The sequence below is a fragment of the Schistocerca gregaria genome, chromosome X, assembly GCF_023897955.1.
Source record: "Schistocerca gregaria isolate iqSchGreg1 chromosome X, iqSchGreg1.2, whole genome shotgun sequence".
NCBI lineage: Eukaryota > Metazoa > Arthropoda > Insecta > Orthoptera > Acrididae > Schistocerca > Schistocerca gregaria.
Window position 1 is genome coordinate 437,394,101 of NC_064931.1, and position 144,179 is coordinate 437,538,279.

Genomic DNA, 144,179 nt, shown 5'->3' on the forward strand with positions numbered 1-144,179 from the left:
CTTAACTTGTCACTATTTTATACAATGAATGGTATATGATTACCTTGAAAATTAAACAGGATCTTTATGTAGCCATTTCGAGGCGACTGGAAACTGTTTTGAATGCCAGCATTTTTCCTAGACCGTATTAGCCATGGTAATGTGTTTTCTTTTTGGAGTTTCCATATTTTTGTCCATCTCCTGTGGTCATTTCTCATTTTCGGTCCAGGAACCCTTGATGTAAAGTGTTCTCCAAATTTAAGTCAAAGTTAGTCCTGCTTTCGATCGTTAGAATATTGGGAACAATGCGGGAGTCCCGAATTACAGCTCAGGGGAATGCCTTACGGGAGATCGTGCCAGTTACCATCCTCCGTCCTCTGTCAAGTGGGTATCTATTTCATGTGTGTAATGAGTGCAAATCAAGGATAAGGGAATGCGGTCGAATTAAATAAGGCTATACTGAAGGAATTAGATTAGGGAACGAGACAAAGTAGTTGATGAGTTTTGTTATTTGGGCAGCAGAATAACTGATGATGGCCAAATTAGAGAGGACATAAAATGTAGACTGGCAATGACAAGAGAAGTATTTCTAAAGAAGAGAAATTTGTCAACATCGAACAGAAATTTAGGTGTTAGGAAGTCTTTTCTGAAAGTATTCGTGTGGACGACAAACAGTTTGCGCAAGAAAAGAATAGATGCTTCTAAGACGTGGTGCTACAGAAGAATATTGAAGATTAGATGGGTAGATCACGTAACCAGCGAGGAGCTACTGAACAGAATTGGGGGAAAAGAAATTTGACGCGTAATCTGAGTATAATAATTCGGTTGGTAGGACACATTCTGAAACATCAAGGGATCACCAATTTAGTATCGAGGGAAGTGCTAGGGATAAAAATCGTAGAGGAAGGTCAAGAGATGAATACAGTAAGCAGATTCAGAAGGATGTAAGTTGCGGTAGTTATTCATAGATGAAGAGGCTTGCACAGGATAGAGCAGCATGGAGAGCTCACCAACAACAAGAGTGCTTATGCACTATAGTGTTTGTATAGTTGTGGATGAGTACGTAATGAAAGAACGTATAAAGGTGAAATTCGATGTCTGCAAGTAGCTTACCTCACTCAAATAATACTTGACACACGCTCCCCCCCCCCCCCCTCCCCGCCCCATGAGACATTACGCAATTGTTTGTAATGTAACTCAGCAAGTCCGGTACTCACAAACATCAAACCACTATCACTCTTGCCGTAGTTAGACAAATATTGTCGATGAAATTTTCTAACACTCCCAGGCTGATTGCCACAGCACTAGAGTGCGTCGGCGACTTCGAACTGCAGATGAATGACCAACAAACCTCGCTGTAGTTCAAATATTATTTAGAAAACACTTCAGTATTCACCTGTATCTACATCCATCCTCTGCAAATCGTTATGAACAGGATGGCAGTGGGAACTTTCCACTGTATGACATATTAAGCTTCGCTTGCCCCTAACCGAATGTAAGCGAATACAAGAGAACAATTCGTCAATGTTCGCATAAAATTCACTTGTATCTGTGGATAGCTGTTGACATCGGTGGAAAAGAAGGGAACGAGAGAGAACGAGCTAATCGTGCCAACGCTACGAATGCTGCTATTTTTTTCCGCTAAAGTCTTCGGCACCCAGGTTACAGTTGAGACAGTGGTTATTATAGTAACGATGCAAAACTGTGCTGCTTAACTAGGACTGTCTTGCAAAGGCGAACTCGCTGTTTTGACAAAGGAAGCAAAATGGCACAGGAGAAAAATGTAAATGCCAGAATTTTTATGCAAGCTTGAAACGCATGGAGAAGATGCACACGGCACTAATGTGCAGCTCAAGACTTAGTATTATTCCAAAATTCTACGTATGTCGACTGAAGCTTTTCGCTGGATTCTCTTTGCAGTTGAGGGGGAGCGTGAAAACAGGATACTAGTTACCGATGAGCAGTATTACCCTACAGAAAGGTAGCATTTACATTGTGGTTCCTGGCAACTGAAGAGAGTTACGTTAGTAATTGTTCCGTACTTCAATAGTTACTCTATCTCAGATAGTTTTAATATGTGCTATGACAAATGCGAAACGTTGAAGTGTCTTATCAAATTACGTATAAGGAGTCCGCTCCCGGTAGCTGAATGGTGCCGGTATGGTAGCTCAGCGTGTTCGGTCAGAGGGCTGCGTGCTCCCTGTAATAAAAAGAACTGAGTCAAGGCATCAACGATCAACTTGAACGAATGTCTAGTGACGTCCGCCCAGCCCAAACGCAACGTTACGTTAGTAATTGTTCCGTACTTCAATAGTTACTCTATCTCAGATAGTTTTAATATGTGCTATGACAAATGCGAAACGCTAAAGTGTCTTATCAAATTACGTATAAGGAGTCCGCTCCCGGTAGCTGCATGGTGCCGGTATGGTAGCTCAGCGTGTTCGGTCAGAGGGCTGCGTGCTCTCTGTAATAAAAAGAACTGAGTCAAGGCATCAACGATCAACTTGAACGAATGTCTAGTGACGTCCGCCCAGCCCAAACGCAACGAACTATACCGAAAAAAAGAGTGGTCAGTGCGACAGAATGTCAATCTTAAGGGCTCGGGTTCGATTTCCGCCTGGGTCGGAGATTTTTTCCTCTCAGGTACTGAGTGTTGTGTTGTCCTAATCATCATCATTTCATTCCCATCGATGTGCAAGTCGCCGAAGTGGCTTCAAATCGAAAGACTTGCACCCGGCGAACGGTATACCCGACGGGACGCCCTAGTCACACAACATTTAAATTTATTTTTACGTATAAGGAACATAATTTCAATAAATTACAATTAATGTAATGTGAAATATACATACGACATACCACGTAGCCTTCTCGATAAAAAGAGTGTTTTTTTGTTAGAGCGGAGATAGCGTAAGCGAGGGAAAAACGAGTTTCATTTATACGGTTATTACATCGTAAGTTCCTAAAATAACAGAGATAAATTTGTGATCTAATTACATCTACCTTGAACGTAAGCCGCAATTATGATAAGATGTTTCGTACATTTTTCACTTAACATTGATCAGCATAAGAAACACATATTCGTATTCATTTAATTTCAACGAAATTTATTGCACTGTTCCTTTTGAACAGAAAGAAGTAGGAAAGGTTGTGCCTGTTCCCTCAGGTTCCAATTCATGGAAGCAGGTCATGAATTTCTCAGTCTCAACAGGACTTTTGTGCTCTATGACAGTTTCCTACCAAGCATCTCTCCTTTTGTTCAGCATTTTGTACTGTGTATATCTTGGATCCCATAAGGACCTGTGATATCTATATTCCTCTATTAACAATATTACAGTCACTGCTCACCACTACATCGCTCACGCAACTTACGTTCAATAATAAAAATAGTACGCACTAAAGACCGCAGACGAAAGCTCTATGTGCTTTTGGCGCCGAAGCTAAGAGCACGCGAACTCATATGATGGTACGCGGAAATATCAACATCTAGCGGAACACGAGAGAGCACTTGCGAATGCTAACGGAATACGATTGAATGCTGTCTGCTCGCTCTCGCCTATCATTTACACTAAAAAGAATGCCGTTTCGCTGATGCGATTCACAGTGGCTTGCAGAATATGGATCTAGATGTAAAGGTTATGCCAGTGAATAATTTGGTGCTTGCTAAGAAACAATTAAGGGAAAGAAATGTTTCCCTTAGTTCATGCTCTCGACATGAACTACAGCGAAGTTTGCCAGCCATTCAGTTCAGTACTATTATGCCACATTGTGGTTAGACCATTTAGATTTTGTAACAATAGTTCAGTCAGTATAGGAGTTGTCTTCTTAAATATGTGGAAATATTCCAGAAAACACTTAAAATACAGGAAACCTGAAAGAAGATGCTCGTATTGTGATTGTACTGATTACATGTGCGGGTAAAGAAAGATACTTAGAATATGTGGTATACTGATCTCTAATGCGGAAGATTCTTCCATATGGGAAATCTTAGCTTTGTTGTTACGGTTCTCTCGGACCTTTTATATTTCAGAGCAATTTATTGGGATTTACGTTCTGTATTATGTAGAGTAAACAATAAATGGTATTTTGATTGATAAAGGATATCAGGATGTATATTGTGAGGGAGAAAAACAAATGAAACACGATTTACATAAATAAATAGTAAATATTTGAATATTTTCACAACACAATGACATATTACACAATGTTTTGACATGTGCAGTATAAAAGTTATAATCCCAAACGAGCGATAACAGTTCATATCCTTTAAGTCCAAATTTTTAGAAAGGCTTTCTAAAATTTATTTCGAATGAATTCCTGTTAATCGACGCAAATAATTACTTGAAACATATAAAACTGTAGGGACTAAATGCGTTAATTATACACACATATTTGAGTTAAAATATTGATATGTGTACTCATGATGTTGACTTATCCAGTTGAAAACGTTGTTTAACAAAAATACACATACACTCTGAGGTGTAAATAGTGCAGAGCAAACATCCCCTGTGCTCCTAGTTTCTAGTTGTTACGCTCATATAATATATAGCCATGAGAGAAGAAGGTACACAACTTTTAAAAATACCTTCATTTTGAGGTAATTTTCGTAAGTATACTTTCTACGTGTTTTTAAAAATAACATCACAGTAGTTTAGTTACAGCTCATTTAAGCTACACAGATTTGCAGGAAAGATTCCCTTCCTTCTAGGGGTCTAGGAAAAGACACACACACACACACACACACAATGTGCTGTCGTAGCGGCTTTGTGGTGATCTGTTCAGTGACGAGTTATGTGTCGCAGTCTCAACAGCAGCTGAATATCTAATTTCGTTACAGTGCTCTTAAGCGATTACAAACAATGAATAAGGTCACTCATTAGCACAACATTCAACGTGTACACACAATTATTCCGAAGCAAGTTCAGGGCTGACTTCAAGGAATTACAAATATTTTGCACTTGGTATATTGATGGGATTAAACGGCTTTAAATTCTCGGCAATTGTATGTTGACAGAAGGTAACTTTGTACTAGAAACACGAGGGGCTTTCCTTAACAGTATATAAGTTGTTTTCATGAGGAAACCCATGGAAGAAATAGCTACGATTACGCCATTACGATTTTTAAGTCACTGGGATGGCGGTGATCGTCGCGTTGTAAAACAACTGTACGAACGTTTCACCCGCGATGTCGATCCAACGAAATCCCTTTATATATTGTGGCAAGTATTCCGACCAGCGATAAATCACAAAACGCGGCCTGCTGGCCGCATCTGTAGCAGTACTCGACAACCAATGTCCATTTTTACTCCATCGAATCCAATTACACATTGTAATCAGGTGTAACACTTCTGATCTATTCTGCCAGCACAGCCCAACAAACGGAGTTGCCCTACACGATTGTGAGGCTACATAGCATATCTGATTACTTCAGTTACCACTCTTTAGTTCAGTCTGAATGCCACACGCGCATCGGATGCACTGTGAAAGAGCGAGCGATAACGTTGCCTGATGCTTCTCAACAAATAATTGTTGTCACTTGAACATGACAGAAAAAGTTGTGAGCGGCTACTTCGTCGCCAGTATTGGAGTGAGAAGAACTGTCCTGCTGCGGAGTCGCAGAGAAGCAGACGTCATTTGTTTGTGAGTTGTCCCACGTATACGGAGGCTCAATGTGAGCGCCTGTCTCTCAGTGCTGGGTAGTCTTCACACACATCCACCGCGCTCAGACAGCCACACACGCGCAAACAAGTCCGCATTTCTTAGCCGACGGCGTGCAGCCTGAGGCGATGGCAGATTCGGTGGCGTAGCCGCGTTAGCTCTGGTCGATGAAGGCCCTGTTTCGAAGCTCGCTGGTCGTGTAGCCCGCCTGCACCGCCGCCTTGGGCTGTTCGTAGAAGCTGTTGCTGTTGTTGTTGCTGGAACTGCTGCTATTGCCGTTGCACACGGGTTTTGTGTGGTTCGACTCCACCACCTGAAACAATACATACGAAATCTTTACATTATTTGAAAAAGTAATTCGTGTAAAATTAGAAAACACTTTTATTCCAATAGTCCATTTGGCTGTGCGACTGACCAGGTGCTACAAACGGATGATTTCTCATAAGTGGAACCCACGAAGAAAAAGGCTCGATATCAAAATGGGAAACCGTGGAAATGTTACCTCGTTACATCGCAAGCAACGCATTGCTATCTTCATGAGAAATTCGATATCTACTAGTAGCTAAAGACCTCCTCTAGACTTTTCATTGCATTACAGCCTTCAGCAATACTCATCCATGTTGTTCCTGCTTGTTTTCCAATGTTATCTATCTACCTTCAATTATGTAGTCGGCTCAGTCTTTTGTTATCTCTTGGAATCCAGCAACGAACTTATTTCATCCATTAGACAGGCTACAAGTCCCGCCTAAGTTCATTTCATTTTCACTGCGGTCACAGTTACATCTAGTCTCTTCCCTAATGAATTTGTTTGTTTTCCTGTCTCTCAAGATGCTACTTTGCACATTAAAAATCCATGTTTCACTGTATTAAGTAAAAAACTGTAATAAGAGGGGAGTTCAATAAGTAATGCTTTTTTTCTCGGCCAATTTAGCTTGAAAAAATGCAAAATTTCTTGTGGGACGTCGTGAATATTCCCGCTTCAGGCCCTGCTGTTTCATGAAGTTCAGACATGTGGGGTCGGTTTACGTAGCTTCCAAAATGTCATCTGTAACAGAGGTGTGTTCCAAGCTGAGAGCTGTCATTTGTGTCTTTTGGCGGAAAACTAGAGCATAGCAGGTATTGATATTCACTTGCAGAATGTCTACGGAGACCTGGCAGTGAACAAAAGCAATCTGTGTCGTGGGGCCATGCGCGTGTCATCATCGCAACGAGGTTGTGCATATTTGTACGATCTCCCGCTTGCCGGCCGGCCGCATACACCTGTGACTCCTGTAATGTTGGAACGTGCGGACACACTCATTCGAGATGATCTACAGATCACAAACACCTCGCTGTTCAACTGGACGTCTCTGTTGGTAGTGCTGACACACTCGTCCACCAGCTGGGATACTCAAACGTCTGTGCCCACTGTGTTTGCCGCCGCCTACACACATTTCGACTTCCACCTGTTTGGCCCAAAGAAGTATGCACTCCACGGGATGCAGTACGTGGAAGATGGGGAGGTTATTGATGCAGCAAGACGTTGGCTCCGACGTCGATCAGTAGAGCGTTGCCGTGCTAGTAAACAGATCCTCCCATTAAGGTGACGTAAGGACGTCACACTGAACAAAGGTAATGTTGAAAAATGGGGTTTTGTGGCCCAAAGAGTGCCGAATAATATGGTATGATGGAGTCCCCCGTAAAACCAAACTAGTTTAAAAACAAAAGTATTGCATTAGTTATCGAACACCTCTCGTAAAAATAGATCACAAATTTTCCTTCTACAGTAGGAGGGATTGCTACGTTAAGCAGGTTAAGCTGTAGTTTAAGATTGATTTGTCACATATTTATTTCGTACGCTAGATTATGTGGGGAAGTAGCTTCACACGTACTAGAATCTAATATTATTATTTGCTAATACTATTGAAACCTATAGTGAGTGACGGTATAATAAATAAAGTTAAAAATAGTTTTCATTATCATCCTATTTACTTTTGTTTGTATCAGAATATTTTCAAAGACTGTGAAAGTCTCTTAGTTCTACCGAAGTTACAACAAACCAAATATGTTATAAAGAACAGCGGAACAAAAGAATCTTGTCAGCCTCTTCCAAAAGGTAATTTTATGAAGAAAGGGAAAGAATGTCTACTCTGGCTTTCGTTTCTTATCGCTATTTTGTTACATCTCCGTAAGATACAGAAGGAGAGGAAGGAGTAGCGAGGTCACGTAGTTCATGATTTCTCACAAACCACAACTTGTGTTTCCGTGTTTACTTTCATGTTCGAGGCCCAAAGAGACAGCTGTCTCGAGATAGTTAGCGTAGATTCAAATTACCGACAGCTAGACTTTATGATAGTGATGATATGTGTAAAAAAGAACATCGAAACGTTTAACAATAATTTTTATTGAGTCTCCTTTTGTTTATTCAATCATATGATGCTGCTTCGCTCTTATGGTAAAAGCACTCGCTATTGACTAATGAAGATTTTATTTTGCTATGCAGCTTGATATATTTGTAAGCATATAAGTAAATATGTAAACATTCCCGGTATGATGGAAGGAAGGTTAGAGTTTAACTTCCCGTCGACAGTGAGATCGTCAGAGACGGAGCACAAGCTCTTTTTAGGGAAGGATTGGGATAGAAAGAGACCGTGCCCTTTCAAAGGAACCACCCGGTAATTTACCTTAAGTGATTTAAGAAAATCATGGGAAACGTAGATGTGGATGGTCGCACGAGGATTTGTACCGTCGTCCTAATACGTGTACAATCTGATAACCACTGCTCTACCTCGCTCGGTATTCCACTACAGGGGAGCGGTGGGGGAAGAGGTTGGGGGGGGGGGGGGGGGGCACGTGAATCAGTCGTATAGACACAGTAAAGAACGGAAGATTAGGATTTACATCCTATCGACCAAGAGGTCGTTCGTAGAAATGTAAAATCAGAACCCATTTCGTTAACAAAGATTCAACTTCACACGTAGATGGCGGAATGAGATAGACAGCCATAAAGTGGCCAAAAAGGAGGGAGGGAGGGAGGGAGGAAGAAAGAAAGAACGAGAGAGAGGGAGGGAGGGAGGAAGAAAGAAAGAACGAGAGAGAGAGAGAGAGAGAGAGAGAGAGAGAGAGAGAGAGAGACGCTCATGTAGGGAAGACTGAGTGAAAGAACAGTGCTATTGTCGTCTGTATTTTGGATTCAAGTAACGGCGTCATTTCCGTGGTAGGTACTCACAAATGAGATATTGTGAAATTAAAATGTTATTAGTGTCATGTAAACGTAATTTTTTGAAATGTTTCCCAAGTGCAAGTCACTCGTGCTTGCGTATATAAACCGGAGTTGCTAATACAGGTAAGGAATGGAACAAAATGGACAGCAGCTGTGCTTTCTACCACATTCTACAAGGAGCCTTGAAGAACATCGATATGGCCGATAGACAGGAAATTCTGCTGGAGGAATTGCGTTCCGAGCCGTCCTTGTTCTCCGGAGCGCACAAACTCGTTTCGCAACGCGGGCGGCGGGCACGATCCGACCGGTTCCGCTTACCTACAAGCCAAAGCATCTCTAGTCCTCTCTGATGCAGGTGACTTTTCCACGTGTCCGCGGGGACTTTCCGACGTCGATTTTCTGTTTACGTCGGAGTGTGGAGCGCAGGCTGCCTCTAACCGAACCGCGAGCAGAGTGACGGGTGAACGACACGTCAGCGGCAGCTGTTTACCATCAGCAGTTCACTCCGGTGTCAGCTCTCGCTGCACCCTAAGACGGACAGTACACAGTATGCTAATCACGAACGAAGAATCCTATTTCATGTCGTTCAGTACGAAATGCAGGACGAGCTGACGTGCTTCCAAATCATTCCAGATTTTGTTTTCCCTAGTCACGATGGAGTAATCAGTGTTTAACGTCTACACAGTTCCTACACCACAACAGTATTTGTTGAATAAATGTTATTGTTCCCATTGCAATGACATTATGATATGTGAAAGTATCGACTGCACTAAAAAATCTCAGAATACGATAGTGTCTTGTTCCAAATGCAACTGTCCTAAAAGTTTCTTCGTACAACTATATTCAAACGGTATGAAATGAATAAAAGAACTATTTTTGAAAACCCAAGCATTATTCGCTTTCTTGTGATTCCACTATTGAATCGTGTAAGCACGTAAAGTCAGACAGTATGGGACTTAGGTTACAATCCACTTTGTCTCTGCGGATTTTAAGGGCATTTAAGGTGCAAAGTTTCAAGTTTTTTGTACGTATCTTTTCACTACTGTTACTTATAGCTTCATTAGTAAGAAGGTAATTCTGCGAACGCGGCCGCCACCGTCCATCATTGACAGAGCTGGCATAGTCTGTCATTTTTATTTCTCGTATTTTTATCTGTAGCTACAGGAATGTGTGCTCAGTTAACAGTCAATTTTGGTAAATATACGTAAATGCCGTCTTGCTGTCAAATAGAAGTTGGTGCATTATGTTGCAATTCATTGCGATATGACAATACGAGGGAGATCGTACCGCATCAGTTAACACCACAACGTATATTACTATCACTTTTAATATTGTCGAGACGAATTGGGTGTAGTTTAATTATGTTCTGTCTCAGATTGCCATTTACTAAACTGATCGTCGCTGTTCTCGGAAGGCAAAGACAACACTATCATGCATCGCAGTGAGGCTTTTGCGCAGTAATCTTCCCGTAATGAAACAAAATATGGGCAACATTTCGTGAATGACTGGTTCTCGACGTCCTTCGGGGCATGTTTGGCAACTCCGGCCAGCGTTGCGTCATTTCTCTGTGATAGCCCTAATTGCTTATGCAAGGATCTACCGGCAGCGCCGCCAGAACAACAGAAAGTGGTATGTCGCAAGCACACCGTGACCTCGCCTGCAGAAACTCTCTTCGCCTATGCACCATTGATACTAAGCTCCCATTCGTATTGCGTAACTTATTGTCAACACCGCGAGCGCAGAAACATCAAACATAGTAGATTTATGAAAACTCGTCATACATACAGGTTTGCGGTTGTCATTCTCACAAGAGCACGGCGAGTCACTTCTCGCGCTTCCTTTCCAGAGCTATGACGGCTTCACTTCATCTGTGCAGGCGGTAAGAAGACTGGCACATACGTGCACGTCTCCAGTCTCCTCCCAACGGCCCACTACATCACAGTTCGAAGATAAGCAAACTGGGTTGCCTACTACGTCAAGGAACTTTACGTTTAACACAGAGTCATCTAAAAATATTCAAAACTGTGGTTTTTATTTTCTTATTTATCTTTCCTCAGATTGACAGATCGAAGGGAAAAGTGCGACAAAATGGATACGTGCTCTGACTTTATGCTCTTAGATGCCAGTTTCACATTCGCCCACATACGGCTTTTCCACTCATTTTTTCTGTTACTGATAGCACAAAATTTCACGCTGGCCACTCTGTTTTCTTGTTCACATTGCGCTTGCCGTAGCCTCACATCAGTCCTTACTTGCTGACTAGTTGCAATAGCACTGTTTAACGGCGGCTTTTCATGCTGTTAACTGGCCAGGGTGTCACATTCATTCTTGTGTCATTTACGCCTTAACAAATAATGATAAAGAGAAATGAACTCCTCAAAAGTAGCAAAGTAGTAACAGAAACAAAAGATATTATACTAAATTAACATGGCAAAGTTATACAATTTTCTCCTTTTATACGACACGCGGAAATTTATGAATGGCCAAGTGACTTCTTCAAAAATTGGCTGACAGGTTTACCCCTCAGATCGAGACAAGTTTTTTCGTTTCTGATGTCACTTCTTTCCCAGAGTGTTATTCAAAATGAGATTTATTAATTTTCAGGTGATCTGAGCGTTGTTACGTATTTCGAGGTCGTCACTGTTATATGTTCCTCCGCGGGGCAGCTGTTTTCACTGATGGACTTGTCTTGCCTTCACTTCAGGTTACTGGAAGGAGGGGCTAGAAGGAGAGTTATCGTTCATCGTTCCGTCAACGTCTGGCTCAGTTCAACGAAGGTATGGGAGTAATCAGCTGTACCCTTTTTGAAGGAACCGACATGGTATTCGTCTAACAGGATTTGGGGAATCTACGAATAAACTAAATCTGGACTGTCATACGGATATTCGGATTTCACTGTTCCAGAATACAATAAAGTCTTAAGTAAGAACTTAGGTATATGACAGGTTTCATGACAGTGTAACATAGGAACAAAATTACATTTTACTAAGAGAAATACACCGTTAATGCGTATTGACGTAGGGAAAAATTCTAGATCGTGGATTCAAAAATGATGCTAGAAATCCGTTACCCAATAACAGAATTGCAAATCTCATTTCTCACTTCTAAAAATTTAAGTACAAAATAGCTGAAATCCGACGAGAGACCAGGGATTTTGCTTGGATTCACGTGAAAAATACCTAAAAACTAATTTATTGTGAACGATAAAGTTCAGATCACAAACTTATTCAGTCCAGTCACAGATAGAAATCCCCAGCTCATGCAATGAGGGATTGGTCTAAATAATGCAGCACAAATATTACACTTAACATTATTCTGGTCAACTGTTTGATTACTGTAGAATAGTCGTCTAATCTTTTTCCCACCCCTCCTTACACCTCCTCTTTCTCCCCCTCCATAGTCTGCTGAAACACGGAGAAAATTTTCACCGTTTACTTTTCATCTAAAATACCAGGAGCCACTAGAAGGCAGTGTTACTCTACTCTGAGAACAGGACATTATACGACAGCTCAGTTTCTCACCTTCTTCAGTGGTTTCCTCTTGTAGGCCTGCTTGTAGAAGTCGGAAAACAGGAAGTAGAACATCACTGCGTGCATTCCGATCCACCAGACGAAGGCGCGTGGATAGTCGCAATCGATGAAGAGCAGCTGGAAGGCATGTACCATGACCAACACGAACTGCACCTGTTAAATTGTCAGAGGCTGTGTTAATGCAAATTCCATCAAGCTGCAAGTTGTGTGTCAGTATCTTTTATATATGCTAACAGCAACTGTGAAGGCATTTACCTAAGACATACTTCCTGGTGTCTGACTGGATGGAAAATTCCAAATGTTTTCCAGATTATTTTGATAACTGACGTAATTGTTTTCGTTTGGTACTATAGACGGTTGTCTTAAAAGAACTAGCTTCCTGGTTACAAATTAAGCAGTGAGCACGGCTAAGATTATTGTACGCAGCACCTACCGGAAACGACTTCATCAGTTGCCTCGAATAATCTGCAAAAAAATGGAATCGCTACCTCGTCTGGACATCTGGAAACTTATCTTCCACCAATCACTCCAAGAAAACCTCTAAAAGCCTTTATATCTTTTACACTGTGTCATTCTTGTTTCGTCGTTCAGCTAACAAATATAGCCTCATTTTTAAATTATAACGTTTGGAGCCGACTATAAACATTTTAATTTACTGTTTTGTATTATTTAGGAAAATCAACATGGGGATTTGGCGTTTTTGTAACAATAAATATCTAGTGATGTTGTTACAGTTTATTCTTACAAGTAAATGGAAAATTGTGAAACCATTATTTTTGATCTGTCACCAACCAATTCACCATCATTCAAAGATAAAGAAGCTACTTCGACGCAAAAAGTTTCACTTAACTAGTTATCAGGCAAGCGACTCATCACCGTGTTAAAATCAGTACCCAGAGTGTCTGGATGTATCATTTGATCTGAAACATACTCGTATAACCCATACATATTTCAGGCTAGGGGTTTCAGAGTGTTCTATATCTTTTGTCTGTCTGATGTCTTCGGCGTTTCTGCATTTAACATAGCAGGAATACTCACTGCATTTCCAAGTTAAGGTTGTCAACATGAGGACAGAGAAGAAAGGACCAAACCTTAACGCACGTGCTATAAGTAATATACGTGCTGAGCCAATTGCCACGCGTCAGTGCCCTGTGTGTTCTACTGACGGAGGCCAACAGCTTTTAAGGAATGAAGAGGTGCATCATGGCCTTTCATTTGTATCACACTGTTTAGGGATGCAACTATCGTAAACAGTTTTGAAAGGCGTTGAATATTGTTCAACTCTGTTACTGTTTAAATACAAGCATCTACAACATGTTTAATTAAATACTCTTAAGGGTGTGAGCGTTTCATCATGAAAAATAAAATTCGACGTTTCGGCTGTTGCTTCTGACAGCCGTCGTTAGGTTGACTCGCACTCATTAAGGCAGCTTCCAACAAGAGCGAAAATGTTCTTAAGTTATTTCATATAGTGATGCGATGACATGTGCATAAATTTTTGTTGTTAATTTGACATCGACCGCGAAAAGCTACGATTTTTGAGACCTGCTCTCTAATAGGAGGAAAAAGACTGTTGAGAAGGTAGCGGTTTGGAACGAAAAAGATACTAAAATGAGTGTCTTGTCTGTGTGACATACCGTGTTTTTCGATCTTTGCATGCCATGAAAACTGTTAAAATTCAAAAACTTATTTTCCTTTCTCTTACACCAAAGCATTGACTAATAAGTAGTGGAAATTTGCGTATTAATGCATATAAATGTCACATAACCCTCTGTTACTTTAGGGGAACAAATTACGTAACATTTTACTCTGATTATTCCATTTCTGATGACTGTAAGGGATTAGCAACATTTACATCTGTTCGTTTATGCCATATTCATGTAACACTTTCTTTTATGAATGATGGACATGGGAAATGATTCGACAATAGTAACTCCTGCACAAGATTTTGGACAAGCTTGTACTACAACTGTGTTGCGACACACAAATACGGCATCGTACCTAATGTCTTTCACTCTCTTCAGTGACTATTAAGGTTAGGCGTCCAATAAATCTATGCCTGTCCTTTACAATTATTACTTACCATCTGTAGGACGGTGAGGTATTTCTTCCACCAGAGGTAACGCTGGAATCGCGGTCCCAAGGCAGCCAGCAGGTAGTATGTGTACATGACGATATGCACAAACGTGTTGAGGAGTCCAAAAAATGTGCTGTGACCACCTGCAACACAACATAACTTGGTTATTAATATTCTATCATGAAGCTCGCTTGTGTGTATGTGTGTGTGTGTGTGTGTGTGTGTGTGTGTGTGTGTGTGTGTTGGTCCGATAGCTCAGCAACTTTTCAATCTTACTTATGTGCCGGGAGAGAGAGAGAGAGAGAGAGAGAGAGAGAGAGAGAGAGAGAGACTTGTATCTTTGTTATCTGATTCGTCACTAGCACACTAACATGAAATAAACGTAGGCAGAGCAGTGTTGGGACCCTTGCCGTTCAAGAAAGACGATGTTATTGGTAACCTCAGACTATTTGCATATGTTGCAGATATATATGATGATGCACTATCTGATAAAAGTTTCATAAATATTCAATCAGATCTTGTTAAGATTTTGATATTGTGGAAAGCTTTGTAACTTGCTTTAAATTTTCAGAAATTGAAAACTGTGCACTTTACAAAACACGAAACTTACTATCCTATGAGTATAGTATCAACGAGTTTCATTTGGAATCAGTCAAGTCATACAAATACCTGGGAGTGGGGGTATGAAATGACATGATGACACTCTGTCAGTCTAGGTTGAGCAGATGACAAACTTCGGTTCTTTGGTTAGATACTGGGAAGATGCAAACTGTTTACAAGGTTTAAAGAACATTCCCGCTACCTGTCCTGTAGCACAGCTGTAATGTGTGGGATCAATGCCAGGTAGGATATTTTTTAAGTCATACAAAGACGAGCAGTACGAATTGTCGCAGGTAGAGCGTCATGGAAAAGTCGAAAAATCTGAACTGGCGAACGCTAAAGATAGACAGTACCTATCCAGTCAAAGCCTACTTACACAGCTTCACTGCGAAGACAAGGTTAGACTAAGTACAGAGCTCACAGAGGCATATATGAGAGCGATCATTCTTTCTTCACATCATACGTGATTGGAACGTCAGGAAACCCTAATACATATGAGAAGTACCAGCTGCCAAACATTTCACAGTGGTATACAGAGTATAGACGTTGATCTTAGGTACTGGTATTTTTAAGCGGTGGCACTGACCACAGTTTCGTGGATGCTTCGTTCCTACAGCGATCTAGAATAATTTTGCTTTGTTGCACATTTAAGATATTCTTCCGCTTCCCCTGTCCGCCGTGGCGTCAGAGATACCGTTTAGAGATTCACCTGTATGATGCAAGGAAATCTTAGTTTCAATTGGCTGAACAGTGTGTACTCAAATGAAAAAAAATCGTATGGCATTGTTTGCCAGGAGGCCCCATTCGGGGGAGTTCGGCCGCCGTATTGCAAGTCCTTTTTTAGGTGATACCATATCGGCGACTTGCGAGTCAATCAATGGTTTTATTGTGACACAACATCGCTTGGCTGTTATGTGTAAGAGAAAGAATGAATAATGAAATGCATTTGTGTATCTTATGGACACTGAATGTCTTATTTACAGGTTTAGTTTGCCTTCATTCGTTTTATACTTTAGATGTGATGTTTCCATTACTAATTGTACTCTTGTGACTTAGCATTTTCACAGTGTACAGTGACGCATTTCGAGTAAACCGTTACAACAAGTACATGCTATATAAAGTTCAGACGACTGGGAAAAGAAAACAAATGCGCCTGTAAGATTCCATTCCTCAGACCCATGCTCGCGTTACTTTCATCTCTGACAATAAACTTTACATTGTTCATCACAGATTATTGGGAAATCACAACGTCATTTTCTGTGCTAATATTTAAAGCGGCATGGTATGTTCCCTTTAATTGAAATCAAGAGTTACGTTTAAGTGTACTATGTATAAATTTTTTGACTATTTTTCATATTAATAACTTTAAAAAGGAAAAATAAAATCTCACCAGGGGTGAATTTGACACCGAACCAGACACTCATGGGCATCACACCGTGATGTACCACGTGCAGCGTCGAAATCTGCTCGTTCTTCTTCCTCAGCACGAAGAAGATCTGAAATACATCACCTGAATGAGCATCTCCCTGAATGGAAAATTTATTTACGATAAACAGATGTGTACCATGAGCACGTACGAAGAATCTGAAGTTTGTAAACAATAGGATACAATTACAAGTAAATATAGGTACAGTTGCAAGAAACTAGTCTGAATAATCAAAGTGTACTCACAGTGTCAAAGAATTCTGTGAACTTGGAGAAGTAGTACCACCAACACCCACGAGCTACCTGCAATTAGAAATGGATCTTGAGGCGAGACGATAAAAGGAAGCACACAATTTTCTTTTACAAGTGCGTTAATTTGCTAAACGTGTGCATGAACTGTAATAACTGTAAATATTTTGGAGGAATATTTATACGTCTTTGCTGTCTTCAAAGTAATATGAATCAACGATTATTTAACATGATTTTTCTATTGTTACTGCACCTGGAATTGAAAAAAACTAAATTCTGCAGATATCTCGCACAAAGATACTTCATCTCCCTTTTTATGATATGCTCGTTTATCTAAGTAAGTTACAGTCTGAGAACTCCTAATTTGTCCAAAGGCTTCGTAGATTCAAAGCTCGGAGTCCTGGTGTATGTATTATGCGTTATCAACCACACAATATTTCTCTCTTTCTGCTAAATATCGGACTGAAATTAGGCCACTATCCGAGATCATAATTGGCGTCTGGGAAACGTTTTTATCATTAAATTATGTGGACAAAAAACTTTGATGAGGTTTCCTTGAATTTATTCTGGTCACAAGATCATTTTACAGGGAAAAATATCAGGACATATAATGATTACTGACCAACACAAAAGCCTGATTCGAACATTTTCTTTCCAGTATTACTGAAGTATAAACTATGGTGTCTAGTGCATTGTGTCTCTACTGGGCTTTGAAAACCTTAGATTACCAGATATTTAGACTTTCTGTTGTTGTGATCTTCAGTCCAAAGACTGTATTGATGCAGCTCTCCATGCTACTCTGTCCAATGCAAGTCTCTTCATCTCCGAGTAACTACTGCAACCTACACCCTTCTGTATCTGTTTAGTGTATTCATCTCTTTGTTTCCCTCTACGATTTTTACCCTTCAGGCTTCCCTCCAGTACTAAGGTGGTGATCCCTTGATGCCTCAGAATGTGTCCCACCAACCGATCCCTTCTTCTAGTCAACTTGTGCCACAAATTCCTCTTCTCCCCAATTCTATTCAGTACCATCTCATTAGCTACGTGATCTAACCATCTAATCTTCATCATTCTTCTGTAGCACCCCATTTCAAAAGCTTCTATTCTCTTCGTATTTAAACTATTTATCGTCCACACAAATACTATCAGAAAAGATCTATACTCAATGTTAACAAACTTCTCTTCTACAGCAACGCTTTCCTTGCCATCGCCAGTCTACATTTTATATCGTCTCTACTTCGACCATCCATAGTTATTTTCCTGCCCAAAAAGCAAAACTCATCTACTACTGTAAGTGTCTCAGTTCCTAATCTAATTCCCTCAGCATCACCTGATTTAATTCGACTACATTCCATTATCCTCGTCTTGCTTTTATTGATGTTCATCTTATAGCTTCCTTTCAAGACACTGTCCATTCCTTTCATCTAATTCTCCCAAGTCCTTTGCTGTCTCCGACAGAATTGCGATGTCTTCGGCAAACCTCAAAGTTTTTATTTCTTCTCCCTAGATTTTAATTACTACTCCAAATTTTTGTTTGGTTTCCTTTACTGCTCGTTCAATGTACAAATTGAACATCGGGGATAGGCTACAACCCTGTCTCACTCCCTTCTCAACCATTGCTACCTTTTCATGCTCTCGACTCTTATAACTGCCTTCTGATTTCTGTACAAATTATAAATAGCCTTTCGTTCCCGGTATTTTACCCCTGCCACCTTCAGAATTTGAAAGAGTTTTCCAGTCAACATTGTCAAAAGCTTTCTCTAAATCTATAAATGCTATCAACGTAGGTTTGACTAGCTTCTAAGATAAGTCGTAGGGTCAGTATTGCCTCGCTTGTTCCTACATTTCTATGGAATCCAAACTGATCTACACCGGGGTCGGCTTCTACCAGTTTTTCCAGTCGTCTGTAAAGAATTCATGTTAGTATTTTGCAACCATGACTTATTAAACTGATAGTTCTGTAATTTTCACACCTATCAGGCCTTGTTTTCATTGGAATTATTATATTCTTTTTGAATTCTGAAGGTATTTCACCTGTCTCACACATCTTGCCCACCAGATGGAAGAGTTTAATCATGGCTGGCTCTCCCAAGGCTATCAGTGGTTCTAACGGAAAGTCGTCTGCTCCTCGGGCCTTCTTTATACTTAGGTCTTTCAGTGCTCTGTCAAATTCTTCACGCAGTATCTCATCTTCATTTACGTCCTCTTCCATTTCCATAATATTGCCCTCAGGAACATCGCCCTGGCATAGACCCTATATATACTCCTTCCGCCTTTCGGCTTTCCGCCGACCTGTTTGACCGTGCGGTTCTAGGCGCTTCAGTCTGGAACCGCGTGACACTACGGTCGCAAGTTCGAATCCTGCCTCGGGCATGGATGTGTGTGATGTCCTTAGGTTAGTTAGGTTAGAGTAGTTCTAAGTTCTAGGGGACTGATGACCACAGATTTTAAGTCCCATAGGGCTCAGAGCCATTTGAACCATTTTTTTCGGCTTTCCCTTCTTTGTTTAGGACTAGTTTACCATCTGAGTTCTTGATATTCATACAGATGGTTTTCCTTCCTCCAAAGGTCTCTTTAATTTTTTTATAGGCGGCAGTTCCTACATCTTTACATTTGTCGTCTAGCCATTCCCGCTAAGCCGTTTTGCACTTCCTGTCGACCTCGTTCTTGTGACGTTTGTATTCCTTTCCGCCTGCTTCATTTACTGCATTTTTATGTTTTATCCTTTCATCAGTTAAATTCAATATTTTTTATGTTACCCTAGGATTTCTACTAGCCCTCGTCTTTTTACCTACTTGATCCTGCGCTGCTTTCATTATTCCATCTCTCAAAGCTACCCATTCTTCTTATATTGTATTCCTTTTCCCTGTTATTGTCAATCGTTCGCTAATGCTCTCTCTGAAACTCTCTGCAACCTTTGGCTCTTCCAGTTCATCCAGGTCCCATCTCCTGAAATTCCTATCGTAGACTTAATTTCTCTTAACTACTCAATATGCTACAATGCAGCACTAAACGTTTTAAGACACGTACCGTTTAACAAGGAACACATGTGACATGGCAACTGTCCGACAATGCTGTTATATCTGGGTTTGAAAAGTCAGGAAAAATAAACCTCAACTTTCGATAGAATTTCTTCTTTTTGTGAAGTTATCTGGGAACAGTGCTTGGTGTGAATACCAGGCGCAGCTATCTCTGCACGTATCGCGCTAGATAACAAGCTTCCATCTGCCCTCGATGGAAAAGTCAAGGCTACAGTCATGGGCCACCTAGAATTATGCGACTATACAACCGTTATGTTTACTATCCAGAGTTGCTTGATTCTTTCAGCGATTTAATGATTACCGTGACACTTTAGAAAAGTTATTGTAAGTATTCTCTAGTGTTGTAAAAACCTGAGATTCATTACCTTTTTATGACATGTAAAGATGTTATCGACAAATCACAGTACGGAAATGAACAATAATTTCGGTGTATAATGACTGCACGTAATTTTTTATCTCTCTAGATATTAAAGCAAGTATATTCTTTCAATGGAAATAGATTCGTTTGTAAGCCTATTAAGTAAAAACTTGTGATTACACTGGCATTTGAAAGACTGGTAAAATATGCTTACCCTGAGGGCCTTCGGTGAGTTGGAGTAGTCGACTGGTTGGCATCTGAAGCTGTAATCTCTCAGCCACCCGCCTTCTAGTGCCTGAAATACAAATAACTCATGTTGATAATGTGAACTTAACTTCGGCATACGACACTGATAACGGACAGCTACATAGTTAGCCAAAACTGGATATGTATTAAAAATTATTATCTCCTTGTTTTTACGGATTGGGCATCGTGATGTCAGTGATTACAATAATCATTTTGTACAATTTTATAAATAGAGTGGATTGCAGATATGTCACTTGTGTTTGGGAGTTACATATTTCTGGCATTAAAGATTGAATGGACTCATGATAATTACTGCATCGTCTTATTTTCATATGAATGCAATTAAGATAACATGCATCTAAATGCTATAACTGCTGTCACTGATATTTTTTGTAATACATTACGGCGAGATTGAAACGACTATGTACATAAATTCAACCACCGTTTTTTTTGCTCTTTGTTAAGTTAGGTAGTACTCACCTCCTTAAACAGCCAGGCGCTGAATATGACTTGGAATAGGTTATAGATTATGAGAACTCCTCTGAGCTCGAAAGGTTTTCGATTCTCCATGAGTCTCGGTCCTAGCCTCTTCACCAAATACGCATAAGCTAAACAAATGAAGAGCGTAGGAAAAGGACTAGACATAAGAAACCAATCCTTGACACGAGGGTCTGCAAAAAGAAACAATCATATTTTTGTTATGTTCATTAAGTAGTTTGTTTTCTTAAAGCTACATAGTATTTATATTACACAACATAAATTTTATTTTATTTTAATTTGGTAACATCCATATTGGATTTTAAGTTAAGATTGTGTTACAAGCCAATGACAAATGAAACACACAGCGTGTTGTCGTTAATACTGGTAGTAATATTTTTTTTAATTTACGAAGCTGCCTTACATGAAGTAAAGTTGGGGACTGCATTATGTATAACCCTTATTTATCTGAGATACGTTTACTCATAAACTAATCGTTACATTCAAAGATTGAATTTACTAGAAATAAAATCCACAAAGCTTGTAAGGTACGTAAAATTACATTGGTGTTGCGTTTGCTTTCTTCTCCCTTTTGTGAATCTAGTTATGAAAAAATTAACCGACATGCTTCACTGAGCACCGTAGACCACTTTGTTTTGTTCTTGTAGTCCTTATGAGGTATGTCATTTCAGGGGAAGAACTGCTTTACAATCTCTCTCTCTCTCTCTCTCTCTCTCTCTCTCTCTCTCTCTCTCTCTCCCCAGAACATTAGTTCTCTTACGTGCGACAGCACTCTGTGAGAAGGATCCCATCTTGCATCTAAATATGACCACATTAAAGTTTTTGAGCATTGGAATAACACTGCCATAGCGATTAATCGGACAGAGAATGATGCCTTACAGCTAAAGCAATTTTTTTCCTTCGTGATGACTTTTTGTGAATACCAAACACTCTAACAGTACTTGGCACAAGTAAGCAAAGGCCTTGAACATCGTGTGCCTTACAGATACAGCAAGGTTACAGAATCTTTTGGCAATAAAGAGAAGGCATCCAGTTGCCTTCACTACAACTGATTTTATGTTATCGATTCATTTCGTGTCGCTTCGCAATGTTATTCAAATTTCGCGGGTGAATCTACGGAAATAAATTACTTTTTGTCTGCCGTACTTACCGCTCTTGTTCTCCATTAGGTCATAATACCCATCCACAACCACTCTCACCAGTTGCGCCATTTTTGCAAATCTGAAACAAAAAGATTATTTTTAGATAATGAGACAATTTTCGCTATGATGTTAGTGCAGGATATTAAATTTGTGAAGCTAGTCGCCGACATTAGACAGTGACTGACGTTAATATAGAGGTCTGACATTTCCTCGAGTCGTGACGAAGAGGTACATGTTTGCAATTAGTTGTGTGGAGTTCAAGCTGATTTTCTCACTCATCTAACTGAGCTCCTTGATAAAATGCTTGCAAGTATGGAAAGTTCGTCATTTCTGTTCTCTGGCTTCCTGTAGTGGCTATTGTGTGTACATTTCCTAGATAGTTGATTGTTTGTGCGTTTCAGTCATGTGACAGTTTTATATGGATTCATGTTGACTGAAGAGGTGGAAAAATGTGAAGGTGATGTCGTGTAGCCCTGTCTGCTCGTGTAATGCCAATAGGTGCGCCACCTTATCATCTTAAAATGATTCGCGGCCAAGAACATCGCATTCTGCCACACTGCGAGAAAGTCTGTGAAGTATCCTGTTTTCTTTCGCACTGTTCGCTAATAAAGAACTGTCCACCTATTCTTCCTTTCTTGGTCAAATTCTGGTGGTGACATTTTCATCCATCAGTAATCGATCGCACTACCTGCAGGTTGAGGACTACCTCTGTACTGAGGGTTAATAATCACGGAACAATGAATTCTGTCTTTTAAACATTTAGATTCATTTAAACAGATTATCGGTTTCAACTTAACGGCTTATACCACATCTCGGCCGCACAGCTGGGCGATTTCCGTAACATATTAAATATTTCGTCGGAAAGTGACGTAGCATATATGCGATTGCAGTCTTTCTCGGCGTATTCCACTGATGAATTCTTCTCGGGTTATCAGCCGAGTGGTGGCGTCGTCTTGTCGCAACGTTTCGATGAGTTTCGTATCCATCATCATCTCCTTGTTGAATAAAGGAGATGTGTTTCACACTAGCGAAGATGAACAAGTGCTCATAGCTTATCTTCTGGAGAAGATCATGGGTATGAAACTCATCGAAACGTTGCGACAAGACGACTCCACCACTCGGCTGATAACCCGAGGATTCAACAAGTGGCGTAGCTTTTGTAAATTCCTATGAAACTACAATGTCAGTAATTATTGAGACGAATGATTGCACAAAAAATTATGCATTGTATGGGAGACGTTTCACAATTCATGTTACATGCTCCTAGAGGTTGTAAGAGGGGACTTAGTAGATTAAGTTTTATGCAGGAACCCATGTCCGGAACCGTCATCCAACGACGCTACAGAGCGTCAAAATTATAGGCGCCAGCCCCTGTAAATGTATGTATACTCAAGAGTGATTCCCTGATGATGTTACAAACTTGCAAGGATGATGGGTACATATAAATATATCAATTTGACGTAAGGGCCTCTGTACCGGAAACGAACGAGTCGAAAGTTATAAGCGAAAACCTATCTGAGACCTCTGGCAATGGAATACACGTACCGGTACTGTTGTTGCTAAGCTTTTAGTGTAACCAGTTTTCAGAGGTGGTAGTATGAACCGAAACAAGAAGAAATGTCTAGTAAACATGGGCTTTAAAATTCATACCTAAGAGCTACGAGCCCTTGTTCAATAAAGGAGATGTGTTTCACACTAGTGAAGATGAACAAGTGTTCATAGCTTATCAGGTATGCATTTTAGAACCCATGTTCACTAGATATTTCTTCTTGTCTTCATCCATTTTACCACCTCTGGAAGTTGCAAGTTCTACATTCTTATCAACAACAGTATCGGTACATGTATTCCACTGTCTGAGGTATCAGAATGATTTACGCTTGTAAGTTTCGACTCGTTCGTTTCCGAAACAGGGACTCTTACCTAAAACTGATACATTTATCCGTCTCCATCGTCCTTGAAAGTTTGCACTATCATCACAGAATCATCCTGTGTATATACAGATATTTACAGACTCTGGTGCCTGTAACTTTGACACTCTGTACGGGCGTTGGATGACGTTGCTGGACATGGATTCCTATGTAAAACGTCTTCTACTAAGTCCCCTCTACAACCTCTAGAAGTGTGCAACATGAACTGTGAAACACCCTGTATGTATAAACCAACGAACCGACACAGTATGACGTATCAAGGCCGGATGTTTATACGTATTATCCGGAGATACGCAGTAACTTCTCACGGAGTGCATGAAAACGAGCAACAAGGACGAGACTTGCTGGTACATAGTGTCAGTCTTGCTTTGAATTGATTTGGCTTATTTGGGATAACTATATCAACATAAAATACTTATCTTGCAATGAATATTAACTGTCGTTTGCACTTCAGCAACACAAAAACCAAATGTAATCAAAACCGAAATTAAATTTACGGTTCCCACAAAACCTCAAAATCTAATGGAATTCAAGGTTTCTCATAATTTTCTTGATCACAGATTAATCCCAGGGAGCGAATCTACTGTCCCATTTTTACTTTCTCTTTTTTGCTTCTTGCAATTAAAAACAATAGTCTATAGTACTTATATGTAGTGTGAGAATTAAAAGACCATTTTTCCTACATAAGAGACACTCTGAATAGCTTTGTTTGGTCATTACAAGGCGAAAGTATTTCCACGTGTTGGTGCAATTTTTAGAGTCTTCTTCAAAGAATGCAAAGGAAAGAGAAATTTATTACTAATTCTGTAAACGAAAATCGCTCTTTTTGGACCGTATGCGTTCCGCTAGATGCCCGAGTGAACATGATCTAAGTGAGTCAAGCAGTCTAGTCGCACGATTTCAAATTCTAGATTCTCTCTAGAAAACTAGAGGTCGCCCGGAATCGTCTGTAGAAAGCTGGTTGGGAAATTGGTTGGAGCAAGAAGCTTTGTTTCGAACTTTCTCGGTCGCAGCGTAGCGGATCTGTACGCTGTCGACAAACATCACGAATGAACAATACACAATGAAAGTACCAGTAGAAGTGAGTAGTCGCCGATCAGACTTTGGCGTGGAAACATTTCATTTATCGTACACTGTGTTTTTTCTCGGAAATTACTTTCAACTGGACAATTACTATTTACGCATTTACAATTTTGTATCTCTCTCTTCAGTGATCACTCTAAACCCAAAAACAGTTTTTCGATCAAAGCAAAGCAGACAGCTGATCTACACCGAAAATCCGAGTCTACCACGCGTTCTTTGTGTAGCTGGCGTACGGGACTGAGAGAGAAAAGCCGAGCTCTCGCTGACTGGAACCTGTTGCGGAACACGTGTTGACGAGCGCTGCGTAGGCGCGACGGCGCAGAAGCAGGTGGGAACGAGTATGGGTTGCCTGCCTGTGACACAAACTGCATTTGTCGGGCGCTAGCACCGACGCATTGCGCAGCCCGGGGCCATTACCACGACACACTTTCGCGTCGCGCGCTCGCGCCACATCTCACTGGCCTTCACGCAGCGCAAATCGACCGTTTCCCAGAAGCCACAGCACTCCTATATTTTTTTTCTGGTACCGAAATATTTGGACTTGTTCTCGGCGTACTGCGTGTTATGCAATGCACGCAACTTTCTTTTATGGTCCTTAAACAGGAATGCTGCTGCAAGTAATGAGTCAGAAGTCGTGCCTCAAGTCAGATTTGTAGTCTAATATTACGGAGAAAGGCCACGTGTGGCTCGATCATTGTCACTCGCAAGACGCTGTCACAAGCTAATCGAAAAACAATAACTGAAATTATTATAACAATACAACGAGAACGTCTTTTCTCGGCTGCTAATGACGTCTCCTTGGCGGCCCTTTAACTGGTCAGTCGTGGATGATGGTAATGACCCTTCGCTTGCAAAAGTGCCGCTGACGTTACGATATTTTCAATTATTTAAACTATCAAAGCACGTGTTGGTCAGTAATCATCTTACCTTTATCTTATACTACGCTTCACTTAACATATCAATGTTTGCAGCAAGCGGTGCACCTGTCGAATGTAGTTTCCCGCCATCGATTTTAAAAGCCTGTACTTCGAAATAACAACACGCACCACTTTGGCAACTTTGGACTTAATAATGCTGTTATTTTTCGTCTGAAAGAGCTTCATTCTTTCAATGGTGACGCTCACACTTGACTCGGTTGCGCAACATGTTAAATTAACGCATGAAAATGTACGATGTTACCATCATTACACATGTCCAGAGTCTATACATGTGGCAATACTACCAGATCCCCCCCTAATTCCTCACTTCTCCCCTAAAAAAGTCAATACAATGAACACTGAACTAATTACTCCAAATATGACATGCATAAGATTTTCATCCTTGTTTTACTTACCATGCTACATTGAAGTTTGACACTATATGATCCATTTTAGGTTACATTTGTGCGGCTATGGATTGATTTCTTGAGATAATCTTTCAGCTTATTTTCTACTGTATGTTTTAAATAAACATTTGGAATGTGGTGCTACAGAAAAACGCTGAAGATTGCATGGGTAGGTCGCGTGACTAATAAGGAGATACTGAAAACAATTGGGGAGAAACGAAATTTTTGGCACAACCAGACTAGAAGAAGGGATTTGTTGATACAATACATTCTAGACATCAAGGGCTCACCAATGTAGTACTGGAGGGAAGTGTGTGTGTGTGTGGGGGGGGGGGGGGGGGGGATAGTAAAGAGGGACCAAGAGATGAGTACAGTAAGCTGATTCAAAAGGATGTAAGTCGCAGTAGTTATTCGGATATGAAGGTGCTCACACGGGATAGAGTAGCATGGAGAGCTACATTAAACCAGTCTTCGGAATGAAGACAACAACAACAACATATTTGATATTTTAATGCGAGCACCTGGAGGGGCGACCCATGTCATTCGACATGCTGGGAAGAAATATAAATATCCACTCAGCCACTAAAGGGATTAAGCTAACCAGCGTGTAACATTTATCTTACGCAACGCTTGTTACAGGCGCTGGCTAGCTTTCTCCTGTTTCTTACACTCTGCCGTTTTGCCCATATAATTAGTATACCTTTAACAGCAATGATAAATCATGCTTGTCACATATGAAGGTCTATGAAACTTTGAGTAATAGTACGAAGATTAATTCTTTTGTAGTTTATAACAATGTATTGTCAAGACGTAACATGAACCCCAATAATATTAAAGACAGTACTTTTGTGTTCTGACATTTGTGCCATAGTGAGTTACTAACTTCTCTAAACAAATATACAGAACATGGGTTGAAGACGGCGCTGAAATTATGATACAGAGAATGGAAAGAAAAAAAAAAAATGTAATAATTTATACGAACATTCGTGTTAAACAAAATAAGAGCAGTTGTGGGAAGGACGTGAACATCACAAAAGAAGACAAAGGCGTGATACGGTAGTAGTGTCACATGTTGTTAACGGCGTCTGGGAAACCCCCACGCAGAGATACTCTCGGTTCATTATTTCGCTGGGATGGTAGTTAGCGTAGTTGCTGTAATTACTGAACTGCTTACGACTGTATGATGATTTACAGAGTATTGCGTAAAATATACGATGAAGAAACGCTGAGACTATTCCTGGTGACGAAAGCTGCAGAAGCCTACGAACGAACGAACATTGTACTCTTTCGCCGTAGTGAAGCTGCGCGAGTTAGCCAGTCAGACAAGTGCATTAGTTCCTCTGTGACTAGTGCAACATACGTTAGGGATGGTGCAACAAATTTATAACTGTGTTTGCGTAAGCTACGGATGGCCCTCATATGTGGCCTGATCGAAAGCCGGTAAGGGCTGAAATGTCAACTAGGCTACAACTTTCGATGCGGCCCGCTTTGCTCGATTGTTCTAATTCTCTACAGTCTCGCAATAAGCATTTTACGATCATACCAATATTGACTTGTGAGGCATGGTGATCTAACAGTAAGGTGCTTCTCGGTAGACTGAACTACTGACACTCGAGTCGTAGCATTCAATGGGCTCGAAGGTTGTTGTGTGTGTTCTCCTCTGAATACGAAAATATTTTGTTGACGTCGACCTACGTAGAGAGAAAAAAATCATCATAATAAAATAAGGGAAATCAGAGCTCGCACAGAAAGATATAGGTGTTCGTTTTTTCTGCGAGGTTTTCGAGAGTGGAATAATAGAGAGTTATTGTGAAGGTGGTTCTACGAACTCTCTGCAGGTACTTAAGTGTGATTTGCAGGGATCCACATATATGTAGATGTAGAAACGTTACGAATGCTTGTAGCTCGGAATACATAACCCACGTTCAACCCTCGTTCCATCCTTCCGCCCCTCCCTCACTACTTACAATGAGCTGTGCGAATGTGAGTTATATGTGTAGTGGTTGATCGAAGGTAACTCAAGTAATGGTTCGAACTTTTTTGCACGGGAATCATACAACAATACCAAGGGTATGGAAACTAAATGACAATATAGTCTGTGTCGTCTGTGAGCGTTTTAATAGTATCTACTTGGTTCGCAGACATGATTTTTTTCCCAACAAATTTAGTATCAGTTTTGTCCGATGCATCTTTAATCATGACTTCTTCAAATGTCCACTGTTCTTTGCACTGTTAATAATATTGTAAACCAATTCTATTTTCTCCCTTTACCATTTCATCCAAAACCGGATCGAGCCAAAAGTCTATCTAAGTTTCTGTCGAATTTAATTAACTGTGCTGTTTTGAGGAATCTGTTACTGAGTCACAAAATTAGTGATACAATGTGCTCCATCAATTTCTCTTTGTAATTGATCTCAATAATTGATCGAAAAAGTTTTAGTTTTCTGCTGTGCAGTAAGGAGTGTAAAGCTAAATACACTGGAAAATTAGCATTTAAAAGGAAAACTATGTAGTTAAAAAATAAACCGAAATACACATTATAGTTATTGGACATATAAGAAAGATCTTGAGATTAAGTCATAGTGCTTTGCTGATAGGTGTCTGTTCTGATTTTTTATTCAGTTTACCTTTTCTTTCTAAATCACATCAAAAATATTTCCATCAGGCCCACCATGAAGGCCAGGAAAGGCACAGGAGAAAATCCCAGCTGAAAAAGTGGCTTATGAAACTATCGCCAATTAGACACAGATGATGTCTTTTCTACATTATCATGATTCAGTTTCATTATTATTTTAGGTTAGATATTCACTTCCCGTTTCTTCAACTCATTCTTTAATACTCTGCCCTTAAATGTTTTCGAACTGCTGGGACACTTTCTATGTGCCAGCATAACTGGTAGCCACGCGGTGAATGCCTTGTGACTGATATCGTAAAAAAAATTCCCAACCGCGTGCTCCCAACAGCTGTACACGACTAGATGTGGACTGAGGTCGAGCACAAGAAAACACAGTAGTTCTGATCAGCAGTGCGAGATGTTTGTTTCAAATTGCACCTCTCGATTTCTTTTGATACCATAGTACGCGTTGGAATTAAAGTGTTTTTCCTGTAAACGCTCCATTGCAACGGTGCCGATATAAATACCGGAAAACTGTCTAACACTCTGCAACGCTACCTTATATCAAGGTGTTATTCATGAAATGGCTCACATCGCAGTGAACTAAAAATCAAAATTCAAAGAAAACGAAGACAGACTTCTTCAGCTACAGAATAGGAAGGAAATGGTATTGACATCGATGGCGTGCATCCACGTCAGAGGGAGGACATAGTATCACTAATTTTGTGACTCAATAACAACTCCCTCAAAAGATCAAAATTTACTTAAATTAGATAGAAACTTCGACTAATTTTTTGCTCGACCCGGTTTTGAATGAAATGGTAAAGGGAGAGAATAATACTGGTTTGCAGTATGATCAACAGTTTAAAGAACAGTGGACATGCGGAGAATAGTCACAGATGTAGATGCACTGGACAAAAAAGGTACTGGATTTGTTAAAAGAGTCATGTCGGCGAACAAAAATTGATACTATTGATAGGTGCACAGACGACACAGTCGATATTTTAGTTAGTTTCAACATACTTGGTATCGTTGTATGATTCCCATACGGAAAAGATATTCAAACCATCACTTGCATTCCCTTCGACCAACGATTACACACGTAACTCACATTCACTCAGTTTGTTAAATTAGAGGGGGAGGGGCGGGTGGAAGGATGGAACTAAGGATGAACGTGGGTTACATATTCTGAGCTACAAACATCCACATATTAGTTTCCTAAAGACATGATCACTTTACATATTGTTCCTTCCCAAACAGCCGCATGACAAAGTATTGTACGAGTATATTATGGAACAGTGGTGCCATATGTAGAGTAGAAACAATAAAGGAGGCTTTGTTGAAAATTATTGACTCACTGAGACTATATGATGACCGAACAGACATCCCTTATCACATCCAGCTAACGCACAACTATCGTTGATAGTTATTTCCACAGTTTAATTACAAACTTCATTGCTCATCATTCTCTCTCCGCAACAGTGCCTGACATAATGAAGGAGACTTTCTTGAAAACTGTCTCTATCCTATTAGATTCTCTGAAATATATATGCAAATAAATGCAGGTGCTAGTGTGGTCTACAATAGCTCACAGTTTTACAAGGTTCGAGGACATTATCACTCGATCATCTCTCTTTCTCCTCTCCCGACAATGAATTTTTCTTTTTTAACAACATGTCGTTTATTCACTAAAAACGTATGTGTACGTATAGCGTCCTCGCCATCATCAAGGCACTTGCATGACTTCGTAGCAGCCATCATTTGTGGACAAACGGCGTTCAAGTGTAGATAGTTTGTGGTTCGTTGTAACCAGGTGAAGAAAACAGAGTTCCGAAAACGATGTGCCTCATTAATTCTATGCACAAAATAACAGAACCAGCAGCGCGACTAAACCTTAAATTATTCCTGGCATCCACCGAGAAAATCAGTTACCGCGCGCAGCGAATGACTGCATAATGCTTACAATGTCCGAAGGCTGCTATTATGATGAAGCAGCTATTCCGACATCAGGCTCCGAATTTAGCCACACACGGTGTCCATTAATAGCGTAACGATTCTCAAATCATACTTATTTACGGCTTTTTGCTTTATTTTCACACATAAAAGGTACAGTGACCTCGAGATCTGCTTATAAGCAGCCGCATTCCACAAGAGTAGAAAATAAACAACCACTACTACCCCACAGTTACTCACCGCAGTTTCTCAAGATCGGTAGTTAGACTTTCTTATGACATCAAAGATATAAGTCGAAGACATTTAACACTTAATATCCAAATAAAATATGTAGATGAAGCTCTTACTATGTTCAGGCAAGAAATTAAAATGCAGAGAAATCGCTACTTTTGTATGTTTACGATGTGCAAGTAGTGACACAAAAATTTTTCTGGGCTATCTCTGGTTCACCTGTACGTAAATACTTACAATAAAGACCTTGTGTATACCCAGTGAAAGGTTGCCGAGAGGTGAGGGATCCCTATTGAGACTTTCGTTTTCACAAATGACTTTTACGACTGATGGTGGCCATTTGGTTTGGGGCAGTATGCACCACAGTAAGGAAGTTTCTGTCATACATTGACTGTTCACGATCAGAAACTCAATGAGACGAAAATAGCTCACGATGGTAGTCACTATCGCCACAAACTCAACCTGGGAATAAACATTATAGCAGTGCTTTATCTAATCACAACATTAAAATGTACGGGCTAATAATACCAACGACGTGGATAAAATCTGAAGTACGGTAACAGAGTAGTTAGCAAAGGCCTACAGTATGTTCTGCGATGCTTGGAGACTGGTCTGGGCGTGACCACATAGAGCTTATTGTGAATTCTCGTTGACTCTTGGAATTTTGTGCTAACCGCCAACTCAAACAGGAGGAGAAAACTGTCATGTAGTATCCTAAGCGTCGATCTGAGTACAAGATGTGACACTCATAACGGCGGCCTCCTAACAACAGGATTGATTCATTTTCGCTTATATTCTGTGTGACACCATCGTCACCATCAAAAAGTGGATAGTATTACTTGAGAGCAACGTTCAGTAGTTGGACAGTTGCAGTTACTCAAACGTTTCTGAAGTAAACTTGACAGGACAAAACAATTGAGACGTGGGTCTCCACAATAATGTGAGCGACCTCGAATCATGCAAATAGTTCGCTTAATTTCAATTATCATCTTCATTCGTAATTTTTTCGTACTTGGTATAATTATCACATCTTATATCAACAGTACAATGAAATCTGATGATTATGCAAAATCAATTTTTACTAGACGTCCAAGGAATTCGGAAGTGTATTATATCGCAATTTCATAACTGGAATCGCTTTTTTAATAATACATTCAAGATCTGACATATCTGCTTATGAACTAGTTTAGTTATACAATGCGGTGACAAAAGTCATGGGATACCTCCTAGAAATATTCGGCCAAACTGCCTCTGTAGCCGTTCATGATTGCGAAAATATTGCCTGAGCATGATTTTCTCCACGATCTGACCTCCCGATTACGTCCCATAAATGTACGATGGGATTAATGTGGAGCGATCTATGGGTCCAACCATTCGCTCCAATTATCCAAAATGTTCTTCAAAGCCAATTGCAAACAATTTTGGCCTATGAATGCCTGCAAATGGTATCCAAGTAGCCGAAAATAACCATTTCCAGTCAATTGTCGGTTCAGTTGGACCCGTTTCATTTCATGGATACACAGCCCACACAATTATGGAACCATTACAAGCTTACACAGTGCCTTCTTTATAACTTGGGTCCATGGCTTCGTGGGGTCTGCGCCACCCTCGAACCCTACCAACACTCTTACCAACTGAAATCTGGAGTCACCTGACCAGGCCATGGTTATCCAGTCGTCTAGTGTACAACCGAAATGGTCTCGAGCCAAGTAGAAGCGCTGCAGGCGATGTCGTGCTTTACCCTAGTCACTCTCGTCTGTTGCCGTAGTCCATTAACGCCATATTTCGCTGCACTGTCCTAACGGATATATTCGTCGTACGTCCCACACTGATTTCTGCGGTTATTTGACGCAGTGTTGCTTGGCTATTAGTACTGACAACTCTACGCAAACGCCACTACTCTCGGTCGTTAAGTGAAGACCGTCGTCCACTGGATTGTCCGCTGCGAGAGGTAATGCCTAAGATTTGGTATTCTTGGCATTGACACTGTGGGTTTCGGAATATCGGACTCCCTAACGATTTTCTAAATGGAATGTTCCATGTGTCTAGCTTCAACTACTATTCCGTATTCGAAGCCTGTTAATTCCCGCTGTGCGGCCGTAATCATATCGGAAACCTTTTCACATCAATCACTTGAGTACAAATGACAGCTCCACCAATGTACTGCCCTTTTATACTCTGTGTACGCGGTGCTACCACCATCTGTACATGTGTGTATAGCTATTCCTGTGACTTTTGTCACAGCGTAAATGCGGTGTGAATCAATTTAGTATCTACACCACTATCTATCTTTGAGTAGTAATAAACAACAAAATACTTTTATTTTGTCATTTTAATTTTGAAATCCGCTTCTGCATGCCATTGTGGATCTAGCTTTTCATCAAATTTTGGAGATAGTATTCTCGTTCCTACATGGTTATTTCAACATAAGATTGGAGTGAAAATCATGAAGTGATATTTCTGTAAATATGTTTTCGTATTTTAATCGTTAGAGTGCTGTGTTTCTGACCTGGAGTTGAGGAACGCAACCGTCACTTATCAACGTGGCTGTGGAAAGCAACCTAAGAATACACACCAGTTAGTACACTAGAACCACGGTCCGGCGAGGTTTGGTTCACCTCACTATAGTTTAACCTGTGTTATACGATTCATACTATATCAGTTGGTCTTGGGTCTGAAGTATCGCACCCTAATCAAAATCAGTGTAGATAATGTGAGAAAAAAGACCTGGAAGAAAGCTTATAGATTACGACCCGTCGACGCTTAGGTTAGTAGCGACGTAGCACAAACTCCGCTTGGTGCGACAAGACGTCGGTTACACACAGTGCGGAGGAAGGTCCTAAAATTCGACTGAAGTGATTTCGGGAATCAGCGAAGAACGTCCAAACGGGCAAATTCTACTCCTACCGCATATTTACCCAAATACTTTGACAATAGTGCTCTCTCGTTCGGCTATTTTCAATCGGCGACTGATCGAAGTATAATGTTTAAATCCTCGCTAGAGGAGCTGTATTTGATGGTGTCTGCACAATAAATTAAAAACGAAGCTGCTTCATTTTTACCTGCGAACACAGAATGTAGACATTGGCACTTCTCAGACGGAACAGACTGTGACGCTGTAAAGTTTCCAAACCCGGAGGAAGATGAGAAGAAGGAACCTCTGGGAAGTGGGCAAACCGGAGTGGGGATCGCAGCGTACATGTGATGGAGGTAGCCCACCGCGGAGAAGTCAGTACTCACAAGCTCTCCTTCGCAACACTGGACTCGCATTCGGGAGGACGACGTTTCAATCCCGCATCCGGCCATCCTGATTTAGGTTTTCCGTGATTTCCCTAAGTCGCTCCAGGCAAATTCCGGGATGGTTCCTTTGAAGGGGCACGGCCGACTTCCTTCCCCGCCATTCCCTAATCCGATGAGACCGATGACATCGCTGGTTTGCCCCTTCCCCCAAACAATCCAGCAATCCAATTTCCTCCGCAGCTGTTCAGTCCTGTGTGCAGCACCTATCTACAGGTCACAACCATCACACACACCAATGACACGCCTGCAGTCGACCATCTTGTTACCATACTGCTTTACTGTAGCCTTCGACTTTCTCTCTTTCTGTCCCTCTCCATATGACTTGTATACACTGCTTGTAAGAGATATCATCGCCTTGTTAATTTTCTAAAATCAGTTATGCTTGAATATATAGTTCATACCTATTTCAGATACCTTACACAAGCAAAGTTCTCAGTTACGTGTACAGTAACGTTGATAAATTTAGTGTTCTACAAATGAGAATTAAAGTTTACACCCCAAAACGAGTTAGCGCTTTAGCTACCAAAAAGCAAATAGTCTGGGAAAGCATTATTACAATACAGGATTATATATTTCAATGTATACACAAAAAATGACTTAGAGCTTTTGATTGTTTTATTAATTTCCAGTCCTATAATTGGATGCATAGAAGAGAGGTAACCATAGACTCAGTACTGACTGATGAAATGGGCATATACAGCTGTGGGTGTCTGATAACAGTACAGACACTGCGAAAAGTTTACCGATGACGGGGAGGTTAATCGATAGATTAAGGTGCTAATTTATTTTAAGACACGTGACGGCAAAACCATTAGCACCCGTTGGTTGTTTGAGTGAATGAAGATTTATTGCTCTGCAAATACTAGTTTATGATCATCATACCAGTGATGATGGAAGTACGGAATCGATGGTCAACTATAGATAACATTAACTAATTTATTTATTTCTTTGCCTGTAGTTTAGACTATTATAGACATCAGCCTCATCGTATACAAATTAAAGAAATCTTAATCAACTTCTTAAGATTATTGCGAAACATGTAAGTAGTAAAACAGGATCTACCATACACAATTGAGAACAGACTTCCAGAGACGGTAATAACTGTTCAATACAATATTCTTTGACATTAACTGTAGTTGCCATTTTCTTGCACTTTGGAGAAAATCGTCAACCAGATGAGCACACAGTTGTCGTTTTGTGTAAAGTGGAAGCAGGCAACTTCGGTGGCAATCCTCTCTAGAAATATGTAAGCCCTGGTAAACAGGCAGTGGATGCATAGCGGGTATATAACAGCAGGAAATTCGTCGAAAATATAATGTTTCCCCAAGTGGTAGCAGATTTCGTGACTGTGTTTTCGTGCGGTAGTGCTGACAAAAGACACTGCGATTATCTAAGTAATTTTAGATAACAAGGCCTCGCAACTTTTTATTCCCTTCCTGGTCAGTCATTGTGTGGTGCGGTCATAAAATATATTTCTTAGTTTATGTTACTTGGAGATTTTGTTGTTTATGCTTATTTTGCATAATAGAACCTATTTAATTTCATTGTGTTTGTTTTTATGACAAATCATACCTTTTTCCCCCAGCTTTTTTCATGAATTTGTTAATTAAATGTGGCTTACTTTGTGTGGGGATGTCTGTTAGTGAATGATCGCATGTTAACGGCACCAGTCAGTGTAATACGTTTGGTTTGCTCTCAGAGAAGAACCTGGATCTAAAATTTCACTTTTCACAAAATGACGTCCGATAGCTTTTGGGCGTAAATCAAGTCCCAAAATTATATTCGCCAACAGGCAATCCCGGTAAGGGAGCAAGCTAAAAAATATGAATCACGATGGTGGTAATTAAATACCAATTTCAATATTTAAAAAATATTTTTAAATGATTTTTCATGTACGTAATTTTTCTTGATTGAATTGGAGACTCAGTTAGCCAAAGATAATTTTAATTTGATTCAGACTTCCATTTGAGTTGAAACATTTTAAAAGCCAGAATAATATAAGCTGAAATATTAAATAAAATAAAAGCCAAATAATAATAAAAAGCCACCATTAAAATCTTGGGCCATTTCCAGAAGTGCGTCACACGTTGTCCAAAGAAAGTCGTAACTTAGCTTCCTGGGTTACATCTGCCAGCTACTTCTTTTCAGCGGACGGGAGGCTGTAAGAGGTTTGTACTGGCAGTAAAATATCAACGCCCGACAAAATGAATGAAGATTCCAGGTACCCCAGCCGGTAGTGTAGCTAATCTTGGAGCGCCGGGTTTAGCAACGGAGTCATAGTTCTAATGACATTCACGAGCACCTCTTTATGGCTATTGATAGGTTCACTACTTCGAACTGTACATATAAGCTTTCTTCTCTTTAGCTCAAACGTGTGCAAATCATTAACACTTATTGTTGTAGCTACGTCATTATGCTATTTCAGTTTTTCGGCCTTGAAACCTCGGCCGTATCGAAATCATTAGAAACCTAGCTCGTGCTGAGTTTTGACATACTATGACAAAAGAAATAAGCTTCAATTTCGATGAAAATAACCATTTTTCTTTTACGTGTAACGTGTCGGAGAATATATAGGATATCGGAACTGAGATAATTGTATAGGTCCAAGTCCAAATTTAATCAGTATTGCAGCTTGTTAAGATGATAATTTTGACGTACTTTCTAATAACTTACTTTTTTAAATACCGATATTATCTTTCAAAAAAAAAAAAAAAGGGGGGGGGGGGGAGAGATGGCTCTGAGCACTGTGGGGCTTAACATCTCAGGTCATCAGTCCCCTAGAACTTGGAACTACTTAAACCTAACTAACCTAAGGACATCTCACACATCCATGTCCGAGGCAGGATTAGAACCTGCGACCGTAGCGGTCGCGTGGTTCCATACTGAAGCGCCTAGAACCGCTCGGCCACCAGCGGCCGGCTATTATCCTTCCTATGTGGCATTAACTTAGTATCATATGTTTTATTTCGAAAATATTTGATGTTTGTGGAAGATCTGCTTACTGCATGTAAGATGAAAACAAAGCACTATCAGCAATGAAAAGTTTGAGAGATGGAAATTTACTGTTAGCCATCCACTCGAGAAACCTGCTCCAGCACTCTCGGGTTCCGCCTCCAATGACCTCGATGGCGACTACACTGTTGGTTACAACGTCCATACCTTTCAGTCACGAATCCTAAAAAAACGTATAAAGATACAGATAACCAAACCTACTATTAGTGTCACGCCCGAGTCGTTACTGGGAAGCAGCAAAATAAATATCCGAAAGCTTATGGGCCAGAACGGCAACTGCAAGAACGGACTCACACAGGAAGAAAAAGGCACTCAATATAGGACCTATATTCGAACGATATTCTGTGTGCCGATACGTCGAACACGCGAGAAGTACGGGACTCAGTTTGCAGCGACGGAGCAACTGGCAGAAGCCTGGGCAGCAGGGTAGCGCGACTCGCCTTGGCATTGACCCACAACGTTACGCAAGTCACGCAACTTTCAAGTCTGTGTTCCGAAGTCACGTGATTGCTACCTTACCACACGGCATACTTGTGCTTGTTTTAATCTCGTATACGGCACGACAGTAGGCAATTACATTGTTCCTTAATTTGTCTACTGACCGTTTCCCTTAAACAAACCATTGTTTCTACGGTGTTATTTTTACTGTTTAAGTAATAATCAATGTCATCCAGTAATAATAAAACCCGCGTGAGACTTAATATGTTATCCTGAACCCTGACAACTAAAGACGACGGCTTTACTAGGGCTAATGTTGACACTGATTTGGTAACAGAATTATGTGTAGCAGTGGTTATATTCGTAAAACGGACTTACGCTAAGGATGGCTATTTACATGTCCCTGCAGCTATATGGATTTAAATTTACCCAGGCGCTCCCTAGACTGTTTCAGGCAGTTGCCAGGACGTTCACTTCGGAAGAACACGGCCGATCTCCTCTCTCTCCTGTTAAGAAGTCCAATTTGTCGTCCGTCTCCAGTGAACTCTCATCTCTCCCCCCCCCCCCCCCCCCCTCACAAATGTACTTGTTTAGGATGTGATCGAAAGAAGCGGCATTAAAAATCGTCACTACATGATCGTGATACAGGTTTTACAAGCATTCGTAATTCAGTTCACGGGAGCCCCGATATAGTTCCTCAGGCAGTCCACTACCACTTCCTCCTAGTATACTTGTCCATCTGTGCGTCGCGTCCAATGTACCCGACGTCGCTGTTACGTAAAACTCTCCCTTATCCCGTTCTTTTACTATTTACCACTGCAGAAAAATTACAACCAATAACACATTTCCAGGATACTTGATAATAATCTCTGACCAATGTGAAACATACCCTTGAGAGCAGTAGAACCTGGCGGACCAGAGATACATATGATAATAGTCACAAACGTTTTTGAATTTCAGTTAACATTTGTGCAATAAGAGCCTGGTTTTCACGACCAGGTTCAAATGAATCATGCAGCTCGCAGAAATACTATAAACTGAAAAACTGCATTTCATGTTCCAATGCACAAAGGAAATTTGACTTAATATAGCTCTCAATTTGTGGTCGCGTAATATTGGAGTGCCAAGCATTTACAGTACTAGTGGTTAATATGATACGGCTCCTACATATAAAGCATAAATTATTGAAGTCTATGTATAAGAAAATTGTTACCAACGAATTATACGGCGATATAATGAGTACTGTGGCAGATAGTATTCCACGGGGCGCTAGCACGACGCAGTTTGACAGCTTGTTTTTCCAACTCTCCATAAGACACCTACTTCGTCTGCAGCTAAACAGCTAAACATACATACAACTGCAAAGTAAAACTAAACTCATATATATGCTTGTTATTGGCAGTCTACCTCATAATTACAAAATAACAATCACGGAATTATAGTTGGGATAAAATTTGTAAATTTAGTACTTCTTCGGAACAAGACGCTTAAATTAATCTTTCACTTTTGCTAGAATGAATCTTTTAAAATGCTCAGGCAGTGCTAGAATCTCTTTTCTGTTGTTTTTCCAAACACTGTGCCAATTTATCTCTGTTTTTTCCCTTTCATTTCCATTATCCCTTTTGCGACATAGACAGTGTTTTCCCTTAACCAACTTATTGCACTGCGATTCCACCGTATGTAATTCTATCGAATACCGTCAAATTGGTCACTGATCTGAATATTGTAATACGTATAGCACTGAGTTACAGAAACGTAAATGGAATAGTACTTGTCACGTGCCAATACTTTTGTGGTGAGAAAAATAAGTGGACCTGTACTTAACTGCTGTGGACATTGTTTACCGTTTGGAAAAGACATTTGTTCACAAGTAGAGAAAGTGAACGGTACGCGGATTGATTTCCGGGTCTAGCATAACCATTCTGATTAATATAGATTTCATCAGATTCAAGAGCTGAAACCATGCGTATTAAGCAGGCTCTTGCATAACATTTCAGTAAGTTATAGAATGTGATTAACTTCTGCGTCGTGAAATTTAAACAAAAACAAAATTTTCTCTTTTAGAGACGATTATATTACAGGAATTCAGTTACCTGACACGTTCCATTGCATCACTTTCCTTCAGCGTTACGTGAACTAAACTCACTCATTACTTTTAAGCGAAAAGATGAAATTCTTAAAAAACGTATATATCAAATCGCCTGAGAGCATAATTTGCTATCTGTCACGACATCAGCAACGTGATTAAATTCTATGGCTCGCTCGACTCGCCATAACAAGGTTATAAAAGCAAATTCTCCGCTGGTGGAAAAACTTGCTCGAAAAAAACCAGTATACATGACCTTGATATCTAGTCTGACTTATTCCTGTTTAGAGGAAAAATCGTTGCTCCGCAGAACGGACTGCTAAAGTGACTACGTTCGTATTCCCTAGAGCGTTCTGTCAAGCATCTGTTAGCAAACAGAAATAGTTTACATATCAACTTGATTATTTTCTCAGAGACACGTTTTCTCCAGGCGCGAAAAGTTTCTAATCACTTTGTAATTATAGTATAAAGGAGTAAAACGTATGAAACCATACAAATCTATAATTATTTTCGATGATATCTTTTTAACAGTCGTAGCGTTATGAGTTTCGATCCTCATGTTTTATTTTATTGCATTTAGTGGTGCGGTCTTAAGAAACGTTGTCATCATTTTCTGTCCGAGATAATGATGAGACTAACTAAACTGCTGATTATATCTATAAATTTTGCTTATATCCAAGTGTGACTACGTAAAACCGTGTAATGAGGAACTTCTTGCAAACCGTCTTATGTTTCATGATATGTTAGCAGGACAACTGTTGAGGAAGTGAATGACAAATAATTCGAAGCGCTGAGAGAGGTGGAGTATCTTGAAAAATTCGAAATTTGTGATTTTATTCAGTGGCGCTTATCTAAAACTACTACGTTTCGATTTCGACACAAAATATTACATATCTGCAAAGTAGGAACTAAATACTGAATTAGTTTTTCGTTTAATGTGTATCTGAAAATATTTTAACCTAACACTGAGTCGATGCCGCAGTATTCATTACAGTTACTGTTGCAGTAGTATACTAGATACTGACACTTGTTACAGTCAGTTCTTGACTACTTCTTTTCTTCAAGGATTCGCTTCCTATCTGTTGTAAACTACTAGTCAATGTCAGCAGACGATACATTTTCTAATCCTTAATCTGCGAACTTTCCACTGTTAACACTCTCAGATCACAATTTTCTTTGCAAGATGTTTTTGCCATAACCGTCTCATTTTTGTAACCGAAAGTAATTTGTGATGTATTATTCTTATGAAATAGAAATACCAATAAATCAAGGATCAATTCCCCGTTTTTAATATCTACACACCGTTAATTTGTCCAGTACTCTGTTTTATCCTATTTTCCTTTGATTGTTATTATGTTTAACAGCTGTGATAAAAAAGATTTCAAAGTGGATCGTAATGTACTGAAAACGGCTACTGAATAACAACATGGTGATGGGTGGGCATGTCTGTTTAATAGAAGAGTGCGGGAGAGTTTGTGAAGCAACTTTCCTACTTCTATACAGTGGAGTTCTATGACCAAGAAAATTCATTCTTGGTTCATTAGAACTAAAGTCGCAAATTAGTGGGCAAAAGGAATAATTATGTATTTTTCCTTAAATTTAACCTAATAATTCAAACTAACAATCGTTTTCGCACACGCACAGTGTAAACGTTTAAATTAATAGAGCGATTTCGTGTTTCACTTGACGTAAAATTCTGAAAGCACGTACGGCAGTAATTGGTTGTTTTAGAGTGGTTGTTAGTGCGAATATTTCCTAACATCTTCATTTCAGAGACATTACCAGGGCATCTTGACAGCAATGAATGCATCGGAGCTCAAAGAATGGCATAGAGTACAAGAACCTTCTGGCACGCAGCGAGGCACGTGTTGCGTAAGCTGTCGTCAAATAATTGCGTTGTTACCTAAGCTGGTGTGTTTACGTTCCGTCCCGCTATACATACAGAGTTCCTTCATTGTGCTGCTTGTTCATCCATTGAGAGAAATCGCTTGGTTCAAGTAAGTAATGGTGGCGCTTTCTTCAGCGTTACGACTCGTGTTATAAGCAAAAAATTGCATTCCTCAAGGGAAGTTCCCACACTTATTCAATGATGTTTGCTGTTATCGAGTTCATAAACAGATCTGTATTTGTAGGAATCTAAGAAGTGCTTGCTTGCTTCATGCATATCGGTTCCAGGAAACAAAATTAAGCACTCTCTCTGGTCTTTATGTCGTAGTATCTTTGGGAGGAAAAATACATAGCATAGTTAATTTTTTCCGCTTGCAATATATTAGGTGTTTCTGAGAGTAACCGAAACCAATAAATAAATATGATATACAGCCTTATATAATTCTCTATATCCCGGAGTTTTAGTGTAAGTACATCTGTTCGGGTCGTCGTATGAGAAAAAAGTAGTTCAAATGGCTCTAAGCACTGTGGGACTTAACCTCTGAGGTCATCAGTCCCCTAGACTTAGAACTACTTAAGCCTAACTAACCTAAGGACAACACACACATCCATGCCCGACACAGGATTCGAACCTGCGACCGTAGCAGCAGCGCGGTTCCGGACTGAAGCGCCTAGAACCGTTCGTCTACAGCGGTCGGCTATAAACGTTGTTGAGGAGTTAGAAACGGGAAGGAACGCCCTTATTTCGATTTAATTAATGATATTGTCTAGGCCATTAGGCTGTTATCTACACTTTTATGTGCGTAGGATGGGTTGACGGTCACGTCATACAGAACTTCTCTGCTCTTCAAGTACTATACTTTGTATATCCACATCAAATAATGTGAACTCTGATAACGCTCATGAAAGGAGCAAGCGATAACTCGTGTGAGGAACTTAGTTAATACTTGTAAGAACAGCTGAAACTAAGGGAAATCGATTAGCGTAACCAGATAGCGCTGCAAGTTTCATATGTTATCTGTTATACGTCTGTATGTGTAGCAGAAAACAAATTGTCATTGATCATTTAGAGAACCTATTGCATGTGCTAGAAACCAGAAGAATGAGTTGTATTTTAAATATTTCGTTTGGATACGTAATGTAATTGCTTGCATATTTCTTCCAAATATAACGTAGTCAGTTTAAGGCGTAATATTGTTGTAATGTGTGAAACATTCTCGAGAAATTCATTGTCTGAAAATACAGCCTTATTTTATTACATAAAATGAGCATTGAGTGGCGTACTTCCATGTCTGACAGTATCGGGAGGTCTTTGTCTACAACATACTAGCATATATCTTCCAATCCTATTACAGTATAGCAAGTTATAGTGAGTACAAGAGCTCTTAGACTAACATTTCCAGTTTTGACTTTTACTTTGAAAATTATTATTCAGGTATTGTACATTTAATGCCAAAGGTCGGCTAAATAGAGTAACTGTGACTTCAGTAAAGTGCTGAGAGAAGTAAAAGTGAATCCGATTCAGTGGCTAAATGTGGTGACAAAGGAAGAACGCACACATTGCTCTTACGATCAGTTTATATTATTGGTGGTGGTGGTTGTCTGTCATCGACTTATCCCGTCCTGAATGTATCAGAAGTGAAACTTTACATCTTAGTAACTGTACTGGATACATCAGAAAACAAATAGAAGAGAAAAGTTAAAGTCCTGTAGCTCATCTACGAGAAAATTCTTGCAAACAGCTCTAAGTACACAATTAGCCAATTATAAGGGTCGTACAATCACTAGACCAAGACAATATCGATCATGCAGAATATGGAGTCTTCTAGTCTCATTGCACACACCTTCCTTGTCACCTCGTGGACCTATCTAAAGACTACCATCGATAGTGACTATATTCCAACACTAACTGCCCATAATCCACTACCGACCTTATGAATATCACGATTGCTCTGTCTATCCCCTTTTACTGTAACTCTGTCTTGTAAATCACTGCAAATGCTTGTGACATAGTATGTCCTCCTGTGCCTAGCTGTCAATTATAGTTAACTTGTTCATATTCTCCAGGATCATGAGTCTCAAATGAAAGATGATCCGGTGAATCTCTGTCACTAGCTCGCTTAGAGCTCGTTTTCAGCGTACCAGAGCGGAGAAAGAGCTGGCCCACTCTGAGATGGACAGATCTGGACTTGCGTCATAAGGTACATGGTGAGAGGTGGGGGGAGAGGAGGGGGAGATACAGGGGTTGATTTGATGCAGGACTAGAGGCCGCTGTCGAAGGGATGGAGATTGGGCTAGGCTGGGGTCTGACCAAGCCGTTTCGGGTAGCGAACTCACCCATACCATCTGCTGGGGACTCCTCACTATATACAAAACGGCGCAAAGGACATTTGATTCGTTGGAATTATGCAAACCAATGATATCAATGGATCCACTGATGCCTGATCTCAAAAACAGGGCTCAATCTATCTCAGAAAAGTTGTTTTTCAAGCGTGAATTGCGGCTTGTAAAGTGATGAGTAAAATACACGACAGCGTATAGTTGAGGCGAAGGAGCTATGACTTCCTTATTTCTTCGCCAGATTACTTTTTGCAATAACTGACGGCAGGTCGTGGCTCATTTGAAACCTCGAGTGCGGTGCAAGAAGTCTTCCGGACGTTATGCAACTCTCATTGCTTTGTAGGCAGCAGCGTGAACTGAGGTAGAAGTCCCTTCGCCGTATGTGATTATGAAAAATTTGCATTCTTTCTTGATCGAGACCAAGGTCGAATACCCTGAAAAACAGCAGACTCTGCTGATTTACCCCAGCCTGGTAGAACATTTCCTTTCACTTTTCACTTCTTTCACATCTGACAATGATTTGAATATGTGAAAAATGCCAAACTATACCGTGATTTATAGCTCACTTTGAACTGGAGGTGCTATAAGTATAGGGGGCAGATAAATGAAAACGAGAATGATGGAAAGACAGTAAGTGAACTGCTCATTATTTAGAAAGCAAAGCGAATCGACAGCCACAAATATCTTTCTTCAGGACTCAAAAAACATGGGGTTGGCCCGCACATTGCCAACGTTGTTTCGACTACGCAGTAGAATTTTCGCTGGCGACTTCTTAAACATCCTCCATACAGTCCCGGTCTCTCCCAATACGAAGACAGTTTATGGGTCTGAGGAAGGCAAGGATATACGACGCCCAACAGGACCAGTCCAGTAAAGGGCTATGGTGTTCAAATCAGCTTTCTGATTGAGCAAAGCAAACAATAAATGTGAATTAATACACAAGCACCCGTACGCTTTGCGAAAGTTGTGGTGGGATAGTCAAGGATGTAATCCCATAATCTAGAGAGAGACTCCCTTTCCATATCGAATGTTCTGATTTATATCGAATGTTCTGATTTAACTTCCTCAAAACCCGTTTAAGCTAACTCAAGCTAATGTCAGAAATGTTCAAATGTGTGTGAATCTCAAGGGAACAAACTGCTGAGGTCATCGGTCCCTAGACTTAAACACTACTTAAGCTAACTTAAACTAACTTATGCTAAGAACAACACACACTCATACCCGAGGGAGGACTCGAATCTCCGGCTGGAGAAGCCGCGCTATCCGTGACACGGCGGCGTCTCAAACTGCGCGGCAGCGAATGTCAGTACGGTCTTTGCAATAATATTGCCACTATCGATTTTTAAATAAAAAAGTAAAATTTTTATGTAAATTATTGCATCAAATCCCTTCTCTCGCTAATAACGAATCGAGATAAGTGCGTAACTCAGAAATGATTGGCTTGGATCTAATTTATATCAAATAACCTCAAAGAATGGTTTCTGACATTTCCATCAAATAGCAGCGTCTTTCTCCACATTCTGACGCGAAACTCCGGTTCCAATTTCTCTTCCAACGCGGGCGTGCCACGCAGTGACGCAAGCCCTCAGACGAAACGGATTCGATTACGTGTGTCTCAGAATAATGATTTCGATTTCGTGGTGAGTGTTAATCAATCCGAGGACGACAACTAAGTGTGCGCGAATCCGTGCTAGAGAAGAGAAAAGAAAGATGAAGTTGAAAATTTAACTTTACATCGACACTGCAGGGTTTAGAGACGGAACATTAGCTCTACTTGGCACGGCTGTAGCCTTTTTCGAGGAAACGTCATGATGTTTACCTGTAGCAGTTAGCGAAACCACAGAAAACGTCAGTCATAATGGTCGGAATGCGGTTCGAACAACTAGCTTCTCTCGAATATAGATTATGTGCCTTCAGTCCGCCACGAAACTAAAAGAGAAAACATTCAATGAAAATTGTGGTAGAGATTCAGGTTTAATCTATGACGTGACTGCTACCGTAGAAATATTTAAACTAATCATCGTTAAAACTATTGATATGTGACTAATGGACTTTAAAGAAGCTTTTACAGCAGTCCCTTTAAAACGGCATTTTCGTACTGCACTGACCCATATGTTTTGTCTCAGAGACTTTTCGCCTTATGTTTAATGGCATCTAGTAGATGTGATGCGAACTTTTTTCACAAAGCACGCTAATGGTAGCACCAAGGAAAACATGAGATTGGATTCGTCCCGCCAATAACTATGAGCAAGTTAAGACTTCATCATAGCGATAACTGTATTTGATGCAACACCAAGAGCCTTCCATATCACATAAATTATAAAAATTATTTTCTTAGGCGTGGTAGTATCTCTGTAGTATATTATGTTATAACTCAATAACGATGAAAAATGTTGCTCACTTTAGTTCTGGTTTCTCGTTCCTAGTTACCATCTCCCTCTTCACCTGTTTAACTATCCTTTATCTAAAAACTCAGTAAAAAACACGGCTTACTTCGGATTAGATATAATCTTTTCCTCATTTCAGTTTCTCTATCTCACGTTCCAGCTCCAGAAACGAGTGGCGTTACACACAGCCTAGCAGCCATATCAGGACGTCGTGCCGCATTACGCAACGGAAGTTGTAAAATAGTTGTTAGAAACGTTGCGCCAGAGAGACGAGTGACAAAATCAGAAGAATGACTACATTTAACCACATTTGTAACCACCTGCTGTAGTGCAGGAACAGTTTACTAACCTGGGACTGCCATGCATAGCCCAGCGAGCGCATGGGTTAACGCTTCCCGTCGGCCTTGGTCTCATTTACTGCACGTGAGAATGCCCGCTGCTTCGGAACAGGTGGTTGTAGGCCATCGCTTGTCAACCTTTACGGAACGCCTAGGTTTAGAAAGCTTGATTCTTGAGCAATACGACTGGGACACCGGCACACGTCCCAGGCACAAACGACAGCTAGGCTCGCTCAATCTTAGTATTTTTCTGTTCTCTTCCAGAGAATAGTTTGCCGCAGTCTTTCCATTGTTCGTACAGACTGTGAAAATCCTCATTATAAGAAAATTAAACAGCCAGGTCAAAATAACACCATGCGAACCACACTTCTGATTCTAAAATGACAGCTACATAACAGTTCCCTTCAAACCCATTTTCATACGCCATTTGGAAGAAAGGTTATAATCACGCAACTGCTTAGAGGTACTACGTAGTTAATTGCTTGAGAATTTCTCAGTGGCAATAAGATGCAGCTTAGAAGCACGAGAGACAACATTAAATAGAGTAATATCTTCACGCAATGAAAAAAAAATGATTTTATGAATAGTTATTTATTCTATGTGCAACGGAAGAGGTAAAGCGATGTACTAATATACCGTTAGAATCTATTTCAAATCAAGGTTCGTCTATCACGATGTAAATTTTCCGCGGTTAAAATAAACCATTTCAGGTTGACACCCTTATTGTCTCTTCAAGAGGTACCCAGCAGTCTTCTGCTCCAGTCCGTGTCGGACTCAGTTCTCCGTTTCTAACGACCTTGCTGTTGACAAAATGTTGAGCGCAAAGGCATCTATATACGGGATTCCCAAATGTGTTCGCGACAAGCCTTGAATACCTTTAGCGACTGACGACTGTTGTTGTAATCCATTATCTGGTAACAAAATGTGCTATGGTTGGTGGATAGACTCACATTTTAACCCATTCAAGGGTGTTCAGCAAGTGTAAAAAGTATACAGGGAAGGAAGCACTTGGAACGAAAACAATAGGGTAAACGTCACTCGGTAGGTATCTAATATCGAATAGGGCTCCTTTATTTCGACAAAGCTCAGTAACGAACTGGCAACTAGAAAGAAGTCTTTCGAGATTATCATTTCGTTAGCACCCACAAATGCAGATGGGAGCTTTGAGTTCTAAAAAAACTTATGACTTACCACGAATGTCGTATAAGAGTCATGCGAAAATAATACTGTGACAAAGTCGTTCTTAGAAATTTTGTGGTATGCTTGGTATCTCAAATTTGGTCTTCCTATGAGAAGAATAATTTTGTGCTGTAATATACCATCAATCAAAGAGCACGATAGGTAAATTCCCTAAGTGACCTTTCACTGCCGTTACTATTGTCATAACTATTCATAACCAAATTTGAAGCCTTCGTGTCGCTTTACCGTATTCGAATACTAGCTGGAATTAGTAGGTATCATAAACTAGCTGTCTGATGCAGGCGTTTATAGTCTAACAAGTCATCCACGGAATTCCATTGAGACTACACGCTAGACAAAACAGTCTGGCGATTGCTACTGATAGTTACCACAAGTCGACGACGTTTACTCTCTTGAAGTGGCCGCTGTTAGCTACTAAAATGGACGCGCCGGATAGTAGTCCTTCGACTCACACTGATTCTGTAAATTGAGGAATGCTGAGTGTCCATACAGGTGTGCTATTTAAATTTTGCATTAGTATTACACGGCGATCCAAGTGCAGATGTGTTCTCATAAATAGCCTAACCTTATTTTGAAATAAAGAAAAGAAGCTCATGGTAGCGATTCCTGCTTTCGCTGACAGTTAAGTGATATGTAAATTCAGTGATGTAAGACACAAAGGAGTTATAGCCGTTTTACAGTTTTTTTTAAACAGCAATAATACACTTTCTCTGCTGACGAAGGGTAAGATTTTCATCCCTCCTCCTTCATTAATATGCGCGTATTCCACATGATACTCTCTTCTAGACAGCTGTTGCTTCAGAAGGTTAGGGGTATCATATCGAGCGGTTGCCGTGGCAAAGGAGCTCGTAAACCAATTCGTTCTCAAGTTTTTTGGTGGGCAGGTAAGTGCAGACCAGTGCCTGAAATTGCAGCGTCGAAGTCGGCGGTGACCCACTTGTGGCTAATAGTGTTTCACTGTCCGGGCCGCGATGCTCACCCAGCGCCCGTTACGACACGGTCGCTGCCGCTGTCGTCGCCTGATGTAACCGTGGCCCACACTAACCAGACCCTCCTGATGGACAAGTCGCGTCCTGTCCACTGCTTCACCGTCTCACAAGTACTATAAGTGTAGCAGTTGGGTGGTGCAATTGTTATATTGTCTCTGTTTCTTCATAGTGGAGTTTTGGCATTTCAAATGGCAACTATCATATCTTACGTTCCACGGGCAACTGATATGAGTGGGAGTACCAGAGTCAGATTCTAATTAGCCGTCTTAGGCATGTGGTACTCCAGGAAACAATCAGCTACTGGAGGAACCTGGTGAAAGTTCCACAAAGCCAACAACGGTTAAGACAGAAGATCGACAGCGTTCACGACCGTCTCATTGCAGGGCCATGGAATTTTTTAGTATTATTGGCCGTGCTCTTCCAACAACTCTTGGAAGGTCCCAGGGGTGTAAAATTTTGCGTATTCTTAGTCAAAAGCCGTGCTTCCATAACGAGCAAAATCGTGTGTGTGGATGAATATTGGTCTGGTACCCCTATCGCTAGAGAGTGCTATTTAAATGGACGACTGGTCCCACCGAACGTTACGAAAACGTTCGCAGCACTCTGGCCCTGTATAATCTTTCTTATCATCTAAGTCACTGCCTCAATTCTTTTATGAAACTTAATTTTGTTTGGAAAAATCGTACATCCTCCTTTCATCTACGGCATTATACGTTTCGTGATGTTTTTCACATGTTTTATTTTGCTCACATGGTATAGATCAAATCTACTGAAATGTTGCTTAGTTTCCCTCCACTGTATTTTCCTATACGTGAAGAAAGCAAACAACATGTTATCTCTGTTTTATGCAACATAAGTCATCAGCTTGGCTTCCACTACGATATGACACTTACTCAGACTCATAAAATGCGGGAAATGGAAATGCCGTGTGGCTAGTGCCTCCCGTACGGTAGACCGTTCGCCTGGTGCCAGGCTTTCGAGTTCACGCCACTTCAGCGACTTGCGTGTCGATGGCGATGAAATGAAGATGATGAAGATGATGATGATGATGATGATGATGATGGTGATGATGATGATAAGGACAACACAACACTCAGTCCCTTAGTGGAGAAATTCTCCGACCCAGCCGGGAATCGAACCCGGGCAGTTAGGTACGACATTCCGTCGCGCTGACCACTCAGTGACCAGGGGCGGATATAAAATGCGGTTAGTTGCTATGGTAGTTAACAGCTTTCTGAATTTCTCTGTGTAAATATTAGTGTGTCTTCGAAGGAACACATTTCACGAAGCTAACTCGATGAACTTTTGAAAAAAAAAAAGGCTCTGAGCACTATGGGACTTAACTTCTGAGGTCATCAGTCCCCTAGAACTTAGAACTACTTAAACCTAACTAACCTAAGGACATCACACACATCCATACCCGAGGCAGGATTCTAACCTGCGACCGTAGCGGTCGCGCGGTTCCAGACTGTAGCGCCTAGAACCGCTCGGCCACTCCAGCCAGCCAACTTTTGAACCTTTTAGTATTAAAGGCCACATATTCTTCTTTATAATGCTGTGTTCTGTGTGTTTGTGTCAATATAACATCAATGTCAATATAAAAGTGGTATTTACAGGAGTTTACCGACGAGGGCAGGGGAGGAGATGGAGGGGGCGAGACAAGTGGATGGCGAGGGGGGGGGGGAGGTGGAATGAGGAAGGGGACAGGGGAAGGGAGGGGGGAGAGGGAGGGAGAGCTATTATAGCAAAGAAGAATAATCCAGCCAATTGTTTCTGTAGATAGATTACCTTGTTACCATAGGTGAACGTGATTTCATGAGTATGTACTGAGCACATCTTTGTTATAAAAATCTTAATGGATGCGCTGTCTATGAATCTGGTGACCTGAATAAAGATAGAATATATTTGCAAGAGATAATATATTCGTATACCGGTGTTAAAAATATGATCTGTGAATCTGTCTCGTGATGACTGGGTGTTGTGTGAAGTCCTTAGGTTAGTTAGGTCTAAGTAGTTCTAAGTTCTAGGGAACTGATGACCATAGATGTTAAGTACCATAGTGCTCAGCGCCATTTGAACCATGATCTGAAAACTGAAATTTAATAACTTGATATACAAAAAGAGCCAGAAAAATTGAAAAATGCAGTTCGATATCAACAAAAGTAACAAAACAGGAGAAGAACATTTAACTAATATTCCTAAAAAGTGAAGAAGGCAAGAACTATAAAATATGTTTCTTAAGCTTCGACGTAATCAGAGACTCTTTTTTCCTCCAAAATTCGCGAAGACCATTTTAATGGCAGTATTGTATTATTTTCTAGTACGTTATTATTTTAACGTTGACTAACATAAATAAAGTTGTACAAATGTGCGCAGAAAGCTTGAATTTTTCGTTACTTGTTATCTAAATTGTAACTCGGGCCCAGCGTCATCCTTAAATGAATGTGGCAAGGTCTCCGGAATCTACACACTAATAGTCCAGTAAAACAACGGCTTACGAGTCTAAGATCTTAATTTACCTCATATGTATAGTTTAGCATGTTATCGCTCAGAAATCGTTACCCTGTACCTAAATACTGCCAATTCGTCATGATCGAGAACCAACTCCGGGCCAGAGAAACGCACTTTGTCTTTTCGAGGGTTGCATATAGACCCATAGGTAGTCTAATAGTCGTAGATTTCTAATGAGATGCATCTCTTTTCGAGTATTTCAGTTTTCGTTTTTCGAAAGACGTATATTTATTAACGTACACGCCAATGTCAAAACTTTGCGTTGCTGTGATACGCAAGTGGTTGCAGAGGACGGATTAGGAGTCTCTATTCCACTTTCTTTGACTTGAACACGACAGTGGCCTCGCATTGGTGCAGACAAGACAAGCCTATGTTATGCAACGATCGTTAAAATAACAGTATTTCCTGTCACAGTCGGCCTCATAATACCAAAAAAGGCTAAACTTGCCGTTTATCAGAAACAATCATTTCTAAAAATACCCGAGAATTCTTTTACGAATAAAATTTCAGTGCTCTAGATTCCTCTTTTCCTGCAGACATCTACTAGAGCTTGCGAAGTGCTCTGCTCGTTTATTGACTATTCCAGCGGCGTGAGTAAAGTAATGAACCATTAAAGAAAGCATAACCCATGAAATGAAAAAGCTTCAGTTTATTGCTGCACCGTCTCAGTGGAGTGACTAGGAAACAGCGATCTTCCTTCCATCACGCTACTGGCTGAAACTTTTTCTTTTTATACTTATGCAAGTACAATCATCATGACAACGAAAAGTCACAGATATATCCATTTTGTATTCAGGTTTGTAAACCACTCTAACAGATATGTACATATCACCAAAGAAAAGCTGCGCACTGATCTAAGTTATCAGTATCTTGTCCCACATTGCATGTCTTGTCAAGTCAATTGTTTGACCTAGCTATAATAATAGCTGAATAACTGCGAGCTCTTACGTTCTAAGCTAACGACAGCGTTGCTGCTTGCGAGCGATCGAAATGCAGCGGTTGCTTCCGTCTTTTCTTTTGTATTCCGCCGCTCAGTTGTCATCTAGCATTAACCTTCAGTTCTTTACGATTGTTCTTCACGACAAATGACATGGACACGATCTGCGTTCCTTCACACTCAACTGCTTTGCAGCTTCCTCATGGCTTTGTGACTCACCACGGGAGCAGGCCTGTTTGTAAGAAAACTTCACCCTGCTCGTCGTATTTCATAGAAACTTGGTAAGTGTAGACTATCGACATGTGTTTACCATAATGTAAACGCTCAAAGTTCTTCACTCTCAGCTAAGAATGCTTCTGTCCTACAAACAAGCAGAAAAGGAAAGGTTCTTGGGAGAAAGCTGTTAGTTCTGAACTTCGAATTTCTACACGGCGTCGAGCCTCTGAATACTGATGGTTTCTGCGATGGTTTGGAATAGGCGTTTATTCAAAAACTTCTCAAGATTATCAAGTTTATTACCTTGAATCTCCAAGTACATGGTTTAAAATGCAACTCGGTTGATGCATAGCACAGCAAAACTTATAGATGCCGCATATTTGTCTAGCACCTACTGTATTCTCTCGAGCGATAACTAAGTTAATCCGCTGTGTCAGTTACCCGTTATTGACGTATTCACATGTCTTGCTCCCACTACGTATAGGTTGAACATGCAAGTCAAACAAACATAGGCCCTTGTGGCACAACGTACAACAGGTTACCTGCGTATGCTGTCGCTCTGCTTCCAACTTTGGACTTGTATTTTGTAGGAACTCTGTTCTTCGCCTTTGCTGTTTTACACACATTTCATCTAAGACCATGTCATATAGACTCCTTCCGCTCACCAAGCAATAGGGCTCTACTCTTGACGTTCGTTTCCCCTGGAAACTGGTAGTCAGATTGCTGCCCTCGATTATACTGAGATGTCATATCTACTGCTGTGTTTTTTTTCCCGATGTTATAGCTTGCATATAGCTTTGTTAACAGGGTAGCTCAGGTATTTACACACGTCGAATCGAGGTAACTGCATGTTTAGGAACATTTACACTCTTTTCGAAAGTTTGATATGTCTGACTGGGCGAATGTTTCGCCATTTCGTCTTCTTGTGATCACATTATTATTTCAAAGAGTAAGTTGTATGACGAGACAGAGTAAGCGACAGAAACAATAGTCATATACATATATCTACCATTTTCTTCATTTCATTATAGGTACATTGATATACGTTGGCGCAGGTTGAGGTAATCTTACAAAATCAGAAAACTTCTTGAAACACATCGTAGCAGATAATTCGGTTCCTACACGATTCGTTGTCAGAGTTAAAGCTCTGCGTACCGAGGGAATGAATCTGTGCTGCGGAGTGTTTTATTCGACGCACTTCTGTCACAGATACGCAGAGAGTACTTCGCGTGAACTGAATCACCGAGTGTCGCACAAAGAGATACACTTCCACCCGTATGAGATCGTAATTATGCAACGTCTCATGAATGAAGAAGGTCACAGCACGCGAGACAAGGACTCCAGGTGCACCTGCAGCCAACAGGGAATGTTTGGTGCCTAGTATCCGAACAACTGCATGTTGGTAATCCTCTTCATGCTGAGAAATTCATTATGCGATCCCATATCTTCAATAACAACGTACAGCGTTTCTTTCGGGACATCTAGCGCTAGAGGCCAAAGTGGTGGTGGAGCTGAAACAACTATGCGCGAAGCAACAAATGGGATGCCACAGACACATTACGCGCGTCATGGCTTCCTTCAAGCAACCCATGTACGAAACAGTGTATTCTTATTAGGGGACACTGTGGTTTCCAAAATGTTAATATCGTAAGTCTCTCGAAAGTATGCACCATGGTGTGGTTTGCCTGGAATGATATCTTTGCTGCACAATTACATGTTATTCTCTGAAATATACTTTTCTACTTTTCTGCTTATATCCACATTTGGGTTATATCAAAAGATGAGGTCTCTGCTTGTATTTCCTTTCGCGGTGCAAATTTACAGATGCCGTCGAGATCGATCGGCAAACCGTCTTTTATTAGATTTTCGTGATGGTAGCAGAGCAGGGGTCGCACAAACCCAGTCACTGACAACGAAAGGCTTCTTTTCTGTATGTTGTTTAATAATTTCAGGTACAGGGTTCGAGGGATCATTTTTCCTTCTCTGAACAGCGATAGATAATATAACAGAGATTATGTCTCACATCCATCAACAGTGTTCACATGTTCCGCAGATTATCTACCCAATCGTAATACAATGACAAGAATCACTGTAAATATTGATAAACGAACATAATACGAAGAAAAAATAGAACTGGTTAGTAGCAACTGACACTCTTGAGAATGCTGGAAAACTTCGACATTAAATCGTCTGCGGCGCACAAATGAAGCCAAAACTTTCCCACTGGGCGCTAATGAGCCGCGGTAGAAGCAAATGGCGCCATTCACTTTGGAAGACATCTAGCTATCAAACGCATATATCTATGATTCTCAAATTTCTTTCATCTACACCTTGAAGTGGGAATGTTCAATAATGTCATCGGTTTAAAGAGTATAGATTACGTTCGCCCCCTTTGCGCTTCGTTACATCGTTTCTGCAACATCTCTGCTGAAGTTACAGAGAATAAACACTGTCATTAGACGTATTATAAAAATAAATTATACTGAATCATTTCTCCTAACCTGAAGAATTAAAATAAATTCGAATATTTGCTAAGAAATCTCTGAAGAACATGATGTATTTTTAACTTTAAACCTAACTGTAATCAAGAGTGTTCAAACTAATAATCTGGGAGGAACATGCATGCCGAAATGAATTCAGTCATTATTAAGACAAAATATGCTTACTATTCTTGTGTCACAGATAAAACTGTGGCGGTTAAAATTGATGGGCTTAGGAGAAGATATGATTGTTTTGAACTGGGCTCTTTAGTGCATTATAACTGTCCTAAAGTCGTTGCATGCGACTGGTAAAATCTCTATTTTGATAGATCTTCGGACTAATGTATGGGGAAACCTTCACGTATCTAACATAGTTCGTAGTAACCTTGACTTTTGAAGCTTACTGGCAGATTAAAACTGTGTGGTTGACCGAGACTAACTCGGGACCTTTGGCAAGGCCGAGTTCGAGTCTCGGTGACGCACACAGTTTTTGTCAGACAGGAAGTTTTATATGAGCGCACACCCCGCTGCAGAGTAAAAATTTCGTCTGGAAACCTTGGCTTTTGTTGTACATATGCAGATCCAAACTATCTGAAAAATCCTAATAAACGGGAAATAAAAGGGACAAATACAGAGAATAACCGCAATTTCTCTTTGCTTGCGACACAGGATCAGCATACAGCAGCAATTTCTTTGTGTCTTCTTGGAATACCCTAGAGTTCTTATTGCATATCTATATTCACATGAACGTGATTACTCTGCAATTCACACGTAAATGTTTACCAAAAGGTTCATAAACCACTTTCAGATCATTTCTCTGGCGTTCTACTCTCGAATAGCACGTGTGTGAAGTAAACACCTAACTATTTCTGCGTGAGGGCTGATTTCTCTTATTTTATCACGATGGTGTTAATATTTCTTCCTGCGTATGTGAGAAACGACAAAATATTTTGAAATTTGGGGGAGAAAGTTGCTGATCGTAATTACGTAAAAAGATCGACACAACGAAAAACGAGAATGACTGTGCTGTGAATATGCCAATAAACAGTAAATAAGCTCGTAAATTTCGAAATTAATTCACGCGTTTTTTTCGTTTCTGACAGATGGACAAGATGGTTCAAATGGCTCTGAGCACTGTGGGACTTAATATCTGTGGTCATCAGTCCCCTAGAACTTAGAACTACTTAAACCTAACTAACCTAAGGACATCACTACATCCATGCCCGAGGCAGGATTCGAACCTGCGACCGTAGCTGTCGCGCGGTTCCGGACTGAGAGCCTAGAACCGCTCGACCACGGCGGCCGGCGATGGACAAGACACGGGAAATTTGCACCTGCCTAGCGTAGTTCAAACTGGACTAGATTCTCGAGTCCAAATTCACGAGCCGATACCTGATGCCACTATCCATATTTTTCACATGTGAAGAAAAAAAAAGATGGGAAAAAAACTCACCAAGAGCCGGCTGGAGTGAGGTGAGGTTGTGGTGCCGGCACCAGCGGCCGAACGCGGGCAGCTGCAGCTAGGCGAGTGGCAGCGCAGTGCGTTTCGGGGTAGCATCTAGCGGCGCTGCCAAATGACGCCGTTAACAGGCGCGCGGCGCGCCGACATCAGCTTTCGCTAGCCGTCTTACCCGTTTCTATCAGCTCGTCTTCCCCTCTGCCACGTCCTTATGTAAGGACTTCGCTTTGTGTGTGCGTGTTCGTGTTGGGAAACGAGCCTTCCTTTGTAGCGGCAGGCCGTATTATACGCACATCGATCCAGGTCAGTAAGGTAAATCTATGTAGAACGCACTGCGACAGAGCTTTAGCTGTCCTTTAACGGGGTCGAGGGGGGGGGGGGGGTTATCATCCTGGAGGTAGTGGAGTTATTACCGTCGCTTTAACCTACCCTTGAATATTCGTGGCGAGTGTTGCCTCACGAAAGCAGATGGAGATGCTTTGTGTGAAGTGTGTAATTTTAGTGAAACCGTAAGTCTTGAGCACTTTTGGGAGTCGACCAAGGCGGGTGAAACTTGTATATTGATTGGCAGAGTGGGTAAAAATGTGTAATATGCCCAATGAATCTGGACAGAACCTTAGAACTGAAAAGATCCCTGCGACGCATCCTATAAAACACAGAACAGCGCTTTGTCCGAGAATATTGTTCGCGCTGTCCCCCCTGTTAAATCTGAAGAGCTTACACTGAACGAAGACGAGTGTGCCAGTTCATCCAAATAAGACCATTCTTACTTGGTCCCTTGTTCTCTAACTCTTAGATTTGACTAATTCTTGAAATGTTACCAGTAAAATTGCTGCTTTTTGTCTTAGTATAACTGGCTTTAATGCTTTACTATCATTTATGTGGATATATTTTAATAAGCAAGTGTCTATTGTAACTGAAAAGTTTCATCTTCTTTATCACCCAAATATGTTTCACCTAGACAGATCATAGGTAGTAAATTCTACAAACATATTTTAAAAGTATATATTGTAAAAAGCAGTAATAATGGCATAGAGCTTCCATACGTTCAGAACAGATATTTCTGAGCGTAATAATACCCATACCCACTGAAGTCTGCAGTATTAAAATATTGCCATAGTTTAACAGACGCACAAATGTGTATATTTTTCCAATTGGATATTTCTATATCCGTTTTTTGTAGTGCCCACTGAAGATACCTGATATGACCAGAATTAATATGAACAAGTAAAAATGAAGTTATCTGTTGCGAAATACGACTGTTTATTAAAAGACATCCTTGTCCTCTCTGTGGCTTCTTGTTGCATTTGGGTACGCTATGTTATATTTCTTGAATGCGTATCATTAGAGCTTTTTGCATCTCTTAGTAGATGCAGATTTTCACGCCAACATTGACACTTCAGTGTGCTTATGGCTTTATAAGCTGTATGCGACCAACAATACCGTCCTGATAAAATTACAGAGTCGGCGTAACAATGATACCTTCATTAAAAATGGCTCATTTGTCCGGTAAAAAGAAAATACTTTTCATACCTTAGCGTCTAAATGGTCTTTGACGCTACTATCTCTGGCACCTACTGTATTACCATTATCACTAGTGCCACTATGCAATTTGCGAAGCACATTTACCTTAATTATGATGAATGCGTTTTTCGCTTTCATCCACGTGAGCGTGGTGGTCGTCAAGATTCGGAGCTTGTTTTTCAAACGGCTACTCAACATCCTGCCGACAGTGAGTTCGTTAGAAGTGGAAAAGTCGTTATGTCTCCGTCTAATGGCTGTCGCCGTAGAGGTCCTGCGCTCGATTACCACGCCAGAGTTTTCCGCGGGGAACTGCCAGGGGTGGACTATTTTAGCTTCGTGAGACGAACTGAATCACTGTTTTAAATAAACAGTTACACTGATCGGAATATATCCCAACTGGCGACGGTTCACAAAGTTGTTTCAGGGAGTGAACCTCACGGTCCCACTTTTTTCTCTCTGTAATAGCTGAAATCAATGGCTTTATGCAGAAAAAAAACGATATTTATTACGAAGAAATCAATGGTCTTCCTCGGTTTAATTACACGTTTCCTACGTTAATCTAAAAAGAGCAGGTTTGTCAAGTCTAATAAAAAATAAAAAACAATATGCAACTTCAGTTGCATCAAAAATGAACTCTAAAGTTGAAATGCTATGTTGCGTGCGAAACACGAGGTTCCCAGGCAGAATTCACAAAGTATGGGGATGAACTGTGCAAGTACCAATGAGCCGTGCGACCGTAGTGTGTAGTGACCGCACAGCTGTCCTCGCAGTTTTTTCGCGTCTACTCATGTTCGTGGCGATATCAGGCGTTCGCTGAATCCGGCGCACCAGACGGACGGCCAGAGACGTTCTACGTTTACTGCCTGAAGGAAAAGAATTATTTCTATTGAGACAGGATCGTGCAGCAGTAATATTAAGGCATGAATTGAAACCTGGAGTTCTCAGCAAGATGTAACTTACGGTACGTAGATACTACGGTACCAACTAATTTTAAATCTTGTAGCTTTTTTTAAAGTGATGGATAGGTATTTCATTGGAAGGCAAAGAACCATTTCCTAGATGATAAATTTTCGGCCGTACATTCATGCTGATCACTAAATTGTTCTGCTCAGTATTTAGTCGATTGGCCAAGTCACCTTCATTAGGTGATTCTAGCAAAAGCCCTTCAGATTTGTCTCAGACTGATCAAATGTTTGCTATTAGGGCAGCTGACGAGAAGTGAAATCAACATCAGTGACACTCTCTACTGAAGCAACAAATTAAATCAGTTGTCGCCAAGCTCCGTCAGGAGAATCATCGTGCAATGTGATACGACAGGGCTATCACTGAGGCGCAGACTCTTAAGTTTCTGAGATGGCGTTGTAAAGGACGTATAAGACACAACAGAGATGAAGGCCTCAATTTGTATTAAAATCAAATGGTTCAAATGGCTCTGAGTCCTATGGGACTTAACATCTGAGGTTATCAGTCCCCTAGACGTAGAACTACTTAAACCTAACTAACCTAAGGACATCACACACATCCATGCCCGAGGCAGGATTCGAACCTGCGACCGTAGCAGCCGCTTGGTTCAGGACTGAAGCGCCTAGAATAGCTCGGCCACAGCGGCCGGACCAAATTTTTCAAAAATGTTCAAATGTGTGTGAAATCTTATTGGACTTAACTGATAACGTCATCAGTCCCTAAGCTTACACACTACTTAACCTAAATTATCCTAAGGACAAACACACACACCCATGCCCGAGGGAGGACTCGAACCTCCGCCGGGACGAGCCGCACAGTCCATGACTGCAGCGCCTTAAAACGCTCGGCTAATCCCGCGCGGCACCCAATTTGTATTAGACTTAGTATCAAGTACTGAATTTGTGGATTCACTTAGGTCGTCTGATCAATCAGCATTGAAAAACCAAGGGAATGGATTTTCTGAGAATAACCGTGAAGACAAACAAACACGCAACAGTCAACAGTAGAAGTAGTCGGCATCGGTAATAGTTCTCAATTATCACCTGATATTAGTTTCTAATACTACTTCCGTCTGTCTGGTGATCAGTCACAGAGCACGGACATAGTCCGCAACACCTAATGAAGACCACTACGTTCGTTGAAGTGAAAAAAGGCTGAGTCTGGCAGCGGAAGCACACGTAATTATAACGACTATGTGGGCCGTTTAAAGCTTTTTGTACTGAAGAGTAGAAATGTATACCTGGCTGGACAGTCGTAAATATATGTTATTTTAATTACGACGGAAAAATCTCAGAAAGACAACTCTTGCTTAGAGTTATTGCTTCCTTCCTTCTATGACACTGTATCGGACGCTGTATTGAAAAACAAGCCAGATGCTGTTCAATCACGGATAAACCAGGAGATCGGTCTTCTCAAAGGTCTGATGCACGCCTTGGAGAAGCAAGAGGTAGTTTGAAAGCAACAACTACACTATAAGAGAGTGTTCGCACGGCATTGGAAATGAGCATTTTAATGTCCATTGCTCTCTGAGAGAACATGGTTATTACAGTCGGCAGTGTAGTAGTACTCAAAGCAACTTTGGTGCTCAGCCATTTTCTTTTGCACTTATATTCTTTCTCTTATCTGTACAGAAGTAGTAGTAGGGATTATAGTGGCGACAGTAGAGTTGTCAGATGATCAATTCTGTAAATATCATCAGTTTGAGATTGTCGATGTAATACTAATGGGATTGAAAAGCGTTGACACGAAACTTAAGTGTTTTGGCACACCATGCTAATGGCAGTGCTATCGAAATTATTAAATTTTGGGCTTTCCTTGGTAATGTTTTGTCAGCGAACGTGTTCTGATGTATGCTAACAACTTTAAGTGTGTGTTTGTCGCCTCCGTTAAAGGCGTTTATTCCCGTCTTACGTTTGAAATCATAAACATCATACTGTGCACATTAAGCACTGCAAGGAGCGAAATGACTCCTCTCATCTCGCAAGACACACCGATTCTGTTGGCAAGTTGTTGATTTGGAGAGCAAGAGCACACGAGAGTCTAGAGGAGGGTGCTCCGGCAGAGCCCGCGGGCGGTCTCATAGGGAAAACAAATGCAGTACGCGGAGCGGCTGCTGAGTGGGCCTGCGCGCTGTGTTTAGCCCGTCGCGTGGCGAGGCTCGCTAATGCCGCAGTACGCATTGTCGGCACGCACGAGGCCGCTGCCGCTGCCGCTGCCGCCCACGGCGCTTATCGTACGCTGGCCGCTCTTGTTTCTGTGCCGTACACGCGTTCCTACACCGTTTGGCAGAGTGCCTGGCCCAGTCTCGGGACTTGTAAACACACTAAAGAGTTTGCTCTTGGAATCCCACCCGTGAGAACCACTTGCAATAGAAGCTACTACGGACTGCTAACGTATAGCTGGAATTTGTTCGCCTCGACGATTTACTGAAACTCGTCTTTAACCTCTAGATGCCCCTCCTCAAGTTGAGCCTCAGTTGACACTAGCTGCAACAATCTGTAGGTCCCTTGGTGTGGCTGAAGGGCACACTCGCAGAGACAATGAAAGATGGGAGGTTGGAATTTCGTGACACTACATCGAAATTGCTAGAGATAGTAAACGAGCAAAAATGGCTCTGAGCACTATGGGACTTAACATCTATGGTCATCAGTCCCCTAGAACTTAGAACTACTTAAACCTAACTAACCTAAGGACAGCACACAACACCCAGTCATCACGAGGCAGAGAAAATCCCTGACCCCGCCGGGGATCGAACCCGGGCGTGGGAAGCGAGAATGCTACCGCACGACCACGAGCTGCCGACAAGTAAACGAGCACATCTTGACAATGATGTGAAGCACAAGTTGTCAGCAGACTTGTTGGACAAGCCATCCGGAGTCATGTTTAAGTAAGGAAAAATTGCACGGAGGTGACAAAAGTCACGGGATATCGATATGCACATATACAGATTGCGGTAGCATCGCGTACACAAGGTGTAAAAGGGCAGTGCATTGGCGGAGCTGTCAAAAAATGTTCAAATATGTGTGAAATCGTATGAGACTTAACTGCTAATGTCATCAGTCCCTAAGCTTACACACTACTTAACCTAAATTATCCTAAGGATAAACACACACACCCATGCCCGAGGGAGGAGTCGAACCTCCACCGGGATCAGCCGCACAGTCCATGACTGCAGCGCCTTAAAACGCTCGGTTAATCCCGCGCGGCACCCAATTTGTATTAGACTTAGTATCAAGTACCGAATTTGTGGATTCACTTAGGTCGTCTGATCAATCAGCATTGAAAAACCAAGGGAATGGATTTTCTGAGAATAACCGTGAAGACAAACAAACACGCAACAGTCAACAGTAGAAGTAGTCGGCATCGGTAATAGTTCTCAATTATCACCTGATATTAGTTTCTAATACTACGTCCGTCTGTCTGGTGATCAGTCACAGAGCACGGACATAGTCCGCAACACCTAATGAAGACTACTAGGTTCGTTGAAGTGAAAAAAGGCCGAGTCTGGCAGCGGAAGCACACGTAATTATAACGACTATGTGGGCCGTTGAAAGCTTTTCGTACTGAAGAGTAAAAATGTATACCTTAGACCGCTCGGCTTTTTTTTTTTTTTTTTTTTTTTTTTTTAGATCTCATTTTGTTCGTCTTCGACAGTTGTATTTGCTCTGGGCGGACATCGAAAGACATCCGTTTCAGTTCGTTGTTGATCCATTAGCTCAGTTTTTTTATTACAGAAGGCTGCTAATCCTCTGGCCGAACACGCTGAGCTATCGTGCCGTCATCCCCTAGACCACGGGTATCCATATAATCCCGTAAGGTTGCGGAGCTGTCATTTGTACTCAGGTGTTCATGTGAAAAGTTTTCCGACATGATTATGACTGCACTGTAAGAATTAATAGATTTTGAACTCGGAATGGTAGTTGGTGCTATACGCAAGGGACATTTCAGTCCGGAAATCGTTAGGGGATTTAATATTCCGAGAGCCACAGCGTCAAGAAGGTGCCGAGAATACCAGATTTCAGGCATTACCTCTCACCACGGACAACGCAGTAGCCGACGGCCTTCACGTAGTGACAGAGAGCAGCAGTGTTTGCGTAATGTTGTCACTGCTAACAGACAAGCAACACTGCGTGAGACAACCCCAAAAATCGATGTGGGACGTGTGATGAACGTATCCGTTAGGACTGTTTGGCGAAATCTGACGTTAGTGGGCTATGGCAGCAGTGTGGCGCACATTCCACGAAGCTATGGACGCAAGTTGTCAGCAGGGCACTGTGCAAACTGGTGGTGGCTCCATAAGGGTGTGGACTGGTTCACATGGAATGGAAAGGGTCCTTTGGGTTTTCGGCTATTTGGAGACAATCTGCAGCCATTCGGCGATGCAACAACGATGGAATTTTTGTGGTTGACAATGACCCATGTCACCGGGTCGCAATTGTCCGCGATTGGTTTGAACAGCATTCTCGACAATTCGAGCGAATCATTTGGCCACCAACATCGCCAGACATGAGTCCCATCGAACATTTATGGGACATAATGGAGAGGTCGGTTCGTGCACAAAATCCTGCACTGGCAACACTGCTATAGACTGCTATGGACTGCTATAGAGGCAACATGGCTCAGAATTTCTGCAGGGGTTTTCCAGTGACTTGTTGAGTTCTTGCCACGAAGAATTACTGAAATCCGCTAGGCAAACCAAGGTCCGACACAATATTAGGAGGTATCCCATAGATTCGGCCACATCCGTGTAGATCGAGATCTCCGAACAGGGAATTGAGCTCCTGCTATACTTGGCCGTCGGTGACAGTAGTTTCCTGATATAGTTATTTAAACGCAATGTAAACTATTGAAATTATTATGAGTCTAAGTTCCGAGACGACATTGTCTTCGACAAAATCCTGAGTCATGACAACGACGGTAAAATATGAGATATGCGAATCTATACGGGTAGGTAGACAGGGTGAACCTTAACTACACCGACTTAACTTTGGAGTTTGTTCAGGAATATTTTCTGAGTATTTTGGTACAAAAAAACCTCTAGTTTTTGATGGCTCGTTGCAGAATATTTACATATCGTTTTATTTATTAACGCTGTGAATCTGTGTGTCTGTAATGCACTAAAAATAGCTAGACAACAGTGAAAATGCCGACGGTATGCACTGTATGTCTTGTTTGGTAACGAATTTGTGCCATGCACCACGCTACTTGCTGTTGACAAGGGTAATGCCTACATCACTCATTGCCATCCAGACTGGATTCAGTACTACTTGGTTCTGTCTCAGATTTGTTTTTCCGACAGTGGTAGCTGTATGATAACTGTGATACACAGCAATATGCATAGGTTAACAGACGTGGAGTTGGGCGATGTGCACGTTGTGTATGGGTTCGCTGAATACAGTGTAAGAGCCGCACAACAACGCTACAACCAATCAGAGCACTTGTTGCATTATTCTGCATTTTGTATTGAAAGTTTTGATGATGGCATATTACATACTCTTCCATTGTTCTGAAGGTATTTTCAGAGAAATAAGGGCAATCAGGACAACAAACAGAATAGATCATAATTGCATTATTAATCTGTCTGTGGAGTTTGGGGTAACTCTGCATAGTTGGTGCCAGAGGTAGAAACCATTCAGCGGCACCAACTACACGAAGATCTACACTGAGGTGACAAAAGTCATGGGATACCTCCTAATATCGTGTCGAAACCTTCTTTACCCACAGTAGTACAGCAACTCGACGTGGGTGGGCTCCACAAGTCGTACGAAGTCCTCTGCAGAAATCCTGAACCATGGTGCCTCTATAGCTCTCCTTAATTGCGAAAATGTTACTGGTGTAGGATTTTGTGCGGGAATTGACCCCTCGATTATGTCCCATAAATTTTTGATGAGATTCATGTCTGGCGATCTGGGTGGCCAAATCATTCGCTCGAGCTGTCCAGAATGTTCTTCAAACCAATCCGGAACAACTATGGCCCAGTGGCATGGCGCACTGTCAATCATAAAAAATTCCATTGTTTGGGAACATGACGTGCATAAATGGCTGCAAATAGTCACCAAGTAGCCGATCATAACCGTTTACAGTCAATGATCGGTTCAGTTGGACCGGACGACCCAGCCCATTCCATGTAAACACTGCCCAAGCCATTATGGAGCCTGCACCAGCTTACACAGTGCCTTGTTAACAACCTGGGTCCATGGCTTCGTGGATTCTGCACCGCACTCAAACTCTACTATCAACCCTTACCAACTGAAATCGAGACTCATCTAACCAGGTCACGGTTTTCCAGTCGTCTAGTATCCAACCAATATGTTCACGAGCCCATGAGAGGCGCTGCTAGTTCAAATGGCTCTGAGCGCTATCGGACTTAACATCTGAGGTCAGCAGTCCCCTAGAATTTAGAACTACTTAAACCTAATTAACCTAAGGACATCACACACATCCATGCCCGAGGCAGGATTAGAACCTGCGACCGTAGCGGTCGCGCGGTGCCAGACTGAAGCACCTAGAACCGTTCGGTCACACAGGCCGGCGCGTTGCTGGCGATGTGTGCTGTTAGAAAAGGCACTCGCGTCAGTAGTCTGCTGCCATAGGCCATTAACGCTAAATTTCGCAGACTGTCCTAACGAATACATTCATTGCATGTCCCACATTGATTACTGCAGTTATTTCACGCAGTGCTGCTTATCTATAAGCACAGACAACTGTACGCAAACGGCACTGCTCTCGGTCGTTAAGTGAAGGCCCTAGGCCACTGCGTTGTCCCTGGTGAGAGGTAATGCCTGGAATTTGGTATTCTCGGCACTCTCTTGACACTATGGATCTCCAAATACTGAATTATCTGATGATTTCCGAAATGAGGTATCCAACTCCGTGATGAAAGTCTTAATCCCCGCCGTGCGGCCATAATCATGTCGGAAATCTTTTCACACGAATCACCTGAGTTCAAATGACAGCTCCGCCAATGGACTGCCCTTTTATACCTTGTGTACGCGATACTATCGCCATCTGTATATGTGCATATCACTATCCCGTCACTTTTGTGGCCTCATCGTATAGTGGAAACAAAATTACGATGAAGCTACAGATGCATTATGCTTCCCTGTTGTGGAGTCCGCCCCTTCTATGTGTAGCTAATCTTTCTTCTTAAAGACTTGGTGAAAGACTGTGTGTTAGATACTGTGGGTTCGACAGCTGAGGGACTTTCAGCACTGCTTTCCCAGCCAGCCAGTCTTCCCATTTATTTGCATCCTGCGTAGGTTTATTTTATTGGATAGGTGTTGGGTTTCCGAAATCGGAAATTCAGTGCTTTGTAAGGATACCAGTGTAGGATTCACTACGAGACTATCATGTTCACCAAATTCAAGGCAATCTTGAAACAGCAAATTTGTGTGTGTGTGTGTGTGTGTGTGTGTGTGTGTGTGTGTGTGAGAGAGAGAGAGAGAGAGAGAGAGAGAGTGAGTGAGTGAGTGAGTGAGTGAGTGAGTGTGAGAGAGAGAGAGAGAGATTACGCTCTCAACCAGTCTCATAAACAGAAATAAAATTTTTATTCTCCACGAGCGGCTGAGGCGAGATCATCACACTTCCTGTAAAGAAATAACCCCATTATTCATAAAATTATGAGAAAGTGAATTACTAGGGTCGAACCTGGAGGCTGTTAGCAAAGAACTTGCGGTTTCATGTGACCTCTTCCTGTAGCAAGGGTTTCATGCAACAGACGATATAGGATGCAGAAGCGGCAAAGCGTTACAGAGCCAGCGGCGGTGCATCTGGAACATGATCGCGTGCTTGCCTAATTGTCGTGGCAGCACGTTCCCTTTGTGTTCCGTCAGTACCCAGGGTCGGGAGTATATCCACAGTTCAGCTCCTCGTAAACGTATTAACACTAACGTACTCTAAGCCAACATCCCATCTGTTGCTGGAATTGCAAAAAGATTAAAGACAAAGAGGCAGAGCGAGAGGAGGACTGCGATTGAAACAGGCAAACTCTTCCTTCAAATGAACCATCTTTTCTTCTTCTAAAATTTAAAATCTACCTTCTCTTTTACTTTCCGAATGAGTTCGCTCTGATAACGATGTGCCCTATATATTCGGGTAACAATGAGAGGGATGTGGAATAGTTTAAAGCTTTCACGTATTGTCCGCATACCTGTCCAAATTACTGGGAGGGGTATGTCAGAGTGTCAGTGAACAACGCGCTTCGTTTGTATGAAAAATTATTTTACTACTTTGATTCATAAACCTCTTCTGTTTTCATATAAGTTTTTAACAAAATGTCAGGGTTTAATAAGGAAGTTAGGTTTTCATTTACACTCTTTTAAGATCTACATACAGAAGTGTAGGTGTTTGTGTATTGAGCAAATTTTTGTTTCATCTAAATTTTGGTTCTTTTGATTATACGCGCCTCAAGTGAAGACATCATGAGTGCAAACTACCACGATTTGTGCCTCCTTAACACAAGATCAACATAATCTTCAGTATCGTACGGTTTTCTAAGGCTTGGCTGAGGGTTAAACATCATCTTTTACCAGAAGTTTTGTCCCCTGCTGTGAAAGTCACTGTCAGAGACTATAAAGATAGATATTTAAATTCGTTGGGAAAAATAGGAATAACAACTAAGCCTCTTCCTCCTGTATGTTACGTAAACATCGTGCTAATTGCCTTAAAATCTTTTGAAGTTATGAAGTTTAGATACGAATTTTTGCTGTCATGGAAATCAATCCCTGCAAAAATAGACGTAGAGAGAGTGTCACGAAGTAAATTATTTCACTAACAGTAAGTCGTATTTGGCGAAGCTATTTTCGGTGGCACTGCAGGTGACAATGATAGGTATTGGCCGGAATAAATGAAAAATAGGCGACGTCAAAGAAAAATTGTCTTTTAATTCTGAAAAGCAATAATTTCACATTTTAGAGAAATATTCTGTTACTTAATAATTGTATCACCATAGCGTCAGGTGTTTATGTACTGACATAGGCCTTGATTAGATTCATTTGTAGTCTGACGATGTAACACGGAGCCGTTGAAAGGTTCAATATCTTACGATATTGACTGGAATTTTCAATACAAAATGACGCAAAAATCACTAGCTTTTTCAGTTTGATTGCAGTATTGTAGAATTCAACAGTGTCTGGGAAAACTGTCGCGTCCTCGGTTTAGCGTAGCCTACATTTCGTGAAATGAGAGAAAAATGCATTGTATTAAATGTCACAGATCTGCTTTAATGGCACATATCCGTGTAACCTACACTCCTGGAAATGGAAAAAAGAACACATTGACAGCGGTGTGTCAGACCCACCATACTTGCTCCGGACACTGCGAGAGGGCTGTACAAGCAATGATCACACGCACGGCACAGCGGACACACCAGGAACCGCGGTGTTGGCCGTCGAATGGCGCTAGCTGCGTAGCATTTGTGCACCGCCGCCGTCAGTGTCAGCCAGTTTGCCGTGGCATACGGAGCTCCATCGCAGTCTTTAACACTGGTAGCATGCCGCGACAGCGTGGACGTGAACTGTATGTGCAGTTGACGGACTTTGAGCGAGGGCGTATAGTGGGCATGCGGGAGGCCGGGTGGACGTACCGCCGAATTGCTCAACACGTTGGGCGTGAGGTCTCCACAGTACATCGATGTTGTCGCCAGTGGTCGGCGGAAGGTGCACGTGCCCGTCCACCTGGGACCGGACCGCAGCGACGCACGGATGCACGCTAAGACCGTAGGATCCTACGCAGTGCCGTAGGGGACCGCACCGCCACTTCCCAGCAAATTAGGGACACTGTTGCTCCTGGGGTATCGGCGAGTACCATTCGCAACCGTCTCCATGAAGCTGGGCTACGGTCCCGCACACCGTTAGGCCGTCTTCCGCTCACGCCCCAACATCGTGCAGCCCGCCTCCAGTGGTGTCGCGACAGGCGTGAATGGAGGGACGAATGGAGACGTGTCGTCTTCAGCGATGAGAGTCGCTTCTGCCTTGGTGCCAATGATGGTCGTATGCATGTTTGGCGCCGTGCAGGTGAGCGCCACAATCAGGACTGCATACGAACGAGGCACACAGGGCCAACACCCGGCATCATGGTGTGGGGAGCGATCTCCTACACTGGCCGTACACCTCTGGTGATCGTCGAGGGGACACTGAATAGTGCACGTTGCATCCAAACCGTCATCGAACCCATCGTTCTACCATTCCTAGACCGGCAAGGGAACTTGCTGTTCCAACAGGACAACGCACGTCCGCATGTATCCCGTGCCACCCAACGTGCTCTAGAAGGTGTAAGTCAACTACCCTGGCCAGCAATATGTCCGGATCTGTCCCCCATTGAGCATGTTTGGGACTGGATGAAGCGTCGTCTCACGCGGTCTGCACGTCCAGCACGAACGCTGGTCCAACTGAGGCGTCAGGTGGAAATGGCATGGCAAGCCGTTCCACAGGACTACATCCAGCTTCTCTACGATCGTCTCCATGGGAGAATAGCAGCCTGCATTGCTGCGAAAGGTGGATATACACTGTACTAGTGCCGACATTGTGCATGCTCTGTTGCCTGTGTCTATGTGCCTGTGGTTCTTTCAGTGTGATCATGTGATGTATCTGACCCCAGGAATGTGTCAATAAAGTTTCCCCTTCCTGGGACAATGAATTCACGGTGTTCTTATTTCAATTTACAGCAGTGTATTTCTTACTCAAAAGTTTGAAAAACTGCTAGCAACCTCATTCAGTGCACATAGTTAAAGCTAGCTTAAAGCGAAACTAAAGTCTCGTCTGCCTATGGGAATCGAAATTTCAGACATGTAACAGGAACTAAACGTAAATGAAATAAAAAAAGAGTAACGTGAACAACGACACTTCTTTAGTAATATGCAATTTCGTTGGCATGCTGTGAGACAAGGTTGTGACAGTGACGGACTGACCATGCAGATAAGGTACCATCAGCATGCCGAGGACAAAACGGTCAACAACGCGCTACAGACACAAAGGCGGCCACCTAGTCCCGAAAGCTCCGGCGGGCGCTGTGGAGCTCTGTAGTCGTCGGGGATCGCACTCAACGGATTTATGCCTGACAGTTGCTTGGCAGCGAATCGGCGAGTCGCAAGGACGCGGTTCCTCCGTTTCTTTCGTCCAACGCAGAAACGTATGGGCAGAGTAGTCTGGAACTACCCACAAAACCTCCGCAGCTTTTACCTTTCTGTAGCAGGTCTACGTGTAAAACTGGTTATATTCCCTTTGTGAATCCCCGGTAAGACCTACGACTTTTCCTTGTCGCTTATCACTTCTTTTACCTCTGGCAATGTTTTTTAATGTGAAAAATGTCTAGTTACAGCACGTCTCGATATCCCCGTTGACATATAGGTCCCCGTATAACTGACAGGGTGAGTCGGTTCACGTCCACAAAGACCATGCCTAGGAAAGCACTAACCTTCGGGTCGATGACAGCTTTAATTTACTAAACTGCACTATCTATCAGTTCCTCTTTGGAGAATCGAACGGTACCATAGTGCTAACGAATTCCTTCTATTTTTTTGTCAACTAATTATCAAACATGCTTCGTGCAGTTTCTTTTAGTACATTTAGAAACAATCGTAGCATGCATTTATCGTGACCAGATTCAGCAACTCATCATCCATCTTCAGAACCCCAATTCCTACGCAGAGTACTGCAAATTAAAAGTCCGTGACATTCGTTGTCAAATTCAAAAATATCCTTAATTTATAAACACTGATTTCTGGTGTTAGTTTCTAAGACACAATATTACCACTTTTATGTTTCCCTCTTTGCTGATACGAACTGTTTAATGGGCACTGAAACAGAGAACGGAGAATAACCAGCCAGTGTAGGAAACAGAAGAGCTCCTTCAAAATCGTAAATGTCCAGTGGTTGCGATGTGCACTGAAATAAAATTGAATTTAGCGTAGTACTACACTCTAAGTAGTATGTGTGAATTTAAGATTTTTCGATATGAAATGGATAAAATATGACTTGAAAAGCATATAAAATATTTTGGATAGGAAGCTGTGACAATACTTACGTTACAGATAAGCATGATGTAAACTGATGTCTGAGAGGAATATCTCTTCGCCTCTAGCGAAGCTTGTGCGACAAGCAGCAGGCAATAAATTTTTCATATCTTTCATGAAACACCGTAGATTCTTCAAGAGATACATTTTTCAGAACTAAGCCCAACGAAACATGTAGCGGGTGAAAAAAGCTTCTCAGTCTGGTATTCAGCGTCTATAAGGACTTGTAGCCTTTGTCGCTATTATGCACTGAGCAAGACAGTACACAGAACTCGCAATCGGGAGGAATCCCCTATGGTCGTATACATTTAGATTTTTCGTAAAACATACAGGAAATTGTCAGAAAAATCGTTCCAAGGGGCCACGACCTATTCCTGCGTTATCATTATCCAACTGAGCTATCACTCCCTGCTTACTAACCTAATTGTTGACGGCACGCTTTACGGTAACTTTCCTATCGTAATTTTCGAATCGTTAAGCGGCAAGGACACATCTCTTTCTCTTTTCTTTCCATCCCTGCAGAGGAACATGTGTTCTGCAGTATGGCCTACATCTCACTGTACAAAACTGTTTCGGACCATGAGAGTAATCAACCTTGGCAGATGGACAGAGCGGGAAGCTGTAGGGAAAGGGGCAAGGACAGCTACAGCGGCTGCTGGTGAAGTGGTCGGCGCACCTTTGGCCTTGCGACCTCCGGGGCCTACACGGAAGGATAGCTACAGCCACCACCCAAGGTGTTCCGGTGCGGTTTTCTTCCGGCTCTGCAGCTCACTTGCCTTCGCCATGTCAGAGAAAAGCCACATCAGCTTATATGCAAGGTGTTTTTTCATATTATTCTGTTTGCACGGCACCTATTTCCACATTCCATTAGGGGATGAAGTTCATTACAAATAAAATAATTATGATGAGTTACTCATTTAATGTCTGTAGCTGATTAAGGAGACAAACAGAGATCAGATACTCTTTTGCACAGGGAATTTACCATTTATAGTGTAAACTTTACTGCTGACAAATCCGTACGAGCTAACAGCATGTAAGTTACAAGCTGCATTTGTTTCCTATTAAACTGGCTGTATATTATATGCCCTATGCGGAAATGAGACCGAGGCACAAACTATAGAGGACCTGTGTGACAGACCATCCATTGTCAATTCGGCGTGCCCTATCTGCTCATTTACTTCATTCTAGAAAGATGCGTTTATCGTAATACATCTACATCTACCTGATTACTCTGCAATTAACATTTAAATGCTTGGCAGAGAGTTCATCGAACTATAATCATACTATCTCCCTACCATTCCACTCCCGAACAGCGCGCGGGAAAAACGAACACCTAAACCTACGCTATTCAGCTTGCTGTTACTCCATACCGCGAAACTCTCTGAATTTATTACACGCCTGAAATACGTTAGAGATTTGATTACGTTATATACATACAAACGCATCTCTCTTCACTTAACTCCTCGAAGACCGAATTTCATGTTTAGCACTTTTACAGATACGGTCTACTTATTAAAGTGATCGAAGGCCTAGAGGACATTCCTACACTCTTCTTGTTCGGGGGGAGGGTGGGTGTTCATCGGTTTTCTGAGTGGTTTAATGCAGCCTTCAAGACTTTCTTTCCTGTGCCAGTCTCTTCATATAAGAGTAGCTGTTCGCCAGACCTCTTAAATTATTCGTTCTATGTGTTTTAGTCACTATCTTCCAGTGCAGTACTACTCCCTTTATTACCGTGGCAGTTATTCCCTGATGCAAAACAGATGTCTCGTCATTTTGTCCCTTGTTCTAGTCATTATTTTCCGCGTACTCTTGTCCTCGCTGGTTCTGAGGAGAACATCCTCATTTCTCACTTTATAAGGCTATCTATTTTTCAATATATATTTTACTAGCACTACAACTCAAAACTATTCGCTTGTCTTCGTTTTGGTTTCCCGCAGTCTACGATCCACTTCCATATAACGCTGTGCTCCAAAGGTACAGTCTCAGAAATTGGTCCCTCATATTAAGGCCTATGCTGGACAGTGGTAGACTTACACTGACATTAAAAAAGTCACAACACCAAGATGGAGATGTACGACATAAAATAGAGGTGACGTCTGTTCAGTCGCGCAAGAGAGGCGCTAGTAGCGCCACTGTGAGCACGCAAATAAGGTTTGCTTTAAATACACGTTGTAACAGTTGTGAGCGGTAGTTACCTTTGAGGCTGGACGTGGTGGGCTGAAGTTGGTCAAGAATGTGTTTAAGGGGAGAAAGACGCCATTATAAATACCTCACTAGGTTTGAACGAGATCGAGTAATGCGGCTACGAGAAGTTGGATGTTCCATTTGCGATACTGCAGAAAGACTTGGCAGGAATGTAGTTACTGTACATGATCGCTGGCAGAGCCGGCCACAAGAATGCACGGTCGCAAGAAGACAGGGCTCCAAATAGCAACGTGGCACTACCGAGAAGGAAGACCATCTTGTTCGGCGTATGGCCCTCGCGTATTTTACTGCATCTGCACCAGCAATGTGAGAAGCTGCTGTCATCACAGTGACGTAACCAGTGACACAACGAACTGTCATAAATCTGTTACTTCAAGGACAGCTCCGAGCCAGACGCCCTATAGCGTGCATTCCAGTGACCCCAAACCACGGCCACTTGCGACTTCAGTGGTGTCAAGCGAGAGCTCATTGGAGGGCAGCCTGGATGTCTGTTGTGTTTTCTGATGAAAGCTGGTTCCGCCTCGGTGCCAGTGATGACCGTGTGTTGGTTGGAAGGGGGCCAGTTCGGGGCCTGCATGTAACCTGTCCACGTGCTAGACACACTGCACCTACATCTAGAGTTGTGGTCTGGGATGCGATTTCGTATGACGGCAGGAGCACTCTCATGTTTATCTCACTCACCCTGACTGCAAATTTGTAGGTCAACCTGGTGATTCGACCTGGTGTGCTGCCAATCATTAACATGGTTCCAGAGGGTGTTTTCCAACAAGATAACGCTCCTCGATATACCGCTGTTGTAACTCAATATGCCGGCTACTTGGGCCGAGCGGTTCTAGGCGCTTCAGTCCGGAACCGCGCTGCTTCTACGGTCGCAGGTACGAATCCTGCCTCGGGAATGGATGTGTGTGATGTCCTTAGGTTAGTTAGGTTTAAGTAGTTCTAAGTCTAGGGGACTGATGACCTCAGATGTTAAGTCCCATAGTGCTTAGAGCCATTTGAACCATAACTCAATATGTTCGACTGAGTGCTGACATGTAGCCTTGACCTGCTCGATCACTAGATATGTGTCCAGTTGGGCACATATGGGACATCATCGGACGACAGCTCCAGCGTCATCCACAAAAAGCACCGACCGTACCTGCATTGACCGACCGAATGCATCAGGCGTGGAACTCCGTCCCACAAATTGATATCCAGCACGCGTAAGACATGTCCGTGGACGTTTGCATGCTTGCATTCAACATTTTAGCTGTTACAATGGTTTTAATGTACCAACATTTCACATTTGCACTGCCATATCTCGTGCTTCCACTAAGCTGTCATCTTTCAATGTTAATCACTTAAATATGCTACCTAGAGAAATGCGCTCCAGAAATTTCATTCCTATACATTAATTATTATTTGGCATTGCGATTTTTTCCGTCAGTGTGTTTTACTGTGGGATGCTCTCTTTGCTTTCGCCAGTGTGCTTCTTATATCCTCCGCGCCGCGTAATTTTGCTTGCAAGGGAGCTAAGTTTGGTTGGCTCTGAGCACTATGCGACTTAACTTCTGAGGTCATCAGTCGCCTAGAACTTAGGAACTAATTAAACCTAACTAACCTAAGGACATCACACACATCCATGCCCGAGGCAGGATTCGAACCTGCGACCGTAGCGGTCCCTCGGCTCCAGATTGTAGCGCCTAGAACGGCACGGCCACTCCGGCCGGATGGAGCAAAGTTTCTTCACTTTGTCTACTTCATGGTCCCCAATTGATCTTAAAACTATCGCTAATCTCATTTCTGCTAGTCTTCATTAGTTTCATCTACCTATAACGGCTAACAGAACTGAAATAAAGCTGACTACGCTGACCAGTGTGGTCCTCGATTATTCAAAATAAGCGGTTTACGCGTGTAACGTCAATCCTTCATATCTTATCCCACTTCTTATAACGATGGTTTTTGAAAGCGGTAGTCAAGGTTTTTCTAAAGTACTGTAGCGAAACCATTGCTTAGATGTTAAACTCAGAACACTCGTCGATAGGCGACGGTGTGTTCTCCCTCTTTGTGTCGGGCAAGGAGCTCGTGATACAATGCGGGTGGTCTGTGAACCCTGGAAGCGTAGGCTGGGTGTGTCCTTGGCCCCATACTCTGCGAGGTGCGAGAGAGCGGTCGTCGCCGCCTACTGCCAAACAACCTGCCCACCGCCTCCGCAGGGGAACATGATGCCACGATTCGCTCACCACGTCGGTCGGTTCCGGCCGCAAAGGGGTGGTCGACCGGCACCATGTGTCTAGACGTGTTCGGTAAGTGAGGAGTTGCTTCCCCAAACCGGTCTGCAACCTTTACTTTCCCTTCTGACGGATGCCCCCGTAACTCTCGGTTTCTGCTCGGCGACCTCAGAGGCTGCGACGCGTTGTCGTAATCCTGGACCGCAGCCCTGAGCTCCAGCGCGTTGCCAACCTTGGCTGCTATTATGCCGCTTTCTCATAGAACATTCGATGTTGAAATCCTGATGGTGGGCTTATTCAGTTTGTACTTCGTATAAACGTCTATAAAACATTGAACGTAAATATTCCGGCAATGTTGTTGTTGTTGTTGTCTTCAGTCCTGAGACTGGTTTGATGCAGCTCTCCATGCTACTCTATCCTGTGCAAGCTGGTTCATCTCCCAGTACCTACTGCAACCTACATCCTTCTGAATCTGCTTAGTGTACTCATCTCTCGGTCTCCCTCTACGATTTTTACCCTCCACGCTGCCCTCCAATGCTAAATTTGTGATCCCTTGATTCCGGCACTAGCACGTCAATAATTGGAGACGTAATATTGAGTCTACGTTCTTACCCTATATTTATATCTGCATTTAAACGTTACGATTTACTTTAAAGTGAGTGACAGTGTGTACTTCTTCCTGTACCACGTGCCGGTACCGGTATGATCATTTCTTCCTGTGCCTATCGTGGATAGAGCGTAGGAACAAGATTGCATATATGTCTGTGAACTGTTGTTATCCAAATATTATTTTTAGGATCTTTACAGGTGCAATATGTAGTGGTTCTACATCTACATCTATATCAATACTCCGCAAGCTACCTGACGGTGTGTGGCGGGGGTACCTTGAGTACCTCTATCGGTTCTCCCTTCTGTTCCAGTCTCGTATTGTTCGTGGAAAGAAGGATTGTCGGTATCCCTCTGTGTGGGCTCTAATCTCTCTGATTTTATCCTCATGGTCTCTTCGCGAGATATACGCAGGAGGGAGCAATATAGTGCTTGACTCCTCGGTGGAGGTATGTTCTCGAAACTTCAACAAAAGCCCGTACCGAGCTACTGAGCGTCTCTCCTACAGAGTCTTCCACTGGAGTTTATCTATCATCTCCATAACGCTTTCGTGATTACCAAATGATCCTGTACCGAAGCGAGCTGCTCTCCGTTGGATCTTCTCTATTTCTTCTATCAACCCTATCTGGTACGGATCCCACACTGCTGAGCAATATTCAAGCAGTGGGCGAACAAGCGTACTGTAGCCTACTTCCTTTGTTTTCGGATTGCATTTCCTTAGGATTCTTCCAATGAATCTCAGTCGGGCATCTCCTTTACCGACGATCAACTTTATATGATCATTTCATTTTAAATCACTCCTAAAGCGTACTCCCAGATAATTTATGGAATTAACTGCTTCCAGTTGCTGACGTGCTATATTGTAGCTAAATGATAAGGGATCTTTCTTTCTACGTATTCTCAGCACATTACACTTGTCTACATTGAGATTCGATTGCCATTCCCTGCAGCATGCAATGTGTTGAAGAGTATTGACAGATTCTGTCCTGAAACCTGGTCCTTGCAACATTTCACGAGATAAGAGACGTCTTCCTTCAAGTGGCCAACACGATTTCTGTCGCAGTATCCCGGGAGGCAAATAAACCAGTGACCATTCGTGTTCTCCTCCTTTATATAAATTCTGAATCAGTGGTAATCCAGTCTGCTGGGGATACTACACACTTAGCCTTTTGTAAGAGCCAAATCAAAATCGGTATCTTTTTTGCCTCCGAGGTGCTAAACATTGACTTAATATCATGTTTTTAATATTCTTTGCAATAAATGCAACCCCTAGAGGAAATTATTCTCACTTAACCTCAGCGCAAAATTTTTTTGTGTCTCCTGTCTTTCAAAATACATATTTGCCACACTTAGTATATTTACGTTTCGCGTGAAATAGAGTTCTCCGAAGGACATTCGACGCTCCAATAAATCGAGAATAATTGTGTATCAAATTTTTAAGAAATAAATTTAAAAAATAGGAGTGAAGACGTAAATCAACACTCTGGTTGAGTGCTGGCACAAAGAACGCAAGGATGATGAATTTAATTCCATCAATTAGAACGTAATGCTTAAAAGTTCCTGCGTTGAATATACAGGTAAACTGCCATCTTGTTAGGTTTTACTCTAGCGAAAGTGAGATGAAGGAGAGTACTGTTTTCGATTTGCAAGACTATTGCTTGTGTAATTTATCATGTAATTTTGGTAGTAGGTGGCAATCATAAGCAGAAGAAAAGTTACACATTTTTCATGGCATAACAAGAAGAATATTGCCACTTTTCTCGTCCGAGGTAATGAAAAATACATTTGACTACTTTAGCACAGTTAGGTGTTACCCAGTGTTACGGACTAATGCCAATCCTAACGTGTATTATCTGTATCAAGGAGTATTCAGCTTATGTTACCGTAATGTCTGATGTAGTTTCTGTTTTAGTTAATATTTTCTGAAATTGTGAACAGATGAATATCGTATAACTTTGTGGAAAACTGTGGATCGTAGCACCAATGTTCAGCGGCTTAACTTCTTGTTAGTCAGCACTAAGTGTTCTGCCAACAATAGCGATAATGAGCAACAGCACTAGTCGATATCGGAGAAAAGTATGGAGGTAAGCACTTGCACTGGCACAAGATGTAAAAATTCACAAGTCGCTCATTTTGTTAATCGGAAATAACAGAAAACCTAAAATAACATGAGTGGTCCAAGATTCAGTCAAGAACTCGACCTTTTACAACAGAAGTTGTACCATTTCTCACTACTGTTGTTCTCAGTCAGGAATGGATAACACGAATCTGTATTTTCTAAACAATGGCTTAATAAATATTTCCGTTTATACATTAAAATATTGGATAGGGACTGAGACAAGACTATCCACACAGACCAGTATTCTGTTGACTGTTGGTCTAATTGTGTTGATCACAATGTGTCATTGCACGACGTCCCTCAGAATTGCGCAAGTCAGTCGACTGCAGACAGGGCAGGGGTGATCACGTCTAATTTATGTGATAAGGTACGCTGTGGTTTTGCATCTGGAATCGACGCGGAGCTAAAATCCTTGGGATTTGCGTGTGCGGTTAAGTGAAAGATACGTTCATTCCTTTATTTATCCCATAATGTCATAGAGAAAGGAAAAAGTAAAAAAAAAATATATTAAAGAAAATAATCATCGTTTGGTAATCTTGCTGCTAATGCCTCACTGCGTATGATCGTTTTCTCATTCAGTGTGGACACTGTCATGAATGTTCTACATATAGCGCAACTCTGTTGTCTCCTGGACTAGTGAGTTTGCTTTCGTATTTTTTATTTTTTTCGAACGATAAGGAAGTGTCTGAAGTCCTGCATAAAGAGTAATGTTAAAAGAGACTAACACTAGTCGATATTTGACAAAGAGCAGAGAAGAAACTAGATGTGTCGCATTGAAGAACCATTCACCCTGAATGAATTAATGTAATCAAGAAGAAGAAAAATAAATATAAATTACCCTAAAAGTTAACTTAGCCAGATGGAGGTCAGAATCACCTTCCTTTAGATTAGAGTTAGATTGTCTCTGAGTGAATATTCTCGATTATGAGGAAGTACACTGCAGCAATGTTCTGGTTTAAGAGATGTAGTCCCGAATATTGAGATCTGTCAGCTGAAACCGTTCGATGCTAGCCGAGACACCACTGTAGTAAGAAAATCACTCACATTTCATTCTTGAGAATGCAACCGAACGTGGTGAGGCTATGTTCATGAGGACCTATATTCAACCACTCGTACGTCCTTTTTATTTGGACCTTTTTCATTTTTGCCAATGACTTCAGGCGCATGTCAGACTGGATCCTCCAATGAAGCTACAGTCATTGTGTTGCAGTTCTCCGACCACGTGGGTCTAGGGTCCATCTTCCATGATTACGACGTGGGTTGGAAATTAAGAACGTCCTTATCTTCTCCCTTGGCCTGCTGAGCTATTTTTCTGCCTCTAATGATGTGGTTGTCAAGGGTGCGACGAAGTCTTACAAAAACGCATATTAATGTTCCACAAATATTTCTCCCCATTTTTATTGATGAAAAAAAAACGTCGTTATACATAAAAGCGTATCTCTTACATGATTTTTCACGTAAAAAGTCTAGCAATCGTGTTGCATTCCCACTATAATTTAACATATTCATCACGATCCTCATATTGCCCAATTTGAACGTTCGATATTTCCTCTTATCACTAAAATGGTTCAAATGGCTCTGAGCACTATGGGACTTAACTGCTGTGGTCATCAGTCCCCTAGAGCTTAGAACTACTTAAACCTAACTAACCTAAGGACATCACACACATCCATGCCCGACGCAGGATTCGAACCTGCGACCGTAGCCTCTTACCACTAAGGCTGGCGCAGGCTCTATCCAGTTGTCCACTTTAGTTACTTTGACTCTGCAGTGACGTATATTTAGTTGCTTCTTTTCGATGGATCCCTTGCTCGTTCATGTGGACGTACTCTTTAATAACGTGCAATGCAGACATAAATACTATTAAATAATTGCTATTTTCGTCGCAACCACCGTCTATGACAGTCTCTTACACAGAAATAGCATTTAGGAGCAACCTACGCATCTGTCGCCGTATTTCATAGGAGCTCTTGAGATGATACAATGTAATGTTAAAAAGGTAATTTGGAAAAATATAGAACTAATTTACTGCACAAACTACGTGGGCCTGTTTATCGGGGCAATTCTGGAGTAAATAAATTGCGAGAATATTATTTTCTATATCCTTTTAATTTCATTTATCTACACTTACTGCCAGGTTGTATTTTATTCTTTCTTCGTGCCAGCTTATCACAGTTTGGAAAATCAGATACATAGATCTATGTCTTTCATAATTAGAAATTAGACAGTTGTTTCATTTACCACCAAGAGCGTATATTCGGAGTTGTAACCCTGCAATGCAGTTGTTTCAGAGAGCTTCAGTAGCTACGAATTCTGTCGACAATGAATGTGCATATTCCATAACTAGGCGCAGAGTTTCTCCGACTGCGTCCTGAGTCGGTGAAACACTACGTTTCGTGCTGGGAACATATGTTACGAAACGGGAAGCTCCGTTCTATGGCTATTCTAGAAGCGGTATGGCCAGCCGTTAGATTCTTGATCGCAGTTAACAGTTCTCTGATTAGTGCGCTACGCCGCTACACACGTTTTTAGTTCAGTACTTCAGTTATGCACCCCTGAGACCACACAGAGCTATAGATTTATAAGGATTGATTCCGTGCATATGAAGCGCACAAATTCATTTGAATCGATGCTGAAGGAGTTTTGCTGTTCGAGAAAGTTCAATTTATGTAGCAGCGGATATGATACTGTGAGTATATGTTTTGCATGATTTCACTAAATCAATTAAGGACAAGAATGAGCTCTTAAAAGGCAATTCCTTTGTCCCTATTTGTTCCTTCTGGGTTGCTGTTCCATCGTTAATGATTGAGATACTGACGCGACGTTATATTATTATCTTCCTTTTTTGACATTTAAATACAGTTTCTTCATATCTGCACTAGGAAAAGTTTATTTATCGCATTGATAAATAATACCTTTCGCGTTTCCAATACATCGCATGAAGTCCAAGTATATATGGATAGAACCTCTGAAACAGCTGGAACATAAATATTTCACAAGGTAATAACGTGTACATATTTACGATGTTCAGAAAGTTGTTACTCAACGGTTTTGGAACCGAGAAAGTTATATATGAAGCTATGCATACTAAAATTATTAGCTATACAAAGTATACTACACATTTGGAAGATCTAATGTTACATGTGGTACTTTAAGTAAGGTGTTGTTTAGTTATGTTACTCAGTGGCCTGTGCCGGGTAGTACATGAGGAAGACGAGGTTCTATTTAATCATTATTCAGCAAAGAGAATTATTTCGGTGTTCGAACGCTTAAATGAAGAGAAGACTTACAAATCCGACGGTAATTCAATATATAGTGACGTAGTCATTAGCTCGTTTGGCACAGTTGCAGACATATTAACAATTCTATGTTGATATAGGTTACATGTATGTGCTGGGAACGACCTGCTGAACTGACCAAAAGAAATATCCTTTGAAGCCAAGGTCGCTGAATAATACTTTTATTTCACGGTGACAGGTTTCGACAGAAGCTTGCTGTCATCATCTGATCTTCGGAAATTTAAAGCGCGTACATATCAGTCACACAGCGGGAATCACATTAGTGGAATGTCTTCCCGCTATGTGACTGATACATAAGAACTTTACATTTCCGAAGATCAGATGATGACAGCAAGCTCCTGCGAAACCGATCATCGCGAAATGAAAGTATTAGTCGGCGATCTTGGCTTCAAAAGAAATTTATTTTTATCAATTCTATATAGCTCATGCGTGTAAAGCCGAAAAGCTTCCTCTACGTTTCAAAGTGTTTCTAGCGAGACTTAAAGGGTTCTGAAATTTTTTCGGGTTACGAAAACGGAAACACACTTCTGAATTTAGCTAGCGTGATTTATATCAGGAAAAAAAAGTTACTCAGATAGTTACGCGAGCTAGAGAGCTCTCAATAGGATTCAAAGACTTTGTTCAACCCCCCCGGCCAACCACGGTCCGCATTCGTCTGGAACGACGTTTACATATTATGAAATACTCTCCAAGCTACTGCGCCTCGTTCATTTCAGAACTGTGACATATTTGTGTGCTCGCTATGATAAGACAAAATTTGCATAAAAAAGAGGACAAGAAATATGGCCCAAGAGTTGGTGACCAGGGGAACTCTGAGGTCAAGCCGCTCGCCCAAGGCTAGTGTCCTTCGCGGGAGCGGCAAACATGTGCTTGGAACGGACCGTGACCAATGTAAACATTTCAGCCGCAGGTGCTTCGGCCTCTCTCAAGCTGATGAACTAATGATTTTTACTGAGTGGAAACTTGGGCGAGTGAAGGAAAATTCCGTTCAAGTTTCCTTTGTGTTTCTGTTTGAAAGTAATGCTGCTGAAATAGGCGATTTGGGCTTATTACGCTAGATTTAAGGGACTTACACAGAGCTTTTAATTGCATAAATTTCCAGGAAACATTCATATTAATTGCGATTAATAGTTGTACATGAGGTGTTTGAGCTCACATTACGTATAGTAATATAATGTGAAATTTCCATGATGGTAAATAGTAGCCGACCGTGGTGGCCGAGCGGTTCTAGGCGCTACAGTCCGGAACCGCACGACTGCTACGGTCGCAGGTTCGAATCCTGCCTCGGGCATGGATGGGTGTGATGTCCTTAGGTTAGTTAGGTTTAAGTAGTTCTAAGTTCTAGGGGACTGATGACCTCAGATGTTAAGTCCCATAGTGCTCAGAGCCATTTTTTGGTAAATAGTAGCTGACATGCTATTAGAATATGGTGAAAATGTATTTCCGCAAGACTGTTTATAGCTTGCTATTAAATTTCTTAAGCCTGAGAGGAAACTCCTTATCATTGCAGCTCCCCTCCTTTGTGCTGTGATTATGGACCATTTTCACATTTACGGCGTAGTTTATACGCGGACGAAGTTACGCAGCCATTCTTTATGTCAAAGAACATTAGCAATTACACTCAGTGCTTCCTGGACTGCCTGTGACGAGAAGCCAGCAAACCACAAACGATGAGCTTCCAGCGTTGATAATACCCTTCCAAAGCTAGGTTGGTGTCATTATCTTACCTGTTGTGACGTAGGAATTCACTGGCCAATGGAGTAGTACATTTCCGAAACTTCACATTACATATCTTCTTAGCGCAGATCGTTGTGATAACGAATGAACGTGAGAGAAGTGAATATTTCAGAAAAATGAAGAGCATGTGGAGCATCAAGAAGGGACAGAATGTAAGTGCCGCCGAAACCGTACAAGTTAATCCCAGTTGCCCGGACAGCTGTCACACGTGCAGAACAAGGCTTCTCAGTTACGGCGGGGAAGCATTAATGACCCTATCCTCTGCTCTCATGCCGAACTTCTTTTGTTTCGAAACACTTTCCCGGTTCATGTATGAAATGGAAATGTTAAGAGGTCACACGCGACGAAACATGAAGAGTAATGCAAAAGCGGACACATGCTGGTATGTATTGGTGGCTAGAAGAGAGACATACACAAACACACGTTCGCAGAGGCTGGTACCTATTCCGTTAGGCTCCGTTAGCGATGTTCTCCCTGCGGGCAGCACGGAACTGCTCCGGGTAGATTGACCTTCGGGCACTCATTGCAATCGCCTTTGTGGAATACCAGATGTAAACCTAAATCAACACAGAGATGCTGGTGCCGAGATATTTTACTTTCCAGGCAACATTGCTGGGTAGCTATTAAAAAAATCGCTTCTAAGCACGCTGTGTTTTAAAGTTCATATTTTGGGTGGATACTATTGTTTCCTATCAATATTGTTACTTACTGTAATATTTGTGAATAATCCTCAAAAAAAAAAAAAAAAAAAAATAAGACCAGTCCGATACACTTCAATCTGCAGTCCATGAACCCTTCCGGCGGTATATGTTTTTATTTATAACGAATACCACAAGGTTAGGTTTAGCTAATATGCATACCAGAAAGTCTTAGAGAACAAAATCACGGACATCTGAACATGGAGATTCTGTAAAGACGATTAGATAGTTGTATTGTACTTATATAAAGCAATGGGAAATGCCAATAAAGACAACTAAACAATATTTATGAGATGCATTTATTTGATGTAGCGCATAGCTTTCTTTTGTTCAGTCCTTTACTTTGTAATAGGAAAGCATTGAGAAGGATATATTGGGTCGTATAAAATTAGCAGATTATCTTCTGACTGCAGCTCTAAGCTCTAGTGCACTTGACATTGTTAGAGATGTCACAGGTATCACGCAATATTTTGTTTCCACTGATGGGATTACTAGTCTTACAGAATATCGACAGAGTACCTGTAGAGTCTCTTCAATTATATTTAATGAAGTAAGGAAAAACATTGATTTGACAGATGTAGCTTAAAAAACTGTACCATCGAACTAGGTATTTGTTAAAGTGCTGACAAAGAACGAAATAAAATTAATAACTTCCAGAAACCAATGTCTGTTGGGACCCTTCCCCCTTGTTCAATGGCGCCTTCATGAAGAATAAAGCGATTCATCATCTTTGTAATTTCTTTTTACACTAAACAGTTAATTCCGTTTCTCTCCGACAAATAATAATAGAAAGTGAAACAAAGGAAACTGTCCCTGCGTGGATAAGAGTTCTTTTTTTAAATTTTTTTAATGCACATGTATACAGGGCAACGAGAAATTACCAGTCTTCTGGCTAGAATCGCAAACACTAGCGTTATATCACGTACGGAAAAGTACGATCCCATTAAGATTTTTCGAGTAATATTTTCCGTTTCCACAGTTAGCATTGTTAACTTGACAGAATACCTGTATACTGTTTGTAGAGTCTTTACAGCTAGAATGGATGAAGCATTGTAAAGTGTAGATCCATAGGCTTAACCACTGGGAATTACCTAAACCACAACCACAGGATAAAGAAATTGATTAACTGGAGACCCGTACTGACGCTTGGGGCATTGTCACTGTATTCAGTGTGTCATCATCGCCTACAATTCACCACATGATCTTCGTAACTCTGCTGTTGTAATGAACACTTTTAAATCCATTTCCATACAGAAAACTAAAACACGTCATTGCGAGAGAGGACCGGTAGCGCGCCTTACCTGCGTGCCTGGCGAGTGCTTGGTGGCTGGCGGCGGACTAAGCGGCGCGCAGCCAGCGCTCGCTATATAGGCGCCCCTGCCGGCTGCCGGCTGGCGGGGAGTGACTCGCTGACGTAAATCCGCTGCACCAACCAGCGGGAAATGCCCATGCCGGCAGCACACTCCGCCTTCCGACCGTTCTGGAAAAAAAATATGCGCTCCTCTGTTAGTCTAAACAATTGTGGTACATACTGGCACCGAGCACCGAACACTAAAATTCCATCTCTTTATCAAGGGAACTCTTGTTCCTTCCCTACTTCATATATGTCTCCTTATTGTTACGTTCCTACCACTGTAGGACCAAGAGTAGACCCACAATAGGTTAGCGTTTTCCTTTCCTTCTATCGAAACCTCTTCATCCTTTCTTCTTCTTCTCTTCCACTCTTCTTCCCGGCATCTTCAGTACCATCTTGTTCGCCCCACTGATGACTCTCTACCCTTTTTATATACCCTTTTCTGTTGTTGATCCCTGTCACATTGATAAGTTTGTACTTGCTTCTCCAACCGTCCTTTCCTTCCATATACCGGTAGATCTCCAATTCCAAAAATCCGTCATGAGTTCAACAACTAACATGGTTCCTGTCTTTCCTGTTGTACTGCCCGTTGTTGCCGATGCCCTTTTGATCATTCTATACCTAGTTATCTTGATCACTTACCTCGAAAATCTTGCACTTTTCAGTCTGGTTTCCCCAGATACTGATCTGATGCTCCTGATCAGTTCATCCCTGGATCTTCATATCCATGTCATCACCTTTTTTTGGACACAAAAGAATTAAAGCCAATAGCAGCCAGGGGCACTGATTTATATCGATGGGGCAAGCTGAAAATTTGTGCTGGACTAGGATTCAAACCCGGATCTCCTGCTTACTGGGCAGACGGGCTGATCACTACGCCACCTGGACACAGTGGTCAGTGCAACTGCACGGACTATGCTAGCACTTCTCCCGTCAGAACCAAATTCTACGTATATATATTTCAGGTGATGGTGGTCAATGAGCCTTTCAGTGCAGATGCACACCTAGCACGAACTCTCATGGGAATCGGCGAGATGCTGCTAGTGATGAGGCTAATGAGCAGAGGCGCTATATCACTATTGTGTGGTATAAGTTGAGAATTTCGGTTTCACGAGAGTCTTGCTTGGGTAATCCGTGCAGTTGCACTGACCACTGTGTCCGGAAGGCGTAGCGGTCAGCGCATCTGCCTAGTAAGCACAAGTTTTCAACTTGCCCCTTTGATATAAATCAGTGACCACTGGCTGCTATTGGCTTTAATTCTTTTGTGTCCAAAAAAAGGTGATGACATGGATAAATGTTTTAAATCCTATGTGTCTTGATTCCTGGTGTATGTTCTTTCGGACATGTCCGAAAGAACAGACACCGCATGTACATACCTCTTTTAGGGCCTAGTATTTTCCTTACTATGTTTATCTCTGTTTTCCCTAGCTATGCTGCACGGTGCCCTCTGGTATTTGCCAGTCCCCAGTGATTTTCGGTGTCTTTGTCTTGTCGCAGGCGATCCTCAGTCACATGCTTCTGACTACCCTGCTTAGGTTGTCGAGTTGCGTCTTTTGCATCTTCTTCTATCTCACTTAGTATCGTTATGTCGTCAGAAACTGCTAGGCAGCCGACTTGAGCCCTGTTGTTCTTTTTGTCCACCAGGTGCATCATTAGTATCCCTATTTCCTCGTTTGTTGTTGTTCATTCTCTGATAACGTCGTACAGCGGTATGTTGAACAAAGCTGGTGGCAACCCGTCTCACAGTATGACACAAATCTTGATATCAAACCCTTCTGATAGCGTTCCCCTGAATCATACCGGTGTTTATGTCAGTCAGATTTTAAGAATTTCCATTATTAATTCTCCTGCAGTGTGATTACTGGATATTTTTGTATTTTAAGTGCCCACTCTTTGCTTAAACACAATGAAATTGAAAGTTTCGGTAAAATGAGTAGCAGGTACTACAGCAAAAAGGGGTAGAATGGTATCGGAATAGAATCACTGTCTCCTAAAGTACCGGTTCGACTCTCGTCTCGAAATGGGTATGGGTTTAGATATGCTTTAGAGAGAAAGAGAGAGAGAGAGAAAGAGAAATACGACATCATATACGTCTGGGAAGAACAGATACAGGATGTAGAGGACCTCTAGAGAAACACTGGGTCCGCATGTTGCCAAGATTGTTTCGAGTACGCTACAGAAGTTTCGCTGAGCAGTCCTTACACATCCTCCATACAGTCCGGATCTCTCCCTATGCGATCTCCATCTTTTTGAAGCCCTGAAGAAAGACATTCGTGGCCGTTGATTCACTTCGTCGGAAGGGGTGCAAGCTTGGGTACAATCATGGTCTCGTAGGCAACAGGAAATATTGTTTTATGAAGGCAGCTCAAATGTCTCTGGGCACTATGGGACTTAACTTCTGAGGTCATCAGTCCCTTAGAACTTAGAATTACTTAAACCTCACTAACCTAAGGACATCACACACATCTATGCCCGAGGCAGGATTCGAACCTGCGACCGTAGCGGTCACGCGGTTCCAGTCTGTAGCGCCTAGAACCGCTCGGCCACTCCGGCCGGCTATGAAGGCAGCGACCGTCTTGCCTTCCAGCGGTTCTAGGCTCTACAGTCTGGAACCGCGCCACCGCTACGGTCGCAGGTTCGAATCCTGCCTCGGGCATAGATGTGTGTGATGTCCTTAGGTTAGTTATGTTTAAGTAGTTCTAAGTTCTAGGGGACTGATGACCTCAGAAGTTAAGTCCCATAGTGCTCCGAGCCATTTGAACCATTTAAGTACTAACATGCGTAGATGACCTAAATTTCTATGGATTTTTCGTATATAATAGGTTTTTTGGTTCAAGCCTATGTAAATCTCTTAAGAGCTGTTTATTATACATTACTAAGAATGTTGAAGAGCCAATTACGATCAGTAATAAAAGTTCTTTGTCTTTTTTTGTCCGTTAACATTTGTGGGATAAGAGGACTAAAGAAATCGATTACATGGATCCTTTTCTTGTTAATAATTGGAACGCTGTGCGTTTTATTCAGAAGTACTTTGAGTCGTATCAGACAGTTTTATCGGAGAGTAGTACCTCTTAGGTAGCATGTACGATCTTAGACATTGTAGTCACACGACATCTACATTTACGTTTGTATGGAGGTACTAATAATGACAAGCCATTACATATGTGCAGATTATAAAAATGCACATATATATGTATGTTCCACATCTCCTAAACCACCAGCCTATCAGAGATGTCGATGTGGAGGTGAAAAGCAGTGTACCCCACATCATGAGAATACCCATACATCAGTCATCCAGTCTTTGACAATGACAGCAATCAGAGACTTGAAACAAACTTTTTGTCGCTGACGACCCCCACAAAGTCATGAAACGAAGAAAGTTTGTCGCTTACTAAATTTTCGCTGTTCATGTAATAGAACTGTCACATGAAGCATGCCGTTATAATTTATTACTTCTTGACTACATACAGCATTCGTGACACATTTTTCAGACGGTATTCACATATACCACTTAGCATACCAGAAAAATTACATCATTGTACGACGCTTAATTCAAAAGATACGACGTTATAAACACCGAATGCGTGAAAAACTACCGCATCATGCAATACCTTTAAATTTATTACTTCGTTGTTACTAAATCTATTCGAAACGCTTTACGCAGACAGTGTCCACATTTGTACCTGAATGTGCCAACAAAAGTATATATATCATTATACAATACGTTGTTGAGGAGTTATCACATAAACACTGATATGCATGAGTAACTGCAGCATTATGCATGACGTTTTAATTTATTACTTCTTTGCTACTCTCTCTATTCGCAACACATTTCGCAAACGGCGTGCGTATATCCCGCTGAATGTAACCGGAAAAATATATCATTGTACGACACATAGTTTAGGAGATATGACGTCATAAACGAAGACATGCATGAGAAACTACCACATCATGCACGACGTTTTAATTTTTAATTTTTCACTACTAACTCTATTCACAATACATTTCGCAGAAAGTAGGCACTGGATGTACCTGCAAAATTATATCAGTGTACAGCACATGCATCAGGATATACATCATAAACATTACGCTGTGTGAAAATAAAACTGCAGGGCGAAATTCGCTAGACGTGCAGGTGAAATATAGATACAATTACGCATGAAATATGTTAAACATTTGTGAAATTATGTGTAAGAGAGAAAAACCACGGGTAAAGTATTCTTTCTACAACCATGGAACTATTTGAGTCAAGTTTGGTATACATATTAGTTACAATTTAGAAAAAAATACTATAGGTGCAAAAACCACCAACTTACTGTTGGAGTGAGTGTGCTAAGTTGGAGAGAGAAGGAAGGACGAGGAGATGGACAGACAGCGAGGGGGAAGGAGAAGATAGGGGTAGATAGAAGGAGGAGGAGATGGCCAGAGATAGGGAAGGGGAAAATGGACAGGGAGGGGGAACGCGGAGGTGGACAGAGAATCGAAAGAGGAGAAGAGGGAAAGAAACAGGGAGAGGAAGAGACAGGAAAAGAGATGAGGGAGGCGGAGATGAACTGACAGAGAGGGAGGAGGAAGCGGACAGAAAAAGGGAAGAAGAGGGGATGGACAGGGAGAGGGGAGAGGATGAGATGGGCAGAGAAGGGAAGCTTCTCAGCACAAAACATGTGACGAGCAGTATTTCTTAAGTATATGTATAAGGAACGCTCGTCACATGTTTCATGCGACTCCCAGTGTCAACGAGAAGCTTCATAGCGATATATCAAGAAAGTATCAACGAGATACTGCTCGGTACATGTTTCATGCGACTCCTAGTGTCAACAGGAAGCTTCTGTTTGAGTCCAGTTACAAAGTTATTTTTAAAACTAAATTTTACATGCCAGTTCTACTGAGAGAGAGCAAGAGCGAGAGAGAGAGAGAGAGAGAGAGAGAGAGAGAGTGAGAGATTGCGCAATTTGTATGATTTAGGTCATTCATGTGTTAAACACACCCACTTACTCTGTCTGCTAAGCTGATCTCTGGAGCCAAGTTATTTTTTAAGTTTTCAAGTATATTATAAAACGAAGTGTATAAAGTTCGTATTCTCTGGTGATGCTCATTAGTCAATTGGAATACCGTTAGCTGAGTGTTCTAGCCCAAATACGGGCGCTATAGACCTCGATGTCGTGCCCTACATAATTCTATCGTCATCGGTTAAAATCATTTCTAGTCATCTCATATATCAAGAAGTGTAGGGGAATGATCGAACAAATACCCTGACTCGACAAAAAGCACAAAAACTGAGTGGAATTACCAAAACCAGTGAAACTATTCCAACCAGAATTCAAGGCCGAGTGTGGCCCTCACTGAAACAGTTCGAAACAATTTATATGACCACTCAACCGGCCAAAAGACAAAAGACGAGCACCTATAGTACGATGGGCGCTATCTTAATCTCATCTGATTCAGAGTCTCTTGCTTGACAAAACAAAAGAAGCTACGCCTTTTAGGCGCCCTACGTCTTGTAGTTGTAGAAATAAGTTCGAACGGAGAGCAAGTAGCTCCGTTAGACAAAGATGTGTGTAAAAATAGGTTGTCGCCGTCTTGAGGGAACATCCTGGCATTAGTCTGAACTAATGTAGGGAATAGATGCGAGACATAGGTTCTGTTGGCCTCATGGCTAGTCTAACCCCCTACTTCCCCAATGTCTTGAGCACTGCAGTTAGTTACCGAATTTGCATTTCTTTTTAATCGTCGAGTGCCGTCCATGGGGAGGGAAAGTCACCTAAATACGAGTTTCGCATTTTATGTTGTCCCTGTGGACTAGTAAATGATGACTGTTGAAAAAAGAATAAGCAGAATGTTTTCATCTGAATCTGAGTTTATGTCATGCCCCTATAAATCAGTTCATGGTGTCTTCTCATAAGCAGACTGGCCCTACGCTCTTTGAGTGACAGTCTCATGACTTTTTGTTAGCATTAAAAATGATATTTAATGGAAAGAAAGCTTAAACTTTAACCCTAATTAAATAGGAAATATTCTTTTTTTGTTTCATAGAGTCAGGTTTACTGTAAATATATACTGATTTGGAAACAAAATAGGATTTACAAAATATTGAGATATCAAGCAACTGGAATGTTTTTGTTGTTAGACTACGTTCAGTAATTACCAGAGTTTCTGAGCCTTCTATAAACTTAATTGAATAAGACATATTCAAGTTGCGTTTTGACAATAATTTGGGATTCGGTATTGGAAATCAACTAGATATTTGCGTAAATTGGAGAGGGAAGATAACGAAAGTACGGCGAGCGCTAGACCAGCTGTCTGTCGTTAAGACTGATCCGCTTCCTGTGTTGTTCATTTCCTTGTCACGGAAACAGGCGCGTAAGACGTTACGCATATTGAGCAGGCCATTAAATAAGAATTTAAATGCCATTTCTTTCTCTTCTTCCTTCCTGGAGTTATTCCCGTCTCCCCCTCCACCTCCTCTTTTTTCTTTTCTTTCTTTCTTTTTTTTTTCATGCCCTGAATTCTTATAAGTTTTAGCTCGTCTGTATCAGTAATTCGTTTCTCTGAGCGGGCATCTTTCCTGGCGCCACAATTTCGACCTAAGCTAAGGAGAGCTATGTCGTGTACTTCCGCGAATTTAGTAAGTTCTGTTTGTATACACGGTCCAGTCACATCAGTGGGAAAACTGGATATATTCAGTGTCTAGGTGCAATAATCACTCATAGACGAAACGTCGCAGCACTGGTAGTGGAGAGTATTAAAAGGGCGTCAGGAGAACGCGGAAAATAGTGCAGTCGTAGTTCAAAATGGTTCAAATGGCTCTGAGAACTATGGAACTTAACATCTGAGGTCATCAGCCCCGTAGAACTTAGAACTACTCAAACCTAACTAACCTAAGGACGTCATACACATCCATGCCAGAGGCAGGATTCGAACCTGCGACCGTAGCGGTCTCGCAGTTCCAAACTGAAGCGCCTAGAACCGCTCGGCCACTCTGGCAGGCTTTGGGACTTAACTTCTGCTGTCATCAGTCTCCTATAACTTAGAACTACTTAAACCTAACTAACCTAAAGACATCACACACGTCCATGGCCGAGGCAGGATTCGAACCTGCGACCGTAGCGGCCGCGCGGTTCCAGACCGCACGGTCACACTGGCCGGCGCAGTCGTTGTCGTAATGCGCACACTGAGCTATTTATTTGACGTGAAAAAGAGTGTGGTTATTGGTTTTCGCGCCGAAGGTGGAAGCATTTCCGAAACGCCCAAGTTTTCGAGTGCCGGTGTTGTTAATGTACACCGTGCATGGCAAAATGGCGCTACCCAAAATCAGTGCCGTGGGAACAGTGGTGCACCACGGGCCATAGATGACAAGGGTGAACGACAGCTGTGGAGATGTGTACAGGCGAATAAACGTGCAGCTGATGAGCAGCTGAGCCCCCAGATGGACCAAGGAGCTACCAACAGTGTCTCCTCAACGACCGTACAGCGAAAGTTGCTGTATATGAGCCTCGGTAGCAGGCTGACTGCCCTTCATCGGCGACGTAGGCTGGAATTCTCACGCCAATACCGAAACTGGACGTCCACTGAGTGGCGACAGGTGGCCTTTTCAGATGAATCTGCGTTTTGTGCTCCATCGGACAGATGCCGTTGTCGTCTACGGAGTGAAACGTCTGAAAGCAAACACCCCGCAACAATCGTCGGAAGGAGGAGGGTGCGTTATGGCCTGAGGAATTTTTTCCGTGGCATCCCTGGATAATCTTGTCATTCCTGGATAATCTTGTCATTCTGGAAGGCACAATGGACCAACACATGTATGAATATATCCTGCAACGTGTCATACAGCTTGCAGTCTACGTGTGTGGTTTTCCTGGCCGCCAAACTCCTCGGATTAAAACCCAGCCGAGAACCTGTGGGACCACTTTGATCGGGCTGTACGCGCCATGGATCCTCAACCAGCCGGCCGCTGTGGCCGAGCGGTTCTGGGCGTTTCAGTCTGGAACCGTGCTGCTGCTACGGTCGCATGTTCGAATCCTGCCTCGGGCATGGATGTGTGTGATATCCTTAGGTTAATTAGGTTTAAGTAGTTCTAGGTCTAGGGGACTAATGACCTCAGATGTTAAGTCCCATAGTGCTTAGAGCCATTTGAACCATTTGTTTGATCCTAAACCGAGCAGTCTACCGCAGCTGGCCACAGTTTTAGAGCTGGCAAGGCTCCACATCCCTGTCAGTACTTTTGAGAACGTCATTGTCTCTCTTCCTGCCCGTCTCGCAGTTGTCCGCGCTGCAGAAAGTGTATATTCGTATTTTACTCTGGTTGTTGAACTTATGATGGAGAGACAGGGAACAATTCCGGCCATCGCCTTAATGTGTGTGAGAAACAGCCCAACTACCACACATAGGCTGGCCGAACAGTCATCCTACAGCAGTTAATATGGTTTGATAGTTCGATTCGAACTGCATCAGCTCTCTTTATTCCAAGCCAGTACCGTACATGACACTTGTATGTCGTTTTGCGTGTCTTTGAGGTATGACAAATAATATAAATGTGGTAGTTTCGTAAAAAACTCTGTTGAAGTGATAATGTAGCAAAGAATTTGCAGACACTATTTGTCCAAAGCAAGTACCGACTTTCATGAAAACTGCAGTCACTCTCCATATACTTCTCACTAGTTATTTTAATAGTCCACGAGAACATACTCTATAAATATAGTATTTGGGGGTCTAATCATTCCACACGAAGAAAGTGATGGTTGGAACTAGGATCTCATCACTATGTGAAGACGTGGATATTAACACGTGTCTCAAATGTGGAATAAGTAATGACTCTCTAAACATTCTGAGCACATTTTGATGGCACAAATGGTAAACACTGCTACTAGGGTATCAGAAAGTTCAGATCAGTCTTAGATCGTGTAGTTACAGATATCGACAGGGAAAGTAGTGATGTATTTGTAATAGATCTTGGCCTTTCTGATCATTACTGTCAGACAATAAACGTAAAGAGAGGATTGGTAAGACTTTCAAAGCCGCTGGCCTACAGAAGGATCTACTCAGAACGCAAAACATATAATTTTTCTTGGGCATCGACAAATCAAACCTGGGATTAAGTGTATATGGGAAAAAATGAGGACGCTAAGTTCTCTAAAATCTGTACATTGTTTAAATTAATTGTTGAATAGACATTTCAAAAGGTTACAACTTCTACAGCAGTAGCTAAGGAAAACAGATGGATAACTGTTGGCATTATGAAGTCCTTCCAGGCAATTAAATTTCTCCGTTCTTTACAAAAAACAAGACATTAATCCACAGTTCTTAGATTAATATCACAAGTAAGCTAAACTCCGTCCGAACAGGCCTTGGAACGTCCATCGGTACCGACCGGCCACCGTGTCATCCTCATCGCACAGGCGTCACTGGATGCGAATATGGAGGGTCCTGTGGTCAGCACACCGCTCTCCCTGCCGTATGTCAGTTTACGAGACCGGAGCCGCTACTTCTCAATCAAGTAGTTCCTCAGTTTGCCTCACAGTGGTCCCGGGTTACGTTCACGGACGAGTCTAGGTGTAGTCTGCACAGTGATTCTCGCCGGGTTTTCATCTGGCGTGAACCAGGAACCCGATACCAACTCCTTAATGTCCTTGGAAGGGACCTGTATGGAGGTCGTGGATTCATTGTGTGGGATGGGGTTATGACTGGTGCACGTACACCCCTGCATGTCCCTGACAGAGGAACTGTAACAGGACAGGTGTATCAGGACGTCATTTTGCACCAGTATGTCCGCCGTTTCACGGGTGCAGTGGATCCCACCTTCCTCCTGATGGATGATAACGCACGGGCCCACCGAGCTACCATGGTGGAGGAGTACCTTGAAACAGAATATATCAGGCGAATTGAGTGGCCTGCCTGTTCTCCAGACCTAAACCCCATCGAGCACGTCTGGGATGCTCTCGGTCGACGTATCACTGCACGTCTTCACACCCCTAGGACACTTCAGGAGCTCCGACAGGCACCGGTGCAAGAATGGGAGGCTGTACCCCAGGAGCTGCTCGACCACCTGATCCACAGTATGCCAACCGGTTGTGCGGCCTGTGTGCGTGTGCATGGTGATCATGTCCCATATTGGTGTCGGGGTAGATGCGCAGGAAACAGTGGCGTTTTGTAGCACATGTGTTTCGGGACGGTTCTCTCAACTTGTCACCAATGCCGTGGACTTACAGATCTGTGTCGTGTGTGTTCCCCATACGCCTATGCTATTAGCGCCAGTTTTGTGTAATGCCACGTTGTGTGGCACCACATTCTGCAATTATCCTTAATTTATGAACATCAGTGTAGAATATATCTGTTTAAAAACACAGCTAAAACGTTTTTCATAATTAACGCATACTACACAAACAAAGATTGCTTCGAGATTACAGAGCAGTGATTAGTAATGAAAATGGATCACTGTATCACCTTGTCTCATTACAATATTGTAATGCTATTGCAAGAAAATCATGTGTCAAAATCTTTTGTGCATGATAGTTATGTTGTGCCATTCTCCTGAGTTGAACATCTCTCTCATTAGTAGGGATGATGAAGCAGTTTTTCAGATGGACTGAGGGAAAGACATGAAGAAGGATGGGAAACAGTGGCATATTTACCGGCCTGGAGTCAGTTTTCTCAATGGACCGGAGTTAGCGGAGGGGGTACAGCAGCAGCATCTTCGTGGTTCTAGAGTCATCAGCGGAAGGGAGAGGGGTGTGCCCTTCATGTGTGCAGCGACGAAGAGTAGAAGTGTGTTTATATCAAAGGACATCGTACAATAGCGACCATCCGAGTGAGGCAGTGTAGATGTTAAGACGCTGATCTCATATTAGAAAGGAAGGATATTGCTGTATCCGGTGAGCTTGATTTAGTTATTTTGTAGTTTTCTAAGTCACTTCAGGCAAATTCAGGGATAATTTCTTTATGAAGGCCATCCTAGTAAAGCATACTAATATATTCTGTGTATATGTGTATTTTTGAGTTATTGATTATCGTTGTATTATTTTGACAAATCGTATACCATTGTAATATGATCATTGGATGAATGAATGAATAAATAAACAAATTTACTGAACACTTAAGAATTCATGAAGAGTGATAACAACAGTCAGTGACATTATCATAAATGCCTTGATAAGCGAAGATATGCAGTGTTCGCTGCAGCAACAAGATTTCACTAGAGTCACAATTGTTGAGGATTTCAATAGCGAAAAATGGTCTGTAACAAAGGAGACGAATGATATGTGACAGTTCGCAGAGCCGGCCGGTGTGGCCGAGCAGTTCTAGGCGCTTCAGACTGGAACCGCGCGACTGCAACGGTCGCAGGTTAGAACCTGCCTCGGTCATGGATGTGTGTGATGTCCTTAGGTTAGTTAGGTTTAAGTAGTTCTAAGTTCTAGGGGACTGATGACCTCAGATGTTAAGTCCCATAGTGCTCAGTGCCATTTTTGAACAGATCGCAGAAACGTGCTTCATCCAATATCACACTGAAGAAGTTCGTGACTTGTCCCAGTAGATGAACGCACTTCCCCATTCTGGTATTTCGAGTGGATGATGAAGATACTAATTCAACATTGCCGGAAAAGGATGGAAAAACAGCGCCTAACATCGCGGTTACTGAAGACGGATCAATAGCTCAAAAGAGTTAGATGGGCTTTATTGAAGGAAGCACTCCAGCATTCGCCTGATGTGATATAGGACATCACGGAAGCCTAAATAATAATGAAGAGGTTGAGGTTATAAACTTTACTGTTATCAAAACATCTCTGGTGCAGAGGGTGGCACGGAAGCGAAAACAGCTTAAGGTGAGATTGTGCTAAAGTGACCCTGCTACACTGTTGGCTGAACACCACCGCTATCAGTTTTGACCAAACACATTTATCGTTGGTTCCATTTCCTTATAGAAATAAGAGATTTTTCTTTTTTAGTTAGGCCTTTTGTAACGTAGTGTTCCATCATTTGGTGTAAAAGACTAGCGTAGTATTAGACAGTTACTTTTTACCATTTTCAAGGTAACCAATAAGAAGACTATATATGTAGACTGAAGCGACGAATGAAAATTTGTACCAAGGCCGAGATTCGAACCTGGGTTTCCTTCTCAGTAGGCAGATGCGCTAACAACTACCTCACCCTTACATATCTGCCTAGGGAGCAGAGGAACCAAGTTCGAATCTTGGCCTTGGTAAAAATTTTCATTCGTCGCTTCAGTCTGCCTTTATACATCATACACGTTTCAGACTTGAGAAGATCTCTGGAACCATATATTTGTAGTTTCATTTGAATAAAAAGACTTCCAAGAAACTATGACCATAAATTTTTTGGAAAGAGAAATCGACTTCGTCGTTTTTGGGACAAGGCTACCAGTTTCCACACAGTCCTTTCATTGCTGTTTTTGGCACGAAGTGGTGGACCACACCAAATCACTTGAATTGTTGTTAAAGAGATTTACAAGTTTGGCACCTAAATTCTACAAAGGTGTAGCGCAGTTGATTTTTGGAAATTTGTGGTAAGTTCCAATGGGACCAAACTGCTGACGTCATCGGTCTCCAGGCTTAAACATTACTTAATCTTACTTAAACCAACTTAAGCTAAGGACAACACACACACCTACGCATGAGAGAGAGCTCTAACCTCCGACGGAGGGAGCCGCGCGAATCGTGGCAAGGCGCCCTAGACCGCGCGGCTACCCCCCGCGGCGTGCAGTTAATTCTTTATGTAAAATGTACCGTACTGTTTATTTTGATACGTTTGTGGCGTAGGATGGTTGACAGAATTTTGATCGTCGATCGTCAAAAACAATATTGAACTAACTGAAAAATAATGATTTCATTGATGTCAACGTCATCACAGACCGAGAAATTTTCTCCTTACCTTCGTAACAGTAAAATGTTATTATAAAATAACAGATTTGTATTTGTTGGATCTCCCATCGAGCGCCTCCCCAGGTGACGCATAGGGGAAAGCCTCCCAGATAAGAGTGGTACTCGGGATATGAAATATCCAGGGTGGACCAAATACTAACTTAAGCCCAAACCCATTAGGGTCTATTCCGGCATCCAGCAGACTACATTGTCTTAATCTCAACAGTCAAGTCTTTAACATTTGTGATCTTCAACAGAGATTACAACAGAGACCACCACAACCACCTTCAACTTGAAAAAATCATGATGGAAGAACAGGAAAAGTATCCAGTACCCCAGGCCCCAGTAAATACACAGGATTTCCCTGGCCGTTGGATTCTGGGGGACCAGGAACATCATGAGAAGGAGAAGAGTCGGAGCTTCTCGAAATCTCTTCGCAAACACTATATTGACACGCTCAACACAAGGACGCTGGTGAAGATAAGCGAACTCAAACATCTTAGGGATGTTCTGGAGAAATTTCACATCGAAATCCTCGCAGACGAAAACCACTTCAACACAGAAAACTACAGGATATTCAAAGGAAACCTTCTGTCAGAAGAGGAACGTTTGGTATTGGATTTGCGGTTCACAAATCAGTCATAGACAACATCCTAGATTTCAATTCAGTATCAAAAAGAACCTCTATAATAACCTTCAAATCAGGAAACTGAAGATACACAATCATCGATGCATGCGCACCGACAAACGATCATAACAGAAAGAAACTTCGAGAAGTCGAAGACTTCTGGGAAGCCGTGGAAGAAGTATCGCATAAAATACAGAAATACATGTTAAAACTGTATTAAGAGACTTCAATGTACAACTAGTCAAGAAGAAGAAGAAGTACACCCAAATGACAGGCCCATACACAGCACACAAACCAACAAGAATGGGGAACATCTCATACTTTACTGTCAAAATTTTAGCTTAAAAATTATCGTCAAATCAATTTCAAAAGCCAAAACGAAAATTCACAGCATGGAAATGCCCAGAAACATTTGCGGAGAATTTCAAATAGATCACGTAGCCATAACAAGCAAAAACAAAAGCGAAATTTTGAATGTGAGAACACGGAAAGTATTCTTCGAGTCCGACCATCACTTTCTACAAGCAAAAATTAGGCCAATCCAAAGAAACAGAAAGATCGGGCCCAGAACACTTGAAGATGAACAAAGACAAAATTATTGAAGGAATTAATTAAAATTCAACAGAAAACTGGACAGACCTCAGGAAGAAAATTCAGAATGCAATGCTTTGGGGTCAACCTCCTAGGGAAGGAAAACATAGATGGTGGAACGCAGCTTGTGATCACGCCATTGAACGTAGAATGCAGGCTTGGAAGAAGTTAAGCAGTAACAGAACAAAAGAGACATGGCAAGTTTTCCACAAAGTCCAGAAAAGATCCTTGAAAGTTATTAGTAGAGTGAAAGAACACAGGAAAAAACAGACTAAATGAAATCGGGGTAGACTTAAAGAGAAATAACACGAGAAATTTCTAAATTAATTTTCAGGGAAAATATAAAGTGTTAGCAGCTTCCAAAAACTTGCTGCAAAAAAAAAGGATGGATCTCTGGAAAAAATACTAAATAAAACTACAACATTTCAAAAAATTATTTTGATAAACGCCTCAACTGCGAGAAACCTAAAGAAAAATTTTATTTCACGGAAACAGTACCAAACCCAGTTTCAAAGCCGCCTTTAATAAGAGAGGTAGAAAAGATAATAAAACAACAAAAAACAAAAGAGCCCCAGGAGAAGACTGCATTATCTCTGAGAGCTGGATACTCAAAGACCAAACCATCACAAAGAAAATTCATGAAATTCTTACAGTAAGATGGAATATAGAGAAAATTTCACAGGAATGGAGATGTACGTTGATTCACCCACTCAACAAACAGGGTGACAAGACAGTCACTAGTAACTACAGAGGTATCTCAGTATTATCGGCCAATTACAAAATTCTCTCCAAGGCATTACTCAATAGACTAGAGCCGCAAGATGATGCAGAGATAGGTGAATACCAAGCAGACTTCAAAAAAGAAAGGTTCAGTATTGAAGAGATTTGTAACCTGTGAACTCTGAAGGTCAGGCAGATGAACTACACTGTAGTGACATTCGTAGATTTCAAGAAGGCCTACGACTCCATAGACAGGCAGATTCTCTTTGACACATTAGAAGAATATGGAACAGACAGGAAAACTAGAACATTCATACAACATACACTTACAGATACCGCATCCAGAATAAAATTTATGGTAGAAATCTCAGACACATTCGAGATACATACAGGGTCAGACTAGGAGACGGTCTCTCACCGCATTTATTCAGCATTGTGTTGAACAAAATTATCAAACAATGGGAAGGAAAAGTAAAAGGAAGTCAGTTAGGAAAAACGTGTGCAAACAAGACGATCATAAAATGCCTGGCGTTTGCAAATGACCTGGCAATACTAAGCAACTATAGACAAGAAGTACAAGAAACACTGGAATATTTACATGAAGTCTCTGCGAAAACTGGTGTACAGATATCGTATGAGAAAACGCAATACATAGAAAGAAAGAACAACCATGACCACACAAAATACGGAAAGAGTAACAGAGTGGAAACATTCAAATATCTCGGGGGATATATACAAATAGGAGGATCGAACAAGGCATTCAACATACAAAGAAAAGAAAAACTTCAGAGGGCATACAAACTGACATGGACACAGTACAGTAAAAAAGATATTTCAAGAAAGGCTAAACTCAGCCACTACAGTACAGTTGTACCACCAGAAGCACTCTACGCATGAGAAACGACCACACTCGAAGCATCAGATATCACAGAGACAGAGAAAATAGAACGTAAAATCCTCAGAAAAAGTTTTGGAGCACTGCACAGAGTTGGTATCTGGATGAAGTGACCGACCAAAGAATTATATGAACACACTGACAGGCGCACAGTCATTGTCAGAAAACGCCGAATAACATTCTATGGGCACATACATAGAATGAACAACAGACTCATAAAGAGGTTTTTTTCTGCACTAAACTGTTCAATCAAAAAAGCTAGCTGGTTTCAAGAAATAGAAGAAGACCTAAAACAAGCAGGTACCAGCATTGATAAATGAAAGAGACAATTCAGAAACAAGATTATGAACACGAAACCTGAAGTAAAACAAAAGAAGGTAAAAGCAAACTATGGACAGAGCAAACAAAAGAAACAGTAACCCAACCAAAGAATGGAGAGGGTTTGAGAAGAGAAAAAGAAGGAGGAAGCAAGTAAAAAGTGAATACTCATGTAACGTTGAAGTTAACCACTCTCTTCGAAGCAAAAGTGTAAAACTACTATGACTGATTTGTAATAAATTTCAAGACTGGAGTTCCTTATAAAGCAGAAGAAAGAAAAGGCAGTAACACAATAAAGTTATTAAAGATGTAGTCCAACATTTAACTGAACAAAGATAAGGATGAAATTCGGTGGTCACCTTTCAAAGGTTCAAATGGTTCAAATGGCTCTGAGCACTATGGGACTTAAGATCTGTGGTCACCAGTCCCCTAGAACTCAGAACTACTTAAACCTAACTAACCTAAAGACATCACACACATCCAAGCCCGTGGCAGGATTCGAACCTGCGCCCGTAGCAGTCGCGCGGCTCCGGACTGAGTGCCTAGAACCGCGAGACCACCGCGGCCGGCCCTTTCAAAGGAACTGTTCCCTCATTGTTTTAATCGTTTTATGGAAATCACAGAAAACCCAAGTTAGTGACCTGGCGGGTATTTGAACCATTTCTTACCCAGTGAGGGAGCAGCTCCTCTGTATCACGTCGCTCACTTCCAAAGATGCGATACGAAACTCATGAACCGAAACCAGTGCTATTCTGTTCGATAACTGTATAAAAATTCGAGTGTTTCTACACAAAATGTTAGAGCATCACATAACCGTCCAATGATCTAAAGAGAGTGTTTGTGTGTGTGTGTGTGTGTGTGTGTGTGTGTGTGTGAGAGAGAGAGAGAGAGAGAGAGAGAGAGAGAGAGAGACGCTCAAAGAAAGGCGACATGCCACTAAAAAATGACACTGGAAATATTCTGACAGGAATTTTTCAAAATGTCTTATTACAGGCCTCATGACTAAGTAGCAGAGACACGGCAACAGTAAAAATTAGTGCACATCATACTTCTTCTTCGAGCAAATAAGTGAGGAAAGGAAATGTATGACATTCACTCTTAGTATTTTTGGCCATATAGTCAGGGAGCTCGTGACATAAATATCGTCTTAAAGAGACCACTTGAGGCATTAACTTCACTCGGAAGAAATAATTTTTCTCTGCTTGTACCTACAGGATGCCCAGAAAGAATGGTCAATATTCAGGGATAGACTAACCTCTTTGCTAGTGTGGACAAAAACAAGAAAACCTTGTCTAGTGATATGAGGTTTAAAATGCGTGCCTTAAGAGTTATAAGCACTTGTTCGGTAGAAGAGATGTGTTCAACAGTAGCGAAGATGAACAAATGCTCATAGCTCTTAAGGTATGCAATTTAGAACCCATGTTTACTGGAAATTTTTGATTCTTTTGGTCGATACTATCACCTGTGAAAATGAAGAAAGCAAAGAACTTGTAATGAAACAGGTTTCTTTCACGGTATTGAGGATGAAGTAGTGCTCAATGCTCTGAAGGATGCATCTTAGAGCCCATGCTTACGAGACTATTTTGCATCTAATAACTGTTCCTATCGTATCCCTGAGTATTGACCATTCCTCCTGGGTCACTCTTCTGTGTACAATAAATTTCTTAATTCGCTCCTTACATTTGATGACGGAGTTGTTTTATTCCCTAGATACATTATTTTTTTCTTTTTACACCCATGGCCGTCAGAGAAGAAAGTCTTCACCAGTGTCGTTTCGGTGTGGAATAATGCGTTTTATGTTTATTACGATGAAATAAAAACTATTGGAAAAAAATCCATACATACCATAAACATTTTACTACCTGTTTAAGACATAGCAAATCCCCATATTTAGTACCAATGCGAGGAGAAAACACTAGCCACAGTCTGGCGGACGTATAGCTGTTTGCATTCATGCTCTCCTCATAGAAATTTGTTCATAAGACAGTCTAACCATGCATTGTGTGTGTGAGCTCCTAAGCGACCAAACTGCTGAGGTCATCGGTCCCTAAGCCTATACACTACTTAATCTAACTTACGCTAAGGACAACACACACACCCATGGCCGAGGGAGGACTCGAATCTCCGACGGGGGAAGCCGCACGGACCGTGACGAGGCGCCCTTGACCGAGCGACGACCCCTCACGGAGATCATTTCATCGAGGGGCAGAAATTAGCCTCGCATCTCCAAAAGGCCCCATTTATTGCCGTTTACGCTTCTTGTACCGACGCTGTAAGGAAGGTGGAGATAGTTATTTGCTAATCAAGGGTGCAAAAAATTTTAGCATTTGCTCCTGCGCCACCATTTTACATCTACAGGACAATAAAAAGTAAGTCGCCCCACATCCTAACAACCTTATAGTTCCGCAGAACGTTTTGACTCTACCAGAGAAAAACGGAACCATACCTCGCTACAAAAAATTCACACATTCCATGATGGTTACATCCACTTGAAGATTATTATTACAAATTATGTAGACCGTTGGTCGTTGGGCCAAGAGAAACGAAGGACTCTTCTCTATGGGGCTAACTCGATTAGTTATTGCTGCTGTATGTAATGCTCCTAAGAAATTGTGTGACTTAAACTCTTCGCTTAGTGATATCAGAACTTTCTTTCCTGGTTCTGGAATGTCCCTTCTACTAAGCGTTGGCAGATTCCATTTGCCGCGTTGGTCAAACGGAACTGTCTATGTGTCTAGCAGAGAACTCTCGGTACTCTCAAAGACGTTAAACGGGATGAAAATCTTCAGCTGGCGAGATGATCACAATTTTTGTATCATGTCTGCTGCAGCTGTCAAATGTTGTGTTGTGCAGGAGCAAATCTAAAGCGCTGATGAAGGATTGGGCCATTAGATATTAATTAAAAGTTGTAACACTGTTCCACTTTGTTAGGCCGCTACCGGAATTCGGAAACGAAACGCTCAGCAAAAACATGCAGCATATAATATTTGACTCCGACGAAAGTAAGATTCGCATAATGTGTCAGTGCCAAGTAACACAGTTTGATCAAACATGGACCACACATAGAAAGAACTACTACAGTATAGCACAGAAGTAACTGAAAGAAACAAGCGAGGAGACGAACAGAAACAATAAATTTGTTTAAAGACAACACTTACACTGGAGTCATTGTGATCTATGGTAGTATCCTGGACACTGCAAATGACGGGACATGGTTCTTAATAGCTTGTGTTATCATCACGGACGGAATTCGTTCAAGCTCGGTTACACAGCAAATCCCACATATCTAATTGCTATCAATTCAGTTAACGCTCAGGGATTACAATTATGAATAGCTTAAACTGGAACGATCACATAGTGAATGTTGTGGAGAAAGCAAACCAAAGACTGTGTTTCATTGACAGAACACTTAGAGAAGAGACAACAGGTCTACTATAGAGACTGCTTACATTACGCTTGTTCTTCATTTTCTTGAGTATTGCTGCACTTGCAGGATTCGTACCAGATAGGATTGACATCGAATAAGTTCAAAGAAGATAGCTCGTTTTCTGCGTTATCGCGAAATAGTGTGTCACGGACATCGTAAGCGAGTTTAGGTGGCAATCATTAAAACAAAGGCGTTTTTCGTTGCGGCGAGACCTTTTCGCGAAATTTTAATCACCTTCTTTCTCCTAAGAATTGCAAAATATTTTGTTGGCGTCCACCTACAGAGGAAGAAATTATCATTGTCATAAAGTAAGAGAAATGAGAACTCGCACGAAAAGATTTAAGTGTTCGTATTTCCAACCGCTCCTCGAGAATGGGACGGTAGAGAAATAGTCTGAAGGTGGTTCGGTGACCCTCCTGCCAGGTGCTTACAGTAATTATGAATTGCGGAATTGTCAGGTAGATGTAGATATAAGGTGCTGCTTCCTGGTTGCTATTTAAAGCTACAGTCATAAGTAATAAGTGCATGAACTGACCGCGAGCCTGCAGTTTTAAAACTAGTCTTTCAACCACACTCAGCGATCTTCTCTCAGTCCCACTTCCCAGCCAGAACGTTTTATGAGTGTGTTTCACCTCTGTAACGATTTTAGTAAAATCTGAAGTTTTTTTGAGAATTAATTGGTCGTTGTCGCATGGCTACTGCATGAAACGGCCTCTACTCTTGCTCACATTCCTTTAATAGGCTCATACTCTTACCTTGACCTTTTTTGTCCACATTAATATTTCAGTATGTTTACTTCCTCTGTGACGTAAAGACTGATGCGCAAGACGTTTTAGAATATTTTGTCAGTTGTTTCTCTTGTGGCGCGCATAAATGTTTATATACAACTCTTCATGAATAACAACGCTCTCTCGTCGTCCAATTAGATTTTCATTTATATTTCAACATTATGTGTTTGATTCTATAGTTGTTTCCCAAATTGTATAGAGTTCACCGGAAAAAAATAGATGTTGCCATCATTACGTAATTGATTCATTATTCGAATCGATTGGTTGATTGATTGAGTAATTAGTTGAGGGGAGTTATGGGAATTATTCGATTCATGCATTCTGAGTTAACATTGGCACTCACCGTTCATGGAGATAGCGCAGCCTATTAAATAATGTGTCTAGCCCCTTTGACTGTTTCCTTGCTTACTCGAAACGATTCCCAGAACTGTTCCACAACGATGACACTGACCAATAACTCATCTCCAGAACAGCGTCATAGCCTGAGCGCAATAGCTTCCTATGTCATGATGTAGAGTAGATGTGACGTCAAGCAAAAAGAAAATCTTTATGCGCACGTACATTTATACATCACATCACACTTATGCACCGGTGTGTTTACGATTGCGTGCCCTTGCTAGCATATAACATGGATGCATGTACACACGCGCACGCACCGTGTATATTCTTACATCAGGTTCCCTTTCATGAAGGGAGATTATACTTGAAGTTCGGAAATCTACCTCTACTTATTATTGCTTCCGAAAGTTGTTCTACAGTGTTTACTATGTCTATGAAACATTTTGGGGACTTTAAGTAATAATTCTTCATTGCAGAGTATCTCTTGTGAAACAAAAGAATTGTTTAATATTATTTACCTAAACAATGCAAAACTAAATCAGGATTTGTTTGCGAACGCAGATGTACCAGTAGACCAAATTTCTCTGCCTATGAATCCAAATATTAGAATACCTCTTCCCCACTCTGACAAGGACGTATGTTCTTACATTTTTGACTTTCATTCGGGGGAAGTGGGGTTCATATTCTCGTCCGATGGTCCCGATTTACGTTTTCTATTGTTCGCCTAAATCTTTTCAAGTGAATGCTGAAATAGTATCTTCAAGAATGTCTTGGCACATTTACAGATTCTTGGCAGGACGATAAACTCTAACAACCCTGATTCGTTCTTTAAAAGTTGTGGGGTATGCATTCAGAATATCAATAAATGGGAAGTAGCGCTATATATTGTTCAGATGACTTCAGAATTCTGTGGTGCTTACGTGTCCAACACTGTCGTTGAACACGGATGTTCCGAATATTAATACTTTGCGGCTAATGTTGTTTACACACTAATGTCAACACGAGAATAACAATTCATTAAGTTTTGTACTGGTGCTGTGATAGACTGAGTTACAACCAAAATTAGTGGCGATAACTGGTGCATTGTGTATGAGGAAATTCATTCACTGCAACAGCAGAAAAATTCAGTACGGAAGTACAAAGTCAGTTTTGCACCACAGATATTAGCTGGTAGCATGTTATGACACGTTGAAAACATCCTTTAGTTTTCTCCGTCAGTGCTTCCAGGCCGCAACTGATGAGATGGAGAATAAATTTGGGAAACGAGAATTTCCCGACGGAATGGGAAATTTATTGCGTGAAGGGAGGGACAGCAGTCGCTTGCAAAATATAATCCAAGACAGGGAGACGCAAGAGCGTCGCCGAGTTTCCCGTGGTGGACCACTTGATGGCTTTCCTGTTTTGGCGTCCTGGAGGTGACGTATGCGCTGCCGGACTTTGGACCGTGACATCGCTGGACCACTCACTGCGCCCATTTCCCTGTGGCGATAACACTAGTCAACGGCAGTCTGAGAAAGATCTTCTTCAGTTGCCCTTACACAACAAGTGAAACATGTAAAATCATCTTGCAATATGTAAACAAACGACCGATTTGTCCCTTGTCCTTTGTAGTCACAATTTTAATGCGAACGTTCTTAGTCTCGCGTTTAAGTACTATCTTCCGGACAAAGTAGTGCAGTGGTTAAAGCAACAGAGTTGCATGAGAGAAGCAGAGTTGAAATCTCCAGCCCGTTAATCCATATTTATGCAGTAAATGCACTTCCAGTTGCGAATATGAATCACCGTCGGCTGTAATTGGAATGACGACAGTGAAAATTTGTGCAGAACCGGGACTCCAACCCAGACTCCCGCATTTTAGCGAGCGGTCACCTTAATTACTTCGACCATCCGAGCACGAATGAGTGCCAGAACTCAAACTTCCACATGTCGTCGTCCATTTGTCACAACCTGCACTCGAACGTTACGCAATCCCCATCCAGAAAGAACATATTTATTGCGAGTCGAGGGCCTGGTATTGGCGACTAAATACGAGATGGCAGTAGTGTCTCATTAAGAAGCACGGTGCAGTTCCTCCGGACATTCATGCATGGAACATTGCAGCGTTCTTCTTAATAACACAAGCACTGCTATTTCCCATCCGTATCTAGGTTCAGGCAAATAACTGGATGTTTCCTTTGACAGAGACGCATCCAATTTCCTTCTCGTTCTGTGCTCAACTGATCAAGTGCTCTGTCTTTACTGATCATAGTATCAACGGATGCTAAACTGTTTTCTTCTTTCTTCTGATTCTAACAGTGTATGCCAAGCTGTATTTTGGTATTGATCTCTTATAGATTTCAACACCTAAGATTCTGTACAGTAAAACTTTCTGAAACGTGTATATTATAGATCTTATTTTTGTCGATTATTCCGTGCTTACTTAGTTTTCCCTCGGTGGCTCTTATCACAATGTGTTTAACATTTTCCATCTTGTATCCAAAACAGAATATACTCTCAGTTTACGTATGAACCGTGTAGCTTGTTCTGCGAATTATGTCAGACAGACTTATAATTTTAAAAACAAATACATTTCGCATTTTGTCAGTGAAACTGCGTTTGTTTAATATGATGTCTACACATTGTTTATGAACTCCACATTGTCACTGTTTTTCAAACTCGTTGCAGGAGGACATGCTGAAATGTAATGCCTCTGAAATTTTTATGCAAATACTCTGAAAGCTTTTTCAATAAAACAAACTTCATTAGTGCAATTTTGTCGTATGATGACATGGTTATTAGCATTCTATGTTATTAGTCTTCATGCTGCATAATTAATTCTCAACATAGACATTCTGGCGACGAACACATTTCTCCAAACAAGAGAACAGTTCGCTGATACCGTCACTGTAAACTGTTTGACATTGTTACCTCACCTCTGCTTGCACCGCTTCATCACTATCAAAGTGAAGTCCTCGAAGGTGTTCTTTAAGTTTGGGATACAGATGAAAATCGGACGGGGCCAAACTGGGAATGTATAGAGGATGATCGATTGATCGATGACAGTGAACCAAAGGCATCGCATTGTTGCAGATGTCGCAGCGCTCGTGTGTCGCCTGCCACTGTCGTGCAGAGAGAGAGGGTGATCCATGTGTGTGCGAACTCTTCAAACTGGAATCTCGATTACAGTTCGCTATTCCTCAGCCACCGATGTACTTACTTTCCACACCGTCATATTATCCGCTACAATTCGGAGCCCTCTAAATAGTATAAAGACGTAGAATTTTAATAACATTTTATTTATTTATAAAACGTTAAGAGCTTTCACGTAAGAATTCGGTGGCGTTACCTTTTTACTCTTATTTTTGTGGCTTCACACCGACAAGTTTCAGTATATTTAACATAAATCCATCATGTGGTATTTTACCAATGACATGAGGCAAAAATGAGATGTGTTCTTTTATTGGTTAATCCAACCGTGTGAAATGAAAGCAGGGTCGAAGCTCTTATCACTGTTTTGTGGTACGAAACAGAGAATTAAAGTTAACCTTATTTTTGACTCTTCTCTCCCTGTGTAGTAAATTTTGTGCTGATGCAGCTGTAATTAGACGCAAAGATCGTTATCATCAAACTTCAGTATCGTCTTACAGAGTTACATTTCCAACGAAAGAAATTACAAGTCGTCATCCTCAGTACCTTAGCGTGGTGACAATGTGGGATCCATCTTTTCTTTTGTACTCAGAGGAGTTAGAGGATGGAGTTTGCTGTCGATAGTAAAATGAATACTTATAAAATCTGGTTTTAACAGTTCGTTGCTACGGATAAAAAGATGCGTGGGGATCACAGCCAATATCGACACATTGACAACATTACAGCAATTTGAGGGTAACACTTCACTTAAGCCCTCATATGCTGATCAGATTTTAGGCATCAGAGCTTTAAGCCCTCAGCCCGTAGTAAACTGCCTTGATTTTGTGATTTATTTCAGGACATTGGCCTCTACGCGACACATCCTTCTCTTCCTTAGCTAGTGGAAGTTCAAGAATTACAAATTTCGTCCAGCGCCTGATTTCGAACCAGGTACTTTCTGGTAGAACACCACGGAATTATCACGTTTTGTGCCGTTTAACATGGAGGCAAGTTATAGAGCAGTAGGCTTGTAGCTGTAGGTGTAGAAAATATGCAGCACACCTCAACACTTAAACTAAGTCAGCTGTAAATTCAAATGGGAGATTCTGCTGTTAGGTAGTTGTCGCGCCAGAGGTGTAGGCCAAACAGTAAGCGTTGGGGAGCGAGAACCAGACCAACAGCGCTGTGATTCCTAGAACAGGTTCGACTCGTATGAGGGATAACATAACCCACAACTGAGTAGGAATTTTGCAAAAGAGATGTAGATAGTGATTGTGAGTGGTGCAGGGAATAGTCTTCATACGGAGAAGGAGAATGGCGTACATGCCGATCTGGAATAGATAGCTACTGAAACTGGTGGCAAAAATGTGCACCTTACGAAGATGAACCATTTTCATGGTCGGCCTCATCTTAATAGATCTGTTCGGCGCACTAACATGATGTTTGAGAGGACACTGATGACAGAGGGTATGGCTCATACTGCAGTATTCCCAGCAATGTCGAAGCTCTTCTGAGGCTTTTAGGCTTAGACTACCGAAAAATTTGAAAAAAACTTACAGTTAGAGTTAGAATATAACAATGCTTGAAACGCAAATTTGTTTCGTATGTTACTACAGTTACAGTCGACCTATCCAGGAATTAAGAGTTCACTGATTATGTATGCTGTCCAATTAAACAATTCACTAGAGGCTTCTACGACGGGAGCTCAATAAGTAATGCAACAATTTTTTTCTGAAAACGGGTTGGTTTTATTCAGGACCCTAGTATACAATATCATTCACCACTCATTCGGCTACAAAACCCCATTTTTCAACATAATTTCCGTTCTTTGTTGATCCATCATGAACTGTGGGACAACGGCTGGCATGTATTTCTTGATGCAATAATTGACCAACAGCCATATGTATTGTAGAAATCTATTTTATGAACTTCTTATATGCTACCAGTTTAGGCATTACATTGATGCCATCTTCAGGCCCCACACGTAATAGTCTATCGCTATACACGGAAGGAGCCATATAGCTGGAACCGAGAATCAAATCACTGTGTAACAGCTCTTGGTGGCCAGGCGACACAGACCGGGGATGGTTTGCTCCTTCCGTGTATAGCTATTTTACGACTATGACGTGTGGGGCCCGAAGATGGCATCAATGTAATGCCGAAACTGGTAGTATATAAGGAGGTCATAAAATAAATTTCTACGATACATGCGGCTGTTGGTAAACTATTGCATCAAGAAATAATCTCCGTTCAGTGCGACGGCCTTACTCCACCTTACCTTGACGGCCTGTACATCCACATGGTACCACTCTACTGGTCGACGTCACAGCCATCAATAACCTCTCCATCATCCACGTAGTGCTCCGTGGAGTACATTCTTCATTGGGCCAAAGAAGTAGAAATCGGAAGAAGCGCGATCCTGGCTGTAGGGTTGATGAGAAAGAAAAGTTCAATGAAATTTTGTGAGCTCCTCTCGGGTCCGCAGACCTGTGCGTGGTCCTGCGTTGTCATGGAGATGTTCGTTTGCAGGTTTGTGGCTACGAACACGCTGAAGTCGTTTCTTCAGTTTCTTGAGGGTAGCACAATAACCTTGAGAGCTGATCGTTGCATCACGAGAGAGAACATCAAACAGAATAAACTCTTCAGAGTCTCATAAGACTGTCGCCATGACTTTACCGGCTGAGGGTGCGGTTTTGATCTTTTTATCGGAGGAGAGGTGGTATGGCGCCACTCCATGGATTGCCGTTTTTTTCCAGTTCGAAAAGATGAACCCATGCTTCATGGCCTGTAACTCCGTTCGACAAAAAATTGTTATGATCAGCCTCGTAAGGCGCAAGCAGTCCGCACGGATGATAATTCATTGCTCTTTATGGTCTTCTGTTAGACGAGGAGGAACTCAGCTGGCACACGCCTTTGGGTACCCCAGCTGGTGGACGAGTGTGTCAGTACTAGCAACAGAGACGTCCAGTTGTGTAGTGAGGTGCTTGATTGTGATCCGTCGATCAAATCGAATGAGAATGTCCGCACGTTCCAACACTGCACGAGTCACAGCTGAGTGCGGCTGGCCGACAAGCGGGAGATCGGACAGGTTTGCGCGACCTTGTTGCGATGGTGACTCACATATCACCCAACAACTCATCGAGTTTTTGTTCACTGCCAGGTCCCCTTACACATTCTGCAAGCACCTTTGAATATCTGCGATGCTCTGGTTTTCCGCCAAAGGAAACTCAGTGACAGCTCTCCGCTTGGAACGCATCTCCGTTTCAGATGTCAATTTGAAGGTTACGAATAGCGCTGTCTGTTATCGGAACTTCACGAAACTGTAGGGGCTGAAGTCTGAATATTCCACGATGTCCCAAAACAAATTCCGCACTTTTTCAACTGAAATTGGCCGAGAAATAAATGAGCTGCATTATTTATTCAACGCCCTTGTAGAACTAGTCTCTTATTTCCACCTGGCAGCCGGCAGGGCGGCAGGCAGCGACGTGTGTCATAGGAGTAATGAGGTTGCCTTGGCCGTGAAATTGTGTGATATTTCGCGCGCTGTTCAGCGCAGGACTAACGCAACTTATTTTAGTAGTGTGATTCGTGAGTGTAGGTGACTGATTATGTTATAACTCGTGTAGAGTGAACACTTGTGTCTTTATTTCGCGAGTTACAGGGACCGACCATTTTCGTACTGGGCGCTAATGAAGGTACGTGTTTCACGCCACACTTAGACGTTGATGTAATTGATAGCACCCAATAAGAAAATTTCAATTTTCTTCGTATAAAAAGTATCCTTGACTTACAGGTTGCTATGTAACAAATAAATTGTATTGTTACACATGTTAGGTGGGGCCGGGATCGAAAAAGAATGGGCGTCAGAGTTTTTCAGAGCACGCGTGACAAAACATTTTGACAGAGAAGCCGAGAAACACAAGAACAGAAGGAGGTACCTGCACAAGCAAGAGCGTTTTCACTTGTTGGGTCATAGATGAACTGAACATTCAGTGTCGGAAGGAGCCAAACTTCTAGCCATAAAACGTAAAGCGATCGTAAAATAAAAAAAAATCGTAATCGAGAGACTTATTGATGTAGTTCATTTCTTGGGCAAGCAAGAGCGCCGGCCGGTGTGACAGAGCGATTCTAGGCGCTTCAGTCTGGAACCGCGAGACCGTTACGGTCGTAGGTTCGAATCCTGCCTCGAGCGTGGATGTGTGATGTCCTTAGGTTAGTTAGGTTTAAGTAGTTCTAGGGGACTGTTGACCTCAGATGTTAAGTCCAATAGTGCTCAGAGCCATTTGAACTATTTTGAACCAAGCAAGAGCTTGCATTCGAGGAAGCTTTGAAGATGAAAGTTCAAACAACCTTGATTTATTGGAACTTTTCTCTGGGCAGGAACTGTTCATTTGTGATCACTTGCAGAGAACTTACGGGTTTAGAGGAACATCAAGCACAATTCCAAATGAATTAATTGAATCGGTTACCAATGTCGTTTATGATGAATGTAAAGGAGAGATACAGTCACGTGAATTTGTTGGAGCGCAAGTAGATGAAACGCTGGATGTTTCTTGTAAGTAACCAGTGAGTATTATTCTCATGTTTTGCACACACGTCAGCTGCATACAAAACTGTATTAGTTTCACAATGTTTCTAGTGCCAAAACTGCTCTCGTTTATCAGAAATTGACTCAATGCACTTCATGTTTGGAGAGTTACTGACAATAGTGAGACAAATATATGACGAAGCTTCATCAACGGCAGGTAAACGTGAAGGTGTCCAAATTTTGTTAAACAAGAAGTCTACCACAGCGGCCGGCATGCATGGGTTTCCTACATTACCCAATTAACCCATTAGCTTCGCCACTGGTGGCCAGTTGAGTCCATCGCTAGATTGGCTATCCTATGTATGGCGTGCATCGCAGTAGATATGGGAAGTGGAAATTGTCAAATTTTATAAGTGGTAATGTAGATGGAGGGGGGGGGGGGGGGATGGGGTCACACATGAGAAAATTACTGCACCAATTGGTGTTACCTGATCGGTATCCCTGCTTAAGGGACATCTAACAAAGGAACAACTTTCAAAACAGGTCAGGTATCAAAGTAATGAAGGGATTAGCATATTTCACCAAAATATATGGGATGTTGGAGATAAAGTTTATGAAATTGTAATAGATTTTGACTCTGACATTATTGGTGTATCAGAGCACCTCTTAAAAGGAATGTGACGCTTCAGAAGCTTCCTACACCACAATACAGATTCGCTTTCTGTTTTCGAAGGAGCTCCTTGCAAAGTGTGTGTGTGTGTGTGTGTGTGTGTGTGTGTGTGTGTGTGTGTGTGTGTGTGTGTGTGTCGCCATGCCAGGGCGTCTGACCATGAGGAGGGGGAAACTGTAAACGTGCAGCCTTTAAATAGCAATTCTGTCGCACTGCAAAAATCTTGTTTTTATATTTCACATTTCTGAACAACATAAACAAAGAAACACCGTCCGACCAGGTCTTGAAGTCCCTATGGTACTGACCAGCCATTGTGTCATCCTCGCAGCGCGGGATTAGCCTAGCGGTCTCAGGCGCTGCAGTCATAGACTGTGCGGCTGGTCCCCTGGAGGTTCGAGTCTTCCCTCGGGCATGGGTGTGTGTGTTTGTCCTTAGGATAATTTAGGTTAAGTAGTGTGTAAGCTTAGGGACTGATGACCTTAGCAGTTAAGTCCCATAAGATTTCACACACATTTGAACATTTTTTTGTCATCCTCGTGTCTTTGGTGTCACCGGATGTGGATACGAAGGGGGCTAAGATCAGCACGTTGTTCTCCCGGCTGTTGTCTGTTTTCGTGACCGGTGTCGCTACTTCTCAATCAAGTAGCTCCTCAATCGGACTCACAAGGTTGAAATGGTTCAAATGGCTCTGAGCACTATGGGACTTAACTTCTGAGTTCATCAGTCCCCTATAACTTAGAACTACTTAAACCTAACTAACCTAAGGACATCACACATATCCATGCCCGAAGCAGGTTTCGAACCTGCGCCGTACCGGTCGCGCGGCTCCAGGCTGTAGCGCCTAGAACCGCTTGGCCACTTCGGCCGGCGCCTCACAAGGGCAGAGTGTACCCTGCTTACCGTCAGCACTCGGCAGACCCAGACGGTGACCCATTGCAATAATGCATGCGACTTCAGAAATTTCGCTGTTCATACTACCAGTTTCTTCACGTGTTCCATACCTGAAAATTTAGCACAAATTCCTGCTTGATGTAGAGAACAATGAATACCATCAGTTGGTCATTGTAATTGTTGTGGCGACCGAAAAATTCCATACCGCAATACGAAATGAAATGTCGCGCTGTACCGGATACTACATAGAAAAACCGAACAAAGTCGAGACAGACAATGCCTTGGCTCGCACGCAGCCTACACACCCGGCACGTGCGTGATTTCGCGTGTTGTGGTTCGCGTCCTTTATAGAAAGTATAAAAAATTCGTTATAGGAGGTGACATTAATGTTTATTTTATAAGTCACTATACAGAAAAGAATCCTACAAGATATGCTAAATTCATATCGTATGGTGAAGACTAATCTTTCCAGCCAGAGTGCAGGGGAACAGTAGCACAGTTAAAGATAACCCGTTTGTTCATTCTACATTACTAGAGGGACATCCCGTTGATAAAGTAGTACATAGCCTTTCAGAGCATCACGCACAAATTTGAACACTGTAACGAACTTCTGCATACCCATATGTAAATATAATCACAAACGATTTAGAAATGTTAATACAGCATCAATAGAGACTTTTATAAACCTCCCTAAAGGAAATGAGTGACAGGAAGTTCATAGAGCTGATACAATAGACGATAAATATATAGCTTTCCACAACATATTTCTCATGCTCTTGAAAGTTGCTTTCCATTACAACGTTTAAAACAGGACACTATCACCAACATTTAACCTGGTTGGCTGACTAATAGGATAAGGGTATCACGTAGAACAAATTAGGAATTATATTGAAACGTTAGAAATTGTATAATCGACCTGAAGACTGCCTGAAATACCAGTTTTCTATGTTTCTACGATAGTGCTTCGAGATAAGAGCGTCGTCTTCTTTTCGGGGATTCCAATCTGAGTTCATGAAGAATCTCCGCAATACTTGCATGCTGATCGAACCTATCGGTAACAAATCTAGCGGCACACTAGTGAATTGTTTATATGTCTGTCTTTAATTCTACCACATGGGGATCCCAAAACTCGAGCGGTACTCAAGAATGGGTCGCACTCTCCTTTGTAGATGAGGTACACTTTCCCGAAATTCTCCCAATAAGAGAAGCCGAACATTCGCCTTCGCTACTTACAACCTGATGTGCTCGTTCCCTTTCATATCGTTTTGCAACGATAGGCCTAGATATTTAATCCATGTAATTGTCTCATTCGAACGCTAAAGGGTTTATCTTACTCACGCGCATTAACTCACATTTTTCTATACTTAAAGCAATGTGCCATTCATCATACCAACTAGAAATTCTGTCTAAGTCATCTTGTATCCTCCACCAGTCACTCAACGACGTCTTCCCGTACACCACACCTCATCACCAAACAACCGTAAATTGCTGACCACCCTGTCCGCCAGATTATTTATGTATATAGAAAATAAGAGGGGTCCTATCACACTTCCGTCGGGCACCCCTGACGGTATACTTGTCTCTGATGAACACTCACTGTCGAGAGTTTTAGAACCACTCATATACCTGTGGACCTACTCCATATACTCGGACCTTCGTCAACAGTCTGCAGAGGGGCACCGTATCAAATGTTTCCGAAAACCTGGGAATATGGAATCTGCCTGTTGCCCTCTATTCATTGTTTGCATAATATCATGTGAGAAAAGCGCAAGCTGTGTTTCGCATGGGCGGTGGTTTGTAAATCTGTGCTAGTTTCTGGACAGAAGCTTTCCTGTCTCAACGAAATGTATTATATTCGAACGCACAATGTATTCAACAATTCTGCAGCAAGTCGATGTTTAGGACACTGGTCTGTAATTATGCCGATCCGTTCTTTTTACCTTTCTTACACACAGGTGTCACCTGTGCTTTTTTCGGATTTTGCACTGGGAGAGTAAGTCGCGATAAATGTAAGCTAAGTAAGGAGCAAACGCCACAGAGTGTTCTCTGTAAAACGGAATTGTGATCCTACCTGAACCTGGCGAATTATTTGCTTTCAACTCTTTTAGTTGTTTCTCTAAGCCAGGAATACCTATATCTTTGGTGTCATTGCGGGAGTCTGTGGGACAGTCGAACGACGGTATGCTAATACGATCCTCCTACATGAATGATTTCTTAAAAGCGAAATTTAAAATTTCAGATCCCCTTTTGTTGTCTTCCATTGCTACCCCAGACTGGTCAACGAGTGACTGGATAAAAGCCTTCTACCCGCTCAGTGATTTTACGTACGACCAGCATTTGCTCGCGTTCTCGGCAAGATCTTTTGCTAAGGTATGATAGTGGAAGCTGGTATATGCTTCACGCATTGATCTTCTTACGGGCGAGCTAGTTTCTACTACATTTTGTCTGTCGATATTTACGCATTAGTTTTTGAACCGAGTGGAACATTCTCTCTCCTCAGTATTTTCCGAATTTGATTATTAAACCACGGAGAGTCCTTTAATCCTTAACCCACTTACTTATTAAAGACGTGTCCACAGCACGATTTATAATCTGTTTAAACTTTCCACATAATTTCTCTACATCTGTGTTATTGGAACTAAATGATTCCATTCATTGTCTAAGTGGATACTAACAACTGATTATCTGCTTTTTCTAGCATAAATACTCTCCAAGCCTCCTTGAAAGATTTATTGACTCAGTAACCATCGTCGCTATGACCACTAACCGTTGTCTCTATACTGATAGTCTCAGTGGTCGGCCGGCCACTGTGGCCGAGCGGTTCTAGGCGCTGCAGTTTGGAACCGCGGGACCACTACGGTCGCAGGTTCGAATCCTGCCTCGGGCATGGATGTGTGTGATGTTCTTAGGTTAGTTAGGTTTAAGTAGTTCTTAGTTCTAGGGGACTGATGACCTCAGATGTTAAGTCCCATAGTGCTCAGAGCCATTTGAACCATTTTCTCAATGGTCGGGTCTGTTTATATCTACAAGGTGTAAAGTATTTCTACTGCGTGTCACTTGTCTACTTAGTTCTTCAAGGAAGTTTTAGGGTAAACGTGTTTAAAAGTACCTCACAAGTCTGTCTGCCTGTAGTACCTGCAGTGTATCCCCAGTCTGCGCACTCACCATCCTATGGAATATAAGCTGTCTTTTCGATAAACATTCCATGCCACGCTAAATATTTCCTAGCTTTCAGCCAGCTCTCGGTTCTGAGAATAATGAGCGACAACTTTCCTGGAGCTACCACTTATCCCAAAAAAAATCCATGCGCTAAGTTGTCTGCTATAGGAGTAGTTGATTTCTTTGTGTGGTGCATCCCTGACCTACCAAGGGGAGTCCTGCAGCTCTCCACCCCGTAGCGCAGGTCCAGAAATGCGCAACTATGAGTGTCGCAGAATCAACGGAGCTTTTGGCTGAGACCTTCCACCAGGATCCAAACCAAAGGATCCCAGTCGGCACGATGCTGCAAATTGCGGGTTCTGCTTGCACCCAATGAGTGAGGCCAGTCGTCTTCACCACTTCTACCAACCCCCTGTAGGAACTGAGGATGGCTTCAGAACCGATGAAGACGTCATCACTGCCGACATGAGGAACAACTTGCGGACTACTGCGCCCTGAACTTTCGATAGCCGCAAGCAGGGCCTCCTCCACATCTCGGATGAGCTATGGACGCAGTTTCCTTAATGGGCTCCAGAACGAGCATAACTTTGAAGCTCCTGATAACTAGTAAACTAGCTAGTGCATGCTCAGACCACGCTGAAGGAGCGGCCACATATCCACTCTCAGAGTGAATGGGCGAGACCTAACTGCAGCCTCTATGGCCCACCGCCTTGAACTGCGGGACCGCATAACAACCTGCCACTCACCCTGCAGTGAGCGTGGATCCCCCGCGTGGGGTACGCTGAAAGTTGCCCCGACAGCAGAGCCTGTGGTCTAAACAAGCGACGTCTGAGGTGTCTCATACGTTGCGCCACTTTCCTCGCTGCCGCCACACCCTGAGGCAGCCGCCTGATGGCGCCTGACCGCGGCCATGTGCGTCTACAGCTGTAGCGAACTGCGGCCAGCTCCTCTTGTATACTCAACCAGAACGCACACGCCCAATATATCAAATAGAGTAGTTCAAGACACAAGTTCGAGGCTTGTAAATAATAGATTGATGCTAAATCACAATAGCATTTACTGTTTAGAATTTCTAATACACAAATTTGATTATATGGAATGGATATATGATTAGTAGATCTGAACAACTCACATTTACAGGTGTTTAGATAGACGATTAGCTAAACTGGAAAGCCCGTCTTATGGATCTTTTTCTAAAACTGACTGCATCTATATTTATCATTAAAACACTAACTGCAAAAAGTGATAGCGCAACAAGGAAATTAGTTAATTTTACTTATTTTCATTTCCTTGTGACATATGGCGTTATGTTCTGAGATAATGTTCCCATTCACAAAGGATATTTTTGACTCACAAACGGGAAGGTGGAGCAGTATATGTTGTAAGTTACGAACTTCTTTCGACCCCTTGAGACAGAAATAATTTTTATCAACTTTACCACTGAGAATAACTATACAGACGTAAGGACAAAAAATGACACTGAAGAACTTACAGAAGAATATTTAGAAGATAAGAACCAAAACCAGCTACATGGAATGTACAAACATCTAGAGGACAGAATGAGATTAGCTCGACTAGAGGAGACCAATTTATTCGTTATTGCCCTACAACAGGGATGCTCAGACTGCGATTCGGTCCGCGATTTATCCGAAGGCGGTCCGCATCTCACCGTTCGTTCTTGTAATTTCGTTCGCTTTGACTCATCTTTTCTCCCTTCCCGGAAAGGAGAGAGCGGTTCATTGTAGAACGTAAGGCTTAGAGCCACGCCAGACTAGCAGGCATGGGGGCAGGGGGATCTCAGTTCTGAATAATAACTTCTCTCGCGGCACGTTAATTTACAACTAGAGTTCTTAACAACAATGCAATTTCAGCATCAAGAGCTGCACTTTGGCCTGCAAGGAACGACATTTAGTTGTCAGTGCTACAATTCTGCCGAGCCGAACATCCAAGCAACTGTGAAATCAATAGAGTGTCATGTTTAAAATTAAACTGTGTAAATAATGCTTCTGTAAAAATACGTTGTTGTAATTATATTTTTTAAACAAAGAAAATGTTTGTGAAACAAATGACGTGAATTAATTATGTGTATGGTTTTGTTTTTTTACTTGCGGCCCTTCCGTACTCACAGTAAGGAGTTTACGGACGGCTTTACCAGCAAGCCTGTACCTCACTGTTCTACAACATATACTCAGATAGAAGCATCCAAAAAGTCGCATAGTTATCTTTTCGACCCCAGAAGCAGCTGATGGAACCAGTATACGAACAAGTAATTTTCCTACCGATATGAAGGGCCTCTGCGACCTGCTGCGGAAACTTTTCACTCGAAGACAAGAAATATTGAATCAGAAACAGGTTTATCGCGACTTGGCAAGATCTCACGGGAAAACAGTTATGTATACTGCGCAATCACTTCCAAGGCATCTCATTGATGTTAAATGTCCTCAACAGATTACAGAGTAGCCTAGATAGAAATAGGACAAATTGATGTTATGAGATGTTTTGGTATGATATCAGAGATCAGGAAGCTAGCTGACTTTTAGGAATGGATATATTGTGCATACAGAGACCATATACAATATGCAGGAAAATGATGTATTTGCCATCTACAGCTGGGATGATACTAACAGGGAAGAACCCGATGACAGTCGCAAGAAGATCGTTGTAACATAAACAAACAATTATACAATGAGTACGCGATATATGTGGAGATCACAAAGGATACTGAAGTTTATTTAGTGAAGAAGGACATTTAGGTCTACTACATACGTCAGAGACTGTTCAAATGCTTGTTTTGGAGAGTAGTTTAGTTTCCGGCACAATCATACAGTGTGGTTTTCTCGGTGGTAGGTGGGAACTGCTGCATCCGTCTTATGATCTGAAGATGGCTGGTGACGGGCGATCCCGGTAATCACTTACTGAATCTGGTTTGAATGTGAATGTAAATACTCTATTTCCGAAACGAACATTCATTTTCCATATGGGCACGAAATTCGTCCTTGCCTGAATCTGTTACATGTCGCTACTACTCCTGTGTACATGTCAGATGAGGCGGACCCGCAAGTTTAGAAGGACCCTGGGAGAACTGTGTTGTCAGTAGACGAGCAGAAACAGCAGAATGGAAGAAGAGCTCAGTGACTTTTAACATGGACTAGCCATTGGGTATCACCTGAGTAACAGATCCATTAGGCACATTTCAAATCTTCTAAAGATGCCCAAGCCGACAGTTGATAATGTGATTGTGAAGTAGAGTCGCGAAGGAATAACCATAACCTAACCAAAACCAGGCACTCATCTACTGACGGATAGGGATAGTCGAGCGTCTCGGAAGGGGGTGCATGCGCATGAAACCAGTGAAAGGAACCACTAGCCAGTTACAAAGTGTTACCAGCAGTCCAGCAGCTCAATGATTGTATTTTGGGAGTTAGAAGAATGGGGTACAATGCTCGAGCAGCTCCTTGTAAGCTTTACATTTCTTTAGTCAGTGGTAACTGATGCTTGAGGCGGTGTATAGAGCTATGCCACTAAACGGTGGATGACCGGAAACGAGTAATTTGGAATGAAGAATCTCGATATACTCTTCAGCTTTTCGATGGAATGATTTGGGTTTGGCGAATGCCTGTGGAACGTTACCTGCTGCCATGTGAAACGCCAAATGTGAAGTACAGAGGAGATGATATTATGCTAAAGATAACGAGGGAGGGTATGAACGTACTTTATAACATTGTGTACTGCGCACAGCACAGGAACAGTTGGGAGACAATGATTGTATCAATATGACAATTCTCCCTGGTGTAAAGCAGCGTCTGTGAGGCAATGGTTTGTGGACGATAACACTCCTGAAATGCACTGGCCAGCGCAGAGTCGAAACCTGAACTCGACGAAGCACCTTTTGGATGAGTGAAAAAGTCGACTTCTTTTCAGATTTGCAAAAGGTAGGAGGGGTGGAGATCCAGGCAGGGTGGGCGTAGCAGAGGATAGGGTGGATGAGGGATTTATAGGTATGGAGGATAGTGGAGGGGTCCAGACCCCATGTACGGCCAGAAAGGAGCTTGAGGAGACGGAGTCGGGAGCGTGCCTTGGCTTGGATTGTCCAGAGGTGGGGGGAGGGGGGGGGGGGGGTGCAGGAGAGGCGACAGTCAAGGGTGACGCCAAGGTACTTAAGGGTGGGGGTGAGGGTGACAGGACGGCAATAGACGGTACCATAGTGTTGTAGATGAAGTCGAGGCGAACAATTTGATATAGAACACTAGTGGCGTATAACGTCGGGATACTATCACATATTGGACTACAGAAGCCATCTAAGCTACAGCCCATGCGCTGCAACAGGTTTTGAATACCCCTTCGCCCTCTTACGCCCCCGATTCAGTCGGTCAGAATATGAAATGTTTTCATTTCGTTAACATTAAAAACTGGAACTTTCCCTAGGGGGTGATGGAAAAAGAAAAGGCTTTTGTAAATGTTATGGTAAAAGTAATTACTCTTGCCGTTCGATCTAAACTTAACCTTCAAAAGCACAGTAGTCTCATAGCAAGAACTCCAGAGAAACAAAACTATGTAATTGTTAATTTTGCGCAGTTTTTTGTCTAAGTAAAATTTACACAGATGTTCATTTTACAGTTTTTAAACGGAAGAACAAGGAATGTTTAATACTCAAGGCCGATTTTATGGAGATAAAGAATGACCTTCAGACGGTTAAGACCGAGTAAGCCGGTGGTGTAATCGGCCGAGAGACTAAACGTCGCGCTGTGTGCATGCACAGCAGCTTAGGTGGCTTTTGTAGAACAGTTTGGGGTATTTTATGGACTTGATAGACCACGTGTCGTATGTCAAAATTTTTCGTCTCGACTTCCTCTACACGTATGAGATACGTAGTATACATTTATTCGTTACATCCTATACATGACAGAAAAAAACCTACAGTAAGAGTGCAGTGTCATTCCTGTCTCATGATAAGGCATCGATGCACAAGTAACTGTATGCCTCTTAATTATTTCCTTTGTGCTACGCCTTTTTGGTGTCCTTCAAAGGTAACATAATGGCGGTAGTACGGTAGGATGACGACCTACCTTGCATCCACTCTGATATTTTATTTTCTTTGGGGGGAGGGGGGGGGGGAGAGTGATCGACAAAACATGAACCAAAAAATAGCAAATGTGTGTAGCCACGGTGAAAGTTTGCTAACACCCAAATCAAAGTTATTACGGATATGGAGGGGCATGTGGTCAGCACACAGGTCTCCTGGCCGTATGTCAGTTTACGAGACCGGAGCCGCTACTTCTCAGTCAAGCAGCTCCTCAGTTTGCCTCACAAGAGATGAGTACACCCCTCTTGTCAACAGCGCTGTCCAGACCGGTGGTCACCCATCCAAGTGCTAGCCCAGCCCGACAGCGCTTAACTTCGGTGATCCGACGGGAACCGGTGTTACCACTGTGGCACGGCCGTTGGAAGATGTCAGTGACGTACTGTCAGGTAAATGTGGGGGATTGGGAAGTGGCACATATGTATACCAACGATGTCCTCTCACATCGATAGATATGACAAGTACATCATATTTTATGGCCCGCTTGAACACCAGATGTAAGTCCCCTTCACTGAACAGCGTTCTTTAATAACACAATTCTCGTACACTGATCAGCCAGAGCATTATGACTACCGACCTACTGAGTGATAAAGAAGTCAGTATACAATTGAAAAGTTAATCAACCACGGAATAATGTAGATAGAGAGGTAAAAATTGATACACATGCTTGGAATGACATGGGGTTTTATTAGAACAAAAAAAAGAAGAGTCCACAAAATGTCTGACAGATGGCGCAGGACAGCAAAACGTCAGTGACTGCGCATGACAATCGTCTATAAAAGGAGCTGTAATTAGAGAGAGAATTACGCCGATGACACCGCCTTCCTTGCCCTCGCCCCCACCCTGCAGCGCTCCCAACACCTTCTCCAGTCCCATCTTGACCGATTCACCGCTTGGTGCAATTAGTGGTTGCTTAAGGTCAATCCTTCCAAAACCCAGGCGATCATTGTAGGCAAAACCTCCCCTTCCTTCCTCCTCCTTGACTTCTAAGTCACCGTCTATGGCCGTCCTGTCACCCTCACCCCCACCCTTAAGTTCCTTGGCGTCACCCTTGACTGTCGCCTCTTCTGGACCCCCCACCTCTGGACAATGCAAGCCAAGGCACGCTCCCGACTCCATCTCCTCAAGCTCCTTTCTGGCCGCACATGGGGTCTGGACCCCCCCCCCCCCCCCCCCACCATCCTCCATATCTATAAATCCCTCATCCATCCTATCGTCTGCTACGCCCACCCTGCCTGGATCTCCGCCCCTCCTACCGTTTGCAAATCCGTTCAGATCCTTGAACACCATGCTCTTCGCCTCGCCTATCGCATCCGTCTCCACTCCCCCACACGGATCCTGTACGACCTTATTCCGTTCCTCCACCTCCTCCTTTTCCTCGAATGGATACGGATCCTCTACACCTCCTGTAAACTCGATCCTCCGCGTTTCAAAAGATGGCGGAAGATGACGATTGGTTGAGTAACGTGTTGTGGACCGCAGAAGGTCATTTCACGCTCCGAGGGTCTGTCAACGCCCACAACTGCAGAATTTGGGCTACCGAAAATTCTAGAACTGTCGTGGAAACTCCATTGCACGACGAGAAAGTCACGGTATGGGTTGGATTTACCACATCTACCTTTATCGGGCGTTTTTTCTTCGAGGAAATGCGTGACAGGTGAGAGGTACGCCGGTATGTTACAGAATCGCATCATACCCAGCCTGGCTGATAAACACCTGCTGGAACGTAGGGTGTTTATGCAGGATGGCGCTCCACCCCATGTTGCTAGACGCGTGAAAGATATCTTGCGCGCGTCGTTTGGTGATGATCGTGTGCTCAGCCGCCACTTTCGTCATGCTTGGCCTCCCAGGCCCCCAGTCATCAGTCCGTGCGATTATTGGCTTTGGGGTTACCTGAAGTCGCAAGTGTGTCGTGATTGACCAACATCTCCAGGGATGCTGAAATACAACATCCGACGCCAATGCCTTACCATAACTCCGGACATGCTTTACAGTGCTGTTCACAACATTATTCCTCAACTACAGCTATTGTTGAAGAATGATGGTGGACATATTGAGCATTTCCTGTAAAGAACATCATCTTTGCTTTGTCTTACTTTGTTATGCTGATTATTGCTATTCTGATGAGATGAAGCGCCAATTGTCGAACATTTTTTGAACTTTGTATTTTTTTGGTTCTAATAAAACTCCATGTCACTCCAAGCATGTGTGTCAATTTGTACCTCTCTATCTACATTATTCCGTGATTTTTTCAGTTTTGAAATTTATACTGACTTTTTGGTCACCCGCTATTATCGATACAATCCCGTCCGGCTGAGAGCAGCGTCACCTGAGGAGGAATAGCTGCTAGTCAGATATACGCACGATGCATGTAGTATCAGTGAGCGTGCTGTCCGTGTGTAGAATGAGGAAGGCGCGTGATCTATCTGAGTTTGACCGAGGGCAAATTGTGATGGACCGGAGGCTCGACACGAGCATTTCGGAAACTGCAAGACTTGTCGAGTTTTCGAGGAGTGCTGTGGCGAGTGTCTTCAACAAGAAAATGGCTCTGAGCACTATGGGACTCAACTTCTGAGGTCATTAGTCCCCTAGAACTTAGAACTGGTTAAACCTAACTAACCTAAGGAAATCACACACATCCATGCCCAAGGCAGGATTCGAACCTGCGACCGTAGAGGTCTCGCGGTTCCAGACTGCAGCGCCTAGAACCGCACGGCCACTTCGGCTGGCTGTCTTCAAAATGTGGCGAACCCAAGGTGAGACCACGTCCAGACGTGTGAGGTTGGACGCCCACTTCTCATTACAGATGTCGGACGTCATAGGCTGGGCACAGTGGACAGACGGCGAACAGTGGTGGAACTAACATCGGATTTTAATGCTGGGCAGAGCACAGGTATGTCTGAACACACAGTGCACCGAAGATTCCTAACGATGGGCCTCCGTAACCGACGATCCATGCATGTGGCAACGTTAACACTACGACATTAGAAACAACGACTGAAATGGGTGCGTGGTCATCGGCACTGGACGTTGGCGCAGTGGCAGAGCGTTGCATTGTATAATGTATCCCGATACCTTTCTTATCATGCCGATCGGAGGGCGCGAATCCGTCGTCTCCCAGGGAAACAGCTTTTTGATGCCTTTACTGAGGGACGGAGACAAGGTGGTGGCGGCCACATTATGATCTGGTGAACATTCACGTGGGAATCCATGGGTACAGTGGAGTTCGTACAAGCCACCATGACTGCGATGGAGTATCGTACACTGGTTGCAGACCAAGTACACCCCTTCATGATGACCCTGTACCCGATGGTAGTGGCATTTTTCAACAAGATAATGCGCCATGTCAGAAGGCCTGGAGTGTGATGGAGTGGTTCGAGAAACTCTGATGTGTTGGCCCCCCAACTTGCCAGATCTGAACCCATTCGAACACATCTGGGATGTGATTGAACGTGGCATCAGAGCTCATCGCCCTCGCTCCCGGTATTTATGGGAATTAGGTGACTTGTGTGTGCAGATGAGGTGGCAACAGCCTCCAACGACTTCCCCAAGGCCTCATTGCTTCTATACCAGGACGCATCGCCTCTATTATCGATGACAGAGGTGGACGTACCAGCTATTAGGTAGGTGGTGTTAATTTTCTGGCTGATCAGTGTATATGCTGCGCCAATAGTTCCTGGAATGCAAACATTTACCAACGTAACGCATTTCGAGACCAGGGCTGAATGTTTGAAGGAATAAGACAGTCAACGACGCAGCATATAAGTGTTTCGCGTGGAGGGAATTTCGCACATCTGTTACAGACTAACAGCACAAATTCCGCCGAAAATTATCCCCCCACCCCTAGTTCCTCATTACCTCGCACGACGACATTACACAGTGCGTGTAAACGATAAATGTTTACAATGTACCATAGTGTTGTAGATGAAGTCGAGGCGAACAATTGGATATAGGACACTTGTGGCGTATAACGTCGGGATACTACCACATATTGGTCTACAGAAGCCATCTAAGCTACATCGCATGCGCTGCAACAGGTTTTGAATACCCCTTCGCCCTCTTACGCCCCCGATTCAGTCGGTCAGAATATGAAATGTTTTCATTTCGTTAACATTAAAAACTTGAACTTTCCCTAGGGGGTGATGAAAAAAGAAAAGGCTTCTGTAAATGTTATGGTAAAAGTAATTACTCTTGCCGTTCGATCTAAACTTAACCTTCAAAAGCACAGTAGTCTCATAGCAAGAACTCCAGAGAAACAAAACTATGTAATTGTTAATTTTGCGCAGTTTTTTGTCTAAGTAAAATTTACACATATGTTCATTTTACAGTTTTTAAACGGAAGAACAAGGAATGTTTAATACTCAAGGCCGATTTTATGGAGATAAAGAATGACCTTCAGACGGTTAAGACCGAGTAAGCCGGCGGTGTAATCGGCCGAGAGACTAAACGTCGCGCTGTGTGCATCCACAGCAGCTTAGGTGGCATTTGTAGGCCAGTTTGGGGTATTTTCTGGACTTGATAGACCACGTGTCGTATGTCAAAATTTTTCGTCTCGACTTCCTCTACACGAATGAGATACGTAGTATACATTTATTCGTTACATCCTATACATGACAGAATAAAACCTACAGTAAGAGTGCAGTGTCATTCCTGTCTCATGATAAGGCATCGATGCGCAAGTAACTGTATGCCTCTTAATTATTTCCTTTGTGCTACGCCTTTTTGGTGTCCTTCAAAGGTAACATAATGGCGGTAGTACGGTAGGATGACGACCTACCTTGCATCCACTCTGATATTTTTTTTTCTTTGGGGGTGGGGGGGGTGGGAGGGGGAGGGTGATCGACAAAACATGAACCAAAAAATAGTAAATCTGTCAGCCACGGTAACAGTTTGCTAACACCCAAATCAAAGTTATTACGTCATAATCCAACTACAATTTTTTTCTGCATAATGTCAAAATTTCACTTCTGTTGTATAAAGGGTGGTTATACTTAAACTTCTGATTCTTGAGTGAGTCTCCGTGGAAAAAAAGTGATTGTAGGACAATGAAACTTTCTGGAAAAATTTGTAAGGACATGTAGAAGAGAAATAACGAATAAACTATTGAATGAAACACATCATAATTTTCATATAGAAATTAACGTTTGTTAATTGCGTACCATGTTTACGTTTCAGATTACAACCGTTGCTTAGTGTGACGACCATCCGCACCCACATCAGCATGGAGTCGCACTAGAGATACCAATTCACAACTGTTTGCAGCGCTTTTCGAAAGGTAACCATGAAATGTTTAGCTGTCGAGACACAGCTCGTGCACTGCTTGAAGATAGGACATTGCGTTCAGCATTCTCAGCTATGGCAGTAGTTACTGCTTCAACAACTTGTAGCGCAGTTGGGCGTCGCCATTTTCCAGGAGCAGTTCCCAGATCTGAAGTTAATTCGAACTTACGAATCATAATCATCAATGCCGTTGCGGGAAGAGGATCTCTTCGTATTCCTTTAATGCGTCGATACTCGCGAAGAGCAGCAGCGCTGTTGCTGCTGTTCTGATAAAACAGCTTTACCAGTAAAGTCCTGCTGACCCTGTCCAGACTCATGTTGACTGTCGTCAACTGTAATGCGCACTAATGCTTGTGGTTGAGCCCTACGTTGCCGTACCAGTACCGGCGCCTAACGGCGAGTCATTTCACTAACACTACTAACAACGCAAATCCTGCAGCGCAGTCTGATCAGCGTCACTATAAAGTTTGGCACCCATGCGGTAAAACGTTTTATGTCAACACTGGCTCAAGCAGCGAAAATTGAATTATAACCACTCTGTACTTTAAATTACGATAAGCATGACTATAAGATTTGTGTAAGCTGCTGCAACTCTTCCTGCCTGTGGTGGATCGTTACGGGACTATAGGTCCATCGCAATAAAACAATATTTTAGACTGACATCACCTTGGGAACGTCCACTATGAGCGAAGAATGCCGGGGCCTGGCGCACCGGAAATAACAGCGAAGGTGATGCGACCTTGTGCCATCTAAGCTGCTGAAGGCCAGCAGAGGTTTCGCGGGCGCTCGTCTCGCGACTGGAGGCCACAGGCGAGCCGGCGCACTGGGGAACTACAGCGCACACCGACACGCCTCGCCCCGCCCACCTGCCGTTGAGCAATCCCGCCACTCCTTCACCTCAAACGGGACCGGTCTCTTGTTTACGCTGTCTTACACTCTCCACTGACGCAGCTACTTGGATGAATGTGTGTCTACTAACTGCTGCTCGCGCCCCCCGCCACCCCCTCCCCAATTCCCCCCCCCCCCCCTTCCCCTCAGCCCAGAATTGTTGATCAGACTAGGAAACTTCCATTGGGTTGCAGATTTCGCCTGTATGCTGGTTCAGCTGTACTTCCTTTATACAGGCTGTCCCAGGAAAGTGGCGACAGACTTCTAGGGAAGGTTGAGAATTGCATAGGAAACCATGGTCGCCAACGTCAAGGGTAAGTGGTAGCAGTGGTCGAAGATAGGAAAGTAAAAATGAGAGTGTTTCATTTAAAACATCTATGAACATAATGAGTACACTTGGTGTACGACGTGACTATAGCTCTAATGTTGCAACATATACTCGATGTTTGTACCATCAGACGCCGAACGTGTCTGTGACCTACCGAACAGTGACTGCTGGACACGCTCAAACTCACTGGGGTTTTCTTTGATCGTAGCAGCTGCACAGACGATTCTTGCGATGAGATACATTTCCGACTCCTCAGGCTCGCGATACATCAGAGATTTCATAGTTTTCCACAGAAAGAAATCGAGGCTCGATAACTGCTGTAAGAGTGGGTGCAGGGAACCCCTCCACCAAGCCCTAACTATCGAAGTGGGAATGACCTGTTCAAATGTCTACGAACAACCAGTCCAAAGCGAGAAGGTGCCCCTTCATGATGGAAACACATGCTGCACCTAACATTTGCTGGAACTTCTTCAAGCAATCCGGGAATAAACTGTTCCAGAAAGATCTGATAATTCGCGGTGGCCAAGCGGGATGGTAGAAGAGGGTACCGCTCACCTAAACAGTCGCTAACCAAACCCGCCCACACTTTAACGGTGAAGTGATGTTGTGCCATACGTTGCCGCCCACCGTAGGAGTTTTCTGGTGCCCACAAATTTCATTGTGGTGATTTGCATACGCCATCCCTAGTGAATGTGGCCTTATCAGTGAACAATACAAGCTGGGAAAACGCGCATCTCGGCCACTTTGTTGCAGAAACCACCGTGCGAAACGCACACGTGAATCATGATTACAGGAATGCAATACGTGCATTCATTGGGGATGAAAGGCGTATAAGGACTCGGCGTTCAAAACACATTGGACTCTGCTATGAGACATTCTTATGTCCGAGGCAGTGGCACATATGCTGGTGCTTGGTTTAGTCTCTACGACATCCAACACACTTTCTTAACCTAACGACCGAAAGCGCCGACTTTCCCTGACTAGGCCTGACACTTCTTAATGTCCCGTACTTGCACAAATTTCTACGCAGACGTACACAGAAAACTGTGGCACGGTTGATGTCTGTCTGGGAAGCGTTCTCGATAAATGCGTCCAGCGGCTCGGCCATTGCACTCAGCTATTCCATACATTAAGTGCAGGTATGCAAGTTCACCGTTTGTACACTGTTCCACAGTCCTTGTATGCTGGCTGGCGCTCGAATAAGGAAATCCTCGCGGTTCTCCGCCAGTACTCTCGTGTACAGCACCACCTAGCGACGTTCTCCTTCAGTACCCTTGAGTGCAGTACCAACTAGCGGCATAGGACGATGTTTGCGGTCACGGGTTGTTATGCAATTTGGAATACTTATGAAGTGCACCACTTACCCTTGAATTTTATCGCAACATTTTGTATATATGTGGAGAATCAGCGATTGCTGCCGTGACGGACAAACCTCAGTAACGGCAATTAGGTTGCGGAGAACCAAAATTCCAGTTATGGTCATTCTCCTGGAGATACTAACCTCATGCTATTGCAATAGAACCTATGCGGAGATTCGAACAAATGGGCTCAAGAACGTGTGCAGCTTTGGAGAGGGGGGTTGGGGGTTAATACGCCTGAAACTTGTCCACATAGTCAATACAAACGTCTAAAAATTCAACATTAGATGTAGAAGATAGTTTTGAAAAGTATCTCTCGCGATGTTGGATTGTTAGGCCACAGAAGACGGTTTCATAGGAAATCAGCTGATATTCCAGGTCGCCTGTCCTGACTGGGATTTCTGTGTTACACTTACACCTCTGGTATAAATTCTGAGATATTATTCTGAACAAGGATGTGATTGGTAGATTGACAACAATAAAGGACTTAAAAACCGGTAGAAATTAATTTGTTAGAGTACTAAACCTTCGCTGCCAGCCACGTTTGTATTTGGTTTGTTTGTTAGAACTGATTGAGGAGACTGTTCTCATTAATGAAACGGCTAATGCGTATTTTGTTTCTGGTTCACACGCGTTTTCTTGAATCCTCTTTTAGTCGGCGACATTTGGAGTCCACCCATATTCGAGATCGTTCAAACACCATTGCAACGTGGCAGCACCTTGCATACCAAATTGTGACGCGACAAGTCTGGACATGTGATACTCATCGCATGTTCATATGAGACTGCCGGCCGGAGTGGCCGTGCGGTTCTAGGCGCTACAGTCTGGAACCGAGCGACCGCTACGATCGCAGGTTCGAATCCTGCCCCGGGCATGGATGTGTGTGATGTCCTTAGGTTAGTTAGGTTTAAGTAGTTCTAAGTTCTAGGGGACTGATGACCTCAGACGTTAAGTCCCATAGTGCTCAGAGCCATTTGAACCATCATATGAGACTACTTAGGCAGAAACAATCCGAGACGACTGAGGTCTTGGGTGTAGTGGCTCTCACTGCATATTCTTTGTATTAACTACATAGTATTAGACTCCTTAGGCAACCAAAATAAAACACTGTACACATATGAATGACAATACACATGACCGAATACAATGAGCGTAAGGTAGGCTGTTAGTTGCTTCTAATATTATTTTACGATTCATAGCAAATTCGAGGACGGAGGAAACGTTCACCGATAATATGTGCAAGGCCTGCCAGCTGCTCAAATGCAGCGCTAGGATTCTTATCTTTTCTTAAATGCCCACAGACGTCCAGTTACAATCACATCTGCTCTAGTAACAAGCCTCGCAGCAGCCTCTCGGGCGCGCATCATATTAGACTTGGTTCGTCGGCGTCTGTAGTTTTGAGTTATACCAAGTACATATTCCTTACAAAAACTATCATGTGACTCGTTGAATGGGATTTCCTGCCCACCATGGATGAACTCAGCAATAGTGCCGTTGTTTATACGTCGCGCTGGAACGCCTCTGAATGACAGTACTATGCTGCCAGTATGGTGGAATACAGGGCTATATGATGATACAAGAGTTTTCGACTGAGTCGGGGTCATGCTGAGAGCACGCACTGAGGTGAAAAAGTCATGGGATATATCCTAACATCGTGTCAGACCTCATTTTGGCCAGCTGGGGTGGCCGAGCGGTTCTAGGCGCTACAGCCTTGAACCGCGCGACCGCTACTGTCGCAGGTTTGAATCCTGCTTCGGGCATGGATGTATGTGATGTCCTTAGGTTAGTTAGGTTTAAGTAGTTCTGAGTTCTAGGGGACTGATGACCTCCGGAGTTAAGTCCCATAGTGCTCAGAGTCATCTGAACCATTTGAACCTCATTTTGCCCGACGTAGTGCAGCAACTCGACGTGGCAAGGGTTTAAGAAGTAGTTGGAAGTGGAAGTCCCCTGCAGAAATACTGAGACATGTTGCCTCTATAGCCGTCCATAATAGTGAAAGTGCTGATGCAGGATTTTGTGCACGAACTAATCTCTCGATTACGTCCCAGAAATGTTCGATGGGACCCATGTCGGAAGATCTAGGTGGCCAAATCATCCGCTTCAAATGTCCAGACTGTTCTTCAAACCAATGTCGAACAACTGTAGCCCTCTGACATGCCGCAGTGTCACCCATAAAAATTCCTCGTTGTTTGGGAACATGAAGTCCATGAATGGCTGCTATTGGTCTCCAAGTAGCCGAATGTAATCATTTCCAGTCAATGATCGGTTCAGTTGGACCAGATGGCCAAGTCCATTCCATGTAAACAAAGCCGGCACCATTGTGGAGCCACCACCAGCTTGCACGGTGCTTTGTTGACAACTCAGGTCTATTGATTGCTGGGGTCTGCATCACACTCTAACCCTACCATCAGCTCTTAACGACAGGAATCGGGACTCACCTCAACGGGCCACGGTTTTCTAATCTTCTAGGGTCTAACCGATATCGTCACAGGCACAGGAGAGGGGCTGCAAGCGATGTCATGCTGTTAACGCACTGTCGTAAAGAATACGTCCGTCGTACGTCCCACATTGATTTATGTTGATTTCGGCGGTTATTTCACGCAGTGTTTCTTGTCTTTTAGGATTCTGTTTTCGCCACTGCGTAGCGGGAAGGCTGTGACAAAACCTAACCATTGGCTGTGACATATACAGGGTGGTCCATTGATAGTGACCTGGCCAAGTATCTCACGAAATAAGCATCAAACGAAAAAACTACAAAGAAAGAAACTCGTCTAGGTTGAAGGGGGAAACCAGATGGTGCTATGGTTGGCCTGCTAGATGGCCCTGCCATAGGTCAAACGGATATCAACTACGTTTTTTTTAAAATAGGAACCCCCATTTTTTATTAAATATTCGTGTAGTACGTAAGGAAATATGAATGTTTTAATTGGATCACTTTTTTCGTTTGTGATAGATGGCGCTGTAATAGTCACAAACGTATAAGTACCTGGTATCACGTAACATTACGGCGTGCGGAAGGTATTTGCTTCGTGATACATTACCTGTGTTAAAATGGACCGTTTACCAATTGCGGAAAAGGTAGACAGCGTGTTTATGTATGGCTATTGTGAACAAAATGCCCAACGGGCGTGTGCTATGTATGCTGCTCGGTATTCTGGACGACAACATCCAAGTGTCCGGACCGTTCGCCGGATAGCTATGTTATTTAAGGAAACAGGAAGTGTTCAGCCACATGCGAAACGTCAACCACGACCTGCAACAAATGATGAGGCCCAAGTACGTGTTTTAGCTGCTGTCGCGGCAATTCCGCACATCAGTAGTAGACAAATTACACGAGAATCGGCAATCTCAAAAACGTCGGTGTTGAGAATGCTACATCAACATCGATTGCACCCGCACCATATTTCTATGCACCAGGAATTGCATGGTGACGACTTTGGACGTCGTGTACAGTTCTGTCACTGGGCACAAGAGAAATTACTGGACGATGACAGATTTTTTGCACGCGTTATATTTAGCGACGAAGCGTCATTCACCAACAGCGTTAACGTAAACCGGCATAATATGCACTATTGGGCAACGGAAAATCCACGGTGGTTGCGACAAGTGGAACATCAGCGACCTTGTAGGGTTAATGTATGGTGTGGCATTATAGATGGAAGGATAATTGGCCCCCATTTTATCGATGGCAATCTAAATGGTGCAATGTATGCTGATATCCTACGTAATGTTCAACCGATGTTACTACAAGATGTTTCACTGCATGACAGAATGACGATGTACTTCCAACATGATGGATGTCCGGCACATAGCTCGCATGCGGTTGAAGAGGTTTTGAATAGCATATTTCATGACAGGTGGGTTGGTCGTCGAAGTGCCATACCATGGCCCGCACATTCACCGGATCTGACGTCCCCGGATTTCTGTCTGTGGGGAAAGTTGAAGGATACTTACTACAGTGATCCACCGAGAACGCCTGACAACATGAGTCAGCGCATTGTCAATGCATCTGCGAACATTACGGAAGGCGAACTACTCGCTGTTGAGGGGAATGTCTTTACACGTATTGTCAAATGCATAGACGTTGACGGACATCATTTTGAGCGTTTATTGCATTAATGTGGTATTTACAGGTAATCACGCTGTAACAGTTTTAGTACGAGTACGCCTCAGATTGTCTTACAGTGATACCCGCTTCTACGGTTATTGCGGTCTGGATGGCTGCATTGTTGCGGGGGGCTGTTTGTGACGCCATTGAATAAAACACGCAATCTCGACTCTAATATTGAGTAGTAACAGTAGACACTACATCAATAAAATTTTGGATGCCGTGTTATTACTTTTCTTTTAGGAACTTCGTATGCCGTATTTCAGCAAGGCAATGCCCTGTCGCATTTGGAAATTACTATGTAAATCTTCTTCGAAGATAGATGTGCACCACTGATTTCGTAACCTTCACGTTCTCGTGAAACGCCACCCACTGAACGTGTCTACGTTAGCACTGGCTGGTAACATAATCGTCGCAATTCGCTAGCAATCACAATTTATGTTTTGTAGATTTGCATTCAAACCATATAGGGATCCTTAGGAACATATAATTGAGTGTTTGATTACATACTAGGATGTTTTGGGGATCTGATTGCAGTTTAATTTGTGTATTATCATGTCTGTAATATGAGTGATGAAATTCTTTGAAACCATATGCATCCTTCGTAGCATGGCAATTTTCACAAAGGTTAGTACGAGCACTAATAGTTCTGCCTCGACAGAAGTGTACATGTCGTTATATTAACCATAAAATGCGGAAGGAAGGTTACACTTAAACGTAGCATCGACAAAAAGCTCAAGAGAGAAGACAGGATGAGGCGAGCCACTTTTAAATTAGATGTTGTCTTCCAGTTAGTGAAATAATTATGTTCTCTGTTTACCAAATATGTTCGCAGTTTGTACCAGAAGTGTGGGCATATCCTGCTGACGGATCATTTGCGAGATACAGATACTTTTAGGATTCTCCTACGAGTATTAGCAACGAACGTGGATCTAAGCAGGCTCAGAGGCCACTAATTAAGACGTCAAGCACCTCTTTGATTCGGTGTTGTAGTGTGACTCTTGTTCCAGTACCATAGTAGCATGGGTTTTGTCAATGATTTGCCCACACTGCTTTTTATTTGTATAATTAATAATCATCTATGGCACGTGTATCGATCTTCCACAATGAATACTTCACGATAAAACGTTTTTTGCTTAGAATTGTTGTAAGTAGGTTTTTTTTATATTGGCAACGCCACGTAGCGCTCTGTATGAAGATCATTGGCTGTGCTGTGTGCAGTCTGTGGCTGGTTGGCATTGTTGTAATACTCGCCATTGTAGCGTTGGGCAGATGGATGTGAACAGTGCGTAGCGTTGCGCAGTTGGAGGTGAGCCGCCAGCAGTGGTGGATGTGGGGAGAGAGATGGCGGAGTTTTGAAATTTGTGAGAATGGATGTCATGAACTGCTATATATATTATGACTATTAAGGTATATACATTGTTTGTTCTCTATTAAAATCTTTCATTTGCTAACTATACCTATCAGTAGTTAGTGCCTTCCGTAGTTTGAATCTTTTATTTAGCAGGCAGTAGTGGTGCTCGCTGTATTGCAGTAGTTCGAGTAACCAAGATTTTTATGAGGTAAGTGATTTGTAAAACGTATAGGTTAATGTTAGTCAGGGCCATTCTTTTGTAGGGATTTTTGAAAGTCAGATTGCGTTGCGCTAAAATATTGTGAGTCAGTTTAAGCACAGTCTTGTATAATTTTTCTAAGGGGGCGTTTCATTGTATTTATAAGATGAATTTTATATAACAAATCGTGCCAGCAGAGTTACAGTTGTTAGGCAGCTCAATGCATTTAAATATTTAGAAGCTAATGTAAAATGGACAAGTTAAAATCCAACTGCTGTCTCTAACATATGTACCATATTTGAAAGCTATACCGGTGCATAAAAAGTGACAAAATATTGAACTCTGCTTTTTTGATGAAGAAAGAGTACGAAATCTACATTTTAAATGAACTTACGAACAATCTGAAAATCAGATGGATCTGCATCAGCCGATGTTAAGTTTTTGATATCAGTTTTTCAATTCATATAGCTAATGCGGAAAATGAATTTATGTGTAGGCATAGCATAAGGCAGGTGTTCCAGTTTGTATCCCTTTCTGAGTTGATTCTGATATCCCATAAATGATTACAAGTATTAATCCTGAACGACTATATAGTTCGTGTAATCTTAGAAATAAAACTGTAAATAGTCAAAATGTAAACAATTGTCCACGGCGGAAACTCAGAATCATTCAGATCGTCAAAGCTTGTTCGGTCTCATGTGTTGCCTGCGTATATAAGACTGCTCACGGTTACATCAGCCGCTCAGCAAACAGGAACCTGTGATGCGCTGCAATTAAGGAATTCCGAGAACGACTTAGTCCGCTCAGCTGAGGAAACGGTTACTGGACACAGAGATTTCGAGGTGAGTCTGCGCCACTGTAGGATTACAGTCAGCAAAAATTCTCCGACTGTCGCAGCAGCTTTCGGGCTTCTATACGACGTTATGAAACAGTTCACAGATTGACTTAACAGTGCAATAATAAACTTCTTTACGGAACAAAGGAAGATGATTAGAAAAAGCTCTAATACGATATTATGTGTACACCAAGCCCCTACACGCAGGCAGGTCTAATTGCGGTTGCACTCTAACTGATACGTTGAAGTAAACATGTATTTCATAGCACTGTTGACTTGGAAGACCCCTGCGTATTCGCAGTAAATAAAAGGGCTTTCGCATTTGAGTTTTTTGACGTCCATGCACTGAACAATAAGTGCAGTATTTTGCGTGTAACTGTCCAATACAGCTGATAATGTGTGTACAGTACAGAAACAAAAGGATTAGCGTTTAACGTCCAGTCGATGTCGAGGTCATTAGATGCGGCCCACAAAGTAGAACGGGAAAGGAAATCATCTGTGTCCTCTCGGGTGTCTTTCAAGCACTTGCCTTAAGCAGGTTAGGGAAAACACGAAAAGTCTAAATCCAGACGGCCGGACGAGGACTTGAACCGGCGATCCGCAATTTGCGACTTCAGTATCTATGCACTGCGCCACCTCACTCGGTTGCAGTATGGTGTTTGTGTTGCTGCTGATGAAAGCTTTCTTATGTAGATCCCCGTCTCAATCGTTGTGCAATCAGCCTTACCAAGAAAAGCTCACACAAACTATCTTTTTAAGACATTATCATTTTCTGCAGGGGAGTAAGAGTTATGGTGTAATGTTTGGGTGGAACTAAAACAAGACCCCCTAGAAATTACGTAACGGATTTTTGTCCAAATTTTCATAGACCATAGGAAGAGCAGGAAATGAGCAAATGAGGTGTTAAATTGATAGCATGTGGCCTAGATTTGCAAATAAAAATTTTATCGCTTGATAGTAATCAGGGTAATTACGAAAAAATGAAATAGTGACTTGAGGGAAAACTGGAAAATTTCACGAACAGCTGCTACTAGCTATTAAACAATGCGTGAAAATGTTTAACTGGCTGGCCTCTGTGGCCGAGCGGTTCTAGGCGCTTCAGTCCAGAACCGCGTTGCTGCTACAGTCGCAGGTTCGAATCCTGCCTCGGGCATCGATGTGTGTGATGTCCTTAGGTTAGTTAGGTTTTAGCAGTTCTAAGTCTATGGGACTGATGACCTCAGATGTTAAGTCCCATAGTTCAAAATGGTTCAAATGACTCTGAGCACTATGGCACTTAACTGATGAGGTCATCAGTCCCCTAGAACTTAGAACTACTTAAACCTAACTAACCAAGGACATCACACACATCCATGCCCGAGTCAGGATTCGAACCTGCGACAGTAGCGGTGGCACGGTTCCAGACTGTAGCGCCTAGAACCGCTCGGCTACTCCGGCCGGCTAAGTCCCATAGTGCTAAGAGCCATTTGAACTATTTGAAAATGTTCAACTCTTCAAGGCCTAATTATTTTGCGCAAAAAAGTTACACTGAAGTAGAAATTAAGGAATTCCTTCTTCCATATAAAAGAAATATGAAAATTACAACATAAATTGAAATTGTTCTGCTTTTTCTTCATCTATACTATCTTAATAACGACAGAATACCGATCTATATTTAAATATGTTATACACTGAAGCGGCAAAGAAACTGGTACAGGCAGTCGCATTCAAATACAGAGATACGTAAACAGGCAGAATACAGCACTGCGGTCAGCAAAGCCTACATTATGTGATCAAAAGTATCCTGACACCTGCTTGAAAATGCTTATAAGTTCGTGGCACCGTCCATTGGTAATTATGGAATTCAGTATTGTGTTGGCTCTCCCTTAGCCTTGATGACAGCTTCCACTCTCGCAGGCATACGGTCAGCCGGGTGCTGGAAGGTTTCGTGGGAAATGGCTGACCATTCATCGCGGAATGCTGCACTGAGGAGAGGTATCGATGTCGGTCGGTGAGGCCTGGCGTGAAGTCGGCGGTCCAAAAATCTCGAAGTTTGTCTATAGGATTCAGGTCAGGACTCCGTGCAGGCCAGTCCATTACAGGGATGTTATTGTCGTGTAACCGTTCCACCACATGGCGCGCATTATGAACAGGTGCTCGATCGTGTAGAAACAGGCAATCGCCATCCCCGAATTACTCTTCAAGAGTGGCGAGGACGAAGGTGCTTGAAACATCAAGGTAGGCCTGTGCTGTGATAGTGCCACGCAAAACAACAAGGGGTGGCAAGAACCCTCCATGAGAAACACGACCACACCAAAGCACCACCGCTCCCGAATTTTACCATTTGCACTACACTCGCTGGCTGATAACGTTCACCGGCATTCGCCACACGCGCACCCTGCCATCGGATCGCTACATTGTGTACCGTGATTCGTCTCTCCATACAACGATTTTCCACTGTTCAAACATCTAACGTTTACGCTCCTTACATCAAGGGAGGCGTCATTTGGCATTTACCGGCGTGATGTGTGGCTGTTGAGCAGCCGCTCGACCATTAAATCCAGGTTTTCTCACCTCTCGCCTTACTGTTATAGTACTTGCAGTGGATCCTGATGGAGTTTGGAATTCCTGTGTGATGGTCTGGATTGATGTCTGCGTATTACACATTACGACCCTCTTCAACTTTCGTCGGTCTCTGTCAGTCAACAGACGAGATCGATCGATACTCTTTTGTCCTGTACTTGTCCCTTCACGTTTCCACTTTACTATCACATCGGAAACAGTGGACCTAGGGATGTTTAGGAGTGTGGAAATCTTGCGTACAGACGTATGACACAAGTGACACCCAATCACCTAACCACGTTCGAAGTACGTGAATTCCGCGGAGCTCCCCATTCTGCTCTCTCAAGATATCTGATGACTACTGAGGTCTCTAATATGGAGTACCTGGCAGCAGGTGGCAGCACAATGCACCTAATATGAAAAAGGTATGTTTTTTGGGGTGTCCGGATACTTTTGATCACATAGTGTATGTAATAAGACAACAAGTGTCCGGCGCAGTTGTTAGATCGGTTACTGCTGCTACAATGGCAGGTAGTCAAGATTTAAGATAGTTTGAACATGATGTTACAGTCGCCGCATGAGCGAGGTAGCGATGAAATGAGGATTTTCCAGTACGACCATTTCACGAGTGTACCGTGAATATCAGGAATCCAGTAAAACATCGGATTTTGGACATCGCTGCGGCCGGAAACAGATCCTGTAGGAACGGGACAAAAGACGACTGAAGAGAATCGTTCAACGTGACACAAGTGCAACCCTTATGTAAATTGCTACAGATTTCAGTGCTGGGCCATCAAGATGGGTCAGCGTGCGAATTATTCAACGAAACATCATCGATACGTACTTTTGGAGCCAAAGGCCCATTCTTGTACAGGAGACTATTCAAGCTGGTGGAGGCTATGTAATGGTGTGAGGTGTATGCAGCTGGAGTGATATGGGACCCCTGATACGAATCTGACAGGTGACACGTACGTAAGCATCCTATCTGGTCATCTGCATCCATACACATCCATTGTGAATTCCGACGGACTTGGACAATTCCAACAGGACAATGCGTCACCCCACGTCCAGAATTGCTGCAGAATGGCTCCAAGAAACTCTTTTGATTTTAGACACCTCCGCTGCCCACCAAGTTCCTCAGACAGGAACATTACTGAACATATCTGGGATGCCTTTCAACGTGCTGTTCAGAATAGATCTCCACCCCTCGTACTCCTCCTGACTTATTGACAGCCGGGTAGGCCTCCAGCACTACTTCAGACAATAATTGAGTCCGTGCCACGTCGTGTTGTGGCACTTGTGCGAGCTCGCGGGGACCCTACACTATATTAAATAGGTGTACCAGTTTCTTTGGCTCTTTAGTGTATTTTATGACTTCTGGGCAAAGCTTGAAATTAATAAAACTTGAAAAATACGAGAAAATGTGGTGTGAAGTCATTTCTCGAAAAGGAAGAAAGAAAATTGCTTACAAAAGCTTTTGATACAACTGATCCGTTGTACGTGATTTCGAGCATCATTCAAAGGCGTGTCGAATGTTTCCCTAATCTCTGACTGCTTTTTTAAAAATTTTCTTTAGAAGCCACTTTTCGTCTTGAGTGCGCTTACATAAACTTCGTCGGTCATCAATAATGACAAGTCACGTTGCACTGCGCCAGTATTAAATCAGTATTTCTGCTCAGTATAGTGACTTTTCTTGACGACCTCCACATGGTTAAAGGTCTGGGTGTAGATGTTCCATTATTACTAGATTTGGAATTTAAAAAAAACGGCACAGGAAAATGGATCCCATTGCTGTCTGTCGGCACCTCGTTCATTGCTAGGTCCGTCTTCAGTTTCAGTAATTTAGTTTGTACTGGAACGAACGACTTTTAATCGAGTTTCACTGAAATAAGAGGAGAAGAGAACACCAGTTTGTTTCTTGTGTTAATCTACTTTACCAATTCTTCATCCTTAAAACGTGTCATCTTTAAGAGATTTCAAGCACCAATAGCTGAGGGTGCCGGAAACGTAAGGAAGAACGAGAAAGGGGATATTTGTTTTTAAGGGAACTGAACCTGAACCACAGTCTGTCGCCTTCAGGAGAGCAACCGCTAGAGACGACTTTCAGTAACAACTGCTGCAAACTGGCATCACTATGCTCCTGATTCTGGGATATCTAAGTCGTGTCCGACAGTTCTAAAAATGGTTCAAATGGCTCGGAGCACTATGGGACTTAACTGCTGTGGTCATCAGTCCCCTAGAACTTAGAACTATTTAAAACCAACTAACCTAAGGACATAACACACAACCATCCCCGTTTTAGGATTCGAACCTGCGACCGTAGCGGTCGTGTGGTTCCAGACTGTAGCGCCTAGAACCGCTCGGCCACTCCGGCCGGCTGTCCGACAGGGGTGCGTCCTCTTCCCTGTAACAACGATGAGTAATGATAGGATTTAAAACTCGTTATTGGATCTTCGAAAACACTCTGGTTCGTTAACAATATTACCATGTTTTTAGAAGTCCAACGGAGCTTTGTTACACGGTCTATTCACTGGCCTGTAGTTTTGGTCATGACATTCCTCTGAGGAGCCCACTGCGCAAATCGTAATGATTGAATAAGCCAGTGCTACTCAGGCAACTGTTTAGTAGCAAACATTTATTGTTGGATGTATTTAAACTAGCGCGAAAGATGAGACATGTGATGTACTTAAGCATTACAGTCTTTCTTTTGTTTTATATAGTTTCAATTCTCAATTCGGCTATGCATCGATGGCTCTTACGCTTCTGCTCAGTGCTCTAATGGTTAGATTCGCTTTCAGTTGGAACATAAGTTCAGTTCTTCAGGGTTATCTCCAGTTTATCTGGTGAGGGAAGGTTGACCATCGGACAGACTCCCTTATGGACGACATAGGAATAAGCATACGTGTCGTAGTGAAGCAACTGAATGAAAGTAAACAAATCACCAGGTCCGGGTGGAATCCAAGTTCGATTTTACAAAGAGTACTCTACGGCATTGGTCCCTTGCCGAGCTCGCATTTATCATGAATCTCTCAGCCAGTCTCTACCGACTGGAAAAAGCGCAGGTGACTCCAATGTATAAGCAAGGTGAAAGAACGGACCCGCAAAATTACAGACCAATATCCCTAACTTCTGTTTTGCTGCAGAATCCTTGAACATGTTCTCAGTTCGAATATAACAACATTTCTTGAGACTGAGAAGCTTATGCCCACGAATCAGCATGATATTACGAAGCATCCCTCGTGCGAAACTCAGCTGTCCTAATAATAACTATGGATGAAGAGCAACAGGCACATTACATATTTCTAAATTTCCCGAAATCGTTTGACACAGTGCAATACTGCAGGCTGTTAACGGAGTTTCGAGCATATGGCGTAACTTCACGCATATGTGAGTGGCTTGAACACTTCTGAAATAATAGAACCCAGTATGTTGCCCTCGACGGCGAGTGTTCATCAGTGGCAAGAGTATCGTCAGGAGTGAACCACGGAAGTGTGATAGGACCGTTGTCGTTCTCTATATACGTTAACGACTTGGCGGACAGGGTGGACATCAATCTGCGGTTGTTTGCTGACGATGCCGTGGTGTACGGTAGGGTGTCAAAGTTGAGTGACTGTAGAAACATACAAGACGACTTAGACAAAATTTCCAGTTGATGTGATGAATGACAGCTAGTCCTAAACGTGGAAAAATGTAAGTTAGTGGGGATGAATAGGAAGATCAAACCTGTAATGCTCTGATTCAATATTACTAGTGTCCAGTTTGGCACAGTAAAGCCTGTTAAATGTCTGAGCGTAGCGTTGCAGAGCGATATGAGGTGGAACGAACATGTGAGAACTGTGG

At 42.3% G+C, this 144,179-nt stretch overlaps 1 protein-coding gene and 1 non-coding gene across 3 annotated transcripts; both read right to left on the minus strand.

Annotated features, from left to right (window-relative positions):
- Window positions 1-4,121: 4,121 nt before the first annotated feature.
- Window positions 4,122-85,460, minus strand: LOC126298530 (elongation of very long chain fatty acids protein AAEL008004-like). Of its 2 annotated transcripts, none has more exons than XM_049989890.1 (9): window positions 85,388-85,460; window positions 22,011-22,081; window positions 20,843-21,033; window positions 20,331-20,411; window positions 16,715-16,771; window positions 16,434-16,539; window positions 14,450-14,586; window positions 12,358-12,519; window positions 4,122-5,947 (listed from the first exon to the last, which is right to left on the minus strand). In XM_049989890.1, exons 2-9 carry the CDS (start codon window positions 22,069-22,071, stop codon window positions 5,789-5,791), a joined length of 954 nt encoding a protein of 317 aa, XP_049845847.1. In that variant the 5' UTR covers window positions 22,072-22,081; window positions 85,388-85,460; the 3' UTR covers window positions 4,122-5,788. The 2 variants fall into 2 exon arrangements, with proteins under 2 accessions (XP_049845847.1, XP_049845848.1); XM_049989891.1 differs by lacking the exon at window positions 85,388-85,460 and adding an exon at window positions 56,710-56,800.
- Window positions 85,461-92,340: 6,880 nt separating this feature from the next.
- On the minus strand, window positions 92,341-92,424 carry Trnap-ugg (transfer RNA proline (anticodon UGG)). Its single transcript has one exon. It is a non-coding gene; the product is annotated as a tRNA-Pro (tRNA).
- Window positions 92,425-144,179: the final 51,755 nt, after the last annotated feature.

Coding starts and splice junctions, on each gene's coding strand:
- LOC126298530 (XM_049989890.1), bottom strand. CDS start 22,071: ATGGCGCAACTGGTGAGAGTGGTTGTGGATGGGTATTATGACCTAATG. Junction 16,772..20,330: donor ACTCACCGAAGGCCCTCAGG/GTAAGCATATTT, acceptor TTCTAATTGCAG/GTAGCTCGTGGGTGTTGGTG. Junction 14,587..16,433: donor CGGTGTCAAATTCACCCCTG/GTGAGATTTTAT, acceptor GTTGTGTTGCAG/GTGGTCACAGCACATTTTTT.